The sequence below is a fragment of the Lolium perenne genome, chromosome 7 (genome assembly GCF_019359855.2).
Source record: "Lolium perenne isolate Kyuss_39 chromosome 7, Kyuss_2.0, whole genome shotgun sequence".
Classification (NCBI taxonomy): Eukaryota; Viridiplantae; Streptophyta; class Magnoliopsida; order Poales; family Poaceae; genus Lolium; species Lolium perenne.
In genome coordinates, this window is record NC_067250.2 from 96,720,280 (window position 1) to 96,864,458 (window position 144,179).

At 43.8% G+C, this 144,179-nt stretch overlaps 3 protein-coding genes across 17 annotated transcripts; all 3 read left to right on the forward strand.

The window, feature by feature from the left end:
* The first annotated feature begins 736 nt into the window (after positions 1-736).
* Positions 737-2,648, forward strand: LOC127316573 (uncharacterized). Of its 12 annotated transcripts, none has more exons than XM_051347011.2 (4): positions 810-1,128; positions 1,660-1,776; positions 2,004-2,058; positions 2,275-2,648. In XM_051347011.2, the coding sequence occupies exons 1-4, from the start codon at positions 880-882 to the stop codon at positions 2,472-2,474; spliced, it is 621 nt and encodes a 206-aa protein (XP_051202971.1). In that variant the 5' UTR covers positions 810-879; the 3' UTR covers positions 2,475-2,648. The 12 variants fall into 12 exon arrangements, 4 of the variants coding, with proteins under 4 accessions (XP_051202971.1, XP_051202973.1, XP_051202969.1 ...); XM_051347009.2 differs by having other exon boundaries at positions 811-1,128; positions 2,257-2,648; XR_011748265.1 differs by having other exon boundaries at positions 807-1,135; positions 2,004-2,648.
* Positions 2,649-19,095: 16,447 nt separating this feature from the next.
* Positions 19,096-99,689, forward strand: LOC127316572 (pyruvate dehydrogenase E1 component subunit beta-1, mitochondrial). Of its 2 annotated transcripts, none has more exons than XM_051347008.2 (14): positions 19,096-19,140; positions 94,081-94,152; positions 94,699-94,779; positions 94,857-94,883; positions 95,267-95,329; positions 95,432-95,518; positions 96,316-96,441; positions 96,739-96,872; positions 96,955-97,027; positions 97,131-97,196; positions 98,430-98,468; positions 98,551-98,675; positions 98,756-98,870; positions 99,322-99,689. In XM_051347008.2, exons 1-14 carry the CDS (start codon positions 19,111-19,113, stop codon positions 99,388-99,390), a joined length of 1,107 nt encoding a protein of 368 aa, XP_051202968.1. In that variant the 5' UTR covers positions 19,096-19,110; the 3' UTR covers positions 99,391-99,689. The 2 variants fall into 2 exon arrangements, with proteins under 2 accessions (XP_051202968.1, XP_051202967.1); XM_051347007.2 differs by lacking the exon at positions 19,096-19,140 and adding an exon at positions 93,802-93,973.
* Positions 99,690-101,620: 1,931 nt separating this feature from the next.
* On the forward strand, positions 101,621-106,612 carry LOC127316570 (uncharacterized). Of its 3 annotated transcripts, XM_051347003.2 has the most exons (7): positions 101,621-102,073; positions 102,694-104,193; positions 104,282-104,536; positions 104,903-104,983; positions 105,535-105,691; positions 105,775-106,208; positions 106,404-106,612. In XM_051347003.2, exons 2-7 carry the CDS (start codon positions 103,042-103,044, stop codon positions 106,458-106,460), a joined length of 2,136 nt encoding a protein of 711 aa, XP_051202963.1. In that variant the 5' UTR covers positions 101,621-102,073; positions 102,694-103,041; the 3' UTR covers positions 106,461-106,612. The 3 variants fall into 3 exon arrangements, with proteins under 3 accessions (XP_051202963.1, XP_051202964.1, XP_051202965.1); XM_051347004.2 differs by lacking the exon at positions 101,621-102,073 and having other exon boundaries at positions 103,427-103,600; XM_051347005.2 differs by lacking the exons at positions 101,621-102,073; positions 104,282-104,536 and having other exon boundaries at positions 103,427-103,600.
* Positions 106,613-144,179: the final 37,567 nt, after the last annotated feature.

The window sequence follows — 144,179 nt, forward strand, 5'->3', positions numbered from 1 at the left end:
GCGGATATTTCTTCAATGGCGAGCGAATCCTATATGTTGGCCCGGTTGGTGTGTATTGCGCCGTGAACTCCCGCGCGTGGTACATGCCAGCCTAGTTAGGTGTCGTGTTTTTTTTTCAATCTTGTTTTTTTTATTTTCTTATTTTTCTTATAATATTAGAATATATTTAAGTTAAAAATATGCATACTTTTAAAATCTTCATTTTTTAAATATTCAAGTTTGGAAAATGTTTAACTATAAATATTGAAATTTGAAAATGTTTAGTTTTGATGAAATATTTAAATTTGAAAAATGCTGAAATTTTAAATATATAGATTTATGAAATTTAAATCTAAAATGTTTAGATTTCAAAATCTTCAAATTTTAAAATTGTTTTGATTTTAAAAATTTGCAATTTTGAAAAATCTCAATTTTTCAAAAGGAAAATATAAACAAAAACATTAAAAAGAATATAATTTACCTGATGGAAGTCGGCCCAGTAAATTGCCACCGGTCGGGGGAGGGGGCACGCCGTACGCACCGACCCGGTCAACATATAGGAGCTCCTAGTGGCTTCTGCCATAGCAGCGAGAAGCAGAGTTTGACTTCGATGATGACACGATCGAGTTCCATATGTAGGTTGTGTTTGATTTGTAATATTCTGAGAACACGTAAATATAAAAATTGCTTGATTAGAATGGAGAGCCCTTTTACGGTGATTGGCAAGTACTTCCTGGTACTACCCAGTACTACCGCTTGGAATTATTTCAGCCGTCGATCTTACGCAATAAATTATCAATTCTTAATTTACATAACCAGGGGTATTACTGTAACTTCTCAACCCGCATAACCTGTCCGCTCGAGAGCACGATCCAGTCAGGCAGAGGCGGGCGTTGCACGATGGGGATCTCGGCGATGCAGCGATCGCGCCGGGCCTCGCCGGTGCTCTCCGGGGATTGGCCTCGCCGCTGTCTTTGGGGACTTCCCTGCACCTCTGCCCCCGTGCCCGCTGCCGCCCGCCTACCCTGGCCGCTGGAGAGCACGATCCGGTCCGCGGCCTCTGCCCCCTGCGGCCCTGCCCCGCCGCCTCCTTCTTATGAATCGCCGCTGACGCCTCCTTCCGGCGAGAGGCCGATCTGCCGCTCCCAGGTGAGAGGTGAGCAGCTCGAACTGTTTTCTTTTTGCTGGGTTGCAATTCGCAGACTCGTACAGACAAGTTGGTTGTGTATTGTGCACAGTTCTAAAATACTTTTCTCTTTGGTCCAAGCCAAATCATGCAGTAGTAACTAACGGTACTATGATCTTATAAAATTCCAGCCAACAAAATGTGCAGTTATGCAAATATCACTTGTTAGTCCCAGTTCATAATCAAATCACAGTACTGCATGCTAATGCACTATTACTATAAACCGCAGCATTATCACTTAAAACTTTTGGTGAAAGAACTGTTTTATCAGCCTATGGTTGAATATTTATATTTTACATCTTGCCATCACTGGGAGCTCTTCATATTCAAGCATTTATTTTCTAACATGTTCCATCTCTTTCTGCACTAGTGTTGCATATCCTTGCATCATACAGTTAGCTAGTATGAATTTTTCTGAGTGTATTTTTTTATTGTATTGAGTTCCACTTCTCAAGGACTTGGCTGAATTATACAATTTTCCTGTACTTGTGGAGTTTTGGTTGTACAGTTGTCGCGAGAGCAAGAGATTGCTCGTGAAGTCCTGTAATCAGATAATGCTGATGGCGAAGACGGTGGTGAGATGGATGATGCCTTATCTGCACCTGCGCCTGGTGAGTACAAGGACTAGAATTTATAACAGTCCTATCATGCTACCTTGTTACTGCTTACCACTAGTCCACCAGTAAAAGGGTTCATAGTTTGTAACTGTACTAATCCTGGTGTTTGTATATTTGCATGATTGTCTTACTTCTCTGGACCAATTGTTTTGTGTATTTTCTGATTATTATAGCTGAGGCTATATTGTGCTGACGGTGAACTTCTTTTTGGGTTTGTACAGCTTATCTCCATTTCCATTAGTTGGATATGTTTCTTGTGGCTTGAGCATAGCCGAGGTACATTTTTCCTTGGTTGAGAGATGAACCAGGCTTGAATTTTACAGCATGTATGCAATAAACTGATGTATTGTCTGCCCTACTTAATATTTCATAGGAGCTCCAGCAAACCTAGACTCCAGTGCACTAGCACTACTATTTCTTTTCCCAAACTTAACTCATTGTTATCTTATGTGCTCTTGTTTATGTGCCTGCAAGGATCTTGTATCTGTGAAGGAATGCATAAAGCAGTTCTTGGTCAGGCTGCCGATCTGCCAATTCATCGTGCCGAGGAACCTGAATCTCCTAGCCATACCTCCGTCAGTCTCACAGGAAAAGAGAAGAGCAGCCGTAAACACGACCGTGTAGATTGGACAAGAGAAGAACAGCCACAAAAATGCTCCAAGTTGGTCTCAGTCGAGCCAAGGAGAGTGTAGTCTGAACCGAAGCGTGCAATCGTCTGGGTGTAGTCATCAATAAAATGTAAAACACTGATATGGTATCATATGTAATGCTGACGGTGGTGGGTTTTGTTAACCAGCTCGCTAGGTTCACAGGAACCTGTTCTGTGTATTTTTGCAAAGAGATAATAAAAGATGATATGATGTTAATCTTGTTGTATTTTATTCTCCTGGTGCATCAACTACACTCGTATGTCGAATAGAACCATTGCTGAATCTTCTGTTTGGCTTTACTGCTGATACTCTATTATGAACTGAATCATTTGTAATTTCAGTCGTGTGTTCAAAATGAGTTCAAATTATTTGCTACTCCAACTGACTTGTGATTGACTCCTAATGGAGCAACTGAACAGAACACATTTCACATAAGATAAGCTATGAGCAAACTATATACAGTTTACTGCCGTACAATTCTCCATATTAAGTCAGCTTTTCAATCTATCTATCTTCAGAATGCTCCTAGACAAAATTCATCAAAAATACAATGACAAAAATCAAAGAATCTCCATAATCAACAGCTCTCTGAACTTCCTCAGCTTTGTTCAACAATCGATACAGGGGTCAGGAGTGACGCCTACTTTATCTAAAAAATTGAAACACCACCATGATTTACAATTGTTTAGCATAATTCAAATAGGACTGAGCCAGCATATGTCAGCTGATGACCATCTTGGAATGGCAACCCCACCGAGTCGACAAACCTCATGTTCCGAAACTTCATTCCTTTCTAAGCTTGCCTCACGACTTGAATATACTGCCCAAGGCCTGACAGCATCCCAACCTGAAACATGTAAGGGCGAATTGTAAGAAACGAGCGACGTTAGTGTCTGTAACTAGAACTTTCGGCATAGGCTACAGTTAACTGCTGGAGTAGAGATAAACACAATACACGTTAACTTTGCTGCTACTTATAATAGGCTATGAATATATTTACATGGATGGCAGCAATAGAAGGTGAACAGATCTTGAACTAGCACATTATTTCCATAGGCACCCGAGGTACTTGCAATCCGAGATTCCAAGGTAATTCTTTTGACAAAAATGTCCATTACCCATGGCATAATGCCCCCCCCCAGATGAATCCTCAATCCTAAGCCAGAAGCTACTTCCAACTCGATATGTATGAATCGTCCACTAGAAAGAAGGAAAAGACTACTACTCCAACCGTGCCCAGGTGAAAAGCGAAGCTACTACTAGCCCGATCCCTCCACTAACAATGGCAATTATTCTACATCCAAAATCATGCAGATCCAGCGGAGATGGAGAGGTGACGCCATGGTCGTTGGAGAGGCCGGCGGAGACGGGGAGGTGACGCCATGGTCCACGGCGATGATCGGCCGGAGGCGGGGAAGATGAAGATAATGGCGACAATGGCGAGCGGCTTAGGACGATTACTCTCGCTGGGAGGACCGGTGCGTAGAGGCGGCGCAGATGCGCCGAGTGGCCAACCTTGGTGGCGACAGCATGATGAAGCGCGGCGGCGACGGATTTGGCCGCGTCGGTGCCGGTACGGGGAGAGAGTTTCTACAATGTACATAACCGACTAGAGAGAGAAAGACTGGTGGGGACATTTGACTTAGAATGACATGTCTACCCTTTTGATAAATAAAATAAATCAGTACTTTTCAGTACTTTTGAGTACTTTCTTTTAAGTACTTTCGAGTACTTCCTATTTTTCTACCGTCCGATTTCCTTGGATCAACGGTTCATAAATTCGCCAATCATAGTAAAACTTGTATAGAATGGAACGTCAAGTTGAGTTCACCTCCAGGAAACTCTGTAAGTAGCGTTTAACTCATGTGGAAAATAAAGGAATTGTAGCAAAATGTTTTTGGTCCAAAACATAGTGCAATGCAGTTCTATCGGATAAATTCCTATGCATTTGTAAGGATTCCAATCGTACGAGTCAAACTGTACACATACAAAGGAAAAAAATCCTACAAAATTACCATGGCGTTGCTTTAAATAAAAAAAGAGGCCCTATTGTTTGCATTCTTTTCTTCCGTGAGCGAATATTGTGCCCGCCACAAAGCCACAGCACGGCGAAAGGGCAGCCTAAACGACTTCCGACTCTACCGTCATCATCACGTGCTCCGTGTTGCAATTGCATCAATAACAAGTGGATGGAGAAAGCGGATTCGCATTCCCATGGACCGATGAAGAAGACAATTCTTCCTTCCTCCATAGCTAAAATACTCAATCGGGTGGAGGCGGAACATAGTTCGAGAGCAACGTGAACCCGCAGAAGCCAACGTGCCAGGGACGGGCGGAAAGCTCAAGCTGGAATTTAAGTAAGCTCACACGGCAACGCCATCTGGTCTCAGGTACGCGTCTGTCTCACAACCGTTGGCCGCTGAGAAGTGTACACATCTGCGTACGTGCCCAGGCACAAGTGTCTTTGTCATGAACCGTGGCCTGTGTGTAGCTCCATCTGTCGACGGGAAAGGAGAGGCACCAGTTATTTTCGTCCTGAAAACGAGTGGGCTTTATTGATAGGGGCAGCAGTTGGGGGAGCCGCGAAGAAGAAAGGCACGCGTCAGCAATCGAGACGGCGGTAGAGGCGTACGTCAGCTGGGTGGTTCGGAGTCTTGGAACCGAGGGTGGACAATACGTACGGCCCTTGCGCGCCCCAACGGACGGGGCCGGCCGATGGCGCCGGTGGCTCTGGGCCTCGCCGCTCGGCCAGATGCCCGCACCACCCATCAGCAGCAACAGATCACCGTTCAACTCGATTGATGTAGCTGCTGCATGCCTCTTTTTTTAAAAAGAAAAGGTAAAAGTGTGTTGCTGCGCATCTCACGTCAAATCATCAGATCACACGGATGGGTTCGCCAGGTGACAGATGGATAATGCATGTACGTATGTGCAAAAATGGTTTAGCTAGCGAGCCGAATCGGTCTCTTCAGCTGCACCGCTTCGGACAAAAAAAAGTGGGATGCGGACGGCGCTCATTGCTACTGTTTTTCGGGACCTCCGTTTCCAGGGGCGCTCGACGACCCCGTCCCGTCATCACCTTCCTCCCTCTTTTGCTCCTGGATCAGGATGGCAATGGAGCGGGTTTGGACGGATATGCCAAAATCAGATCCATGCCCAAATCCACCAACTTCGCTTTGCCCCGCCCACGAAACTATCCATGGGCATGGTTGTCGCTCCAAATCCAAATCCACCGGATATCCAGATATCCATGGATATCCATGTGTTTACGCACTATGTACATGAACATAACATATTAGAGCGTAACAACACCACTTTATTAGCATTTCGACAATATTTATGTAACATTTCAGCAATAATTATGTGGGCAATGAATAGGAAGAAGAGGAAGGGAGATGGAATGAGAGCAAGCCCACTGCCCGCCAGTCCGTCTCCTAGGCGAAGCAGAGCAGGACTGCTGGAGGGGTGGAAGGGAGGTCCGCCAACCAAGCCCTCCCTCAGAGGGGGAGGCCATGAATGTAGTGGTAACCATGGGTTACGTGACTTAGCGGGCCTTTGGTGATTTTTTTTTTTTGACTTGGCCTTTGGTGATTTTGGCATCAAGAGAATAGCAGCTAGGCCTAGGTAAAATCCTATGTCTCAGTGACATGTGGGATTGATACGCGTACAGCACGCGTCCGTTGGGAACCCCAAGAGGAAGGTGTGATACGTACAGCGGCAAGTTTTTCCCCAGTAAGAAACCAAGGTTTATCGAACCAGTAGGAGCCAAGAAGCACGTTGAAGGTTGATGGTGGCGGAGTGTAGTGCGGCGCAACACCAGGGATTCCGGCGCCAACGTGGAACCTGCACAACACAACCAAATTACTTTGCCCCAACGTGACAGTGAGGTTGTCAATCTCACCGGCTTGCTGTAACAAAGGATTAGATATAGGAAACAACTGAGAAAACAAAGGAAAATTACAGAACAAATCGAGAAAAAAAATAGTCAATTACAAGCTTGCATCTAGCGGTAATGGCATATAGGAAATTACATCTGCTACCGCTTATGCTAATCTAGTACAGTCTAGCGCGCTGCTAAATAGCAAAATTGCTAATTTGGTAATGGATTGACTGCTAAGTGCTAATCTTCTTTCTTCTATACATATGAGATGCGGCATGTGCTAGATGCGGCCATGCAGACACAAGGGATCAGGCCATTGATAACCCACAAGTATAGGGGATCGCAACAGTCTTCGAGGGAAGTAAAACCCAAATTTATTGATTCGACACAAGGGGAGGTAAAGAATACTTATAAGCCTTAACAACTGAGTTGTCAATTCACCGCACTGAAAAGCACTAGTAACAGGGGGTGATGTGAAAGCAGCAGTAATATGAGAGCAAAGAGTAACAAAGAATACACAGCAGAGCAGTAATATGAGAGCAATGGCACCAGAAAATAGTTGATACTACTTCCAATGTCATGTAGAACGAGTATATGATGATGAGAGATGGACCGGGGTTCCCAGCTATCTACACTAGTGGTAGCTCTCCAATAACAAGTGTTGGGTGAACAAATTACAGTTGGGCAATTGATAGGATTGAAATAGCATTAAGACAGAACATCAAGATTATTAATCATGTAGGCATGTTTCCCATATATAGTCATACGTGCTCGCAATGAGAAACTTGTACAACATCTTTTGTCCTACCAGCCGGTGGCAGCCGGGCCTCTAGGGAATCTACTGGAAATTAAGGTACTCCTTTTAATAGAGCACCGGAGCAAAGCATTAACACTCCGTGAAAACATGTGATCCTCATATCTAAGCCTTCCCCTCCAGTTGTCCCAATTTCTGTCACTTTGGGGCTTTTGGTTCCGGACATAGACATGTGCATACAACTTGTAGATACAATCTAAGCAATAAGTATAGAGCTTAAATCTAAGATCATGCCACTCGGGCCCTAGTGATAAGCATTAAACATAACAAGATTGCAGCAACAATAACTTCACAAACTTTATAGATAGACAATCATAACGTAACAATCCATCGGATCCCAACAAACACAACACCGATTACATAAGATGAATCTCAATCATGTAAGGCAGCTCATGAGATCATTGCATTGAAGTACATGGGAGAGATGATACCAACTAGCTACAGCTAGAACCCGTAGTCCATGGGGGAACTACTCACGGAGCATGATGGAGGCGGTGGCGTCGATGGAGATGGCTTCCGGGGGCACTTCCCCGTCCCGGCAGGGTGCCGGAACAGAGACTTCTGTCCCCCGAATTGGAGTTTCGCGATGGTGGCGGCGCCCCTGGAGTCTTTCTGGAGTTTCGTCAGTTGGTGTCGCGTTTTTAGGTCGAAAGGGCTTATATAGGCGAAGAGGCGGCGCAGGAGGGGCAACAAGGTGCCCTCCCCATAGGCCGGCGCGGCCAGGGGCTGGCCCGCGCGACCCTATGGTGTGGGGGCCCCAGGCCTCCCCTCTGACTCCCCTTCGGTGTCCTGGTCCGTCTCGGTGAATTATGATGTTTGGTCTTCGTTTCGTCGAATTCCGAGAATATTGCCCGAACAGCCTTTCTGGAACCAAAAACAGCAGAAAACAGGAACTGGCACTGTGGCATCTTGTTAATAAGTTAGTTCCGGAAAATGCATAAAAACATTATAAAGTGCAAGCAAAATATGTAAGTATTATCATAAAACAAGCATGGAACATCAGAAATTATAGGTACGTTGGAGACGTATCACATCCCCAAGCTTAGTTCCTGCTCGCCCTCGAGTAGGTAAACGATAAAAAAGAGTAATTTCTGTAGTGACATGCTACTTACATAACCTTGATTATCCTATTATAAAGCATATGAGATGAATGCAGTGACTCAAGGCAATGATCTATAGTTGCTAACAAATAGATAACATATAGCAAAACTTTTCATGAATAGTACTTTCAAGACAAGCATCAAAAGTCTTGCATAAGAGTTAACTCATAAAGCAATAAATTCAAAGTAAAGGCATTGAAGCAACACAGAGAAAGATTTAAGTTTCAGCAGTTGCTTTCAACTTTCAACATGCATATCTCATGGATAATTGTCAACACAAAGTAATATGATGAATGCAAATATGCAATTATGTAAGAATCAGTGCACAGTTAACACAAGTGTTTGCTTCTAAGATGGAAGGAAGTAGGTAAACTGACTCAACATAAAGTAAAAGAAAGGCCCTTCGCAGAGGGAAGCAGGGATTAAATCATGTGCTAGAGCTTTTTAAGTTTTCAAATCATATAGAGAGCATAAAAGTAAAGTTTTGAGAGGTGTTTGTTGTTGTCAACGAATGGTAGTGGGCACTCTAACTACCTCATCAACCAGACTTTCAAGAGCGGCTCCCATGAAGGACGTTATCTCTACCAGCAAGGTAGATCATCCCTCTTCTCTTTTGTTTACACATGTATTTTAGTTTTATTTATGGTTGACACTCCTCCCAACCTTTTGCTTTCACAAGCCATGGCTAACTGAATCCTCGGGTGCCTTCCAACATTCACATACCATGAAGGAGTGTCTATTTGCAAAATTAAGTTGCTTACTGATGAATCAGAGCAAAACATGTGAAGAGAATTATTAATGAAAGTTGATTAATTTGGGGGCTGGGAACCCCGCGCCAGCTCTTTTTGCAAAATTATTGGATAAGCGGATGAAGCCACTAGTCCATTGGTGAAAGTCTGTCCGAAGTAAATGACAAGATCGAAAGATAAAACACCACATATTTCCTCATGAGCTATAAAACATTGACACAAATAAGAGATAATAGCTTTTGAATTGTTTAAAGGTAGCACATGAAGTATTTACTTGGAATGGCAGAAAATGCCACATAGCAGGTAGATATGATGGACACACATGGCATAGGTTTTGGCTCAAGGTTTTGGATGCACGAGAAGCATTTCCTCTCAGTACAAGGCTTTGGCTAGCAAGGTTGTTTGAAGCAAACACAAGTATGAACCGGTACAACAAAACTTGCATAAGAACATATTGCAAGCATTATAAAACTCTATACTGTCTTCCTTGTTGCTCAAACACTTTTACCAGAAAATATCTAGACCTTAGAGAGACCAATCATGCAAACCAATTTCAACAAGCTCTACGGTATTTCTCTACTAATAGGTTTAAACTACATGAAAAAAAACTTAATCATGATCTACTTGAGAGCTCAAAACAATTGCCAAGTGTCAAATTATTCAAGACAATATGAGGCATTTTCTGTTTCCAACCAAATAGCGATAAATGCAATAGCTTCCAACTTTTATCATTGAACATTAAGAAATAAGAGCGAAGAACACGAGTGTTCATATGAAAAAGCGGAGCGTGTCTCTCTTCCAAACAAGGATTGCTAGGATCCGAATTTATTCAAACATAAACGAAAATAAAAGCACACAGACGCTCCAAGTAAAGCACATATGATGTGACCGAATAAAAATATTGTTTCAATAGAAGAAACCTGATAAGTTGATGAAGAAGGGGATGCCTTGGGCATCCCCAAGCTTAGACGCTTGAGTCTTCTTGAAATATGCAGGGATGAACCACGGGGGCATCCCCAAGCTTAGACATTTCACTCTTCTTGATCATATATCATCCTCCTCTCTTGACCCTTGAAAACTTCCTTCACACCAAACTTCTCATAAACTTCATTAGAGGGTTTAGTACTCAAAAAACTTTAATCCACTTTGGTCCTGTAGTGAGACATTGAAAGAACTCAATAAAACATTAGCTACAGCTCTCCACGTCTAGACAGCCTTGCTTAAAGTTCACAAGAGACAATGCAAAAAAACAGAGACAGAATCTGCCAAAACAGAACAGCCAGTAAAGACGAATTTTAAACAGGTACTTCCGTTGCTCAAATCAGAAAACTCAAAACTAATGAAAGTTGCTTACATATCTGAGGAACATGCACGTAAATTGGCATAATTTTCTGAGTTACCTACAGAGAAAACAGCCCAGGTTCGTGACAGATAGAAATCTGTTTCTGCGCAGAAATCCAAATCTAGCATCAACCTTCTATTAGAGACTTTACTTGGCACAACAATGCAATAAAATAAAGATAAGGAGAGGTTGCTACAGTAGTAACAACTTCCAAGACTCAACAAAACAGTAGCAAAATAAACACATGGGTTATCTCCCAAGAAGTGCTTTCTTTATAGCCATTAAGATGGGCTCAGCAATTTTGATGATGCACTCGCAAGAAATAAGAGTTGAAGCAAAAGAGAGCATCAAAAAGAAAATTCAAAACACATTTAAGTCTAACCCACTTCCTATGCATAGGAATCTTGTTCACAAATAAATTCATGAAGAACAAAGTGACAAGCATAAGAAGATAAAACAAGAGTAAATTCAAAATTTTCAGCATATAGAGAGGTGTTTTGTTACCATGCAAATTTCTACAACCATATTTTCCTCTCTCATAATAATTTTCAGTAGCTTCATGGATAAACTCAACAATATAACTATCACATACAGCATGCTTTTCATGATTCACAAACACATAATTTTTATCAAGCTCAGAAATAATAGGATTAAAACTTTCAAACCCACTTTTATCAATAATATAACAAGATGATTGATCAATCTCAAAGGATATGGGACTCATAGATAAAGTCAAGAACTCTCCAATCCCATTTTCAATAGTAGTACAATTAATATTATCAAGTAACATAGGACCATCATCAAGAGCTTTATCATAAACATTTGCTACGCAAAATTCTTTAGTACCATGCATTTCGACATCAGGCACAAACAAAGCATTATTATAAGATTTATCAAAGTAGCATGGATTATCATAAATAACAGTAGCATAATTATTCTCACAAGTTTTACTCATAGGGAATATTTCAAGAGAATCCACAGGAACATAACATTCAACCTCTTTCGGTAAGCATGGAGGACAATCAAATAGTGTAAGAGATAAAGAGTTACTCTCATTAGAAGGTTGGCATGGGTAGCTAGTCCATTCTTCCTCCTTTTGTTCATCACTCTCCTCTTCTTTTTCATCCAATGAGCTTTCAGGTTCATCAATTTCCTCCTCTTTTTCATCCAATGAGCTTTCAGGTTCATCAATTTCTTCTTCCACAGGTCCTTGCAAATTGTGAGTGCATTCTTGTGCATTAATGAGTCTCTCTTTATAATCAATGATATAAGGATTATCAGTGTAACTTTCATTGCAAAAATTAAGGATCGAAGAGACATAATCTTTAAGGTCCTTACAAACAACACAAGTTTCATAATTTTTAACCATGAAGGATTCTATCTCAGAGGCTCCCATAAATATGACAAATTGTTCTACCTCTTCAAACCCAAAATGAATATAGCTATTCCGATTATAGTTCTTAATTAAAAACTCCTCACTAAAGCCACATTGAAATTTAAGATGTTTAGTGTCCTGTTGAGAGCAACAGTTTATATCATGGCGTTTAAGCAAGATTTTAGCAATTGTATTCAATTTTTCTATCACAGCACTCATCACTTTTCCCGCTCTTGATTCTCTATAATTATTATAATATTCTATAAGCTCCAAGTAGGTTGTAGGTTCTCCCATAGCAACAGTTTTTAATTTTTCGGTTTTTCAAATTTTTATGGATTTTCGGGTATATAAGGAAAATAAAACAAAACAAAAACAAACTAGACAAAACTAAACTAAGCAAAGTAATACTAGACAGAAATAAACTAAGCACAAATAAACTAGACAAAAGTAAACTAAGCAAAACAAAATAAAATAAAACAGAGAGAGAGGTAGAGTGTACTCCCCAGGTGAACTTATGAGTAGAGCTATGCCTCCCCGGCAACGGCGCCAGAAAATAGTCTTGATAACCCACAAGTATAGGGGATCGCAACAGTCTTCGAGGGAAGTAAAACCCAAATTTATTGATTCGACACAAGGGGAGGTAAAGAATACTTATAAGCCTTAACAACTGAGTTGTCAATTCAGCTGCACCTGGAAAACACTAGTAACAGGGGTGATGTGAAAACAAAGCAGAATATGAGAGCAAAGAGTAACAAAGAATACGGCAGCAGTAGCAGTAATATGAGAGCAATGGCACCAGAAAATAGTTGATACTACTTCCAATGTCATGTAGAACGAGTATATGATGATGAGAGATGGACCGGGGTTCCCAGCTATCTACACTAGTGGTAACTCTCCAATAACAAGTGTTGGGTGAACAAATTACAGTTGGGCAATTGATAGGATTGAAATAGCATTAAGATAGAACATCAAGATTATTAATCATGTAGGCATGTTTCCCATATATAGTCATACGTGCTCGCAATGAGAAACTTGTACAACATCTTTTGTCCTACCAGCCGGTGGCAGCCGGGCCTCTAGGGAATCTACTGGAAATTAAGGTACTCCTTTTAATAGAGCACCGGAGCAAAGCATTAACACTCCGTGAAAACATGTGATCCTCATATCTAAGCCTTCCCCTCCAGTTGTCCCAATTTCTGTCACTTTGGGGCCTTTGGTTCCGGACATAGACATGTGCATACAACTTGTAGATACAATCTAAGCAATAAGTATAGAGCTTAAATCTAAGATCATGCCACTCGGGCCCTAGTGACAAGCATTAAACATAACAAGATTGCAGCAACAATAACTTCACAAACTTTATAGATAGATAATCATAACGTAACAATCCATCGGATCCCAACAAACACAACACCGATTACATAAGATGAATCTCAATCATGTAAGGCAGCTCATGAGATCATTGCATTGAAGTACATGGGAGAGATGATACCAACTAGCTACAGCTAGAACCCGTAGTCCATGGGGGAACTACTCACGGAGCATGATGGAGGCGGTGGCGTCGATGGAGATGGCTTCCGGGGGCACTTCCCCGTCCCGGCAGGGTGCCGGAACAAAGACTTCTGTCCCCCGAATTGGAGTTTCGCGATGGTGGCGGCGCCCCTGGAGTCTTTCTGGAGTTTCGTCAGTTGGTGTCGCGTTTTTAGGTCGAAAGGGCTTATATAGGCGAAGAGGCGGCGCAGGAGGGGCAACAGGGTGCCCTCCCCATAGGCCGGCGCGGCCAGGGGCTGGCCCGCGCGGCCCTATGGTGTGGGGGCCCCAGTCTGACTCCCCTTCGGTGTCCTGGTCCGTCTCGGTGAATTATGATGTTTGGTCTTTGTTTCGTCGAATTCCGAGAATATTGCCCGAACAGCCTTTCTGGAACCAAAAACAGCAGAAAACAGGAACTGGCACTGTGGCATCTTGTTAATAGGTTAGTTCCGGAAAATGCATAAAAACATTATAAAGTGCAAGCAAAACATGTAAGTATTGTCATAAAACAAGCATGGAACATCAGAAATTATAGGTACGTTGGAGACGTATCAGCCATCAGGGGGAATCACGTCGTGGTCTTTCTACCGGTCGACGCCGCCACTCGCCTGCTCCGCTTCGCTAGGGTTGCTGCGCCGCTACTGCGTATGCGTGTGGTGCCGCTCCGGCAGTTCATCAGTTCGTGAATGGTGAGTGAAAGAGGAACAAGCGAGTTGGCATAGTAGGCTGTGGACCCCTTGTATGGGGCCATATGATTAGTATTAGAAAATAAATTACACAAATTCTTTGGTATATACCCCTAGAGCTAGCATGATCAAAGATTACCCTAAAGGCATTAGCATTCCTATTGTTAAACCGCAACACAACGAATGTATAATGTTTGAGGTAGCATATCTAAAGAGCTACACCTATATGAAATCCATCCTGCTAATTTCACGGGTGGTGGGGCTCTTTCCGCGCGAAGCGCTCATGTCGCGCGCGATGCGATTCCCTTTTCACCATGTTCAGTCTCTTTCCTTACGTAGAAGGTACTAGCGCCCCCACGGAATTGAAATAAATTTAATTTATACTAATCTTTTGTACTTATGTAGAACTTACTTTAGCTTAACAAGTTGCTAAATATTAGTTGTCGCTTATATATTGCTGATAAATACAATTCATTGCGTTAAACTTAAATGGATAACCTAGTCGGAGCTCTGTCTATTTCATATTAGATGAGGAAAAAAAATCAATAATAAGCTAGGAGGGGTTATGTTATGGAATATACATATGATTGGTACATCAAAATCGCATGCGAGCTACTCGCTATAGATATCTAGCTCGCGGGACGTACAAGGAAACTGCTTGACGCTCTAGAAGGTGGTGAATATCAAGCGGTTCTTCTCCTCATTTAGGAATATTGGTTTGTTTACAATTTATATCTCTAAACATATGATATATGGATATCTTAGTATGTGTTTAAGTATATGATTATATAAGAATATTTATAGAAACTTCTCGAGTTAAGTTGAATTGGTGTCATGAGCTTATACCTTTTTTGTTGTCAAATGTGTATCTTGAGAGTTTTATTTCATGATTAGATAATATATTTATAGAAACTTTCGGATTTAAATTTACAGACTGTCATGAGTTATACCTTTTTGTTGTCAAATGTGCTGGGAGTTAAAGGTGGGCTCAGTAATAAGTTGACAATGTGTGCATGGCAAGTACTTAGCACTGAAATAGCATCATTAATAGTAATTACTCAGAAAAAAGTTGTTATTCATATGAAATATCACATTGCTTAGGATTTTCAACATAATCATTCTTTTGTACCAAATGACACCATGCGATCTATTTCGATATCAACCACGTATGTACTTGTACTCTTTCCCTCTTCGGAGTTTTGAACATAGCGCAAGCCTTGTTAAACAAGGGAATGCATGATGATGACTAACTCCCCTCAAAGTAGACTGCCCAAAAGAACATATAGAAACCGTTAACCGCATGCAATTTAAAAAAAAGACCATGATAACAACATGATACGGGTGTATCATATCAAGAAGGTTCAAACCCACAACTTGGTAAATCCAAAAGAGTCAGACTACAAATGGAGCATCTCTGGGTGTTGACGTTTCAATGTTATTCCTTTTGAAATTGGCGTCTCTTTGGTCAAACAATTCGATGCCCCAACGTGAGCGATATTGCAGTAGCACATTGGTAGTTTGTCGTTTCGTTTCGTTGTTGGAAACCGAATCCGGATAATACCATTTTGAGATGCCATAGATACATGTTGTATATATGCCGGTATGTTGGATATTTTTTGTTTTTTTCGCTTTACAAGAATAGTTGATGACGAACTAGGGACAATAAAGCTACTCCGTCCGATCCTAATTAGTTGCAACAAACTAGTATAGATGTTTTTTTTAACATTAGTATAGATGTATTTTGATATACTCCGTATTTTATTTCTAGGTAGGGAGTATCTGCATGTTTTCAGTATCACCCCTATTCTTCTTCTTCTTATAAGCATCATACTACCATTCAGGTCCAGGTGCAAAACCTACTTCCTCGACGTCCTTTTCTACAAAAATACAAGGCGATCTGCAAGTCGGCGCGGCATTTGCGGCGGCGTCCTCTCCATCCATCTCCCTCCCCGCCGTGTCAACAACACGAGTAGGGGCCATCCTCATCACGAACCCCACCAAACAAACAAAAGCCGAACCCGGCTCCCCCTCCTCCACCTTCCCAGGAGCCCCAATCTCCTCTCATCCCAATCCCCCATCTCCCGTTGTTAGTCGATCGCATCGATGATGCTGGGCGCCGCGAGGAGATCCGGATGCGTACACGCGCTTCCCCGACCCGATTTTCCTACCATCCATCCATCCATCGGGATTCCCCGTCTGCGTCTTGCTGTTTCGGAATCTGACCCGCGCGCGCGTACGCGTTTCGATCCTTGCAGGTGCTTGGGCGGCTGGCGCATGCCCTACGCCCGGCGGCGGCGACGACCGGAGCGGCGAGGAGCTACTCATCGGCCGCGAAGGAGGTGACATGGCATGACAATAAAAGAAAAAAGAGAGTGAGGTGGTAACTAGCTATGTTACCATAACATCACACATCCCAAAGCAATATGAGTCTAAAACATAATTAATGATACATTGCATAAAACCACATCTAAGTTACTAACCATGTAGATAGTAACTTAGACTTGTAACATGACATATGTTACTAGACTAAGTTACTCTCCACTGTGAGTAGCCTCATGTTAACTGTGCAGAAATTTGCTCACTTTACCTTAAATCAATACGCCCGATCTAGGCTCTAGGAGATATCGAGGTCCTTTAAGTTAAAGAGCAGAATTTGATGTACCGTGCCGCAAAAATTAACATATGGTTTTTGGAGAATAAGAATAAAGAAATATAATGGGGCCTAACTATGACTCTAAAAATTGCAGTGCTTGTAAATTTGTAATTTTAGCTAAAAAATCATTGTTGTCTTACATTAGCTTAACACGTGAAAATGAGGATGGCTAAGTATGATTCTTTTTAGAAAAATGGAGTGATTTTTTTTGTTTAGTTTTTAAAGTAAATAAAATGCATTATTCTTTTCCCTCCTCCACCACTGCGATGCCAACAACACTAACCATTACAGATGTGAATCCATTCTTAGTGGTGGACCTTCTGCATTTCTGACTCGGAAGAACGGCCTATCCATAGTTTCGCTACTAGCACCCGGTTCGAATTGAAATAAATTTAATTTATACTTAACTTTTGCACTTATGTAGAACTTATTTTAGCATGTTGTGATCTTAACAAGTTGCTAATATTGATTGTAGTTTTACTTGTTGTTACATGTAATTCATATTAATATATATTGCCAAAATTACAATTGCATTAATTGTCTTAAATTTAAATGGATAACCCGGCAGGAGCTCTGCTTGTTTCATATTAGATGAGGAAAAAAAACCAATAATAAGGCTAGGAGGGTTATATTATGGGACATACGTAGGATCGGTACATAAAAGTAGCATGCGAGCTACTCGCTGTGGATATCTAACTTGTGAGAGGCACTATCAAACTACTTGATACTCCGGAAGGTGGTTAAGGCCACATCCTTTCTATGCTGAATATCAAGCGATTCTCCTCCTTATTTAGTAACATTGGTTTCTTTATAAATTACATCTCTAAACATATGGTATATGGATATCTTAGTATGTGTTTTAATTTATTATTAGATAAGAATATTTATAGAAACTTCTCGAGTTAAATTGAATCGATGTCACGATTTTACACCTTTTTTGTTGCCACATGTGTATCTTGGGAGTTTTATTTTATGATTAGATAAGAATATCTATATAAACTTCTAGAATTAAATTGAATCAATGTCATGGGTTTATACCTTTTTTGTTGGCAAATGTGTATCTTGGGAGTTAAAGGTGGGTTTAGTAATAGTTTGACAATGTGTGCATGCCAAGTACTTGGCATTGGAATAACATCATTATTAACAGTAATTACTGAGAAAAATGCAATTGATTCTTGTACTTATGCATACATAATACAAATTAATTATTCGTACGAATTAACACATTTCATAGGATTTTCAACATAATCGTTCTTTTGTTCCAAATGACACCATGCGGTCTATTTCGATATCAAGCGTGTATGTAGTTCTAGTCTTTCCCTATGTGAAGTCTGGAACAGAGCATAAGACTTGTTAAACGGGTGAATGCAAGATGATGACTAGCTCCCCTCAAAATAGATCGCCCCAAAAACATATAGAAACCGTAATCGCATGTGATTTTTTTTAAAGACCATGATAACAATATTCTACAGTGGGTGGTGTTTTGGAACATGGGTGCATATGCTCCCTATATTTTGAAATGCATGTTATGTACATTTTAAATTTCAAAAAATTTGAAACAATAAATTTGTACGTACATCTTCACATGCTACGCGCTCACAAAGTCGTTTCATAAAAAAAGGACTTATCATGTGACGTGTGTAAAAAAGACAAAATTCAGTGCTAAAAATAATGCTTTCCACAAGATAAAGTTTCTCCTTTTTACATAGACCACAAAAAATATTAGTTTTTCGTGAAACTTAGCGAATTCACATACATTATGGAGATGTACATGTAGAATTTTTTATCCAAATTTTTTGACATTTCGAAATATGTTTTTTTGGTAGAGGGACCATACGCACCCGGGAGCTGAATTGAATTTCCGGCTATCATATCAGGAAGGTTCAAACCCATGACTTGGTAAATATAAAAGAGTCAAACTACGAATGGATCATCTCTGGGCGTTGACCTTTTAGTGCAATTCCTTTTGAAACTAGCATTTCTTTGGTCAAATAGTGCGATGCAGTAGCACACTGGTACTCACGGTTAAGTTTATCTTATTTTGTTTCATTTTGAGACTGAATTCTGATAATACCGTTTTGAAATATCATAGATACTTGTCCAACTTACCCACCTTTAACTCCCAAGACACACATTTGACAACATAAAGTATCCAACATACCAGCAATGGATTTACTAGCATGTTGGATATTTTATTTTTTGCTCTATATAAAAAATGATGAAGAATTAGGGACAATAAAACTATCTGCACATTTCCAATACCACCCCTATTCTTCTTCTTATAAGCACCATACTACCATTCCAGGTCCAGGTGCAATACCTACTTCCTCGACGTCCTTTTCAACAAAAATACAAGGCGATCTGCAAGTCGGCGCGGCATTTGCGGCGGCGTCCTCACCCTCCCCCGCCGTCTCCAGGGGCCATCCTCATCACGAACCGCACCAAACAAACAAAAGCCGAACCCGGCTCCCTCCTCCTCCACCTTCCCGGGAAGCCCCAATCTCCCCTCCCAATCCCCCAGCCCCCGCCGGTAGCCGATCGCGTCGACGATGCTGGGCGCCGCGAGGGGATCCGGATGCGTACGCGCGCTTCTCCGACCCGATTTTCCTACCATCCGTCCATCGGGATTCTCCCGTCTGTTTCGGAATCTGACCCGCGCGCGCGTTTTTTTCCATCGGTGCAGGTGCTCGGGCGGCTGGCGCAGGCCCTGCGCCCGACAAGGTTGTAAACGGTACAAAGACCTTAGCATGAGAAACGATGAACGGAAAGAACATTGTAATCAAGGGTCTTGACAAGGTTGGGTGTTACCACCATCTTGTCAAGGCCCAATACCTTTAAGCTTGCTTGTGTTGTCGCCATATGCGAAGATAGAATGAGATAGCTTGAGGACGACAACATCTTCTTTGCTTCCGGTCAAGAGACTTGTGGCTTCAACAACAACCACCAATATAGCACCACCGGAAGCAAAGCCCATCATAGATCAAGCCTTGAAGATAGGAACCCATTTTTCAATGGGTCCTACCACGATGTTCCTCTTGATCTTGATCCTTCTTCTTCTCTTCTTCTTTGGCTTAATAGCCACTTCTCCTTCATTGCATGAGACTTCATTAGCTTCATCTCTAGCTTCAATGACTCCCTCCAAACATTGGGTTTGGATTTGGAGGTTTTCAATTTTGGACTTCAAACGGTTGACTTCATCTTCATGATCCGGATGAGGGTGAGTGATATCAAATATTTGAACCTCTTTCTCCTTATTCACCCGGAATTGTTCTAGCAAAGCTTCTTCTAGAAGTGAATTCCTTCTTACGAGCACACGCTTGTGTCTTTCTAAGGTGGCAATGTCGTCTTCATGGTTGCGACAAATGCAGTCCTTGCTTGTGCGGCGGTACTCTTCCAAATCTTCCTCTTGGCGTGAATTGGTTTCCACGAGTCTTGTGTTACGTCTTCTCAAGAAGCAGACTTCATCAAGAAGCTTGTCACAACACGAATTGGGGCCTTCATCTTCTTCCTTCTTGTGTGCTTCTTCGTGAGGATGCCTCTTCATCTCGGATAGAAGTGTGAACCTACTTTCCAAGGATTTGAAGTTCTTGGTGAGAGTTGCAACTTCTTCAAGCAACCATTCATGAATTTCCTCAAGATAGCGCTTCTTCATCTTGAGTTCTTCCACCCAACCAAGTGCATGGTCTCGATCCTTGATGAGTTGGGAGATGAAGGAATTGTTGGAGTCTTCGAGAACGATAGAACTAGCTTCAAGTGACATCGCATGCACAATTCTTCCTCATGAGCTTGAGTGAGAGAGACAATCTCCATTTCCGCCTTCTTCTCGAGCCTCCCTATTTCCTCAATGCGGACTTGAGCCGCATCAAGTTGAGTCAAGATTTCCTCAACATGAGTCTTGATATCTCCTAGCATGTTAGTGGTAGGAGCATCCAAACTCGCAATAGAGATAGTATTAGAGGAAGAAGTAGACTCGGAAAGGGATACAACCTCCGATGATACCTTTGCCACAAGACAATGGAAGTTGTTGGCGACGAGGTTCTCATTTGGAGAGTCGAAGAGGGAGATGGAGGGAGTGGAGATGGTGATGGCGGCCACCTCCCCTTCCTCCTTGTTCGAGCCCTTGTCTTTGCGTTCTTCACCTTCATCGGAGGAGTATTCCTGACGGATAATGAAAGCTCTGGGCTTCTTGGTGAAGGAGACCTTGGTGTCACCGGAGTTGGAGGAGAACTTGGAGAATCCTCTTGAGAGAGATTTGAACTTGTCCTTTCGGACAAGCCTTCCAGCGTTGTCTTCCCTTCTCTCATAGATACAATCCGCAACAAAAATGACTTGTGTCGCCGCAATTGTAGCAAGATCTCCCCCTTTGCTCTTCCCTTGGACTCTTGGATGTGTATATTGACGAGTCATGAGGTGAATATCTTCTTAACCTTGAGCTTCGTGTCTTGTTCCCACTCCAAAAACTCTTGGCGGCAAGTGCCATGTGTTCATGATAGTTGGCCTTGAGATCATCCGGACCCCACTCAATGGGATCCTCATCGCTCTCACTAGCTCCATGCTCTTTCATCTTCAACGCAAGGTTGGGCTTGCGAGTGTTGTTGGCGCGTGCAACAAGATCTCCCGCGTTCTTCTTGGAGATGTCCAAAGCGATGACCTCGCTAAGGACTTCATCGGATGTCATAGCACGGAAGGAGGCATTTTGGCGGATGGCTGTCAACTTCACTTCCTCATAGGGGAGGAGAGCGTTGTAGAACTTTCGCTTGATCCAATGATCATCCACAAACATTGCTCCAAGATCTTGCATTTGTACGGCAAGAGCGATGAGACGCCTATACATTTCTTCAGGGAACTCTTCTTCATTCATGACGAAGTCGTCCATGTTGTTCACTTCATCGAAACGAGAGCTTTGGATGCTCTCATTTCCGAGGAAGAGCTTGTCCCATGCTTCTTTGGCGGTCTTGAGTGAGCGGATATGAGCACGGTCCTTGGGTGTGACGACTATGTGGATCATGTTGATGGCGGTGGCGTTGAGTTGGTGATCCACCACCTCTCTCCTTGTCAAGTTCTTTGGATCTCTTGGTGAATACCCTTCCTCAATGATGCGCCAAAGCTCGGTACAAGCGCTGCGCACATGAGATTTCATCAAGAATTGCCAATTCTCAAAGCTATTTGATTCAAGTAAAGGTGGTGAGCCATGAGACAAAATATGAGGCATGGGTATTGGGACATTTATGGCGTAATCACTTGGTGGAGGCACCGTATGATAACCCCCTAATTGTCCCGCAACCGGTGGTTCATCCTTCCCTTTTGATGAAGTGCTAATGTCCTCAAGATCCCCTTCTCGAGGTGGCTTTGTCGACTGCGCGACAAAATCAACAAGAGGAAGGGTGTTGACTTCTTGTGGAGGAACATCAACACTTGCCTTAGGATCTATAATGGGGTTGGTTTGGGAGCAATCAACTCCATCATCATAGCCTTCATTTGAGATACAATGGATGACTCCAATTTCTTGAGGTCATCCAAAGTAGCCGGAGTGCTATCGACAATTGATGGTGGAGGTGATTGCTCATCGGGAAGGGACCCATTCGCAACCATCTCTTGTTCGGCCATTTCTTAGGCGGTAAAGCCCGAGCAAGAAAACCTTGCTCTGATACCAATTGAATGGATCGTAGCGAACAAGAGAGGGGGGTGAATGGGCGCTACACAATTTTTATGTCTTCTTCGGTTTTTAGCAAAACGGAAGGTAAAGGTGATTGCTTTAGTGATGGAGACAATCCTAGTATGATCCTAGGCAAGTGCAACAAGTAAAGGAACAAGCTTGATAGTAAGAGTAAGGAGCGGGACAACCGGATGGCGCGGAGACGAGGCGCGGTTTGTTTCCCGCAGTTCCCCTCACAAAAGAGAGTACGTCTACGTTGAGGAGGTGCTAGCCTCACACAAGAGGCTAGGCGGCCACACCACAAAGGAAGGCCTCACCTTCTTCCTCGAGAGAGCTCCACGAAGGGGCTCCCCCTTCTCCACTATGGCACCGGTCGAGGCGGTGCTTCCTTCACAAGGTTGGGGCGAACCCCACAACACTAGGAGGCTCCCAACAACCTATGGGGCTAGCACAACACCAAGCTAGCCTCCATAGGTACGTGCACTTCATCCAAGATCCCACCATAGGAACCCTACCTCCAAGATCCACTAAGGACTACCACGAATTGGTGAAATTTCTCTCGGTAGAACGATAGATCGGGGTCTCCTCCACCACTCCTCAAAATATGAGCAAGATTGATTGGGTAGGTAGGGAGATCCACTCAGTTTGAGCTCAGCAACAATGGAGGAGAGAGAGAGAGAAGAGCTGAAATCGTGTTGGGGAAGAAGGGGCCTTTATATAGGTCCCCTCAAATCCAACCGTTATGTGCAGTTTCTGCCTAAGCGGTACTACCGCTTTGGCAAGCGGTACTACCTCTCTGGTTTCGAAATCCCCACATAACTTGTCCACGTGGACACATAGCGGTACTACCGCTCGCGGTACCGCTCGAGGTACCGCAATGGCTCCAAACCTTACTGGATCCCAAGCGGTACCGCAGCGGTACCGAAGCGGTACTGCCATAACTTAAGTTACGGTACTTAAGCGGTACCATAGGTGGTACTACCGCTCTGAAGCGGTACTACCGCCCAAGGTACCGTAAAGGTACCGTAACTTGTTCTGTGAGACATTTGCGTGAGAAACCTCCAGAGCGGTACTGCTGAGCGGTACCAGTAGGGTAGCGGTACTACCGCTCCTAGTACCGGTAGTACCGCTTTGGCTGAAACTGCTTTTTCCTCTTTTCCTCTCCTACCATGTCACCTCGCGACACACACGCAAAACCAGAAAACCTAAGAGCTACGCTTCAGTCTTCCGATCATAATGTGTTCAGCGAGGGCACCGTACACTTGCAAATCTATCAAAGACAATCTTTGTCCACGGTTAAATTCATTCAAGTGTTGTCATCAAACACACAAAACATGGGATATGGATCTTGCTCTTTCAAATGGAGTTTGATGTAATCAAAGCACCCTTCCGGTATAAGTGATTTACATGATCTCATGGTCGAAGGACTAGGTAACTATGTATCGAAAGCTTATAGCAAGTTGAACTTAATGACTTGATCTCATGCTACGCTTATTTGGGTGTATGTCCATGATACGTCCAATTTGCATCACTATTTTATATCATAATTTGCTGTTATTCATTGATATATTTCATATTGGGACACATTACTTATGTTATTTCATCTATTTTGCATGTTTCATCGTTATTGGAGGATCGAACACCGGAGCCAGGATTCTGCTGGAAAAAGCACCGTCAGAACGCAATATTTCGGAAGATCAACTCTGGAAGGAAATTATACCAAAAATCCTATTTTTCAAGATGACGAAGGAAGCCAGAAGGAGGAGCCAGGAGCAGCCAGGGTGGGCCCACACCCTAGGGCGGCGCGGCCCAGGCCCTGGCCGCGCCGGCCTGTGGTGTGGAGGGCCCACGACCCCTTTCGCCTCCTTTTCTTCGCCAAACCCTTCGTCCCGAAGACCGAAGCCACAGGGGGTACCTCGCGAAGAGTTACAGCCGCCTCTGCGGGGCGGAGAACACCAGAGAGAAAAGAGCTCTCCGGCGGGCAGGAATCCGCCGGGGAAATTCCCTCCGGGAGGGGGAAATCGACGCCATCGTCACCGTCATCGAGCTGGACATCATCGCCATCACCATCATCATCATCTCCACCATCATCACCGCCGTCATCACCGCTGGACACCGTCACCGCCATAGCAATTTGGGTTTGATCTTGATTGTTTGATAGGGGAAACTCTCCCGGTATCGATTTCTACTTGTTGTTGATGCTATTGAGTGAAACCATTGAACCAAGTTTATGTTCAGATTGTTATTCATCATCATATCACCTCTGATCATGTTCCGTATGATGTCTCGTGAGTAGTTCGTTTAGTTCTTGAGGACATGGGTGAAGTCTAAATGTTAGTAGTGAACTATGGTTGAGTAATATTCAATGGTGTGATATTTAAGTTGTGGTGTTATTCTTCTAGTGGTGTCATGTGAACGTCGACTACATGACACTTCACCATTTATGGGCCTAGGGGAATGCATCTTGTATTCGTTTGCCAATTGCGGGGTTGCCGGAGTGACAGAAACCTAAACCCCCGTTGGTATATCGATGCAGGAGGGATCGCAGGATCTCAGAGTTTAAGGCTGTGGTTAGATTTATTTCTTAATTACTTTCTTGTAGTTGCGGATGCTTGCAAGGGGTATAATCACAAGTATGTATTAGTCCTAGGAAGGGCGGTACATTAGCATAGGTTCACCCACACAACACTTATCATAACAATGAAGATTATTTAGCCGTATGTAGCGAAAGCACTAGACTAAAATCCCATGTGTCCTCGAGAACGTTTGGTCATTATAAGTAAACAAACCGGCTTGTCCTTTGTGCTAAAAAGGATTGGGCCACTCGCTGCAATTGTTACTCTCGCACTTTACATACTCGTACTTTATTCAACTGTTACATCAAACCCCCCTGAATACCTGTCTGTGAGCATTTACAGTGAATCCTTCATCGAAACTGCTTGTCAACACCTTCTGCTCCTCGTTGGGATCGACATTCTTACTTATCGAAGATACTACGATACACCCCCTATACTTGTGGGTCATCAAGACTATTTTCTGGCGCCGTTGTCGGGGAGTGAAGCGCTATTGGTAAGTGGAATTGGTAAGGAAAACCTTTACTGTTGTGCTGATTTTATTTCTCGCTCTTGCTATAAGTCATTATGGAGAGATCTTCTCTTCAATTTCTATTTGGGAAATCTACTACTACTGCAACGGTAGTGGATGAAGCGCCAGGTGAGGAAGTAATACCATATAAAATACCTATGAAAATTATTGAACGTGTTATGGATAACCGCTATGAAGGGGATGGAACTGTCCACCCCGGTGATCATTTACTGTTTTTGCATGAATTATGCGGGTTATTCAAATGTGCAGGTATTACTATGGATGAAGTGAGGAAGAAACTATTCTCTTTGTCGCTGTCCGGTAAAGCGGCGCATTGGTATAAATTATTGGATAATGGGGATTCTCTTGAATGGAATGATATTGTGCCCCGGTTTTATTCTAAGTTCTATCCTCCAAGTGAAATTCATAAGGATCGGAATCGCATATATAATTTTTGGCCTCATGATGGAGAGAGCATCGCCCAAGCTTGGGGGAGATTGAAGTCTTTAATGCTCAAATGCCCCATTCATGAGCTTCCTGGTAATGTTATTATTGATAATTTCTATGCAAGACTTTCTTTTCAAGACAAGACCTTGCTGGATACTTCTTGTTCTGGATCATTTACACGCAACAAAGAAGAGTTTAAAAGGGACCTTCTTGATCGAATCCAAGAAAATACTGAAGGATGGGAGAACGACAAAGATCGAGAATCGTATAATTTATGATTATAAATGCATTGAAGCTTTTATGGATACTGATAAATTTCGTAATATGAGTGCTACATATGGTCTTGATTCTCAAGTTGCTGTAAATCTTTTTAAAGCTTTTGCCTCTCATTATGAATTGCCAAAGAAGAACTTTGATAAGTATCATGAACCATATAAAGATAAAATTGATTCATCTATTAATAAATGTGTTGTAGTTGAAACTGCTGATCATGTTATTCCCGAGGTTTATATTGAAAAAACTCCTTTCCCTGCTAAAATGAAGGAGTACTGTTATCAATAGTGCGGTTCATAAAAGAGAAAAGAAACCTGTAGAAACTGAAGAACAAATAAAAGTTGAACCTGCTGTTGCAATAGTTAAAGATCTTGTGACTGAAAATGTGGAGGATGGTCATATTATTTTCTGTGAAGATGCTTCTAATATTGTTTCACATCCTAATAAACCCAAACAAGCTAGTGTTCCTATGCTATCTCGTTAGAATTGGTGATCATTGTTATTATGGATTATGTGATATTGGTGCAAGTGTTAGTGCTATTCCGTATGAGCTTTACACGGAGATTATGCACGAAATTGATTCTTGTGAACTTGAAGATATTGATGTGGTTATTCAGCTGGCTAATAGAGAAACTATTTCTCCAATTGGTATTGTTCGAGATGTGGAAGTTTTATGCGGTAAGATTAAATATCCCGCTGACTTTTTGGTACTTGGTTCTCACTGCTAGTGATGATTGTCCTATTATTTTTGGTAGACCTTTTCTAAATACTTGTGGAGCTATTATAGATTGCAAGAAAGAGAAAATTTTGACTAAATTCGCTGGTGAATCTTATGAGTTTAACTTCTCTAAATTTACTAAAACTCCTTATAAAGCTGATTTGCCTAGTAATGATTTTAAAATGGAGCAATGTGCATCTATTGTTCTTGTTCCTAATAATCCTTTGCAGCAACATTTGGAGGATAGCGAGAGCGAAATTTTAGGAAAGAAAGAGATGAGCTTGAGGAAATTTTTCTTCGCCAACCTATTCTCAAGCATGATTTACCGGTGGAAGATTTGGGTACAACACCGCCACCAAAGGAAGATCCTGTTTTTGATTTAAAGCCTTTACCTGATAATCTTAAATATGCTCATATTGATGATAAGAAAATATATCCTGTTATTATTAGTTCTAAGCTTTCAGAGATTGAGGAAGAAAGGTTATTGGAAATATTGAAGAAGCATCGAGGCGCTATTGGCTACACTCTTGATGATTTGAAGGGGATTTCTCCTTCTATTTGCCAACATGCTATTAATATGGAAGATGATGCAAAGCCCGTTGTTGAACCTCAGCATTGCCTAATTCCAAAGATGAAGGAAGTGGTAAGGAATGAGGTACTACGACTCCTTGAAGCTGGTATTATATATCCTATTGCCGATAGTAGATGGGTTAGTCCCGTGCACCGTGTTCCCAAGAAAGGAGGCATGACTTGTTGTGCCTAATGATAATGATGAGCTCATTCCTCAAAGAGTAGTTGTAGGGTATAGAATGTGCATTGATTTTCGAAAAGTTAATAAAGTTACTAAAAAAGATCATTACCCTTTACCCTTTATTGATCAAATGCTAGAAAGATTATCTAAAAATACTCATTTTTGCTTTCTTGATGGTTATTCGGGTTTTCACAAATTGTCGTTAAAGCTAAAGATCAAGAGAAAACCACTTTTACCTGTCCCTATGGAACTTATGCTTATAGACGCATGCCTTTTGGTTTATGTAATGCTCCTGCTACTTTTCAAAGATGCATGTCTGCTATTTTTCATGGTTTTTGTGAAAGTATTGTAGAGGTATTCATGGATGATTTTTCCGTCTATGGGAATTCTTTTGATAGCTGCTTGCGAAACCTTGATAAAGTTTTGCAGAGATGTGAAGAAACTAACCTTGTTCTTAATTGGGAGAAATGCCACTTTATGGTTAATGAAGGAATTGTATTGGGACATAAAATTTCTGAGAGGTATTGAAGTTGATAGAGCTAAAGTTGAAGCAATCGAGAAGATGCCTTATCCGAGGGATGTTAAAGGTATTCGTAGTGTTCTTGGTCATGCTGGGTTTTATAGGAGATTTATTAAAGATTTCTCTAAGATTTCAAAGCCTCTTACTAATCTTCTTCAAAAAGATGTACCATTTGTTTTTGATGATGATTGTAAGGAAGCGTTTGAAACTCTTAAGAAAGCCTTAACAACCGCTCCTATAGTTGAACCCCCTGATTGGAATTTACCCTTTGAAATTATGTGTGATGCTTAGTGATTTTGCTGTAGGCGCTGTCCTTGGACAAATGAGTAGATAAAAAACTGAATGTTATTCATTATGCTAGTAAAACTCTTGATGCTGCTCAAAGAAATTATGCTACAACTGAAAAGGAATTATTAGCTGTAGTCTTTGCTTGCGATAAATTTAGATCTTATATTGTTGATTCAAAAGTTACTATTCATACTGATCATGCTGCAATTAGATACCTTATGACAAAGAAAGATGCTAAGCCGAGGCTTATTAGATGGGTACTTCGTTGCAAGAATTTGACTTACATATTGTAGATAGGAAAGGTGCTGATAATCCTGTTGCTGATAATTTGTCTAGATTGGAAAATATTGCTTATGATCCTGTTCCTGTTAATGATAGTTTTCCAAATGAACAATTGGTTGTAATAAAGGTGAGCTCGCGAGACAGTCCTTGGTATGCTGATTATGCTAACTTTATTGTTTCCAAGTACTTGCCTCCAACCTTTTCAGCTCAAAGAAAGGAGGAAATTCTTTTATGACTTGAGGTATTATTTCTGGGATGACCCACACTTATATAAAGAAGGAGTGGATGGTATTATGCGAAGATGTGTCCCCGAATATGAACAACAGGAGATATTGAGTAAATGTCATGGTAGTGCTTATGGAGGACATCACGCCGGAGAAAGAACCGCGCAAAAGGTTCTACAATCAGGTTTTTATTGGCCAACTCTCTTCAAGGATGCGAGAAAGTTTATTTTATCTTGTGATGAATGCCAAAGGGTTGGTAATATCTCCAGGCGTAATGAAATGCCAATGAATTATACTCTTGTTATTGAACCGTTTGATTGTTGGGGATTTGACTTTATGGGACCTTTTCCGTCTTGAAGGTAACACTCATATACTCGTTGTCGTTGATTATGTTACTAAATGGGTGGAAGCTATACCTACAAAAAGTGCTGATGGTGAGACCTCTTTAAGAATGCTTTTAGATATTATTTTTCCTAGATTCGGAGTACCTAGATATATTATGACTGATGGAGGTTCTCATTTTATTCATGGAGGTTTTAGAAAAACTCTTGCTAGGTATGGTATTAATCATAGAATTGCTTCGCTTATCATCCTCAAACTAGTGGTCAAGTAGAGTTATCAAATAGAGAGATTAAATCTATTTTGGGAAAGACCGTTAATAAAACTAGAAAGAATTGGGCTAGTAAATTGAAGGATGCACTTTGGGCTTATAGAACTGCTTATAAAAATCCCATGGGAATGTCACCTTATAAAATGGTTTATGGGAAAGCTTGTCATTTACCTCTAGAACTAGAGCACAAAGCTTATTGGGCTGTTAGAGAATTAAATAAAGATCCTAAACTTGCCGGTGATAAGAGGTTGTTGCAATTGAGTTCCCTAGATGAATGGAGAAGTGAAGCTTATGAAAATGCTAAACTCTTTAAAGAGAAAGTTAAAAAATGGCATGATAGGAGGATTATCAAAAGAGAATTTAATATTGGGGATAAAGTCCTATTGTATCGGTCTCGTCTCGATTCTTTGCGGGGAAATTACTCTCGAAATGGGAAGGACCATATGTTGTCGAGGAGGTGTATCGTTCAGGAGCAATCAAAATTAGCTCTCTCCAAGGCAATGCTACGCAAGTGGTGAATGGACAAAGACTCAAGCATTATATCTCGGGTGATTCTTATAATGTTGATGTTGATATTATTCAAGTGGAAACACCGGAGGCCTACATCAAAGGGCAAATTGACAGTCCGCTTAACTCGATTTTGAATAGGTAACAAGATGCGGTAATGAAAAGTACGCAATTTACTTTCCGAACAATATTTTCATTGCTTTTGGAAAATAAGAGAAATTACGAGTTCGAAATGGAGTGGAAAAGGACGCACGAGGGGTGCCACCATAGGCGGCGCGGCACGACCTGGGCCCGCGCCGGCCTATGGTTTGGCCGCCTCGTCGCCCCTTTCCGACTACGGTTCGATCTGGTGCTTTCCTTTTGTCGAGAAAATTTTTGCTATATAATCCCCCGGACCCTCGGAGGTCCGTATATCGTTTCTCGACGTGTTTTGTTTCGAGCTGTTTACGCCAGGATCTGTTTTCGGTTTAGAAGCACCATGGTCTCCAAGAACAAGGACGTCAAGGAAGAAGATGAAGAAGAGGTGGAGGAAGACTCGCGCGCACGCCCGCGTGCTACCATCGCAAGCATCAAGGTGGTGGACAACCCTTTTAGTGCAAACAAGAGCGCAAGAATTCGCACTGGAGGAGCGGTCCCACGTCATTACCTAGCTCCGAAAACATCTCCATCGTGCACTCATCACCCCTTCCACAATCTAATTTTCAATAATCAAATTGAAGGGACTCCCAAGGCAGCATTGCCTAGCCAAAGTGGGATATAGATCGTTCTAACAACTGCAGGAGAGAAGGAGCCCGAGGCTGAAGAGTGGGAAATAACTCCAAGAGCTGGGACTCGCCATCGTACAGACTCTTTAACCGCGTCGAGCACAACTCAGAGATGATTCGCAACCTCATATACAGGATTGACGAGCTTCAGGAGCTTATTGAGAAGCTTGTCAGGAATTCATCACCATCATCGCCGCGGGAGTAATTCATCATCGGTATTGGCATCCCCTTGGTGTGTTGCACGCTTGGGGGAGTGCCGCGGTATCACATTATCACTACCTTTTACTTTTATTGTCAAGTAGTGTCATATCATGAGTAGGGAAGTTATCATATAAGATGGGTTGCGTTTGGAAGTATTTCTCCTTTGGTTGGTTGTCTATGTATCCCTTGGTGTGAGTTATCGTTATGGAATATTAATGGGAAGTCTTATCATTTACATATTGCACATCTTATTTTAGTTTGCAATCTCTACTATATGATTCACCTTGTTGTTAGTATTGGTATCACTTTGGGAGCATTGAATAAATCTATTTGGTTTTGGCAAACTTAGCATTGGTCAATAGCAACAACACTTTGAAGTTTAAATAGAAAAGAGAAATACATGTAGTTGTTTCATTGTCTTTCTTGTTAGCTCATAGCTTATTATTCTGAAGTTAAAATTGTTTGTGTTTGCAAGGAAGATGCATGATTGTTTCTATCATATGTATATTTGTTTGTTTCCTTCGACTCTTATGCTTGCTAATTAACCTTGCTAGCCAAAGACCTGTACTGAGAGGGAATACTTCTCGTGCATCCAAACCTTAACCCAAACCTATGTCATTTGTGTCCACCATACCTACCTACTACATGGTATTTTCTGCCATTCCAAGTAAATACTTCATGTGCTACCTTTAAACAATTCAAAACTTAGTATCTCTTATTTGTGTCAATGTTTCATAGCTCATGAGGAAGTATGTGGTGTTTTATCTTTCAATCTTGTTGGGCAACTTCCACCAATGGACTAGTGGCTTCATCCGCTTATCCAATAATTTTGCAAAAAGAGCTGGCAATGGGATTCCCAGTCCCAAATTGATTAAACTAAATAGACACTCCTCCATGGTATGTGATTGATGGACGGCACCCGAAGGATTCGGTTAGCCATGGCTTGTGTAAGCAAAGGTTGGGGGGAGTGTCATCATCATAATTAAGCTAAAATAAAAAGGCACTCCTTCATGGTATGAGATTGTTGGCAGGCACCCGATGATTCGGTTAGCCATGGTTTGTGAAAGAAAGGTTGGAAGGAGTGCCACACAAAATGGAAATAATATGGGAGCCGCTCTTAGGAGGTTGTCTGGCAAGGGGGTTAGAGTACCCGCTACCAGTCGTTGACAACAACAAACACCTCTCAAAATGTTACTTTTATTACCTCTATATGATTGCAAAACTGAAAAAGCTCTAGCACATGATTTAATCCCTGCTTCCCTCTGCGAAGGGCCTGTCTTTTACTTTATGTTGAGTCAATAAACCTATTTCCCTCCATCTCAAGCAAGCATTTGAGTAGTTGTGATCAAACCATTATATTGTGATTTGCTACATCATGTCTTTTATTCTTCCTTGTTTAGTACAAGTTTTATCTGAATGAATATAGCTTTGCAAGTTATCAATGATTATGAGAAGACCATTACGATTGAGTATGCAAGTTGTGCCTTATAAACTTTAACGTGAGAGCGCTGCTCAATGAGATAAATATAATCTGTTAATTGTTCTCTGACCAAGAACGAAGTTTGCCATCACCAATCATGATTTCTCATGCACCTTTACTTGTGATTACCTTATACTTGTTTCAATATGAGTTATAAGAGGTTGTTTACTATAATGTCCTGTGTGAATGAATATGATGCTTCTTGTCCGTATTTTATTTATCGACTCTTCACTCCATAAACATGTGGTCATGTCTATCGAGTTCAGTTTCGCTTGGGGACAAGCGAAGTCTAAGCTTGGGGGGAGTTGATACGTCCAATTTGCATCACTATTTTATATCATAATTTGTCGTTATTCATTGATATATTTCATATTGGGACACATTACTTATGTTATTTCATCTATTTTGCATGTTTCATCATTATTGGAGGATCGAACACCGGAGCCAGGATTCTCTGGAAAAAGCACCGTCGTAACGCAATATTTCGGAAGATCAACTCTGGAAGGAAATTATACCAAAAATCCTATTTTTCAAGATGACGAAGGAAGCCGGAAGGAGGAGCCAGAGCAGCCAGGGTGGGACCACACGCTAGGGCGGCGCGGCCCAGCCCGAGCCCCGGCCGCGCGGGCCTGGGGTGTGGAGGGCCCACGACCCCTTTCGCCTCCTTTTCTTCGCCAAACCCTTCGTCCCGAAGACCGAAGCCACAGGGGGTACCTCGCGAAGAGTTACAGCCGCCTCTGCGGGGCGGAGAACACCAGAGAGAAAAGAGCTCTCCGGCGGGCAGGAATCCGCCGGGGAAATTCCCTCCGGGAGGGGGAAATCGACGCCATCGTCACCGTCATCGAGCTGGACATCATCGCCATCACCATCATCATCATCTCCACCATCATCACCGCCGTCATCACCGCTGGACACCGTCACCGCCATAGCAATTTGGGTTTGATCTTGATTGTTTGATAGGGGAAACTCTCCCGGTATCGATTTCTACTTGTTGTTGATGCTATTGAGTGAAACCATTGAACCAAGTTTATGTTCAGATTGTTATTCATCATCATATCACCTCTGATCATGTTCCGTATGATGTCTCGTGAGTAGTTCGTTTAGTTCTTGAGGACATGGGTGAAGTCTAAATGTTAGTAGTGAACTATGGTTGAGTAATATTCAATGGTGTGATATTTAAGTTGTGGTGTCATGTGAACGTCGACTACATGACACTTCACCATTTATGGGCCTAGGGGAATGCATCTTGTATTCGTTTGCCAATTGCGGGGTTGCCGGAGTGACAGAAACCTAAACCCCCGTTGGTATATCGATGCAGGAGGGATCGCAGGATCTCAGAGTTTAAGGCTGTGGTTAGATTTATTTCTTAATTACTTTCTTGTAGTTGCGGATGCTTGCAAGGGGTATAATCACAAGTATGTATTAGTCCTAGGAAGGGCGGTACATTAGCATAGGTTCACCCACACAACACTTATCATAACAATGAAGATTATTTAGCCGTATGTAGCGAAAGCACTAGACTAAAATCCCATGTGTCCTCGAGAACGTTTGGTCATTATAAGTAAACAAACCGGCTTGTCCTTTGTGCTAAAAAGGATTGGGCCACTCGCTGCAATTGTTACTCTCGCACTTTACATACTCGTACTTTATTCAACTGTTACATCAAACCCCCCTGAATACCTGTCTGTGAGCATTTACAGTGAATCCTTCATCGAAACTGCTTGTCAACACCTTCTGCTCCTCGTTGGGATCGACATTCTTACTTATCGAAGATACTACGATACACCCCCTATACTTGTGGGTCATCAGTCCATTATATCATTCACCCAATGACATAACCTTGTTATTAACAACATCCAATGTTCATGATCACGAAACCATGATCATCTATTAATCAACAAGCTAGTTATACAAGAGGCTTACTAGGGACTCCTTGTTGTTTACATAACACACATGTATCAATGTTTCGGTTAATACAATTATAGCATGGGATGTAAACATTTATCATGAACACTAAGATATAACAATATCTAATTTATTATTGCCTCTTGGGCATATCTCCAACAAATACTTAATCCCATCTTTATAACCACCCATTTACGCAGTGGCGTTTGATGTAATCAAAGTACCCTTCCGGTATAAGTGATTTACATGATCTCATGGTCGAAGGACTAGGTAACTATGTATCGGAAGCTTATAGCAGATTGAACTTAATGACGTGATCTTATGCTACGCTTATTTGGGTGTATGTCCATTATATCATTTATTCAATGACATAACCTTGTTATTAATAACATCCAATGTTCATGATCACGAAACCATGATCATCTATTAATCAACAAGCTAGTTATTCAAGAGGCTTACTAGGGACTCCTTGTTGTTTACATAACACACATGTATCAATGTTTCGGTTAATACAATTATAGCATGGTATGTGATACGTCTCGAACGTATCTATAATTTCTTATGTTCCATGCTACTTTTATGATGATACTCACATGTTTTATACACATTATATGTCATTATTATGCATTTTCCGGCACTAACCTATTGACGAGATGCCGAAGAGCCAGTTGCTGTTTTCTGTTGTTTTTGGTTTCAGAAATCCTACAAAGGAAATATTCTCGGAATTGGACGAAATCAACGCCCAGGGTCCTATTTTTCCACGAAGCTTCCAGAAGTCCGAAGAGGAAACGAAGTGGGGCCACGAGGCGGCGACACGCCGGGGCGGCGCGGCCCAGGTGCTGGCCGCGCGGCCCTGTTGTGTGGGCCCCCCGTGACGCCCCATGACCTGCCCTTCCGCCTACATATAGTCTTCGTCGCGAAACCTCCAGTACCGAGAGCCACGATACGGAAAACCTTACAGATACGCCGCCGCCGCCAATCCCATCTCGGGGGATTCAGGAGATCGCCTCCGGCACCCTGCCGGAGAGGGGAATCATCTCCCGGAGGTCTCTTCATCGCCATGATCGCCTCCGGATCGATGTGTGAGTAGTTCACTCCTGGACTATGGGTCCATAGCAATAGCTAGATGATTGTCTTCTCCTCATTGTGCTATCATGTTAGATCTTGTGAGCTGCCTATCACGATCAAGATCATCTATTTGTAATGCTACATGTTGTGTTTGTTGGGATCCGATGAATATTGAATACTATGTCAAGTTGATTATCAATCTATCATATATGTTGTTTATGTTCTTGCATGATCTCCGTTGCTAGTAGAGGCTCTGGCCAAGTTGATACTTGTAACTCCAAGAGGGAGTATTTATGCTCGATAGTGGGTTCATGCCTCCATTCAATGCAGGACGGTGATGTGAAAGTTCTAAGGTTGTGGATGTCTTTGTTGCTACTAGGGATAAAACATCGATGCTTTGTCTAAGGATATTTGTGTTGATTACATTACGCACCATACTTAATGCAATTGTCTGTTGTTTACAACTTAATACCGGAAGGGGTTCGGATGATAACCTGAAAGTGGACTATTTAGGCATAGATGCATGCTGGATAGCGGTCTATGTACTTTGTCGTAATGCCCTGATTAAATCTCATAGTACTCATCATGATATATGTATGTGCATTGTTATGCCTTCTTTATTTGTCAATTGCTCAACTGTAATTTGTTCACCCAACATCTGTTTATCTTATGGGAGAGACACCACTAGTGAACTGTGGACCCCGGTCCATTCTTTTACATCTGAAATACAATCTACTGCAATTGTTCTTTACTGTTCTTCGCAAACAAACATCATCATCCACACTATACATCTAATCCTTTGTTTACAGCAGGCCGGTGAGATTGACAACCTCACTGTTACGTTGGGGCAAAGTACTGTGATTGTGTTGTGCAGGTTCCACGTTGGCGCCGGAATCCCTGGTGTTGCGCCGCACTACACTCCGCCACCAACAACCTTCAACGTGCTTCTTGGCTCCTACTGGTTCGATAAACCTTGGTTTCTTTCTGAGGGAAAACTTACTGCTGTGCACATCACACCTTCCTCTTGGGGTTCCCAACGGACGTGTGTCTCACGCGCATCAAGACTGTTTTCTGGCGCCGTTGCCGGGGAGAACAAGACACGCTGCAAGGGGAGTCTCCCACTTCAAATCTCTTTACTTTGTTTTTGTCTTGCTTTACTTTACTTTATTTACTGCTTTGTTTGCTCTTTATATCAAACACACACAAAAAATTAGTTGCTAGTTTTACTCTATTTACTGTCTTGTTCTCTATATTAAAAACACAAAAAAATTAGTTATTTGCATTTACTTTATTTACCTTTTGTTTATTTCATCATGTTTCCTCCTAAGTTCACTTTGAAAGACATACCGGTAGGACAAGGGTCTATCATTGGAAGAGATAATATAGAAGCATTTTTCACTCATGTTAGTAAGGTTGAAGATTTTGAAGATAGATCCTTGGTAAAAGTTTTTCCTACTTATGAAAGTGCTTCTGCCTGTTTGGTACACATGTTGGAAACTAGATTTGTTAATCTCAAACCCATAATACAACATATGTTTCTAACACTTTCTGATATGGAGATGGGAGAAAAGAGAGATTTTGTTTTAAAAGTCCTTGTTAGAGAATTTGAAGATATAGCTAAAGAAGCTAGAAAAGTTTTTATCAAGCATAAGAGGCTTGGTTTGTTCCCTGATTTTAAAAGAACACTTGAAAAGATGGACATGGATAGAATAAGGTACACTAGTAATGTTAATGATGGTAGGGAGATTAAAGTACCGATACCTTGCAAACTCTTAGGAATGTTTGAGGCACTAGAAAATAATTATGGTTGGCTTGTTCCTGAAAATTTGTTTGATGAGAATAGCAAGCCTAAGAATAATGAAAAAGGAGCCTCTGAAACTTACATAGATAAGATAACATGTATAGTTGAGAAAACTCCAAACTCCTCTGTCGAACTCGAAGATGTCAGTTGGGGGATGTGGAGGCGGTGGTGGAGGTGTCTGGCCACCATCAGCGCGGATGATCATTGCGAAAGTGGTGGTTAGGCGATGAGGCATGCTTTCATGGAGGCGGAGGGAAGGATTGCCGGTGACTGTGGTGGCAATAGCAAGCAGATGTGGTATTTTATAGCCAGTGGGTACGGAGAAAGCGTGGGTGGTACATCCAAATTCCAAAATGTATCTCCTTTTCGAAGTACTTTGCTCAATGTTTTGCACCAGAATCTCACCGGACTTGAATAAAAACTGTTGAATTTGACGTTGTTTTTAGCAAAGTTTCTTTCCGGATGTTTTCGTAGGAAATAAAATCGGGGAAAATACTACGCAACTTTTTCATCGGAACAAGGACGTTGGGATTTTGAACGACACGAGAGGGGCCACGAGGGACTAGAACCACCAGGTGGCACAACCCCTACCTAGACCCTGTCACCCAGGGCTTTGGGCAGTAGCGGACGCAGGATAAAACTGGAGGGGGGGCACACCTTCAATTTTTTTTTGCACTATCCCCAATTGTGATTTTTTTGTTGTAAAATAAGTGATATATAAGATAAACCGGTTGTCAATATTGTAGTTTAATACATATATCAAATGTGCATGATTACAATACAAATAGTTTATAATATGAAAAGAGTCTTACATGATAAAATTTAGTATGAATAGAAAATTACATCGAAAAATACACTTTTAACATTCACCGTAACCACCACTAGGAAAAATATCAATTTGAGAAGCATGTAAACTAGATAATAAACCTTTGGCATCTACATACCATCTGAGGAATATATATCGACTACATAGGAAACAAAAATATAGTGTTCGAGAAACATATCCCGAATATATAGGAAAAACCGCACTGAACATAGTTTTGAAAATAGAAAACAAATAAAAGAAAAATAATAAGATAAATCTGTGAGAAACGTGCCAAAAATTATAGAAACCAATTATATAAGCATATATATAGAAGAACAAATCTGGATCCAAACTAAGGAGCAACTAAAAGCTACCTAACCAGACCTCAATGAAGTGAAGAAGGCTGGTACACAAAAGGTATCACGATCTGAACTACAGCTCAGCGGCAGAGAACCTCTGTCCCATGGTAGATGACCCGGTATCGAATCCTTCATCTTTGATTTTTAATTTCCTTTAGCGCTAGCGCTCAGTAAATGGACCGGACCTTAACTGCGTGCCAAATTAGGCTACTCAGATGATGGGTAGTCAAAAAAATTCTCAAATTTTTGGGTGGGCCACGGCCCCCTCGGGTAGGCTTGTGAGGTGGCCACGGCCCCCTCGGCCCACCCGCTGCGTCTGCCCATGGCTTTGGGCCACTTCATCACCATCGTTATCAAAAACATCTCTATCAACCATGTGTGAGTAGTCCCATGTAGGCTTGTGAGGTGGATGGGGGTTGGATGTGATTTATCATGTAATAAGTCATATGTACCGAGATTTGAGGGGGTTCATCTTGAGGATATTTTTGTATGGTGTTGATGCACTTTGTTAGAATTAATGCTTGTTACTAGGGCCCGATAACATGACCTCAATACTGAATTCCTATTGGTCCATCTTATATTTGGGTTTGGTATTTATCTACAGAGTGTATTTCCTATTATTATGTTGAATCTACGAACCCTGAAGTTGCTAAAGTGTCAGTTAGGGAAAACAAGGAGGATATGTAGTAGTTTCAGGATATTATGTATTCATGGAGTGTTAATGCATTTCTCCGGTCTATTTGAAAAGGTAGATCTTAATTACATGTAGTTTCAAGTTGGCCTCGGTGAAATGGGCAGGTACAACAATAGATGTCGTGCTAGTTCTCTTGGTTAGTGCGTGCAATTATATTTGAGACACATACCTACACAAAACAAAGTTAGAGATGAATCCATGCTATTAGTATCTAATTATATGATCAATATTATCATCCAACACCCCGCTATCATCTCATGCCTACAGTTTTAGTCTCTCAATTCACAAGTTGCTAATTCTGGTGAAAACTAGAAATCTGTTGTAACCTTTTACTTCTTTTATTTTACTGCTTTGTATCAACTGCTGCAATCATCACTTGATTTTGAGAATATTGATATATATGTGTGGTTGAAAGTGACACCTCAACTGCTAAAGTCTTACTCGTATTCTTGTGTTTTCCCTTGAGTCGAACTATAAATTTAGGTAATACTTCCCATCGAAAATTTCCGCGATCCTCTGTACTTGTGGGCATCAACGGGAATTGGTGGAGAAGACGCGGGAAGATGCGATTAGTAAGGCGAGCGACGGCGACTCGTGGAGGAGACGCGGCCCCGATGGGACGTCTCGCCCGCAACGCCATGAAAACCGATGTCTCCATTAAGGCGAAGCTGCATCACCTCGGTTTGTGCTGCTCACGAGGATGGAGTGCCACTCGTGATGCGTCTTTTTGTTGCATTCGACACCCCTGCAGAGTCTGATAACGCGTGAAGCACACGTCCGTTGGGAACCCCAAGAGGAAGGTGTGATGCGTACAGCAGCAAGTTTTCCCTCAGTAAGAAACCAAGGTTATCGAACCAGTAGGAGATGAAGGTCACGTGAAGGTTGTTGGTGGAGGAGTGTAGTGCGGCGCAACACCAGGGATTCCGGCGCCAACGTGGAACCTGCACAACACAATCAAAATACTTTGCCCCAACTTAACAGTGAGATTGTCAATCTCACCGGCTTGCTGTAAACAAAGGATTAAACGTATGGTGTGGAGCATGATGTTTGCTTGTAGAAAACAACAGAGAACAGAGATTGCAGTAGATTGTATTTCAGATGTAAAAGAATGGACCGGGGTCCACAGTTCACTAGTGGTGTCTCTCCAATAAGAAATAGCATGTTGGGTGAACAAATTACAGTTGGGCAATTGACAAATAGAGATGCATATACATATCATGATGACTACTATGAGATTTAATCAGGGCATTACGACAAAGTACATAGACCGCTATCCAGCATGCATCTATGTCTAAAAAGTCCACCTTCGGGTTAGCATCCGCACCCCTTCCAGTATTAAGTTGCAAACAACAGACAATTGCATTAAGTATGGTGCGTAATGTAATCAACACAAATATCCTTAGACAAAGCATTGATGTTTTATCCCTAGTGGCAACAGCACATCCACAACCTTAGAACTTTCACATCCTTGTCCTGCATTCAATGGAGGCATGAACCCACTATCAAGCATAAATACTCCCTCTTGGAGTCACAAGTATCAACTTGGCCAGAGCCTCTACTAGCAACGGAGAGCATGCAAGAACATAAACAACACATATATGATAGATTGATAATCAACTTGACATAGTATTCAATATTCATCGGATCCCAACAAACACAACATGTAGCATTACAAATAGATGATCTTGATCATGATAGGCAGCTCACAAGATCTAAACATGATAGCACAAGAGGAGAAGACAACCATCTAGCTACTGCTATGGACCCATAGTCCAAGGATGAACTACTCACGCATCAATCCGGAGGCGGGCATGGTGCTGTAGAGCCCTCCGGTGATGATTCCCCTCTCCGGCAGGGTGCCGGAGGCGATCTCCTGAATCCCCCGAGATGGGATTGGCGGCGGCGGCGTCTCTGGAACTTTTTCCGTATCGTGGCTCTCGGTAATAGGGTTTTCGCGACGGAGAGTTTAAGTAGGCGTAAGGGCAGAGTCGGGGGGCGCTCGAGGGGCCCACACCATAGGGCGGCGCGGGCCCCTCCTTGGCCGCGCCTGAAAGGACACGGATGTCGCCTAGAGGGGGGGGGGTGAATAGGCGATTTAAAACTTTTACGAGATGGGCTTAACAAATGCGGAATAAAACTAGCGTTTACTTTGTCAAGCCCAAAGCCTATATACTATTGTTCACCTATGTGCACCAACAACTTATTCTAAGCAATGGTTCACCTATGTGCACCAACAACTTATGCTAAGCAATACAAACAAGTATGTGATAGCAAGATATATATAACTTCAAGCACGATGGCTATCACAAGGTAAAGTGCATAAGTAAAGAGCTCGGGTATAGAGATAACCGAGGCACGCGGGAGACGATGATTTATCCCGGAGTTCACACTCTTGCGAGTGCTAATCTCCGGTGGAGAGGTGCGGTTGCTTAGTGCTCCCGAACGCCACAAGAGGCTCACCTTGAGGTGTGGTTGCTCGATGCACACCAACGCCACAAAGGCCTCACCCCAAGATGCGGTACTCACACCACACACCGAACGCCACGAAGGCGCCTCACCTAAATCTCCGGTGACCCTCGCCACAAAGGCCTAGGTCACGGTTCCACTAAGGGATTTCCTTCGAGGCGGAAACTGGGCCTTACATAAAGATTGGGGCACACATCCACAACTTAATTGGAGGCTCCCAACAAACCGACACAAAGGCCTAGAATCCGTCTAGGGTTCCAAGAACCCAAGAGAAACAACTTTCTTGCTTTCACCTCCACGAATCACCGTGGATAACTCAAACCGATGCACCAAATGCAATGGCAAGAACACCACAAAGATGCTCAAGTCCTTCTCTCTCAAATTCCAACAAAGCTAAAAAAGCTATTGGGGGAATAAGAGAGGAAGAACAAAGGAATTCACAAAGAACACCAAGATCAAGATCTAGAGAGTTCCACTCACAAAGAGGTGGATTTGATTGGTAGAAATGTAGATCTAGATCTCCACTCTCTTTTCCCTCAAATGGGGGCAAGAATCATGGAGGGATTGAGAGATAGTGCAAGCTTCTCTAGTTCAACAATGGAGGAGAGAGAGAGTGAGAGAAGCTCCAGCCCAAGGAGGAAGAAGGGGGGTATTTATACCCCCCAAGAAAATCGAGCCGTTGGGCAAAACCAAGGCCGGATAATCCGGCCTAAGTAAGGGCCGGATAATCCCCCCCCCCCCCCCCGGATAATCCGGCCTCAGGGACAAAACCTGGTAAAAATCCGGCCAAAAGTCCGGCCTCACATCAGACTTGCTTTTCTTCAGGTCCTTAGCCATTTTTCGAGGGGCCGGATATTTCCGAAATGTCCGGCCCGGATAATCCGGCCCTGGGACAAAACCGGGACAATATCCGGGCAAATGTCCGGCCCCTATACTGAGCAGCAATTCCTCAGGTCCTTAGCCGATTTCGAGGGGGCCGGATATTTCCGAAATATCCGGCCCGGATAATCCGGCCTGGCAAACTGCAGAAACACCAAAACTAAAACGGGCATAACTTTAGCATCCGGACTCCGATTTTGATGATCTTGGGCTTGTTTTGAAGCTAGGAACAAGCTCTACAAGATCATGCAGGAAACCATCATAGTACAACAAGGGAGGATAGAAACAAATGATGAAAGGTTTGACCTATCTAAAAAAAAGACATACCGGTAAAACCTCCAATCTCGAAAATGCAACAAGTTGCCCGTGCAAAAACCATTCTTGATGAACTAGAGCTTGTCATGAGAATAAGCACAAGCTCTAAATCATCACATGGATAAGATCCAAATAACAACCAAGAAAGATGATGAACCAAACTCGAAAACGCAACAAGTGATCTATGCGAAATCCGTTTTCGATGAACTAGAGCTTGTCATGAGAATAAGCACAAGCTCTAAAACATCACATGGATAAGGTCCAAATAACAACCAAGAAAGATGATGCAAGGATGCAAACATTTGAGCTCTCTCCGAACGATACGATCGAGTTACTCACTCGAGAGCCCTCTTGATAGTACGGCAACTATACTATAAACCGGTCTCCAACTACACTATGAGACCGGTGAGAAAGAAACCCTATCAAGAGCAAACCTTATACTTGCGCATTCCACTTGAGCTCGATGACGACAATCTTGACCTCAACAAGATGGAACGCCTTTCTTGCTTGTGTTTGCTTGACGAAGTCTTGTGGATTGCTCCCCCATAATCCACCATGGGAGAGCTTCTTCTTCGGCGCATCTTCACATAACCATGACCACCATGTGGATTGCTCCCCCATAATCCACCATGGGAGAGCTTCTTCTTCGGCGCATCTTCACATATCCATGATCACCATATGGATGGCAAGACTCAAGCAAAGGACCTCTTCGAGATGGCTCATCTTGAACTTGCACTTCCTTTCTCCATGGCAAGCTTCAAGCTTATGAACTCTTCGAGTTGGCTCATCTTGAACTTGCACTTCATTTCTTCATTCTTCATCATGTTGATGTCTTGAAGTAACTTGAGGGCTCACTTCATCTTCATCTTCAAGACATACTTGACTTCATTTCTTCATTCTTCATCATGTTGATGTCTTGAAGTAACTTGAGGACTCACTTCATCTTCATTTTCAAGACATACTTGACACTTGATATCCTTCATCAATTTCTTCTTATTGCAACCTTGAAGCCAACAAATGGTTCAAGAATTGCCTATGGACAACTCCTACAAATATAACTCAATGCAAACATTAGTCCATATGGATTGTCATTAATTACCAAAACCACACATGGTGGCTCCATGCACTTTCAATCTCCCCCATTTTGGTAATTGATGACAATCTCTTTGAGAGGGTTTATATAAGGAATTTAAGTAACAAATAAGTTGAATATATAGAGCAAACTCCCCCATAATATATGCATGTGTGAATGATCTTGACTTTCATTGCATATATTGGCATTCAAAGCCTAGTGGAGTTTCCTCTAAATATTCAACTATGCAAAGCAACAAGATGCAATGCAATAAAGGCACATGCTTAAGCACAAAGCAAAGACATAACCAAATTCCCTTAAACCCTCCAAACTTCTCCCCCATTGGCACCAATTGCCGAAATGGGTGAAAAATTTAGAAGGCCAATATAGTGAGAGTTCCTCCAAACCGTGTGCATTTCTCATAATTTGAGTGGAATCAAATGCACATATCCAATTACGAATATTCGGAAGGAATCACACTATAGATAGGATCAAAGATTGCAAAAAGATAACAAAGTCAAGAAGCTTCAACAAATGAAGCAAGCAACCAAATGAACCACAAAGAGGATACCAAAAGAAAAATAGATATTATGATAAGATCAAGAAGATTGCTCTAAATAATATGAGGAAGCTCCCCAAGGTTTGTGCACAAAACTAGACAATTTGCATTGGAGTATAAAGTGCACAAACATGGAATCATCACTCCCATAATATCATTCAAAAACAAAAGATACCAAGTGAATCAAACTCTAATGATCACCACAAGATAGTGCTCTAAATCAAATGAGGAAGCTCCCCAAGGTACATGCATAAAATAAAATGTTGCATTTGAATAAAATATGCATAACATGGAATCCTCACTCCCTCATTTAAAACACAAACATTTGTAATAGATCATAGATAGAAAAGTAAGCTAAACACTTGCAACAAACAAATAGTTGAGCAACAAGTAAGAGGCACCATAATAAAAGGCTCAACCAAGAGGATATGTGAAAGGCATGATAAAGCATTCTATAAGACTATTACAAGGATGAGCAAAAAGCATCATCATAGTTTTCAATGAATTATATTGCTTAGCATGACCAATCAACACGCAATAAATAAATAAGATATCAAAAGGAGATGTATCATCTCTTATGTGTATAAGTTTCTCTAAGTGGGCAATATCACAAAGATATTTATCCACAAAGAAACATGCACACATAAAATAGATACGCAAGAAAAATAGTATGATATCCAAGACGAAGTCATGCAATATACCAATAAGAATTTTTGCTTAATAGCATGGCCAAAGGCTCAATTTTATCTTATTGCACATTCATGAACTTCAACCACAACCAACTAAAATACATCACAAATATCAACAAGGGATAGAAGATAGTTGGGATGCATTTGAGAAAGGCAACAAGTATCACAAACGGGGATACCAAAAGAAGTAACTAAATTTGCACTTTCATCTATATTGCACATGTGAGAGCCTTGAGGAATTGATATGCAACAAAATTGCTAGATAGGCATAGTTGGGATGGATGAATCATGAGCATGATTTAAAATACTTCCCAACAAATGCACTCATCTCAAATTACTCACATTCACAATAAAGAGGTTTCATTAAGACTTTTGCAAGAAGCACAACATTTGCAAATCAAGAGATTCATGCCAAGACGCAACCATAAGGTTGGATACAAGAAAAGTATGCATGAGAAGATACTTGTTACCAAGATAGCATTGGTGTGGATGTAGTAGATATGTGTTCGTTGACCATCCTAGCTTGCCTCAAGTTACCATTGAGTCACCACTTCTTTCCAAGAGTGAGGCAAGCATTCAATGCATATCCATTGTACCTAATACAAAGGTAAGTACAAAAAGGTCCCCAAACTAATTGGGTCCGAAGTAGTTAGACACACTACAACATATAGGACAAACTCCACAATTCTATGTGCATATAGATATGAAATTGAATTTCATGCATATCTTAGCCAAATTAGGATTTGATGGAGTTTACCCTATATATTGGATCAAAGAAAGTGACACATGCCATAAGATATACATATATTAAATATGCATGCATAATACTTTCAAGAACCAAAGGAAAATACAATTTGGACAAAACACCAAATAAACCAAGAGACAATGGTTGTCCAAATTATATCAAAGAATCAAATCAACACAAGATTGACTCCAAAGACTTATCTCATTATAAGAAGCTAATTAAACCTAAACACAAAGGAATGAGATAACGAACTCCCAAGAGAGCAAGGTTCCAACAAATAAACCAAACCCTCGAAACTTTTTATGATGGCACAAAGTACCAAAAAGAAAATTTTATGTCTCCCAAAACAAATTTTTTGATAAAGATCAAGAGATGTTAAGCATTCTAATAAATATAGGAGAGCTCCCCCAAGATTAGTGCATTATATAGGATTTTGCATATGAATACTAAATGCACAAAACTAGGATCATCACGCTACCTATATCTACTAAAATGCTAAGAAAGTTTGAATAGACAAATTAGATCCATAAGATGCAAGGAAGACACATGGGAGTCAAAGCACAACACATTCATGGCAATAAATAAGACAATTTAAACACAAGACCAAATGTAAATATGATCAATAAATTTCTACCCAATAATAGATTGCCAATTGTCCTAGGACAAGAGGTATTAGGAAATATTTCCCAGTGGTAGTTTGTAAGTATATGTAAGATCATTTTTACACCAAATAAAGCATATGGTAAAAGATAAGAGTTAACCATCATGCAAAGAGAGTTTCTTGATGGCTTCAATTAGTCATACCAACATGCAAAGCAATTAATAGTATTCATACCAACATGCAAAGCAATTAATAGTATTGATACCAACATGCAAAGCAATTAATAGTATTCATACCAACATGCAAAGCAATTAATAGTATGACTTGAAGCATATGGTTTTCCAAAAATGTATTGAGGGACACATTGTGAAAAACCATGCCAAGAAAAACTTTCACAAATAAGATCCACAAAGATATTAGCAATGAAGCCATTTAAGCAAATTGGAACTTGTTTGAGAAAACATGTCACATATGAGAGATAATTTACAATATCAATTCTATGTGACACAACCTCAAATGTTCACATTTCCTAGGCTTGTAATATGCACAAAGCTTATTACTCCCCCATAATGTGATAAGGAATTTATTTTCACAAGAGGCAAATAAGATCCAACTAGAGATATTAATGGACATTAGAATTTGAATTTCTTATGAAGATGACATACCACATAGAGACTAGATAATCTTGCAATATCAATTCTAAGTGATATTCCTCATGTACACACATTGTTAGGATCATGAAATTCCCAAAGAAATATCACTCCCCCAAAATGGGATAGTCCATTAATCGCTCATAAGAGCCATATAAGATACAACAAGATGCAAAGTGGCTCAAACACAAACACAAATACATGGTTTGCAACCCAACATGCATAGACTTGATTTCTCAAGAAAATCAAATAGGAAACACAACATATACAAACACATATTAGGAACAAAAACTAACACATGCAAAGGGGCGAGTAACTTTCAATATAAATGAGTTGAGCACATGTTACCGCAAGGAGGAACATTGGATATATGATAGAAGCAAGATAACCAAGACTTGGCTTGAGATAATATAAATGATGAAGATCCCTTAATTCTTCATGATGTAGCCAAGTCTCCAATGCCCTCCAACAAGCACCTATTGATCAAGTTTTGGATTGTTGGTCCCCAACTAAGTTGGGTCCTAAGAGGTTAGTCACAATAGGCTTGGCAACCCAAATGGTTCTTTTCTTGACACCACTTTGAGCACCAACATATTTGGCAAACACATTGCCACCCTCATCCTTACGAAGAGAATAAACATCATCAATGGTGATAGAGTTGGATGAGGTACCAATAGTGCACAAGGAGGAGATGCGGCCCTTCTCACGGCATATGTAGCAAGTTCTTTTCTTCTCCTTCTTTTCACTAGGTTTCTCCACAATGGGCGCATTGGCTTGTTTCTCCTTGGTAAGTGGCATTTCTTCAACTTGAGGTTGAATATGAGTTTGAGCTTGAGGCCGCTTCCCTTTTTGCTTCTTCTTCAAAGGGCAAGATCTAACATGGTGCCCTTCAATATTGCACTTGAAGCAAACAATCTTGGCCGGGTCTTTGACTTGTAATTGGCCCTTCTTAATCTTGTTGTTCTTGGACTTGATCTTGTTGTTGGAGTTGAATCCAAGTCCACTCTTGTCATTGGGGGATTGTTGCACACTTAACATCTTATCAAGTTTGCATTTCCCTTCATGACCCTTTACCAAGTCGTTCTTCAAAGAAGAGACTTGGGCCTTGAGCTCTTTGATTTCCTATACATGGTTAGTAACAACACAAGTACTAGAGGAAGTAGAACCTTCATTGTTAGAGCAACAAGGCAAGGAAGATAATTCATCACAAGATTTAGCAATATTATGAGTGGATGAATTACTAGAACTAGCACATGGCAATATAACATTTTGAGTAGTAGTGCTAGTACCCACATGAGGCTCACAAGGTGTTGCCTTAGATATTATAGCCTCATGAGCTAACTTTAGCCTATCATGAGAGGCTAGAAGATCCTCATAGGAGCTAGAAAGCTTTCCATGATTTTCTTCCAATTTCCCATAATTGCTAGTTAGCAAATCAAGTTGAGCCCTTAGCTCAACATTTTCCTTCAAGGTAGATGCTTCACAAGAAGTAGAGTTAGTAGCACAAGCATCATTATCAATAGCAATAGGAGAAGGCAAGTTGGCATGCTCTTTTAGATAAGAAGCTTTAAGTTGCTCATGCGACTCGGTGAGTTTGGTGAGCGCACTCTCAATGACCCTTGAGCCCTTTTTGAGTTGCTCAAAATCCTCAAGGAGTTTAGCATTAACAAACACAAGCTTATCATTTTTTAGCTTTAGTTCATTTGCCATCTCAAGAGCTCTATCATGGTTTTCCTTTTCTCTAGACAATTCTAGAGCAAAGGTCTCCTCAAGAGCTTCCTTGATGGTTTGTTCTTCTTCAAGTTCATTCTTTAATGATGCTACATCATCGGCATACTCTCGTTCAAGAGCACCCTTTTTATCAATGGTGTTCTCATGCATCCAAATAAGTTTTTGGCTCTCAATAGCGGTAGTCAAGATTTCAAAGAAGTGAGAGCTAGCAATTTTATCTTTGTAAAGAACCTTGAATACACTCTTACCCTTATCGCGTAGAGAGACAACCCAATCCTCTTCTTCATATTCATCCTCATCCTTATCACCACGAGAAATATTAGGTTCCATGGTAGGAGGTACCGTGGAACCCTTGGCCATAAGGCATATATAAGGACCGTGAGATAAAGATGAGGAGTTACTTGAGGCTCCTTTCAAGATCTTGTCTTGACCAATAGAATCTTTGGTTTCCTCTACATTGTTAGACACACAACAACTAGAGGAAATAGAAGCATTTTTATCATGGCCACAAGACAATGCAAGCATATCATCATTAGATTTATTCAAGCAACTTACACATGATATGCAAGGACTATCAACACAAGCATGTAAATCATTTCTGGTGCTAGATGTGTTTGAGTCCGTAGATGAAGCATTGCAATGAGATAGAGATGAAGAATCATCAATAGTAAGATCAATATCAACATTGCAATTTTCATCACCACTCACCATATCATTACCTTGTGTCTTGACACACTTTGGTGAAGTGGATGAAGATGAGAACTCATCACGGCCGGAAGTGGAAGAAATACAATCATCCTCAATAATATTGGACACATCATATTTATCTTGAAGCTTTGTCCATAATTCATGAGAGCTCCCAAAAGGCATGATTGACGAAGTAACTACATTGCTCACAACAATGGAAAACACATGAGAAGCAAGAGCATCGAGGCAAGAGTTTTTCTCCTCCTCAAGAGATAAATTTTGAGGATCCTTAGGAGAAGAAAAACCCATGCCAAGATATTGCTCCATGTCCGGGGACATACCCCGTAAGATTTTAAGCACATAAATTTTTTATAGATCAAAATTTGTGCCATCAAATATAAACAAGTTATTGTGCGCTAATCCCCTAACCGACATCTTTACTCTCAAGGCGGTGAAGCCTAAGAATGAGAGACCTTGCTCTGATACCAATTGAAAGGACACGGATGTCGCCTAGAGGGGGGGTGAATAGGCGATTTAAAACTTTTACGAGATGGGCTTAACAAATGCGGAATAAAACTAGCGTTTACTTTGTCAAGCCCAAAGCCTATATACTATTGTTCACCTATGTGCACCAACAACTTATTCTAAGCAATGGTTCACCTATGTGCACCAACAACTTATGCTAAGCAATACAAACAAGTATGTGATAGCAAGATATATATAACTTCAAGCACGATGGCTATCACAAGGTAAAGTGCATAAGTAAAGAGCTCGGGTATAGAGATAACCGAGGCACGCGGGAGACGATGATTTATCCCGGAGTTCACACTCTTGCGAGTGCTAATCTCCGGTAGAGAGGTGCGGTTGCTTAGTGCTCCCGAACGCCACAAGAGGCTCACCTTGAGGTATGGTTGCTCGATGCACACCAACGCCACAAAGGCCTCACCCCAAGATGCGGTACTCACACCACACAGCGAACGCCACGAAGGCGCCTCACCTAAATCTCCGGTGACCCTCGCCACAAAGGCCTAGGTCACGGTTCCACTAAGGGATTTCCTTCGAGGCGGAAACCGGGCCTTACACAAAGATTGGGGCACACATCCACAACTTAATTGGAGGCTCCCAACAAACCGCCACAAAGGCCTAGAATCCGTCTAGGTTTCCAAGAACCCAAGAGAAACAACTTTCTTGCTTTCACCTCCACGAATCACCGTGGAGAACTCAAACCGATGCACCAAATGCAATGGCAAGAACACCACAAAGATGCTCAAGTCCTTCTCTCTCAAATTCCAACAAAGCTAAAAAAGCTATTGGGGGAATAAGAGAGGAAGAACAAAGGAATTCACAAAGAACACCAAGATCAAGATCTAGAGAGTTCCACTCACAAAGAGGTGGATTTGATTGGTAGAAATGTAGATCTAGATCTCCTCTCTCTTTTCCCTCAAATGGGGGCAAGAATCATGGAGGGATTGAGAGATAGTGCAAGCTTCTCTAGTTCAACAATGGAGGAGAGAGAGAGTGAGAGAAGCTCCAGCCCAAGGAGGAAGAAGGGGGGTATTTATACCCCCCAAGAAAATCGAGCCGTTGGGCAAAACCAGGGCCGGATAATCCGGCCTAAGTAAGGGCCGGATAATCCCCCCCCCCCCCCCGGATAATCCGGCCTCAGGGACAAAACCTGGTCAAAATCCGGCCAAAAGTCCGGCCTCACATCAGACTTGCTTTTCTTCAGGTCCTTAGCCATTTTTCGAGGGGCCGAATATTTCCGAAATGTCCGGCCCGGATAATCCGGCCCTGGGACAAAACCGGGACAATATCCGGGCAAATGTTCGGCCCCTATACTGAGCAGCAATTCCTCAGGTCCTTAGCCGATTTCGAGGGGGGCGGATATTTCCGAAATATCCGGCCCGGATAATCCGGCCTGGCAAACTGCAGAAACACCAAAACTAAAATGGGCATAACTTTAGCATCCGGACTCCGATTTTGATGATCTTGGGCTTGTTTTGAAGCTAGGAACAAGCTCTAAAAGATCATGCAGGAAACCATCATAGTCCAACAAGGGAGGATAGAAACAAATGATGAAAGGTTTGACCTATCTAAAAAAAGATATACCGGTAAAACCTCCAATCTCGAAAATGCAACAAGTTGCCCGTGCAAAAACCATTCTTGATGAACTAGAGCTTGTCATGAGAATAAGCACAAGCTCTAAATCATCACATGGATAAGATCCAAATAACAACCAAGAAAGATGATGAACCAAACTCGAAAACGCAACAAGTGATCTATGCGAAATCCGTTTTCGATGAACTAGAGCTTGTCATGAGAATAAGCACAAGCTCTAAAACATCACATGGATAAGGTCCAAATAACAACCAAGAAAGATGATGCAAGGATGCAAAGGTTTGAGCTCTCTCCGAACGATACGATCGAGTTACTCACTCGAGAGCCCTCTTGATAGTACGACAACTATACTATAAACCGGTCTCCAACTACACTATGAGACCGGTGAGAAAGAAACCCTATCAAGAGCAAACCTTATACTTGCGCATTCCACTTGAGCTCGATGACGACGATCTTGACCTCAACAAGATGGAACGCCTTTCTTGCTTGTGTTTGCTTGACGAAGTCTTGTGGATTGCTCCCCCATAATCCACCATGGGAGAGCTTCTTCTTCGGCGCATCTTTACATAACCATGACCACCATGTGGATTGCTCCCCCATAATCCACCATGGGAGAGCTTCTTCTTCGGCGCATCTTCACATATCCATGATCACCATATGGATGGCAAGACTCAAGCAAAGGACCTCTTCGAGATGGCTCATCTTGAACTTGCACTTCCTTTCTCCATGGCAAGCTTCAAGCTTATGAACTCTTCGAGTTGGCTCATCTTGAACTTGCACTTCATTTCTTCATTCTTCATCATGTTGATGTCTTGAAGTAACTTGAGGGCTCACTTCATCTTCATCTTCAAGACATACTTGACTTCATTTCTTCATTCTTCATCATGTTGATGTCTTGAAGTAACTTGAGGACTCACTTCATCTTCATTTTCAAGACATACTTGACACTTGATATCCTTCATCAATTTCTTCTTATTGCAACCTTGAAGCCAACAAATGGTTCAAGAATTGCCTATGGACAACTCCTACAAATATAACTCAATGCAAACATTAGTCCATTGGGATTGTCATTAATTACCAAAACCACACATGGGGGCTCCATGCACTTTCAGCGCCGCCTTGTGGTGTCGCCACCTCGTGGCCCCACTTCGTATCCCCTTCGGTCTTCTGGAAGCTCCGTGGAAAAATAAGACCCTGGCGTTCGTTTCGTCCAATTCCGAGAATATTTCCTGTGTAGGATTTCTGAAATCAAAAACAGCACAAAACAGGAACTGGCGCTTCGGCATCTCGTTAATAGGCTAGTGCCGAAAAGTGCGTATAAATGATGTAAAGTGTATATAAAACATGTGAGTATTGTCATAAAACTAGCATGGAACATAAGAAATTATAGATACGTTTGAGACGTATCAAACATCCCCAAGCTTAGTTCCTACTCGCCCTCGAGTAGGTAAACGATAACAAGGATAATTTCTGAAGTGACATGCTGCTATCATAATCTTGATCAATACTATTGTAAAGCATATGAAATGAATGAAGTGATTCGAAGCAATAGTAAAGATAATGACTAAACAACTGAATCATATAGCAAAGACTTTTCATGAATAGTATTTTTTCAAGACAAGTATCAATAAGTCTTGCATAAGAGTTAACTCATAAAGCAATAAATTCTTAGTAGAAAGTTTTGAAGTAACACAAAGGAAGATATAAGTTTCAGCAGTTGCTTTTAACTTCAACATGTATATCTCATGGATAATTGTCAACACAAAGTAATATGATGAATTCAAATAAGCAAGTATGTAGGAATCAATGCACACAGTTGACACGTACAAGTGTTTGTTTCTAAGATAGAAAGAAGTAGGTAAACTGACTCAACATAAAGTACAAGAATGGCCCTTCGCAGAGGGAAGCATGGATTACTATTTTTGTGCTAGAACTTTTTATTTTGAAAACATAGAAACAATTTTGTCAACGGTAGTAATAATTCATATGTGTTATGCATAAGACATCCTATAAGTTGCAAGCCTCATGCATACAATACCAATAGTGCTCGCACCTTGTCCTAATTAGCTTGGATTTACATGGATTATCATTGCATAACATATGTTTCAACCAAGTGTCACAAAGGGGTACCTCTATGCCGCCTGTACAAAGGTCCAAGGAGATAGATCACATTTGATTTCTCGTTTTTGATAGATCTCAACTAAGGACATCCATACCGGGACAACATAGAAAACAGATAATGGACTCCTCTTTAATGCATAAGCATTCAACAACAGGTAATATTCTCATAAGAGATTGAGGATTAATGTCCAAACTGAAACTTCCATCATGATTCGTGGCTTTAGTTAGCGGCCCAATGTTCTTCTCTAACAATATGCATACTCAAACCATTTGATCATGATAAATTGCCCTTACTTCAGACAAGACAAACATGCATAGCAACTCACATGATATTCAACAAAGGTGTAATAGTTGATGGCGTCCCCAGAAACATGGTTACCGCTCAACAAGCAACTTATAAGAAATAAGATACATAAGTTACATATTCTTTACCACAATAGTTTTTAAGCTATTTTCCCATGAGCTATGTATTGCAAAGACAAAGAATGAAATTTTAAAGGTATCACTCAAGTAATTTACTTTGGATTGGCAGAGAAATACCACATAGTAGGTAGGTATGGTGGACACAAATGGCATAGGTTTTGGCTCAAGGATTTGGATGCACGAGAAGTATTCCCTCTCAGTACAAGGCTTTGGCTAGCAAGGTTGTTTGAAGCAAACACAAATATGAACCGGTACAGCAAAACTTACATAAGAACATATTGCAAGAATTATAAGACTCTACACTGTCTTCCTTGTTGTTCAAACACTTCACCAGAAAATATCTAGACTCTAGAGAGACCAATCATGCAAACCAAATTTCAACAAGCTCTATGGTAGTTCTTCATTAATTGGTGCAAAGTACATGATGCAAGAGCTTAAACATGATCTATTTGAGCACAACAATTGCCAAGTATCAAATTATTCAAGACAATATACCAATTACCACATGAAGCATTTTCTGTTTCCAACCATATAACAATGAACGAAGCAGTTTCAACCTTCGCCATGAACATTAAAAGTAACGCTAAGAACACCAGTGTTCATATGAAACAGCGGAGCGTGTCTTTCTCCCACACAAAGAATGCTAGGATCCGATTTTATTCAAACAAAAACAAAAATAAAAGCAAACAGACGCTCTAAGTAAAGCACATAAGATGTGACTGAATAAAAATATAGTTTCACTAGAGGTGACCTGATAAGTTGTCGATGAAGAAGGGGATGCCTTGGGCATCCCCAAGCTTAGATGCTTGAGACTTCTTGAAATATGCAGGGATGAACCACGGGGGCATCCCCAAGATTAGACTTTTGATAACCCACAAGTATAGGGGATCGCAACAGTCTTCGAGGGAAGTAAAACCCAAATTTATTGATTCGACACAAGGGGAGGTAAAGAATACTTATAAGCCTTAACAACTGAGTTGTCAATTCAGCTGCACCTGGAAAAGCACTAGTAACAGGGGTGATGTGAAAGCAACAGTAATATGAGAGCAGTAGTAACAGTAACACAGCAGCAGTAGCAGTAATATGAGAGCAATGGCACCAGAAAATAGTTGATACTACTTCCAATGTCATGTAGAATGAGTATATGATGATGAGACATGGACCGAGGTTCCCAGCTATCTACACTAGTGGTAACTCTCCAATAACAAGTGTTGGGTGAACAAATTACAGTTGGGCAATTGATAGGATTGAAATAGCATTAAGACAGAACATCAAGATTATTAATCATGTAGGCATGTTTCCCATATATAGTCATACGTGCTCGCAATGAGAAACTTGTACAACATCTTTTGTCCTACCACGGTGGCATGTAGGGCCTCTAGGGAATCTACTGGAAATTAAGGTACTCCTTTTAATAGAGCACCGGAGCAAAGCATTAACACTCCGTGAAAACATGTGATCCTCATATCTAAGCCTTCCCCTCCAGCTGTCCCAATTTCTGTCACTTTGGGGCCTTTGGTTCCTGTTGTGGGTATACTTTATGGGTATATCAACGGCATGGCCTAGATCCGGCAAGCCCGGGTGGCCCATAGTTGGTGGTGAGGCATGTGGCCCATCGGGCGGCCCAGTTGCTGTGGATCATGAAGGATGAAGTCCAGCCCAGGAACAGGAAGCCGGATCTCAACCGACCTACGAAGGAGGCCGGATCCGTGGAGGCCCATGGAGTATCCGGATCCAGCACGGCCTAGAAGGAAGGCGGATCCTTGACGTACACGGCAAGACATTGTACCGTAGTTAGGCAACTTGTATTCCGGCTAGGACTCTCCATGTAAACCCTAGATCCGTGCGCCTATATAAGCCGGATCCCGGGAGCCCTAGAGGCACAACCACAACTCATTGTAACAACGCGGAAGCGCCCAGATAATTCCAGACAAGCAGCAGTAGGCCCTGTCATCGTGCAGGTGTTCCGAAGCTGGGTAAATCGCGTACCACCGTCCCAAGAGCACTCCGCCCTATGGCCCCTACTTCTTCTCTCCCTCGTGAGGATCCCTCCTCCGAGGTACCGTCGATTAGGCAACGACAGTTGGCGCCCACCGTGGGGCCTGTGGCGTCTGGAGGCCGGAACCGGGAGGGTTCCGCCGTGGGAAGCTACGACGACACCATCGCTGTGGGGCGCGTCCTCTACGCCGGAAATCTGCCGATCGTCCCTCCGGATGAGTGTTGGATTCCGGCTAGGACAAACCCCGTCAAGCTCTCCATCGTCCCAGTTGGCGGCATACACATCTTCATCGGGAAACCGTCGATTCCGACGGAAACCCACCGGTAAGTAACGCAGATGCGACCGCCAGAGCTGGACGCTGTCGCGAAGATCCGATCTCGAGATGCGGGAGCTTCCCAAGGAAGATTCCGCCTCGGATCTGGAATTTTCAAAGCCCACCCAATCCGCCCCCGAGCAGAAACAATGGTGGAAGACCAATGCAGATCCGCACAGGTCTCCTGTATTAGAAAAGCAGAGGTGCCACTTCGTACACTTCTTGGCCCATACCGCCGGAACCGCCCCTCAAGAAGACGGAGCTGGCCCTGAGCAGGTAGAGGCACCGGAAAACGACGCGGATCTGGATCAGGCTGAGCCTGTCGGCGAAAGCGAAACTCCGGTTGAAGAGTCGATTTTGGGCAATCTGAGCCCAATTTCGGGAGATACCCCCTCCATGGAGTCTGATGACTTCGTTCGCAAAATAAGGGAATACGGATACGGTGATCAGCCTGAAGTTGAATCCGCCCAGCCTAAGCAGGTTCTCGCAACCGTAGCAGCGCTGGGGCAACCCGGATCAGAAGAGGCAACCGACCAATCTGACCCTCAGCCTTCCCGCCAAGGATCTCCAATGTCACGGGAGGGACCCCGCAGGGATTCTTCCTCGGAGGAACTCCTGTCAGCTAAAGAGATGGTTGCACGAGCAGTTCTTAACAAACCTATAACCCCGGGCGACGCCGCAGATCTGGAGGCTCTAGAGGCCACTAGAAAGGAAATGCTGGCAACAGCCAAGAAGCTCGCCGATGTCGAAGCCGCATTAAGGGAGGAAAGGGCAGAAGCTGCAGGTTTGGTGGACCAATTCGACAGACAGGATCGCGAAATTGCTGCCACACTCGAGCATGTCAAGAGCATGGCGCAAGAGTGGGAAGTAAAGATGACCTATGCGCAGGCGGAGGCCGATCGAATTGTTAGAGAAGCAATTCCGCCTCGCAGAATCAACTTCGCCACGCCCGCAGAGCAGCAGCCGCTGGAAACCCCAAAGGACAACATGCTAAAAGCTGCGGAGCTGTTGAAGAAGAAAGACGAGGAGGTTGACATCAACTACCTCCGCAAACTTGTCGCTTCAGCAATGCAGCAGCAAAGCAAGGCGGATACTTCGCGCAGGTTGGAATCCAATCCGGATAACTGTGTATCCACCGCGCAGAAGGACGCTCGCGCCGATCGGCATCCCGATGATGAATCACACACCGGATCCTCGGAGCGCAGAAGAAGAATCAGGGAACACCCAAATCCGATCCCCGTTCCGTCAAAGACGCCTTCGTCAGATCCAAGAAAAGGAAAGGATGCAATGTACTCTGGACGAGACAAATATCGCAACCCCTCTCCTCCGCCTAACGGTTACCCGCGACCCCCTCGCCGCCGTAGTCCAGCCGGAAACACCAGGCCCCCAGGGCATGGTGGGATTGTTATCCGCGACAACGTGCTGCCAAGAAACAGAAACAGGGAGCGCTCGCCGGAGCCACGCCGGAACCAGAACAATGTTCGTGAGCCCGAGCCCAGGAGGAGTCGGAATGAGGAGCGCGACCCAGAGCCTCGCCGGAGCCGCGACCCAGAGCCTCGCCGGAGCCGCGACCCGGAGCCTCGCCGGAGCCGGAACGACCAGGGCAGCCAGCGCCATGGCGAAGGCAGCCACAGGAGCCGGAGCCAGCACCGGGAAGGCCGAGGAGAATCGGACGGCGGAAGCAAGAAATCGGACCGACCACCTCGCAGGTCTCCCTCACCACCACCTAGCGGTGGCGGCGGAGGTGGAGGCGGAGGCGACGGCCGGAGATCTCGCTCTCGCTCACAATCTCCTCGCCATGGCCCGCGCGACGCGCGGGATCACCTTAACGAATACAGAACCGACTACATTGGTCCGAAGTGCTTTGGCAGGATGATTCGAGAGGAACCAAAGCCAAGGATGAACCTCAAGCTACCCGGAAACCTGAAGCATTATGATGGCACCGAAAGGCCGGATACCTGGATTGAGGATTACTATAATGCAGTAACCTTTGCCGGAGGAACCCCTAACATCGCCTGCCGCATGCTCCAGTTGTACCTTGTAGGTCCAGCCCGGATCTGGCTCAGTGACCTCGAGAAGAACTCCATCTTTTGCTGGTTCGACCTGAAGACCGCTTTCGAGAAACACTTCAGAGGCACCTACAAAAGACCTGCCACGGCAAGCGACCTGCAAGCCTGCATCCAGAAGAAGGGAGAAACCTCGAGAAACTACCTCACGCGATGGTTGGCATGCAGGAACGAGTGCGAAAACGTCGACCACACCACCGCCATGTACGCTTTCATTGGTGGACTGCAGAGGGGAGGATTGCTGAGGCATACGCTCACCCGTTTGGCTAACTCAACCAAGCTGACTTTGGATGAAATGATCTCCATTGCCAGTGATCATACTGCCGCCGATGATGATGCAGGCGGTGATCTCGCAGCCACAGCAATCCCCCTACACCAACAAAAGAAGAACCGTGATAACGGCAACAGCAGCAGCCATAAGCGTAAGAATCCTGATGACCAGAAGAGTGGCGGATCCGAGATGGTCGCCATGGCATTTCAACGCGGAGGTTCAGGAGGCGGAAGAGGACGCGGCCGTGGAGGCGTAGCCGGCAGGGGTCAGCAGCATGCCACTGAGGTCACAGCTAGCGGATCCCGCGCCCCGCAAACCTACGAGGAGTACAGAGACATGCCCTGCTTGGCCCACCTGGATCCGGTTACAGGGAAGTCCACTCACACCAACCGCAACTGCAAGTGGGTCAATGATCTAAAGAACGACCCGGAGGCAGGATATAAGCGAGCCCGGAAGCACCGCCCACGCGGCAAAGGAGGCAAGGGCAAGAACAAGGACAAAGAGGAAGATAGTTCCGAGGCGATGGATGAGGATGATAACTCGCCGGATCCCAAGGCAGGATCCGCAGGTAAATCCAACCCATTCGATAAAAAGAGCGTGGGGGCTTACCACACTTTCCTCGGAACCCCAACAGTCCGCGCTGCCAAGTCAGCTACCCGGATCCTGAACGCCACAGTTCCGGCTGTGCCGCAGTATGTCAGGTGGTCGGAAATCCCGTGCACATTCGATAGGAAGGATCACCCTGCCATTGTGCCCAAAGAATGCTACGCCTTGGTTGTAAGTCCCCGCATAGACGGGTATGATTTCTCCAAGTGCCTCATGGATGGTGGAGCCAGCTTGAACATCATGTACCTGGAGACTCTAGAGCGGATGAACCTCACCAAGGAACAGCTCAAACACAGCAACACTGAGTTTCATGGCGTGGTTCCGGGTAAGAAGGCGAATTCCCTCGGCAGCATCACACTTCCCGTGGCTTTTGGTGATGTTCACAATTTCCGCGAAGAAAAGATCACGTTTGAAGTTGTGCCCTTCAAGAGCTCCTACCACGTCATCTTCGGCAGGCCCACCTACCACAAGTTCCACGCAAGAGCGTGCTACATCTACAACAAGCTCAAGATTCCGGGTCCTAAGGGTATGATAACCGTATCCGGAGACTACAAAAAGGCTCATGAGTGCGAGTTAGGCGAAGCCGCCTTCGCAGAGTCTGTGATATCTGGAGAGGAGCTGCAAGGCTACAGAGCCGCGGTGGATCCGACTGAGATGCAGACCACCAAGAAGCAGATCTCCGAACAGAAGACCTCCTTTAAGGCCGCGATAGAAACCAAGAAGCACGACCTCATCAAAGGCGACCCTTCCAAGCAGGTTTCAGTCGGAGCCAACATGGACCCCAAATAGGAAGACGCGCTCATCGAGTTCCTCCGCGCTAACATGGATATCTTCGCATGGCAACCTTCTGACATGTCCGGAGTACCTAGGGAACTCGCCGAGCACTACCTCAACATAAATCCGGGGGCTAAACCGGTGAACCAAGCTATGCGACGCTTTGGAGATAAGAAGCACCGCGCCATAGGAATGGAACTAGCAAAGTTACTAGAGGCAGGTTTTGTAATAGAAGTTATCCACACCGATTGGGTCGCAAATCCCGTCCTTGTACCCAAAAAGAACACTGAAATACTAAGAATGTGCATCGATTACTCCGGCTTGAACAAGCATTGCCCGAAGGATCCGTTCCCCTTGCCGCGCATTGACCAAGTCATTGATTCGACGGCGGGGGCGGAACTTCTGTGTTTTCTTGATGCGTATTCCGGGTATCATCAGATCCGGATGAAGGAATCCGACCAAAAGGCGACTTCATTCATTACCCCGTTTGGTACTTACTGCTATGTTACTATGCCTTTTGGTTTGAAAAACGCAGGTGCCACCTACCAACGTACGATGCAGCGGTGCCTGAAGGACCAAATCGGCCGGAACGTGCATGCTTACGTCGACGACATCGCGGTCATGACCCGGAAAGGATCCGACTTGATCAGCGACCTCACAGAAACCTTTGACAACCTCCGCAGGTACAAGATGATGTTGAATCCGCTGAAGTGCGTCTTTGGCGTGCCAGCCGGAAAACTCCTTGGCTTCATAGTCTCTCACAGAGGCATTGAGGTTAACCCGGAAAAGATCAAGGCAATCCTGTGTATCAAACGGCCAACTTGTCTCAAAGATGTGCAACGACTAACTGGTTGCGTCGCAGCAATCAGTAGGTTTGTTAGCCGTCTTGGCGAGAAGGCGCTACCTCTGTACAAGCTGCTGAAGAAAACAGAGACAAATTAAATCTGGGACGATGCAGCCGACGCAGCTCTTCGGGGGTTGAAGGAAATACTCACCTCCCCACCTATCTTGGCAGCCCCAGCAGAGTCAGAGCCAATGCTCCTTTATCTGGCAGCTACCAACAAAGTCATTAGCCTCGTCATCGTGGTGGAGCGAAAGGAAGATGGTCATGAATATGACGTCCAAAGACCTGTCTATTACATTAGCGAGGTACTGACGGAGTCAAAGCAAAGATACCCTCACTTTCAGAAGCTAGCTTATGGAGTGTTCCTAGGCAGCCGGAAGCTGAGACATTACTTCCAAGAGCACCCAGTAACAGTCGTGAGCAAGGCTCCACTGTCAACAATTCTCAATAACGCTGACGCAACAGGACGTACGGCTAAATGGGGCATCGAATTATCCGCCTTCGACATCGCTTACAAGCCTAGGACTGCGGTTAAATCCCAAGTCTTGGCAGATTTCATCGCAGATTGGACAGAAGCTCCGGATGCAAGTCTGGAGCCGGAACCAGAAACATGGGTCATGCACTTCGATGGATCCAAGCAGCATCAAGGCTCAGGAGCCGGAGTCACCCTGAAGTCCCCTACCGGAGAAGAACTGCAGTATGTTCTGCAGATCCACTTCGAAGCTACAAACAATATGGCGGAATACGAGGCTCTCCTACACGGTCTGCGCATCGCTAAGGAAATCGGGATCAAGCACACTATATGCTGTGGAGATTCCGACCTGGTGGCACAACAAGTAGCCGGAACCTGGAACGCCAGAAACTCCGTCATGGCGGCCTACAGAGACGAAGTTGACGAGATCGCCAAGTGCTTCCTCGGATACGAAGTCAAGTACGTCAGGAGGGACGATAACACAGCGGCAGACATGCTATCCAAGCTCGGATCCGGCAGGAAGCTAATTCCGCCTGGCATTTTCCTGGAGCATCTCCGGATACCCTCAGTTAAGGGCGCTAACCCGGAAAACCCAGAAGTGGCAGTATCTCCGGCTAGGGAAGTGATGGCTATCATTCCGGCTTGGACACAGCCTTTCCTGGACTACCTCATCGATCAGAAGTTGCCAGAGGACGGGGTCCTCGCGCGACGGATCGTCGACGAGCAAGATCCTACACAATTGTTGATGGACAGCTCTACAAACGAAGTGCAACGGGGTATTTCTCAAATGCGTCTCCAATCAAGATGGCATTGAAATCCTCGGAGAGATCCATGCGAGGGACTGCGGGCATCATGCCGCCTCCGGGTCACTCGTTGCAAAAGCTTTTCGGCTAGGTTTTTACCGGCTCACAGCTAAAGAAGATCTCGACAAAATAGTCAAGACCTGCCGAGGTTGCCAAGTACTACGCTACTCAACCAAACGCTCCAGCCCAAGAGCTGAAGACCATACCTATCACCTGGCCATTTGCGGTGCAGGGGCTCGATATGGTTGGTAAGTTAAAAAGATCATCTCCTGGCGGTTTTGAATACCTTCTGGTCGCTGTTGACAAATTCAGCAAGTGGATCGAGGCAAAGCCAGTGAGGAAAGCCGATGGTGCTACGGCACTAAAATTTGTCTGCAGACTCGTGATGAGATTCGGCATCCCACACAGCATAATCACAGATAATGGCACAAACTTCGCTCAAGGAGAGTTGAGGGATTATTGTGAGACAGTAGGGATTCGATTGGACCTTGCATCTGTGGCTCACCCACAATCCAACGGTCAGGTTGAAAGGGCTAACGGCCTAATATTATCAGGAATTAAACCGCGCCTTGAAGAACCGCTGCGACGAGCGGCTGGAGCTTGGGCTGATGAGTTGGAAGCTGTTTTGTGGAGTTTACGAACTACCCCTAACAGATCAACAGTGTTTACCCCATTTTTCCTGGTATACGGATCCGAAGCCGTGCTTCCCTCCGACATCATCCACGATTCACCGCGAGTTTCCGCCTACAATGAAGAAACAGCTGATGAGGCCAGACAGCTATCTGTGGACCTGATCGAGGAAGCTCGGAACTTAGCTGACCAGCGCTCCGCCATCTACCAGCAGAAGCTCCGACGCTATCACAGTCGTCGAGTTCGGAATCGCTCCTTCATGGCAGGAGACCTGGTCCTCCGCCTTCGTCAGGTGAAAGACCATAAGCTGCAATCTCCATGGGAAGGACCCTTCGTCGTTAGCAAAGTGCTTCATAACGGGTCGTACTACCTTGTTGATTTCCGCGAGCTAAAGGATAGACCTGCTAATTGGCACCGGAAACGCAAGCGTGAGGATCCGGATGACATCTACGACGAGACAGATCGCCCTTGGAACATCGCACAGCTACGTCCTTTCTACACTTAGCATATTTTTTCCGAGTTACAAACTCTGTAATAGTTATACATGATCAATGAAATAAAGCTTATGGTTCACTCTTTGAGTCTTTTACCTCCTTTACTTGTTCATTTTAGATCGTGTATGTTTTCCGACTAAAACCGCAGAGCTGGATGTTTCCGCCTAGGCGTGTATGAAAGTTGTGATTTTCAAAATCGTCCCTTAGGACGTAAGCTTAAGTTTTCTGGTGGAAATTTTTTTTCGTTGCGAACTCGTGGATTCCTGGTAGCGACTTCCGGAACCTAGGCTGGGGGCTTGTTTTCGCGGTTATGGACGGACGCCATTGGGCTTCGTCGCCGCAGGCGAGCGTTTCCGGCCAAATGTTTTCCGGCTCGTGGAAGGTCAAACGAGTAAGCCGGAAAATTAACAAACCAGCACTTGCTTTTAACAAACGAAACATGCAAATAATTCAAACGGATAGCAGGATAAGTTTTCCGCCCACGCATAATTGTTTCGTCCCTAGATACTTAAGAATTTAAAGTTATATTACAAACCCTCGCTGGGGCCAAAATGATGCATTGTTTCTCCCGCAGGAATAAAAGTTTTCACTCCCCCTTAGCCGGAGAAGTCTTGCCCTCTGGATCTTTTTTCTCGGCGTCTTCTGCCGGAGATGACACGTCTTCATCGCTTTCTTCTTCTTCTTCTTCAGAAGCTGCAGCGCTGGTCTTGGGTTCCTCTTGGGGAGCGTCCTTGGAGCTGGTCCAGGTAAATTGGGTTCCGGATTCCGCGGGTCGCGCCTCCGCGTCGCGCTCCTTTTGAAGTTCGGCTTCCAAGGGCTCGTCCGCAGGAAGAACGACTTTGTCGTAGAATTCATTATGCCGGATCCTGCGCGCGATACGGGTGTCGTAGCCGCTCACTGCATCCAGGAGCGCGTTAACATCCGCATCCGGAGGAACGCCCGTGGTTACCTGCTCAAGATCAAGCTCCGGGTTATGTGCTAAGCACATAGTTAAGGTCATCGCAGCTGCGCCTCGGGCTGATGATGCTTGTAGATCCGTCACCAGCTCCGGAAGAACGTCCATTTTTCCAACAAGTTTGCGAACGTTGCAAGTGCGACTCCTCTTGATGGATAAGTTGTAGCATATCTTGCGGGAGGCGGAGATGAGATCTTTGCAATCATCGCCTGCAAGTTGAAGAAGGTCGTCTCGTGGGAACAAATTCCGACGTTTTTCCGGATACCCAAGCGGCTCTGCATAAGATAATCAGGATATCAGCATGCAATTTGAGCACAAAAGAAAAAGGTCGGAGCAAACATCTGGACAAGGTTTCAGCATAGTACCCAAGATGTTCTCGATGAGCAAGTCCCAGTGATGTTCCGCGGTCTCCATATATTTCCGGAGTCCATTGAGCTCTTTCTGCTGCCTCTTGATGGTCTCGCTGTCCGCATTTCTTTTCAATATAAATTCGCCCGTTTCCCTGATGTGCTCGGAGTTCTTCTCCGCCAGCTGTTTCTCGGCCTGCTCCCTCTTCAGTTCCGCCTCCTTTAATTTCGTTTCCAATTCTTGGTACGAGGAGCGCAGGTTCTCAAGCTCCGACGAGGCTGTAGCAAGGGAAGAGGATGCGCCTATAATAACATAAGTTAAAAACAAGTTCAAAGTCGGAATATGACTAATGACGAAAAAGACGGAAACCAACCTTGGGCATCCGCCAGTTGTTTGTTCAGTTCCGCATTCTCATCCTTCAGAGTCCGGATATTTTCCGCCTGATTCAGAGTAACGCGGCGCTGAAGGGCAATGTTCTTGTGCAGCTCATAATGCAGCGCCTGCTGTTCCTGTAAAACATAGACAGGGCAGGAGTAAAAATTCGGCCTGTAACAATGGTTTCCTCCAAAGCATTATTGCCGGAACCATTCCGCTGTCATGCTTGGGGGCTACTGATCCAATTTAAAAACTTTCCCGGAAGTAATCTTTCTCTAAGCATCTAAGCGCTAACTATTTTTTGAGTTTCCGCCTACATGCTTGGGGGCTACTGGGGAGTACCTTTTGCTTGCAGATAAGCTTGTCGAAGAACTGGCCGACATTCTTCTTGAAGTCCTGGATTTCCGATGTCGCGGAGTCAGGCTTCCCCCAGGCATTGTTCAGCATGGCGTTGAGCAAGTCTTGTTCAAGCTCCCATTTCTCCGCCTCGGTTAACTTGTTGAAAAACTTGGTAGCATATGCCTTGGGGGTGGAGGTGGTGTCAGCCGGATCTCCAAAGTTTTTCGGAAAAACGACGATGTCGCCAGCGCCGTCTCCGGCCTTCTCAGAAGAAGTGACTTCAACCTCTCCTTGGCCTTGTTCTTCTGCGTCTTCTTGGGCAGGGCCTTTGGCCTTAGGATCTTCTCCGCCCACCTTCTCGCTGCTAACCGGAATTATTTCCGGTGGAGTGTTTGCGGCAGGAGGGGGAGATGGATCAGCCTGAGGGGGAGACGGCCGAGGAGTAGGGTGGGAGGCACTTGGCGGAGCTGGAGTAGTAGGACCAACTGCCGGAGACTTTTTCATGTATTTAGTGATAGGTTCTTGGCTGATGGTCCGCGTGACAGTGGTACTCGGATTCCTGCAAACAAGTGAAAGGGATCGAATAAGAAATAATTTCGCCAAGATAGAGGTGCACCATATTCGGAAACTTACGGGGCGCCGGGGATGACGGGGCGCGAGCGCTGGCCAGCTGTTGAAAGCATCTTCAGGCGTGCACGTTCCGCTTTCCTCGAGTCTAGCGGAGGTGGCTTTACGGTCTTGGAATTCTTGGCGGAGGCCTCGCCGCTAGCTCCGGCTTCAGAGCCGGAAGCTTTGGCGCGGGGACGCTTCGAAGGTCGAGGGGCTGCCTTGCGGGGTGCCTGGTCCTCTTCCTCCTCTTCGTCTTCCGGAACCTCCTCCGCCGCGTCGCCTCTGACAGGGACACGAAGAATGGTGCGGAAGTTTTCCTCCGCCAAAGTGTTGAGCTGGGAGGAATATGAATAAACGTCAGAGTTAACATCCAAAAACTTGTGAAGTTTGAAGCAACGAAAAGAACAAAGCTTACCGGAGGACACTGGTCGTTTGTGTAGATATCCTTGATCAGTTCCGGGACCTGTTGGCCCCTAGGAATCTTCACCAACGTCTTGAACCTTCTCTTGAGGGAGTCGGCCGGAAGATCGTGGCGAGTTACTCGGAGGAGATCGTCCGTCCCAGTATAAGCGCACATCAGGCGTGCGTTGTAGCGCAGGGGCTGGATTCTCCGGGAAAACCAGCTGAGGGTAAGCTGAGCTCCGGTTAGCCCGTCGTGGACTAGCCAGGAGATTCTCCGCGCTGCCTTTTCCAAGATAGGAGTTTGGGCGAGCGAAGGAACAAAGCTCCAGCTTGCGAGCTCTTCCGGAGGCTCGTTGATGAACTTGGGCAAGCCATCGTGGACGTCCGGAACTGAGGCGTTCTTCTCATAGAACCATCCGGCGTTCCAGTACCGGACGGATTCGTGCGAATCGTGAGGAGGATACATGCGGCTAGGTCGGAGCATGAACGTCATACTCCCACAGTTCACCATTGCTTTGTCTTTGGTTTCCTTCTTCACCCGGAAGAAGAACTGCCATAACTTGACATCTGGTCGGATCCCAAGGTGCCCTTCGCAAAGAGTTACGAAGTTGGAGAGGAGGAGATATGAGTTTGGGCAGATGTTGTGGGGCTGGAGCCCGTATGTGTTGAGGATGGAGAGGAGAAACTCCGAGCAGGGGAGCGATAATCCGCGTTCCACCCAAGCCTTAGTCATGACGATTTCTCCGGCTTCGGGTTTGGGGACGATGGAGTCGCGTGTGAAGCTCCAGTGAGTGGAGATCATACCCTCATTTTGGAGCTCTCTAAGCTCCACATCAGTAGTTTCGCAGGGCCACCACTGACCCCGCTCTCCTTCGCGGATCCGGGCTTTGGACGCCCTCTTGTTTTCCGCCTCCTGTACTTTGGCTGCCATCCTAGCTTGTCCCTCGAGTTCTTCTTGAAGTTCTTTGAGGGAGGGGATCCGGCCTGGAGCGGTGCTGGAAGATGCGGAAAACGGTTGAGCTAGTCTAATGTCGGAAACATATGGTGGTAGGAAAGATATGGGATCCGGACATATTGGTTCTAATGGATTGGGATCCGGGCTACTCGGAGAGCTACCAGTACAGTGCGATGAATCAAGTGGCATGCTTCCGGTTGCGCCCATGCAAATTGTTTGAGTACCCGGATCTACACTACGTTTGTCTTCTACAAAGCCGGCGCACGTACCGTTAATGGCGCGGTGGCTTGACGAAGCTCCGGTGAAGTCGAGGTCGCCGGACTTGCAGGGAATCACCTCGCGTGACCACGAATCGGCGGCGGGGAGGATTTCCCGTTCAACTGAAGCGGTCTTGGCGTGAGGAGAAGCTTGGATTGGCGGCGCGCGGAGTTCACCGTGGCGAAGTTCGCCGGAGTCAAGATCCGTCGGGCGGCGCGGCGCGAGGAGGAAGATGAAGTGGTGAGGAGAGGTGAAAGAATGAGGAATTACCGAGTCGCGGGGTATTTATAGGCCACGCGCGGAGATTCGGGATTCGGATCCGACGGTGGAAACGGAACGGTCACACCGTTGGATGGACGACACGTGTTTTAGGTCAAGTGCGGTAAAACGACGTGGAGGTAACTTAACCATGCACTCCCGAAAATTCCGGCTAAAGATTTGCATCTGCGAAAATTTAGCGCGGGAAATAAGGAGGTTGTGCGCGGGAAAAGCGGAGTCTCCGTTGTTATACGTGATCTGAAGATGAAGGACTTCCGAGTGAATGAACCCGGAATCAAGAAAAAGTTTTGAAGCTCTTCAAGATTCTCTTCGGATCCGAGCTGAATGAAGTCGGAGGAATGATGAATCTCGGAGAACTTCGGGGGCTACTGTTGTGGGTATACTTTATGGGTATATCAACGGCATGGCCTAGATCCGGCAAGCCCGGGTGGCCCATAGTTGGTGGTGAGGCATGTGGCCCATCGGGCGGCCCAGTTGTTGTGGATCATGAAGGATGAAGTCCAGCCTAGGAACAGGAAGCCGGATCTCAACCGACCTACGAAGGAGGCCGGATCCGTGGAGGCCCATGGAGTATCCGGATCCAGCACGGCCTAGAAGGAAGGCGGATCCTTGACGTACACGGCAAGACATTGTACCGTAGTTAGGCAACTTGTATTCCGGCTAGGACACTCCATGTAAACCCTAGATCCGTGCGCCTATATAAGCCGGATCCCGGGAGCCCTAGAGGCACAACCACAACTCATTGTAACAACGCGGAAGCGCCCAGATAATTCCAGACAAGCAGCAGTAGGTCCTATCATCGTGCAGGTGTTCCGAAGCTGGGTAAATCGCGTACCACCGTCCCGAGAGCACTCCGCCCTATGGCCCCTACTTCTTCTCTCCCTCGTGAGGATCCCTCCTCCGAGGTACCGTCGATTAGGCAACGACAGTTCCGGACATAGACATGTGCATACAACTTGTAGATACAATCTAAGCAATAAATATAGAGCTTAAATCTAAGATCATGCCACTCGGGCCCTAGTGACAAGCATTAAACACAACAAGATTGCAGCAACAATAACTTCATAAACTTTGTAGATAGACAATCATAACGTAACAATCCATCGGATCCCAACAAACACAACACCGATTACATCAGATGAATCTCAATCATGTAAGGCAGCTCATGAGATCATTGTATTGAAGTACATGGGAGAGATGATACCAACTAGCTACAGCTAGAACCCGTAGTCCATGGGGGAACTACTCACGGAGCATGATGGAGGCGGTGGCGTCGATGGAGATGGCTTCCGGGGGCACTTCCCCGTCCCGGCAGGGTGCCGGAACAGAGACTTCTGTCCCCCGAATTGGAGTTTCGCGATGGTGGCGGCGCCCCTGGAGTCTTTCTGGAGTTTCGTCAATCTGTCTCGCGTTTTTAGGTCGAAAGGGCTTATATAGGCGAAGAGGCGGCGCAGGAGGGGCACCAGGGCACCCTCCCCATAGGCCGGCGCGGCCAGGGGCTGGCCCGCGCGGCCCTATGGTGTGGGGGCCCCAGGCCTCCCCTCTGACTCCCCTTCGGTGTCCTGGTCCGTCTCGGTGAATTATGATGTTTGGTCTTCGTTTCGTCGAATTCCGAGAATATTGCCCGAACAGCCTTTCTGGAACCAAAAACAGCAGAAAACAGGAACTAGCACTGTGGCATCTTGTTAATAGGTTAGTTCCGGAAAACGCATAAAATCATCATAAAGTGAAAGCAAAACATGTAAGTATTGTCATAAAACAAGCATGGAACATCAGAAATTATGGATACGTTGGAGACGTATCAGCATCCCCAAGCTTAATTCCTACTCGTCCTCGAGTAGGTAAATGATAAAAAGAATAATTTCTGTAGTGACATGCTACTTACATAACCTTGATCATACTATTACAAAGCATATGAGATGAATGAAGTGACTCAAGGCAATGATCTATAGTTGCTAACAAATAGATAACATATAGCAAAACTTTTCATGAAGAGTACTTTCAAGACAAGCATCAAAAGTCTTGCATAAGAGTTAACTCATAAAGCAATAAATTCAAAGTAAAGGCATTGAAGCAACACAGAGGAAGATTTAAGTTTCAGCAGTTGCTTTCAACTTTCAACATGCATATCTCATGGATAATTGTCAACACAAAGTAATATGATGAATGCAAATATGCAAGTATGTAAGAATCAATGCACAGTTAACACAAGTGTTTGCTTCTAAGATGGAAGGAAGTAGGTAAACTGACTCAACATAAAAGTAAAAGAATGGCCCTTCGCAGAGGGAAGCAGGGATAAAATCATGTGCTAGAGCTTTTTAAGTTTTGAAATCATATAGAGAGCATAAAAGTAAAGTTTTGAGAGGTGCTTGTTGTTGTCAACGAATGATAGTGGGCACTCTAACTACCTCATCAACCAGACTTTCAAGAGTGGCTCCCATGAAGGACGTTATCTCTACCAGCAAGGTAGATCATCCCTCTTCTCTTTTGTTTACACATGTATTTTAGTTTTATTTATGGATGACACTCCTCCCAACCTTTTGCTTACACAAGCCATGGCTAACCGAATCCTCGGGTGCCTTCCAACATTCACATACCATGAAGGAGTGTCTATTTGCAAAATTAAGTTGCTTACTGATGAATCAGAGCAAAACATGTGAAGAGAATTATTAATGAAGGTTGATTAATTGGGGGCTGGGAACCCCGCGCCAGCTCTTTTTGCAAAATTATTGGATAAGCAGATGAAGCCACTAGTCCATTATGAAAGTCTGTCAAAAGTAAATGACAAGATCGAAAGATGAACACCACATACTTCCTCATGAGCTATAAAACATTGACACAAATAAGAGATAATAGCTTTTGAATTGTTTAAAGGTAGCACATGAAGTATTTACTTGGAATGGCAGGAAATACCACATAGTAGGTAGATATGGTGGACACAAATGGCATAGGTTTTGGCTCAAGGTTTTGGATGCACGAGAAGCATTCCCTCTCAGTACAAGGCTTTGGGCTAGCAAGGTTGTTTGAAGCAAACACAAGTATGAACCGGTACAGCAAAACTTACATAAGAACATATTGCAAGCATTATAAAACTCTACACTGTCTTCCTTGTTGCTCAAACACTTTTACCAGAAAATATCTAGACCTTAGAGAGACCAATCATGCAAACCAATTTCAACAAGCTCTACGGTATTTCTCCACTAATAGGTTTAAACTACATGATGCAAGAGCTTAATCATGATCTACTTGAGAGCTCAAAACAATTGCCAAGTATCAAATTATTCAAGACAATATGAGGCATTTTCTGTTTCCAACCAAATATCGATAAATGCAGCAGTTTTCAACTCCGCCATGAACATTAAAATAAAGCTAAGAACACCAGTGTTCATATGAAAAAGCGGAGCGTGTCTCTCTCCCAAACAAGGATTGCTAGGATCCGATCTTATTCAAACAAAAACAAAAATAAAAGCACATAGACGCTCCAAGTAAAGCACATATGATGTGACCGAATAAAAATATAGTTTCAATAGAAGAAACCTGATAAGTTGATGAAGAAGGGGATGCCTTGGGCATCCCCAAGCTTAGACGCTTGAGTCTTCTTGAAATATGCAGGGATGAACCACGGGGGCATCCCCAAGCTTAGACTTTTCACTCTTCTTGATCATACATCATCCTCCTCTCTTGACCCTTGAAAACTTCCTTCACACCAAACTTCTCATAAACTTCATTAGAGGGGTTAGTACTCAAAAAACTTGAATCCACCTTGGTCCTGTAGTGACACATTGCAAGAACTCAATAAAACATTAGCTACAGCTCTCCACGTCTAGAAAGCCTCACTTAAAGTCCACAAGAGACAATGCAAAAAACAGAGACAGAATCTGTCAAAACAGAACAGCCAGTAAACACGAATTTTTAAACGGTACTTCCGTTGCTCAAATCAGAAAACTCAAAACTAATGAAAGTTGCGTACATATCTGAGGAACACGCGCGTAAATTGGCAGATTTTTCTGAGTTACCTACAGAGAATCATACCCAGATTCGTGACAGATAGAAATCTGTTTCTGCGCAGAAATCCAAATCTAGTATCAACTTTATATTAGAGACTTTACTTGGCACAACAATGCAATAAAATAATGATAAGGAGTGGTTGCTACAGTAATAACAACTTCCAAGACACAACAAAACAGTAGCAAAATAAAGACATGGGTTATCTCCTAAGAAGTGCTTTCTTTATAGCCATTAAGATGGGCTCAACAGTTTTTAATGATGCACTCGCAAAAATAAGAGTTGAAGCAAAAGAGAGCATAAAGAAGCAAATTCAAAACACATTTAAGTCTAACCCACTTCCTATGCATAGGAATCTTGTACACAAATAAATTCATGAAGAACAAAGTGACAATCATAGCAAGATAAAACAAGAGCAACTTCAAAATTTTCAGCATATAGAGAGGTGTTTTAGTACAATGCAAATTTCTACAACCATATTTTCCTCTCTCATAATAATTTTCAGTAGCTTCATGGATAAACTCAACAATATAACTATCACATAAAGCATGCTTTTCATGATCCATAAGCACATAATTTTTATCAAGCTCGAAAATAGTGGGATTAAAACTTTCAAACCCACTTTTATCAATAATATAACAAGATGATTGATCAATCTCAAAAGATATGGGACTCATAGATAAAGTCAAGACTTCTCCAATCCCATTTTCATTAGTAGTACAATTAAATTTATCAAGTAACATAGGACCATCATCTAGAGATTTATCATAAACATTTGCTAAGCAAAACTCTTTAGTACCATGTATTTCGACATCAGGCACAAACAAAGCATTATCATAAGATTTATCAAAGTAGCATGGATTATCATAGATAATAGTAGCATAATCATTTTCACAAATTTTACTAATAGGAAATATTTCAAGAGAATCCACAGGAACATAACATTCAACCTCCTTTGGTAAGCATGGAGGACAATCAAATAGTGTAAGAGATAAAGAGTTACTCTCATTAGAAGGTTGGCATGGGTAGCTAATCCATTCTTCCTCCTTTTGTTCATCACTCTCATCTTCTTTTTCATCCAATGAGCTTTCAGGTTCATCAATTTCCTCCTCTTTTTCATCCAATGAGCTTTCAGGTTCATCAATTTCTTCTTCCACAGGTTCCTGCAAATTGTGAGTGCATTCTTGTGCATTAATGAGTCTCTCATTATAATCAATGATATAAGGATTATCACTGTAGCTTTCTATGCAAAAATTAAGGATAGAAGAGACATAATCTTTAAGGTCCTTACAAACAACACAAGTTTCATAATTTTTAACCATGAATTATTCTATCTCAGAGGCTCCCATAAATATGACAAATTGTTCTACCTCTTCAAACCCAAAATGAATATAGCTATTCCGATTATAGCTCTTAATTAAAAATTCCTCACTAAAGCCACATTGAAATTTAAGATGTTTAGTGTCCTGTTGAGAGCAACAGTTTATATCATGGCGTTTAAGCAAGATTTTAGCAATTGTATTCAATTTTTCTATCACAGCACTCATCACTTTTCCCGTTCTTGATTCTCTATAATTATTATAATATTCTATAAGCTCCAAGTAGGTTGTAGGTTCTCCCATAGCAACAGTTTTTTAATTTTTAGGTTTTTCAAATTTTTATGGATTTTTGGGTATATGAGAAAAGTAAAACAAAACAAAAACAAACTAGACAAAAGTAAACTAAGCAAAGTAATACTAGACAGAAATAAACTAAGCACAAATAAACTAGACAAAAGTAAACTAAGCAAAACAAAATAAAATAAAACAGAGAGAGAGGTAGAGTGTACTCCCCAGGTGAACTTATGAGTAGAGCTATGCCTCCCCAAGAATCGCGCTTGAGAAAAAGTCTTGATAACCCACAAGTATAGGGGATCGCAACAGTCTTCGAGGGAAGTAAAACCCAAATTTATTGATTCGACACAAGGGGAGGTAAAGAATACTTATAAGCCTTAACAACTGAGTTGTCAATTCAGCTGCACCTGGAAAAGCACTAGTAACAGGGGTGATGTGAAAGCAAGATAATATGAGAGCAGATGTAACAAGAATACACAGCAGTAGCAGTAATATGAGAGCAATGGCACCGTAAAAATAGTTGATACTACTTCCAATGTCATGTAGAACGAGTATATGATGATGAGAGATGGACCGGGGTTCCCAGCTATCTACACTAGTGGTAACTCTCCAATAACAAGTGTTGGGTGAACAAATTACAGTTGGGCAATTGATAGGATTGAAATAGCATTAAGACAAAACATCAAGATTATTAATCATGTAGGCATGTTTCCCATATATAGTCATACGTGCTCGCAATGAGAAACTTGTACAACATCTTTTGTCCTACCAACCGGTGGCAGCCGGGCCTCTAGGGAATCTACTGGAAATTAAGGTACTCCTTTTAATAGAGCACCGGAGCAAAGCATTAACACTCCGTGAAAACATGTGATCCTCATATCTAAGCCTTCCCCTCCAGTTGTCCCAATTTCTGTCACTTTGGGGCCTTTGGTTCCGGACATAGACATGTGCATACAACTTGTAGATACAATCTAAGCAATAAATATAGAGCTTAAATCTAAGATCATGCCACTCGGGCCCTAGTGACAAGCATTAAACACAACAAGATTGCAGCAACAATAACTTCATAAACTTTGTAGATAGACAATCATAACGTAACAATCCATCGGATCCCAACAAACACAACACCGATTACATCAGATGAATCTCAATCATGTAAGGCAGCTCATGAGATCATTGTATTAAAGTACATGGGAGAGATGATACCAACTAGCTACAGCTAGAACCCGTAGTCCATGGGGGAACTACTCACGGAGCATGATGGAGGCGGTGGCGTCGATGGAGATGGCTTCCGGGGGCACTTCCCCGTCCCGGCAGGGTGCCGGAACAGAGACTTATGTCCCCCGAATTGGAGTTTCGCGATGGTGGCGGCGCCCCTGGAGTCTTTCTGGAGTTTCGTCAATCCGTCTCGCGTTTTTAGGTCGAAAGGGCTTATATAGGCGAAGAGGCGGCGCAGGAGGGGCACCAGGGCGCCCTTCCCATAGGCCGGCGCGGCCAGGGGCTGGCCCATGCGGCCAGGGGCTGGCCCGCGCGGCCCTATGGTGTGGGGGGCCCAGGCCTCCCCTCTGACTCCCCTTCGGTGTCCTGGTCCGTCTCGGTGAATTATGATGTTTGGTCTTCGTTTCGTCGAATTCCGAGAATATTGCCCGAACAGCCTTTGTGGAACCAAAAACAGCAGAAAACAGGAACTGGCACTGTGGCATCTTGTTAATAGGTTAGTTCCGGAAAACGCATAAAATCATCATAAAGTGAAAGCAAAACATGTAAGTATTGTCATAAAACAAGCATGGAACATCAGAAATTATGGATACGTTGGAGACGTATCAACTTTTCACTCTTCTTGATCATATTGTATCATCCTCCTCTCTTGATCCTTGAAAACTTCCTCCACACCAAACTCAAAACAAACTCATTAGAGGGTTAGTGCATAATCAAAAATTCACATATTCAGAGAGGACATAATCATTCTTAACACTTCTGGACATTGCCCAAAGCTACTGAAACTTAATGGAACAAAGAAATCCATTCAACATAGCAAAAGAGGCAATGTGAAATAAAAGGCAGAATCTGTCAAAACAGAACAGTCCGTAAAGACGAATTTTTTAGAGGCACTTAACAAACTCAGATGAAAAAGCTCAAAACTAATGAAAGTTGCGTACATATCTGAGGATCACGCATGTAAATTGGCAGATTTTTTTGATTCTTCTAAAAAGAGATCTACTCAAATTCGTGACAGGTAGAAATCTGTTTCTGCGCATCAATCCAAATCTAGTATCAACTTTACTATTAGAGACTTTACTTGGCACAACAATGCAATAAAGTAAAGATAAGGAGAGGTTTCTACAGTAGTAACAACTTCCAAGACTCAACAAAACAGTAATAAAAACATACATGGGTTATCTCCCAAGAAGTGCTTTTTTTAACGCCTTTCAGCTAGGCGCAGAAAGTGTGAATCAAGTATTATCGAGAGATGAAGCATCAACATCATAATTTGTTCTAATAATAGAATCAAAAGGTAACTTCATTCTCTTTCTAGGAGTGTGTTCCATACCTTTCTTGAGAGGAAATTGATACTTAATATTCCCTTCCTTCATATCAATAATAGCACCAACAGTTCGAAGAAAAGGTCTTCCCAAAATAATGGGACAAGATGCATTGTATTCAATATCCAAGACAACAAAATCAACGGGGACAAGGTTATTGTTAACCGTAATGCGAACATTATCAATCCTCCCCAAAGGTTTCTTTGTAGAATTATCAGCAAGATTAACATCCAAATAACAATTTTTCAATGGTGGCAAGTTAAGCATATTATAGAGTTTCTTAGGCATAACAGAAATACTTGCACCAAGATCACATAAAGCATTACAATCAAAATCATTGACCTTCATCTTAATGATGGGCTCCCAACCATCTTCCAACTTCCTAGGAATAGAAGTTTCAAGTTTTAATTTCTATTCTCTAGCTTTTATAAGAGCATTTGTAATATGTTTTGTAAAGGCCAAATTTATAGCACTAGCATTAGGACTTCTAGCAAGTTTTTGTAAGAACTTAATAACTTCAGAGATATGACAATCATCCAAATCTAAACCATTATGATCTACAGCAATGGGATCATTGTCCCCAATATTTTGAAAAATTTCAGCAGTTTTATCACAAACAGTTTCAGCAATTTTAGCAATTCCAGGCAGTTTTGCACGCTTTGCATTAGGAGTAGAAACATTGCCAACACCAATTATTTTACCATTGATGAGGTTTAGCAACATGTGAAGCATCAACATTACTAGTGGTGGTAATAGTCCAAACTTTAGCTACATTATTCTCTTTAGCAAGTTTTTCTTTTTTTTCTTCTCTTTCCCACCTAGCATGCAATTCAGCCATCAATCTAATATTTTCATTAATTCGAACTTGGATAGCGTTTGCTGTAGCAAATGACTTAATATCTTTATCTTCATTAGGCATAACTTTCAATTTTAAAAGATCAACATCAGCAGCTGATACGTCTCCGACGTATCGATAATTTCTTATGTTCCATGCCACATTATTGATGATATCTACATGTTTTATGCATACTTTATGTCATATTTATGCATTTTCCGGCACTAACCTATTAACGAGATGCCGAAGAGCCAGTTGCTATTTTCTGCTGTTTTTGTTTCAGAAATCCTACAAAGGAAATATTCTCGGAATTGGACGAAATCAACGCCCAGGGTCCTATTTTTGCACGAAGCTTCCAGAAGACCGAGGGGGAAAGGAAGTGGGGCCACGAGGCGCCACCACAACAGGGCAGCGCGGCCCAGGTCTTGGCCGCGCGGCCCTGGTGTGTGGGGCCCTCGTGTGGCCCCCCGCGTTGCCCTTCCGCCTACTTAAAGCCTCCGTCGCGAAACCCCCAGTACCGAGAGCCACGATACGGAAAACCTTCCAGAGACGCCGCCGCCAATCCCATCTCGGGGGATTCAGGAGATCGCCTCCGGCACTCTGCCGGAGAGGGGAATCATCTCCCGGAGGACTCTTCATCGCCATGATCGCCTCCGGAGTGATGAGTGAGTAGTTCACCCCTGGACTATGGGTCCATAGCAGTAGCTAGATGGTCGTCTTCTCCTTATGTGCTTCATTGTTGGATCTTGTGAGCTGCCTAACATGATCAAGATCATCTATCTGTAATTCTATATGTTGTGTTTGTCGGGATCCGATGGATAGAGAATACTATGTTATGGTGATTATCAATCTATTACCAATGTGTTGTTTATGATCTTGCATGCTCTCCGTTATTAGTAGAGGCTCTGGCCAAGTTTTTGCTCTTAACTCCAAGAGGGAGTATTTATGCTCGATAGTGGGTTCATGCCTCCATTAAATCCGGGACAGTGACAGAAAGTTCTAAGGTTGTGGATGTGCTGTTGCCACTAGGGATAAAACATTGATGCTATGTCCGAGGATGTAGTTATTGATTACATTACGCACCATACTTACTGCAATTGTCTGTTGTTTGCAACTTAATACTGGAAGGGGTTCGGATGATAACCTGAAGGTGGACTTTTTAGGCATAGATGCATGCTGGATAGCGGTCTATGTACTTTGTCGTAATGCCCAATTAAATCTCACTATATTTATCATATCATGTATGTGCATTGTCATGCCCTCTCTATTTGTCAATTGCCCGACTGTAATTTGTTCACCCAACATGCTATTTATCTTATGGGAGAGACACCTCTAGTGAACTGTGGACCCGGTCCTATTCTTTACATTGAATACAATCTGCTGCAATACTTGTTTCTTGTTCTTCGCAAACAATCATCATCCACACTATACATCTAATCCTTTGTTACAGCAAGCCGGTGAGATTGACAACCTCACTGTTTCGTTGGGGCAAAGTACTTTGGTTGTGTTGTGCAGGTTCCACGTTGGCGCCGGAATCCCTGGTGTTGCGCCGCACTACATCCCGCCGCCATCAACCTTCAACGTGCTTCTTGACTCCTACTGGTTCGATTAAACCTTGGTTTCTTACTGAGGGAAACTTGCTACTGTGCTCATCACACCTTCCTCTTGGGGTTCCCAACGGACGTGTCAACTACACGCATCAAGCAAATTTCTGGCGCCGTTGCCGGGGACCTGAAGAAAAGTTACACCACAAAGATTTCTATCTCCCACATCAACTGCACGCCAGAAGCAAATTTCTGGCGCCGTTGCCGGGGAGATCAAGACACGCTGCAAGGGGAGTCTCCACAATCCAATCTCTTTACTTTGTTTTTGTCTTGCTTTATTTTATTTACTACTTTGTTTGCTGCATTATATCAAAACACAAAAAAATTAGTTGCTAGCTTTACTTTATTTACTGTCTTGTTCTCTATATCAAAAACACAAAAAAATTAGTTACTTGCATTTACTTTATCTAGTTTGCTTTATTTACTACTGCTAAAATGAATGCCCCTGAAAATACTAAGTTGTGTGACTTCACAACCACAAATAATAATGATTTCCTATGCACACCTATTGCTCCACCTGCTACTATAGCAGAATTCTTTGAAATTAAACCTGCTTTACTGAATCTTGTTATGAGAGAGCAATTTTCTGGTGTTAGTTCTGATGATGCTGCTGCTCATCTTAATAATTTTGTCGAACTTTGTGAAATGCAAAAGTATAAGGATGTAGATGGTGATATTATAAAATTGAAATTGTTTCCTTTCTCATTAACAGGAAGAGCTAAAGATTGGTTGCTATCTTTGCCTAAGAATAGTATTGATTCATGGACTAAATGTAAGGATGCTTTTATTGGTAGATATTATCCTCCCGCTAAAATTATATCTTTGAGAAGTAGCATAATGAATTTTAAGCAATTAGATAATGAACATGTTGCTCAAGCATGGGAGAGAATGAAATCTTTGGTAAAGAATTGCCCAACCCATGGACTGACTACTTGGATGATCATCCAAACCTTCTATGCAGGACTAAATTTTTCTTCGCGAAACCTATTGGATTCAGCTGCTGGAGGTACCTTTATGTCCATCACTTTGGGGGCGGCTACAAAGCTTCTTGATGATATGATGATAAATTACTCTGAATGGCACACGGAAAGAGCTCCACAAGGTAAGAAGGTAAATTCTGTTGAAGAAACCTCCTCCTTGAGTGATAAGATTGATGTGATTATGTCTATGCTTGTGAATGATAGGACTAATGTTGATCCTAATAATGTTCCATTAGCTTCATTGGTTGCTCAAGAAGAAAATGTTGATGTAAACTTCATTAAAAATAATAATTTCAACAACAATGCTTATCGGAACAATTCTAGTAATAACTATAAGCCATATCCTTATAATAATGGTAATGGTTATGGTAATTCTTATGGGAATTCTTACAACAATAATAGGAGTGTACCCCCTGGTCTTGAAGCCATGCTTAAAGAAATTATTAGTACACAAACTGCTTTTAACAAATCTGTTGAGGAAAAGCTTGATAAAATTGATATTCTTGCTTCTAGAGTTGATAGACTTGCCTCTGATATTGATCTTTTAAAATTGAAAGTTATGCCTAACAAGGATATTGAAAATAAAATTGTTACTACAGCAAATGTCATCCAAGTTAGAATTAATGAGAATATAAGATTAATGGCTGAATTGCATGCTAGGTGGGAAAGAGAAGAAAATGAAAAACTTGCTAAAAAGAATAATGTAGCTAAAGTTTGGACTATTACCACCACTAGTAATGTTAATGCTCCACATGTTGCTGCACCTCCTACTAATAATGGTGGAAGAATTGGTGTTGGCAATGTTTCCACTTCTAATGTAAAGCCCGCAAAACTGCCTGAAATTGTTAAAACTGCTGAAACTGCTTGTGATAAAACTGCTGAAATTTTTTCCAACATTGGGGATGATGATCCCATTGCTGTAGATCATAATGGTTTGGATTTTGATGATTGCCACATCTCTGAAGTTATAAAGTTCTTACAAAATCTTGCTAAAAGTCCCAATGCTAGTGCTATAAATTTGGCCTTTACAAAACATATTACAAATGCTCTCATAAAAGCTAGAGAAGAGAAACTACAACTTGAAACCTCTATTCCTAGAAAGTTAGAAGATGGTTGGGAGCCCATCATTAAGATGAAGGTCAATGATTTTGATTGTAATGCTTTATGTGATCTTGGTGCAAGTATTTCTGTTATGCCTAAGAAAATCTATGATATGCTTGACTTGCCACCATTGAAAAATTGTTATTTGGATGTTAATCTTGCTGATAATGCTAAAAAGAAACCTTTGGGGAGAGTTGATAATGTTCGTATTATGGTTAACAATAACCTTGTCCCCGTTGATTTTGTTGTCTTGGATATTGAATGCAATGCATCTTGTCCCATTATATTGGGAAGACCTTTTCTTTGAACTGTTGGAGCTATCATTGATATGAAGGAAGGTAATATTAAATATCAATTTCCTCTCAAGAAAGGTATGGAACACTTCCCTAGAAAGAGAATGAAGTTACCTTTTGATTCTATTATTAGAACAAATTATGATGTCGATGCTTCATCTCTTGATAATACTTGATTCACACTTTCTGCGCCTAGCTGAAAGGTGTTAAAGAAAAGCGCTTATGGGAGACAACCCATGTTTTTACTACAGTACTTTGTTTTATATTTGAGTCTTGGAAGTTGTTTACTACTGTAGCAACCTCTCCTTATCATGTTTTTGTGCCAAGTAAAGTCTCTATGGTAAAGTTGATGCTAGATTTGGATTGCTGCACAGAAACAGCATTGCTGTCTGTCACGAGTTCTCGCAGAAGTCTCTGTAAAAAAATCAAAAAAATCTGCAAATTTACGTGCGTGATCCTCAGATATGTACGCAACTTTCGTTAGTTTTGAGTTTTTCCGTTTGAGCAAGTTAAGTGCCCCTTCCAGGTTCGTCTTTACGGACTGTTCTATTTTTGACAGATTCTGCCTTTTATTTCGTATTGCCTCTTTTGCTATGTTGGATGAATTTCTTTGATCCATTAATGTCCAGTAGCTTTGTGCAATGTCCAGAAGTGTTAAGAATGATTGTGTCACCTCTGAACATGTGAATTTTTGATTGTGCACTAACCCTCTAATGAGTTTGCTTGAAGTTTGGTGTGAAGGAAGTTTTCAAGGGTCAAGAGAGGAGTATGATATACTATGATCAAGAGGAGTGAAAGCTCTAAGCTTGGGGATGCCCCGGTGGTTCACCCTGCATATTTTAAGAAGACTCAAGCGTCTAAGCTTGGGGATGCCCAAGGCATCCCCTTCTTCATCGACAACATCATCAGGTTCCTCCCCTGAAACTATATTTTTATTCAGTCACATCTTATGTGCTTTGCTTGGAGCGTCTGCTTGTTTTTGTTTTTGTTTGAATAAAATGGATCCTAGCATTCATTGTGTGGGAGAGAGATACGCTCCGCTGTTGCATATGGACAAATATGTCCTTAGGCTTTACTCATAGTATTCATGGCGAAGGTTGAATCTTCTTCGTTAAATTGTTATATGGTTGGAATCGGGAAATGCTACATGTAGTAATTCTAAAATGTCTTGAATAATTTGATACTTGGCAATTGTTGTGCTCATGTCTAAGCTCTTGCATCATATACTTTGCACCCATTAATGAAGAAATACATAGAGCTTGCTAAAATTTGGTTTGCATATTTGGTCTCTCTAAAGTCTAGATAATTTCTAGTATTGAGTTTTGAACAACAAGGAAGACGGTGTAGAGTCTTATAATGTTTACAATATGTCTTTTATGTGAGTTTTGCTGCACCGGTTCATCCTTGTGTTTGTTTCAAATAAACCTTGCTAGCCTAAACCTTGTATCGAGAGGGAATACTTCTCATGCATCCAAAATCCTTGAGCCAACCACTATGCCATTTGTGTCCACCATACCTACCTACTACATGGTATTTCTCCGCCATTCCAAAGTAAATTGCTTGAGTGCTACCTTTAAATTTCCATCATTCGCCTTCGCAATATATAGCTCATGGGACAAAATAGCCTTAAAAACTATTGTGGTATTGAATATGTACTTATCCACTTTATCTCTTATTAAGTTGCTTGTTGTGCGATAACCATGTTCCTGGGGACGCCATCAACTCTTTGTTGAATATAATGTGAGTTGCTATGCATGTTCGTCTTGTCTGAAGTAAGGGCGGTTTTCACAATCAAATGGTTTGAGTATGCATACTGTTAGAGAAGAACATTGAGCCGCTAACTAAAGCCATGAATCATGGTGGAAGTTTCAGTTTGGACATAAAACCTCAATCTCTTATGAGAATATTAACTGTTGTTGAATGCTTAAGCATTAAAAGAGGAGTCCATTATCTGTTATCTATGTTGTCCCGGTATGTGTGTCTAAGTTGAAGAATGATCAAAAGCGAGAAATCCAATGCGAACTTTCTCCTTAGACCCTTGTACAGGCGGCATAGAGGTACCCCTTTGTGACACTTGGTTGAAACATATGTTATGCAATGATAATCAGTGTTAACCCAAGCTAATTAGGACAAGGTGCGGGCACTATCAGTACACTATGCATGAGGCTTGCAACTTGTAAGATATAATTTACATAATACATATGCTTTATTACTACCGTTGACAAAATTGCTTCATGTTTTCAAAACCAAAGCTCTAGCACAAATATAGCAATCAATGCTTCCCTCTGTGAAGGACCTTTCTTTTACTTTTATGTTGAGTCAGTTCACCTATCTCTCTCCACCTTAAGAAGCAAACACTTGTGTGAACTGTGCATTGATTCCTACATACTTGCATATTGCACTTGTTATATTACTCTATGTTGACACTATCCATGAGATATACATGTTATAAGTTGAAAGCAACCGCTGAAACTTAATCTTCCTTTGTGTTGCTTCAATACCTTTACTTTGATTTATTGCTTTATGAGTTAACTCTTATGCAAGACTTATTGATGCTTGTCTTGAAGTACTATTCATGAAAAGTCTTTGCTTTATGATTCATTTGTTTACTCATGTCATTACCATTGTTTTGATCGCTACATTCATTACATATGCTTACAATAGTATGATCAAGATTATGATGGCATGTCACTCCAGAAATTATCTTTGTTATTGTTTACCTGCTCGGGACGAGCAGGAACTAAGCTTGGGGATGCTGATACGTCTCCGACGTATCGATAATTTCTTATGTTCCATGCCACATTATTGATGATATCTACATGTTTTATGCATACTTTATGTCATATTTATGCATTTTCCGGCACTAACCTATTAACGAGATGCCGAAGAGCCAGTTGCTGTTTTCTGCTGTTTTTGGTTTCAGAAATCCTACAAAGGAAATATTCTCGAAATTGGACGAAATCAACGCCCAGGGTCCTATTTTTGCACGAAGCTTCCAGAAGACCGAGGGGGAAAGGAAGTGGGGCCACGAGGCGCCGCCACAACAGGGCGGCGCGGCCCAGGTCTTGGCCGCGCGGCCCTGGTGTGTGGGGCCCTCGTGTGGCCCCCCGCGTTGCCCTTCCGCCTACTTAAAGCCTCCGTCGCGAAACCCCCAGTACCGAGAGCCACGATACGGAAAACCTTCCAGAGACGCCGCCGCCGCCAATCCCATCTCGGGGGATTCAGGAGATCGCCTCCGGCACCCTGCCGAAGAGGGGAATCATCTCCTGGAGGACTCTTCATCGCCATGATCACCTCCGGAGTGATGAGTGAGTAGTTCACCCCTGGACTATGGGTCCATAGCAGTAGCTAGATGGTCGTCTTCTCCTTATGTGCTTCATTGTTGGATCTTGTGAGCTGCCTAACATGATCAAGATCATCTATCTGTAATTCTATATGTTGTGTTTGTCGGGATCCGATGGATAGAGAATACTATGTTATGGTGATTATCAATCTATTACCAATGTGTTGTTTATGATCTTGCATGCTCTCCGTTATTAGTAGAGGCTCTGGCCAAGTTTTTGCTCTTAACTCCAAGAGGGAGTATTTATGCTCGATAGTGGGTTCATGCCTCCATTAAATGCAGGACGGTGTGAGAAAGTTCTAAGGTTGTGGATGTCTTGTTGCCACTAGGGATAAAACATTGATGCTATGTCCGAGGATGTAGTTATTGATTACATTACGCACCATACTTAATGCAATTGTCTGTTGTTTGCAACTTAATACCGGAAGGGGTTCGGATGATAACCCGAAGGTGGACTTTTAGGCATAGATGCATCTTTGGATAGCGGTCTATGTACTTTGTCGTAATGCCCAATTAAATCTCACTATATTTATCATATCATGTATGTGCATTGTCATGCCCTCTCTATTTGTCAATTGCCCGACTGTAATTTGTTCACCCAACATGCTATTTATCTTATGGGAGAGACACCTCTAGTGAACTGTGGACCCCGGTCCTATTCTTTACATTGAATACAATCTGCTGCAATACTTGTTTTACTGTTCTTCGCAAACAATCATCATCCACACTATACATCTAATCCTTTGTTACAGCAAGCCGGTGAGATTGACAACCTCACTGTTTCGTTGGGGCAAAGTACTTTGGTTGTGTTGTGCAGGTTCCACGTTGGCGCCGGAATCCCTGGTGTTGCGCCGCACTACATCCTGCCGCCATCAACCTTCAACGTGCTTCTTGACTCCTACTGGTTCGATTAAACCTTGGTTTCTTACTAAGGGAAACTTGCTACTGTGCTCATCACACCTTCCTCTTGGGGTTCCCAACGGACGTGTCAACTACACGCATCAAGCAAATTTCTGGCGCCGTTGCCGGGGACCTGAAGAAAAGTTACACCACAAAGATTTCTATCTCCCACGTCAACTGCACGCCAGAAGCAGCAACAAGACTATCAACCTTAGAAGCAAGAATATCAATTTTACCAAGCTTTTCTTCAACAGATTTAGTAAAAGCAGTTTGTGTACTAATAAATTCTTTAAGCATCACTTCAAGACCAGAGGGTACACTTCTACTATTTTTGTAAGAATTACCATAACCATTACCATTATTATAAGGATATGGCCTATAGTTGTTGCCAGAATTATTCCTATAAGCATTGTTGTTGAAATTATTACTTTTAATGAAGTTCACATCAACATTCTCTTCTTGAGCAACCAATGAAGCTAAAGGAACATTATTAGGATCAACATTAGATCTACCATTCACAAGCATAGACATAATAACATCAATCTTATCACTCAAGGAGGAGGTTTCTTCAACATTACCTTCTTACCTTGTGGAGTCCTTTCCGTGTGCCATTCGGAGTAATTTATCATCATATCATCAAGAAGCTTTGTTGCGGCGCCTAAGGTGATGGACATAAAAGTACCTCCAGCAGCTGAATCCAATAGGTTCCGCGAAGAAAAATTCAGTCCTGCATAAAAGGTTTGGATGATCATCCAAGTAGTTAGTCCATGGGTAGGGCAATTCTTTACCAAAGATTTCATTCTTTCCCATGCTTGAGCAACATGTTCATTATCCAATTGCTTAAAATTCATAATGCTACTTCTCAAAGATATAATTTTAGCAGGAGGATAATATCTACCAATGAAACATCTTTACATTTAGTCCATGAATCAATACTATTCTTAGGCAAAGATAGCAACCAATCTTTAGCTCTTCCACTTAAGGAGAAAGGAAACAATTTCAGTTTTTTAATGTCTCCATCTACATCCATATACTTTTGCATTTCACAAAGTTCAACAAAATTATTAAGATGGGCAGCAGCATCATCAGAACTAACACCAGAAAATTGCTCTCTCATAACAAGATTTAGTAAAGCAGGTTTAATTTCATAGAATTCTGCTGTAGTTGCAGGTGGAGCAATAGGAGTGCATATAAAATCATTATTATTGGTGCTAGTGAAATCACACAACTTAGTGTTTTCAGGAGTATTCATTTTAACAGTAATAAAAATAAGTAAAGCAAACTAAATTAAGTAAAGTAAAACAAGCAACTATTTTTTTGTGTTTTTGATATAAAGAAGGCAAACAAAATAGAAAATGAAATAAAGTAAAGCAAGATAATAAACAAAGTAAAGAGATTGGATGTGAGAGACTCCCCTTGCAGCGTGTCTTGATCTCCTCGGCAACGGCGCCAGAAAAAGAGCTTGATAACGCGTGAAGCACACGTCCGTTGGGAACCCCAAGAGGAAGGTGTGATGCGTACAACATTAAGTTTTACCTCAGTAAGAAACCAAGGTTATCGAACCAGTAGGAGATGAAGGCCACGTGAAGGTTGTTGGTGGAGGAGTGTAGTGTGGCGCAACACTAGGGATTCCGGCGCCAACGTGGAACCTGCACAACACAATCAAAATACTTTGCCCCAACTTAACAGTGAGGTTGTCAATCTCACCGGCTTGCTGTAAACAAAGGATTAAACGTATGGTGTGGAGAATGATGTTTGCTTGTAGAAAACAACAGAGAACAGAGATTGCAGTAGATTGTATTTCAGATGTAAAAGAATGGACCGGGGTCCACAGTTCACTAGTGGTGTCTCTCCAATAAGAAATAGCATGTTGGGTGAACAAATTACAGTTGGGCAATTGACAAATAGAGATGCATATACATATCATGATGACTACTATGAGATTTAATCAGTGCATTACGACAAAGTACATAGACCGCTATCCAGCATGCATCTATGCCTAAAAAGTCCACCTTCGGGTTAGCATCCTGTTATCCCCAGATTTTAGCCAAATCAGGAGATGGGCCGTAATTGAGATGGGCTTGAAGGATATCCATGTGGAGCGTCTCTGAAGCGGCCTTGCACGAAGATTTTGGGCTAGATTGCCCGTGTATCTGTATAATGTTAGTAGATTGCATCTTAGTTTAGAATTAAAAGGTAGAGTCTAGCCCGTACACGGGTTAGTTTATTCCCGCATTAGAAAGTCTACGGACTATAAATATGTACCTAGGGTTATTGAGAAAGGAGGACAATGACGTTCACAACAAACACAAACCAGGCGCATCGCCACCCCTTATTTCGAGGGTTTCTTCCGGGTAAGCATCATGCTGCCTAGATCGCATCTTGCGATCTAGGCAGTATACGTTTATTCGTTACCTTGTGTTACTCGTGCTGAAGCGTTGTTGATGGCGAGTAGTACTATTTATCGTAGATGTTTTGGGGCTTGCATTGATGCTTTTCTTATGCATATTTGCTTAGCAATGCCGTCCCTCGATATCTAGCTGCCCTTACACCTAAAGGGCAGCACCTTGCTTGTTCGTTACTTAGTAGATCCGATCTGTTATAGTTGCTCCTTGTTTCAAGGATTAGTTTAATATCTGCATGATTAGGTCTTATGCTGGGGTTGGATGATCCGGTAGTGCGTGAGGTGTTGTTTTACCGTTCCTATGAGAGATGTTCCGGGAATTGACTTTACGTTGGTTTTTAGGCCTCTTTTAGGAATAGTTTCCATCATCTTCCGTATCTGCTAGGCCCAACTACGCGTAGGATGTTCCGATTATGCGGTGAAAACCCTAAACTGTCGTAGATTGGTTTAGCTTTGTTTTGATCAAGCAGGATCCCCATGTCATCGTAAATCCAACGTGAACCATGGGGCGATCGGCTCTTTGAGCCGATCCACAGGGCAACCTGAGAGCCGATCGGGCTCGTATTTAATGTTTACGTGTCTACCATGCAGGAGACTAGCTGAAGCAATCCAACACCTTCCTGATCAGGTATAGGTCAGGTGGCACGCCCTTGCAACCGCCAGGACGTGTGCTGGGACTTTGCGGGACGACGCGAGGCACCAAGGCCCACTTAGCAGTCTTGGGAGTCTCCCGGCTCTTCGTGTTGCTTAACCACTGCTCGCCGGTGGGTTTTGGCAGGCAACACATCCGCACCCCTTCCAGTATTAAGTTGTAAACAACAGACAATTGCATTAAGTATGGTGCGTAATGTAATCAACACAAATATCCTTAGACAAAGCATTGATGTTTTATCCCTAGTGGCAACAGCACATCCACAACCTTAGAACTTTCTGTCACTGTCCCAGATTCAATGGAGGCATGAACCCACTATCGAGCATAAATACTCCCTCTTGGAGTCACAAGTATCAACTTGGCCAGAGCCTCTACTAGCAACGGAGAGCATGCAAGAACATAAACAACACATATATGATAGATTGATAATCAACTTAACATAGTATTCCATATTCATCTGATCCCAACAAACACAACATGTAGCATTACAAATAGATGATCTTGATCATGATAGGCAGCTCACAAGATCTAAACATGATAGCACAAGAGGAGAAGACAACCATCTAGCTACTGCTATGGACCCATAGTCCAAGGATGAACTACTCACACATCAATCCGGAGGTGGGCATGGTGATGTAGAGCCCTCCGGTGATGATTCCCCTCTCCGGCAGGGTGCCGGAGGCGATCTCCTGAATCCCCCGAGATGGGATTGGCGGCGGCGGCGTCTCTGGAACTTTTTCCGTATCGTGGCTCTCGGTAATAGGGTTTTTGCGACGGAGAGTTTAAGTAGGCGGAAGGGCAGAGTCGGGGGGCGCTCGAGGGGCCCACACCATAGGGCGGCGCGGGCCCCTCCTTGGCCGCGCCGCCTTGTGGTGTCGCCACCTCGTGGCCCCACTTCGTATCCCCTTCGGTCTTCTGCAAGCTCCGTGGAAAAATAAGACCCTGGGCGTTCGTTTCGTCCAATTCCGAGAATATTTCCTGTGTAGGATTTCTGAAACCAAAAACAGCACAAAACAGGAACTGGCGCTTCGGCATCTCGTTAATAGGTTAGTGCCGGAAAATGCGTATAAATGATGTAAAGTGTATATAAAACATGTTAGTATTGTCATAAAACTAGCATTGAACATAAGAAATTATAGATACGTTTGAGACGTATCAGAGTCTCATGTGTAACATCCGACACACCCCAAATCCATTTGAAGGACGATTTGGTGGACGCTACTGGTGATGCTCTTAGGACATATCGCCCGGCTCATTCAGCCACCGAATATATCTATTTTGATTTGTTTATGTCAGAATGTGGATATCGTCCGCCGAGCTTTGTTCATATGGATTGGGGGTAATTTCAGCGGCCATGCGCATTTGGCTGCCTGGCCCAGCGCATTTGTCTGCCCTGACCATGTTGATTTTTTTTATTTTAACTAATTAGGAAATGAATGAAAGACAATAACATAGCAATCAAATTAATTTAAATAGTTTACATCAAAAAACACCATAGTTCACAAGCAATGTATTCCACCAAATAAACAACATAGTTCACAATAAACAAAATAAATGGAGATGGGATGACTACTCCTGTCTTGCCAAATATCCACATATGCTCAATTAAATTTGCTTGAAGTCAATCATGAAAATAGGGATCATAATGCATATGGACGAACTCCTCAAACGATGATGCCCCCGGCTTTGGCTAAACCAACTCACACTGAAATTTGCAGCCTTGGTCATGGAGGACTTCATCACGCTCATCCTCGCCGATCATGTTGTGCATGATCACACAAGTAGTCGTCACCTCCCACGTGGTGTCAACACTCCATGTTCTAGCAGGGTGATGAACAATAGATCCCCTAGATTGGAGCACACTAAATACCCGCTCCATATATTTCCTACAAGCATCTTGTTCTTTGGAAAACTTACTTTTTTTCTTCTTCGGGTGGACGGATTGTCTTCAAGTGTGGATCAGTCAGGATACATGCCATCAACTAGATATTGGGTTTGTCTTATGCATTCCCATTGATCTTGTAGTGAAAGATTAAAGCATTATCGTCTACAAGCATGGAGAATATTGGAGAATGTTGAAGCATATTGATGTTATTGTGGGAACCTGGCATGCCTCTCCACGTGACTTTTCATGAAACTTTAAAAGTTTTGTGCATTGTTGCTTTATAAGAATCCAAAGTACTTCCCCACTTCATAATTTTTTGTGTCGTGGTTTCAGTTTAAAATTATGTAACTAAGCTATAGTGCATAAAACCTCATGATGTTTTCATCTTTATATGTGTGTTTAGCTTTTAGATGCGGCTTAACTTCTCCATCTCGTTTTCTTAAAAGAACAAAATACAACATATGATATTGTTAGTTTTTTTGCATAAAGGAGTAAGCGCATCTCTAGCGGTCCAACGCAAATGGACCGCAACTGTTCAGTTTGGTCCGAGTGAACAGGAGGACAGAGAAAACCCGGAACATCGATCCGACGCAAATAGACTGACATCCGTGATGACCCATTTGAAGCCCAAATTTGGGCAGCAACTACGTTGGCGTGGACTGAAGCCATGTGCGCTCGTGTCCCCTTGTACTCTCGAGGCCCGTTCGCCAGTGACACACAAGCCACACACACCATCCAAGTCGCGCCCCTCCCATGCACCACAATCCTACCGCACTGTGACCGCCTTCCCCATCCCTTCACACGACACGCGTGCGCTGACGTTTTAAATGCTGAGGCATTCCCGCAATCGCCTCGCTAGCCCGGCAAAAAGAATCCGCACGGGAAAACTACATCGGGAGACTACAAACCCGATTTTTTTGGAAATAAAATAAAGAAAAATAATGAGGGCTACCTATGATACAAACATTTCTAGGGTTTCTTACATAGGGGTATATCCCTCCCCTACGATGGTCAATGATTACAACCATTCATTTGTTGCAAATTTTATTCATAGAGAAAATGAGAATCCTAAAAACAAATGTAGGTGTCCACAGTGGCGGCGCCAGGTTTTAAAGACCAGGTATTCATTAAAAAAAACTCAAACAATATGAGAACAAAAACAACTGAGAAAACAAAGGAAAAGTACAGAAGAAATCGAGAAAAATAGTCAATTACAAGCTTGCATCTAGCGGTAATGGCATCTAGGAAATTATATTCGCTACCGCTTATGCTAATCTAGTACAGTCTAGCACTCTGCTAAATAGCTAAATTGCTAATTTGGTAATGGATTGACTGCTAAGTGCTAATCTTCTTTCTATACATATGAGATGCGGCATGCGCTAGATGCGGCCATGCATACAGAGGGGATCAGGCCATCAAGGGAATCACGTCGTGGTCTTTCTGCCGATCGACGCTACCGCTCGCCTGCTCCGCTTCGCCTAGGGTTGCTGCGCCGCTACTGCGTATGTGTGCGTGGTGCCGCTCCGTCAGTTCATCGGTTCGTGAATGGTGAGCGAAATAGGAACGAGCGAGTTGGCATAGTAGGTTGTTGACCCCTTGTATGGGCTATGGGCCATATGATTAGTATTAGAAAATAAATTACACAAATTATTCGGTATGCACATATCCCTGGAGCTAGCAGGACCAAAGATTACTCTAAATGCATTAGCATTTCTATTATTAAACCACAACACAACGAATGTATAATGCTTGAGGTAGCATCTGTAAAGAGCTACACCTAGACCAAATTCCTCCCCCTAACTTCATAGGTGGTCACTCTCTTTCCGCGCGAAGCGTTCGTGTCGCGCGCGATATGATTCCCTTTTCACCACGTTCAGTCTCTTTCCTTATGTAAAAGGTACTGGCACTCCCACGAAAATGAAATAAATTTAATTTATACTAATCTTTTGTACTTATGTAGAACTTACTTTAGCTTAACAAGTTGCTAAATATTAGTTGTCGCTTATATATTGCTGATAAATACAATTCATTGCGGTAAACTTAAATGGATAACCTAGTAGGAGCTCTGCCTGTTTCATATTAGATGAGGAAAAAAATCAATAATAAGCTAGGAGGGTTATGTTATGGAATATACATATGATTGGTACATCAAAATCGCATGCGAGCTACTCGCTATAGATATCTAACTCGCGGGATGTACAAGGAAACTGCTTGACGTTCTAGAAGGTGGTGAATATCAAGCGGTTCTTCTCCTCATTTAGGAATATTGGTTTGTTTACAATTTATATCTCTAAACATATGATATATGGATATCTTAGTATGTGTTTTAGTATATGATTATATAAGAATATTTATAGAAACTTCTCGAGTTAAGTTGAATTGGTGTCATGAGCTTATACCTTTTTTGTTGTCAAATGTGCGGAAATTCAATTCGGCTCCCGGGTGCGTATGCTCCCTCTACCAAAAAAACATATTTCGAAATGTCAAAAATTTTGGATAAAAAATTCTACATGTACATATCTATAATGTATGTGCATTCGCTAAGTTTCACGAAAAACCAATATTTTTGATGGTCTTTGTAAAAAGGAGAAACTTTATCTTGTGAAAAGCATTATTTTTAGCACTGAATTTTATCTTTTTTACACACGTCACATGGTAAGTCGATTTTTTATGAAACGACTTTCTGAGCGCGTAGCACGTGAAGATGTACGTACAAATTTTTTGTTTCAATTTTTTTGAAATTTAAAATGTACAAAAGATGTATTTTAAAATATAGGGAGCATACGCACCCATGTTCCAAAACACCACTCCCCCGATCTTGAGAGTTTTATTTCATGATTAGATAATATATTTATAGAAACTTTTGGAGTTAAATTTACAGACTGTCATGAGTTATACCTTTTTGTTGTCAAATGTGTTGGGAGTTAAAGGTGGGCTCAATAATAAGTTGACAATGTGTGCATGGCAATTACTTGGCACTGAAATAGCATCATTAATAGTAATTACTGAGAAAAAAATGTTATTCATCTGAAATAGCACATTGCTTGGGATTTTCAACATAATCATTCTTTTGTACCAAATGACACCACGCGATCTATTTCGATATCAACCACGTATGTACTTCTACTCTTTCCCTCTCCGGAGTCTGTAACATAGCGCAAGACTTGTTAAACAAGGGAATGCATGATGATGACTAACTCTCCTCAGAATAGATTGCCGAAAAGAACATATATAAACCGTTAACCGCATGCAATTTCACAAAAGAAAGACCATAATAACAACATGATACGGGTGTATCATATCAAGAAGGTTCAAGCCCACAACTTGGTAAATCCAAAAGAGTGAGCATCTCTGGGCGTTGACCTTTCAATGCTATTCCTTTTGAAATTGGCGTCTCTTTGGTCAAACAGTTTGATGCCCCGACGTGAGCGATATTGCAGTAGCACATTGGTAGTTTGTCGTTTTGTTTCGTTGTTGGAAACCGAACCCGGATAAAACCATTTTGAGATGTCATAGATACATGTTCTATATATGCTGGTATGTTGGCTATTTTTGTTTTTCTCTTTACAAAAAAAAAGTTGATGATGAACTAGGGACAATAAAGCTAGTATCTGCATATTTTCAATATCACCCATATTCTTCTTCATATAAGCACCATACTGCCATTTCAGGTCCAGGTGTAAATACCTGACTTGCTCGACGTCCTTTCTACAAGATACAAGGCGATAAAGGCATCTGCGAGTCGGCGCGGCAATTGCGGCGGCGTCCTCTCCATCCATCTCCCTCACCCTCCCCGCCGTATCAACACGAGTAGGGGCCATCCTCATCACAAAAAGTCGGACCCGACTCCCCCTCCTCCACCTTACCAGGAAGCCCAATCTCCCCTCCCAACCCCCCTTCCCGATCCCCGATCCCCGTCGGTAGCCGATCGCGTCGACGATGCTGGGCGCCGCCAGGAGATCCGGATGCGTACGCGCGCTTCCCCGACCCGATTCTCCTACCATCCATCCATCCGTCGGGATTCTCCCGTCTGTTTCGGAATCTGACCCGCGCGCGCGTTTTGTCCATCGATGCAGGTGCTCGGGCGGCTGGCGCAGGCCCTGCGCCCGGCGGCGGCGGCGAGGACCTACTCGTCGGCCCCGAAGGAGGTGAGCGTCTCGACCGAACCCTATCTCGCCCGTATGAATCGTACCGTCGCGCTGGCGTGGCGATCGGCGTGTCACGCGGAATAATAGTCTGGTTTAATCTGCGTTTTTGGTTGTTTGTTTTGGGGTTGGGAATGGTACCGCTGCGTGCGCTTTTGTTTTCGTAGACGGGTGATCTGTGATCATGCGGCGAAGCTGTTGCAGATCGACCAGTTGTTGCTATAGAAGGCGTTGATTGCATCTGTATGGCACCTTGTTTGGTTTGTTGTCCAGCTCAGCTACGGAAATACGGTTGGCCAGCCAGGAGATTCGCTTGTTTTTGGTGCTCGTGTGTCTCGGGTGGTAGGGACTTCCCTTTGGTGCTAGGTTGTTTAGTTCCAGGTTGAACGGTAGGTGTGGAGAGAAATCGGTAGTGGTGTCTAAGCTGGCGAATGGACATCTGTTGTAGAAGTATTCAGCGCTGTCTCTGATTTCACATGGCCCAGTTCACCCAACATTGAGTTAAGGTTTGGCAGGCAAATTTATGCAGTTCTTCATTTTCTTCTGTAGATGAATGTGCGTGAAGCATTGAACTCTGCCCTTGACGAGGAGATGGCTGCAGACCCTTCCGTCTTCTTGATGGGAGAAGAGGTACCATCCGGAAGAGATGCTGTATATTTTTCATTGTTTGACCCCCTTTGCTCCTCTGATACATGGTATTTGTGCAGGTTGGAGAGTACCAAGGTGCATACAAGGTGAGTACTTTGTTTTAAAGATTAATGCTGTCGCTATCACGTTGTTGTAAACTGATTTTTTGTGTGTGAATAGCCAACTGCTCGTGCCCTGTTAATGATGAAGTTCTGTTCGTTGCTTGAGTTGTTTAAACTGTTGTCAGCATAGTGGTTAACTTTATGCAAAATAAAAGTATCTTGAAATATGCATTAATCTAGATAATCAATCAAACTTTAACGATACATGTCTCTACTACATAAAATATGGTACGGAGTAATTGAGTTAATTAATTACTTGAAACTTAAGAGGTAATCTCATAAGGGTGAACGGCTGCCACCAGCTAAGATCTTTGTAAGAGTAAATATAAAGATACTATTACCACTCACATCCGTTGTGTTATTTGCAGATAACAAAGGGTTTGTTAGACAAGTATGGCCCTGACAGGGTTCTTGATACACCAATCACAGAGGTTTTACTCTGAAACCCTTGGAAGTAATTGCTGTCGTCTGTTTGTAAGTTGTCAGATCTGTGTTGATCATTTTTAAGTACTTATATGGTTTGTCTTGTTCAGGCTGGTTTTACTGGCATTGGTGTTGGTGCTGCTTACCAAGGTCTTCGACCTGTAGTAGAGTTCATGACATTCAACTTCTCGATGCAGGTCAGTCATATTTCATTTGTCAAAATTCCGAAAATGCCTGTTTGTTGAAGAACCTTATTGTATGGCTGTATTGTTTCTCACTGCTAATTTTCTAAGCTGCTTAGAGTACAGTAGCTGTTGTAGTGTTGACACTGACAGTGTATATTTTGGTAGTAGGACCTAATGCCATATGTGTACTATTATAGTTCGTACTTGGTAGTCACCGTGTTGAATTGTTGGTTTTACTAAAAAAATGCAATAACCAGTTTGTTGAACTGTTGATTCTGAAATGTGCTAAATTTTATGTCTACCGTAGTCTGGCCTTGGTTGTCTTGTATCATGCTATTCTTAGGGGGAATGCTCTTGGAGTTGTTATGTTTTTACATATATAGTATAGGATTACTGGAATCTGACATTGGAAATTACTCATATCTGAAGTAAATATTACCCCCTACAAAAATTTGATGACCACATCACTGCATTTTCTCCTTCCTGGACAGTTCTTACAGAATTCAGAATTTGATTTCCACAATATGTTTGCTTAACTGTAAGTTGCAAGATTGGCAAGATCTCTTACTCATGCTTTCTTTCAAGGCTTCCTGTTAGACATTGCTGGTCTGCATAATCACAGATTATTCTTATTTCTGAGAATTGAAATAATTTCCATTAATTACAAATTTTCTAACTGTACATCAGTAACTGCTTGTTTATCAATTTTCGGTCCCCATAATCACATATTAATTGTTTGCGCCCATAACCTTTTCTGCTGCAGCCAGTTCCGAAAATGTTCTCCTAATAGCTCTGTTTTGCACATTCAGGCAATTGATCACATTATCAATTCAGCTGCCAAGTCGAACTACATGTCAGCTGGTCAGATAAATGTTCCTATTGTGTTTAGAGGACCAAATGGTGCTGCTGCTGGAGTTGGTGCTCAGCACTCACAGGTTTGTGACTGGAACATATCCTTATCTATCTGTGTGCTCATCAACATCCTTTATCCCGTTTCTTCTGTTGAGAGTAAATTGAAGGACTCGTTTTCCAAAAAATCTGACTCATTTATCTTGTTCTGTATAAAAATGTAATGAATTATAAGAGATTTGCGAGTTAGTGTGCTTCACATATGTAACATGCATCGCTTATTTTGGTCATTGTTGTTTAACATTTTATTTGTGTATTCAAGGAATGGAACTGTAATGGTCTAACTCTCGTTTGATGGAATAACTAACTGGCTTGGTATGCAGTGCTATGCAGCTTGGTATGCACATGTTCCAGGACTGAAGGTCCTAACTCCTTATTCGGCAGAAGACGCTCGAGGCTTGCTGAAAGCAGCAATCAGAGATCCAGACCCTGTTGTTTTCCTGGAAAATGAACTGCTGTATGCAATATCTTGTCCTACTCAGTTATTTCACTACATTTTGGGTTGCCATTTCTGTGTATCACATGTTCCATTTCCGCAGGTATGGTGAATCGTTTCCTATTTCTGCTGAAGTACTTGATTCTAGCTTCACTGTCCCAATCGGCAAGGCTAAGGTATGCTCTAAATTTAGTGGCAGAGAACCGTTAAATTTTGTCTGGTATTTTTTTATGGATTTTCAGGAAAGCTTACTTTCATTTGGATCTTATTGGTCTGCAGATAGAACGAGAAGGAAAAGATATTACAATTACTGCATTCTCCAAGATGGTTGGGTACGCGCTTCAGGTAATGTGGATTAAAAGGAATTAAGTTGTCAATTGGTCTTGTTCTATATTGTTCCCATCAGGTGTTTGTTATTCAAATTTGACCAAAATAGAGCAACAACTATTAGGAAGGACAGACTTTATTGAATAGGACTCCTGCCAAAAATGGTTGCTGATGAAATAGTGTTGCTCAAATGTGGAAAAACCCGGAACCTCTGAATTTTGTCCATTTGATTCTTTTTTCTTTATTTATGGGTACTTACCTATCATCTGGAAACAATTTTCGTAGATGTACCTATATTTAAATCTAGGATGCGTCGGACTGAGGTAGATAACACCTCTGCACAAACATACTTACCATAGGTTCATGCTGGCCCTGGCTTAATTAGACGGTGAATACTAGTTCCACATGAAAGAATGTGGCCCTGAGCTGCAATTTAAATGTCACTAACATCCAATACCAACCACCATACGAAAATTCAAGGCATTCAGTTTCTTTTTGTCAATAATGGGTTTTCTTGTAACTTCGTGAAAGGTCAAGGTGAGCTGGGTAAACTAGCCAACTAGGTGCTAAAAATCTTTTGACCTATGGTGGGTTCGCAAAGCTTATTTAAGTGGGTGCTAAGCGTGTTTATGAAAATCATGACCTACACAAGTCACTTACTTCTACGTGAAGTTAATTTGGATTAAAGTCAGTTGTTCCTCCATATGCTGTCAGAACACTCCACTGTTTAATTTTTGGGATCTTCAGTTCTAAGAATTCTTCAGCGGGTCATTGTTCAGTGGCAACACATGCATGGACAGAATTGCAGAAAGGAAATTAAACCAACCTTCGCATGAAGATGACTTAGCACTCACTAGTCAGTAAAACAATTGTCACATGAATCAGTGCCTTAATCAAGGAAACATGCATATGCTAGCGCCAACAGCAATCTGAAACCTCTTCCTGACTTGGCTTCACTGTGCACGTTAGAGCACAGGCTGTGGTGAGGAAATGCTATAGCTTAATGTCAGGTGTTGTGTCAATGATAAATGGTTCGTTTCTGAAAACGGTCTCCAAATCTAGACGAGTCTTTTGCTCTACGTTATGACATTTTGAGAAGTTGATTCTCTTATATACTCACGTGAATGATTTGTCTAATTAGCATCTCTGGAGTATATCAATTTGTTTCCGCTATATATGTACAACACCGATCAATAGTTCTGGCTACATTACTTTGAAAATCTTTTGATCTCATGCTCAGTCAAATTTCAGGCTGCAGAGATACTGTCCAAGGAGGGAATCAGTGCTGAGGTAGTTGCCTTTTGCAAAGTATATTGTTATGTATTACAGTTATGCAACTATTTACTTATTATCTACTAATTTCTGTTAACAGGTAATCAATCTTCGGTCAATTAGACCATTGGATAGAGCTGCTATTAATGCATCTGTTAGGAAAACCAATAGATTGGTAACAGTAGAAGAAGGCTTCCCACAACATGGGGTTGGTGCTGAAATATGGTCCGTCTCTCTGGCTCCTTGCCCCTCGCTACCTTCAGATATGCCTGGACATTGAATAATGAGATGTATTTCCATTGCAGCATGTCTGTTGTGGAGGACAGTTTTGAGTATCTTGATGCACCGGTTGAGAGGATTGCGGGAGCTGATGTGCCCACACCCTATGCTGCGAACCTGGAAAGGTTGGCGTTTCCTCAGGTATGCGCTTCCTGCTTCTCTTGCTTCGATTCAAAACTTATGGATCCCATCTTTTATAAATCTGGTTAAGCAAGCTTGCTAATCGATAATGACCCAGCGTTATCATCAGTAGCACTGGAAATATCCCAAATCTACTCTTGAGTTACTTTTCTGGCTTTCACCCATTTATTATAGGCTGTTACCTGTATCATCGATCGGCTATTGCGCAAATCTTTGCCGAGGATGGGGACATGAGAAGTATATTTATGTATTTGTAAAACTAACTGTTGGTTTCATTGCAAGCTTGGTTCACCATTACTAGGAATTTAGTGAATTATATACACTATTAAACTTGCCCTTTGCCTAGTGGGACAGCAAAAGGGAACAATGTATCCTGGTTTCTCCTTGCTTTACTAATGTGATTAACCATTTGTTTCTCCTCACTTTATTAATGCACTCTGTTTACTTGCAGGTTGAGGACATTGTCCGTGCAGCAAAGCGGGCTTGCTACAGATCATCGTCAATGGCAGCAACTGCCTAAATTCAAATGAAACTTCTGTTTCTCGGCCTTCTCTTTTCTTCCATGTCCAGAAAATATGTACCGCATCGCATAATGGGTTATCTTCCCAACTCTCGTGAGCTAATTTTGTAGATCCGTTGTGAACTGTCGATTCCGATGTTCCCATTTCAGCTGGAGGGATGCATACAGTCATGGTTCACACCCAGGAAAACTAGAATTATGCAACCTGTGGAGATTTTACATGACTGACGAATATGCCAATAACATGTACTACATCTGTTCATGTTTAATTGACGTGAGGTACATACGTTCGTAAGCTACTTTCTCTGCGCACTTGGTGTCGTGTTGGTACATGATTTTTGCGCCTGATTCTTTGTGTCTATTTTCTTAAGATGAATGACGAGGTTAGTTATGGATCATGGGCTCATGGGTCCCTAGTTGGAATACAGGGTAAAACATTGAATTGTCTCTGGGAAGGATGCCGGTGTCTGATAGCGACACAGGTGGTCATTTCTGGTGTCTGATAGGGATACGCGTGGGCATTTCTTGTGTCTGAAAGGGACACGTAGCTGAGGCCCAGAGAGTGCTGTGAAGATGACGCTATTGGTAGAGAGAGCCTCCAATATTCTGGCAGTAGTATATCCACGGAAAGTAACTGACCGAAGCAGGGAAAGTAACACATGGGGTGCAACTTGCGGTGCCGTGGGTTGTGGGGGTCTTTGTGGTCTCTGATGATTCTTCCACTGGAAACTACCAAAAATTGTCACAAGCATGAGAAAGCGATCCGTCTTGTCTCTAATTTCTAGAGCTTATCATTCCTGATAGACCATCATTGGTGGGCGGTGGGACTTGCTTTGGATCGGTCTCTCTCCCTACATCTCTTTCTCTTTCTCTCTGAAATCCACGGGCGCATAGCTGCATTTCCTTTTGGCCGCTGTTTGCAGTGGTGGACTTCCCTGTGCCACGATTCAAACCTCAAATGTCGACACCTTCAATCAGAGTCAATATGAAATGCTTAATGTACAAAAAAGATTCCTACATCATCAAATAAGTTTGCAGACCTGAAGAAGATAAGAAGACGGAGGACAGAATAAGATGGTGCTCATGGGCAGGAGAACAGATGGCGTTGGCACCGAACGGACCAGGTTCAGTCTGTCCTGGTATAGATATGATGCGAAATTGCGAATTGCCAAAGTAGAACGTACTACGGATCCGGGCCGCACAGTCACTGGGTCCACGCTCCTCAGATTTCATTTCTCCTTGTACTCGGTCACGCTTTACAAATAGGTGCTTCGAAATGCAATATATTGCGTGTTTCTATTTTTATTCTCCAATACAATTTGATGTTGTTGTTTCTCTTTCTTTTAAGGGTGATTTTGCAATAAGACGAGTACAGTCAAGCATGTGAATAATCACACACACACCTACGTCTCTTATGCAACATTTTTCGAAAAGGAAAGTATAATACCTATAACCTCTGCTACCACGTCTGCCATTTTTAAAAAAATTAAGGGCAATACAACAAGAGCAAAACACCTTATAAACCAAGTTCATGAAATAGCTAACAAAAGTTAACTTGTCACAAAGATGTAAGCTGCCATATTTCGCAACAAACGCCTTTGGGAAGGGAGTAGATACTTGCACCGATGTTGTCGAGTCTAGCCTGAAATTCCAGGACAAGGACTTCCACTCTGCCAGCTGGCTCCAACGCCTTCAATAAGGAGACTACTGCAAGTTTGTTGTTTCTGGATCCAACCAGTTTAGGCCACAACACATATTTTTTATCCTGAGTATGGATTGTTGTTCCTATTCATGTCTTGATGGTTGGTTTCCAATAGCTTCTCTATCCACTACTCTTGAAGAACGACAATCACTATAACACACTTTTGTAGCCCGCCTAAAGCTATCAAATCCAGAAGTGTATCAATCAACTGACATTGCACATTTTAACAAAATTATACCGATAAAATGGTTCACACGATAAAAAGTACATGACACAGCTGTAAGACAAACCGGCATTTCAATGTACGTTTTGAATCGGTAATTTTGTACATTAGAGAATAAAGACAGTATGTCTATGGATGGTTATTCTACATTTATAGATCAGTTGTGAGTCATCTTTTTGACGTGTGTTGATTACCACAACTTGTCAATTGCCTCATCACCCTAAGAAAATGAAATCTTAAGACTTCAGGGAGCTATGTGCTTAAAAGGGGAAGCTACATAAACAACACGCGAGAACCTCTTTTATCCATTTGGGTAGAGAGAAAAGAAAACAAGCGAACAAGAACAAAAGCGAAACCAAAACAGCCGAGCTGATTGGAAACATCCAGATGCTGCTGATGCCGCTGCCGCTGCCGCTGCTACTAACCCAGCATTTTCCCTCTTAAACATATCCTGATCAAGGGTCCGTAGTTGGTTGCTCCAAGAATCACTTAGCCACCATTGGAGAAGGAAGGCAGGAAGGGGGAGAGAAGAGCAGCCAAGGAAGCAAGCGAGAAGGTTCGGGGCAGGGAAGGGGAAGCCCGGCAGAAGAAACCAGCCCTGCGCTTTTTCCCCGGCGATTGACCGGATCAGGCGCGGATTTTTCCTGGGGCGGGTTTCTGGTAGTCGGATCGAGGCGGCGGTCAATCGCGGCAGACCCCGATTCGATTCGGCGGCCATGGGGTTGCTGATTAATCGGTCCGGTTCCGTCGATAGGCAGGTAACCTTTGCCATTTCCGCGATTACCGTTGCTTTGGTCGGGTTTCTTGGTTACGAGTGGGGAATTTCTGTTATTCATTCCGATCGGTGACGGCCTTCTACCTGTCCCAAATTTGTTTTCTCGTTTCCTTAATTTGGCTGACACCATGCTTCTTATATCAATAGCTTTGAGGTTTAGTCCATGCATATCTTTTTTTGCTCAGTGATTATCTGATTATTTCTGCCTTGTTTGGGTATAGTATGGACTGGAGTATTGTAGCATTCTAGTGGATGTGCAATCATTAGTTGGGATCTCACTTGCCATTTCTGATGCATCACACAGAAGCTCCAGAAGTTTCCCGAGCTAAATATAGTAATCAATAGCATATGGTATTAATTGAGCTTCTGTTCATCAGTGTAGTGGAATTAATTGAGCTTCAATTCATGGGTGAAGTGAAGTAATATGATCAGTTGGAATTAATTGAACTTCAGTTCATGGGTGTAGTGAAGTAATGGGATCAACTGAGCCTCTGTTCTTCAGTGTAGTGTAATTACTTGAACTTCAGTTCATGCGATTAGGGAAGTAAGGGGATCAATTGAGCCTCTGTTCAAGTTCACTGAACCAATGATTCGTTTGTGCAGGGCTGTAACGTAATCTCCTGGTATGATTCATCGTAGGTTTCTGGTTGCTTGCTCAGGCGCCAAGTTGCGCATCATCTCCGGTTGCTGCGGTAGCCAGCGGGAAATGGCTAGTCTTGGCATATGGTAACCTTGCTTCAGATGGGTTCGAGTCGGAAATGATGTTGTGGTTCTGCCTTTCTGGTGGTGATCGGTTTCAGTTGATAATTTTCCGAAGCACCGATTTGGCGTACTGGATATTGGAATTGTAAGCTACTGAAGAGGGCTGTTGAAAGGAATTGATAGTTGTACTGTAGGAGCAATTCCAAATTGGAGGCCTTCCTTTTCACTGAGCATCAGAGATTGGTTGCCATGGGCTTACCTCAAGTTTCTTCAGCCAGGGAAGATATTTCTACAGGATCAAGGTCACGTGTGCCAAGCCCTCCACGTAATGAGGGTGTTGGTGCCTGCGATTTGGATGGGCTTCCTCGAGAAAGCTCAAGTGGCAAGGTTCCATACCGGTCCGTTGGTAATGTCAATAAACAGATTGTGTTAGATACCCCGTATGAATCGAACGGGTATTTTAGAGACAGCCATGCCTTGGATGGACCCGTAGACCTCCAAGGATTAAGAGTTGATTCGAAAGATACAAACTCTAGATCTTCTCTTAAATTGCAACCTGCTGTCCATATGCCAACAACGAGGGTTGTGGGCTTTGAATCAGACTTTGTTGGAGGTTCTGATACAACAGAACTAAATATGATATGTCCGTCTGTAGCCACTGCTAATTGTGATTCACCATTTTATCAGCATGAACTTCAGGCAAGGAAAAGACTGCTCTCGCCGATTAAAAATGCGCTCCCTAGAAAGTTCCATGGCAGTTTGCTGAATATTCCTTCTGGTGATGCAAGATTTCAGCTTTCTGAGCAAGGTAGGGAATTTTACATTTCTGGATTATTACAAGATAATAAGGCAAACCCTGGAAGCCTCAGTTCTTTTGATTCACAGGCCTGTCCAACCCCTAGATACTCCAATTGGAGTTCAGAATGTGATGCCAATAGGATTAATTATAATTATTTCACTGATGGCCCTTTGCTTGGGAGCAAGGAGTCATTATCCTATTATGATCATCTAGCTGCTAGTGCAAAATTAGCACACTCTCCGCTCTCTCTGTCTCCTCTGAGTCCTAGACACATTCATAAAGTTAATACTAAAGGATCTCCAAGGCATGTAATGAAAGATATTGAAAATGATTTTCTGGATTTAAAGGAAAAAGGAGGATTTGATGGAATCAGGATGCTAGATGTGTTAGAAGAAACTAACAGGTTACATGATGAATATGGTGCTATGACCCCTAATAGAATTTCATTTAGAAGATACCAAAACTGGGGTTCTGAATCTTCCCCTATATCTCCCCGAGTCAGCTATGGACGGAGTCTGAGTCTCCCTGCAAGGAGGTCACTAGTTGTCTCCTTTGAGGAATCCCTTTTGTCCGGACGACTTTCTTATGGAAAAGACAATCAGGTCTAATTTCTTGCTGTTCACCATCTAGGTACTACAGTTCCAGAGAGTATTGACTGTTGAATTTGATTCCTTTTCTCTGTCGATGCAGATACTTGATGGTTTCCTAGCTGTCCTGAACATTGTCGGTGGTAGCTTCTCTCCCCCAACTCAGAAACTTCCATTTGCAGTAACAAGCATCGATGAAGATAGCTCCTTATTGTACTATTCTTCTATTGATCTTGCTGGTAGATCATCGACAAGTACAACCAACATTAACAGCCCCAAACTCCGAAACCTTAGTAACAATGATTCCCGATCAGCAAAGAGTCGCTTACGCATCCCTGTCAAGGGACGCATACAACTGGTACTAGTTTTCTTCAACCTGAGCTTGTGGCTATGTTTGTTCTCGTGCAGTTCATTGCCAATACTTCTTCGATGTCAAGCACTGCATCTTCGCTATCTAGTTTTGCTTTATAGTAATGAAAATACTTATATGAGGAATCTCATTTGACAAGCCATGTTGAGATTTTTTTTTATGGATGTCACTGTCTTCCTTAAACTTAATGGTTTTGACCTATTTCGATGGGCCATACAAAATGTCACCTGTCATGGCTAGGTTGCCTTTTTTTAGACACCTGGTGTATTTCTCAGCATAGTTAAGCTATTATTTGAAATTGTATTGAGTTGTTACATGTGTTCCCATGCCTGAGTTAAACAATACACTCATCAGGTTGTGAGCAACCCCGAGAAGACTCCACTTCACACTTTCTTCTGCAATTATGACTTGACGGACATGCCATCTGGAACCAAGGTACACAATACCATGACTAGTTGACTACTTATCCATTATGTATTGAAGAAAACCAAAGGCTATTCTGATGTTTATTATTCTTCGAGGCAAAACAGATGTGTGCTCTACTCTTTTTTTTTGTTGGCTGAGCTAGGGTAAACAAAATTCAAACCTTATTTGATTGCGACTTGCAAGCTATAATCAGGCCTAAGGAATCATGTACATAGTGTATCCTTATGTATTAAGTCATCACTCAGTTAATCTTTTGCTGTAACTTTAGCCTTAGGCTTAAGGAATCATGTACATAGTGTATCCTTATGTATTAACTCATCACTCAGCTATAACTTCAACTAAGTGGGCTGCCCTCTAGTATTGGCAATACAAAACCTAGGTTGGATTGGGACACAGAACAGTTAATTCATCATTTAGTGTATATCTTGTAACTTAGAAGGTACCATGGCATGCACGGAACTGTTTCCTTTTTCTTTCGAAGGATTTAGTGTCTATATAAGCATTTTTTATTTTTCTTATGCCCTTTTCTCATCTTATTTGCCTTGTGTACAATGAGACAGACGTTCATGCGGCAAAAGGTCACTCTGTCTCCCACTGTTTCTCCCTGTAATATAGTGAAAGAAGAAAGCAAGGGCAGTGACACAAACATTGGTCCCAAAGCGCAGTCTGTCTCATGTGGAAGTGAATTTGCACAACGTGGAACTCTGTGCTCGGAATGTAATGGAGCTGATAGCCTGATAATAAGCGCTTAATCCAAATTACATATGTTGAGTCACTGATTATTTCTTTTGCCTTTGCAGGCTGCAGGCAGGGACAGACGTGCAACTCAACTGATGAATCACAAAAAAGATGCACAAACACAAAATGTTCTTCATTGGGCACTGACATGAAGGAATCAGATAAATCCAGTTTTCCTGGAAGCAAGAAAAACAATACTGATTCTGATGATTGTTGCTGTCAGATGGAGAGCATCCGCTCAGTTTCAAACAAATCTTGCTGTGCATCTTCCAGGATCAATGACAGTTCAGGTGGAGGTGTGCTTCGCTATGCTCTGCACCTGCGGTTTCTCTGCCCCGCCTCCAAGAAGTCCTCAAAATCGATGTTACGTTGCAAATCCGATCCGTCATCAGTACCGCAGGGCGGCAAAACATTGACCGAGGATCGGAGATTCTATCTCTACAACGATCTTAGAGTTGTATTTCCTCAGAGGCACTCCGATGCAGATGAAGGAGAGGTATGCACATATTTTAACATTTTGAAAGTATTCTATTGATAGAGCTTCTTCCAGTTTCTTTCTTCAAGCATCAAATTGTAAACTAGCTGATCTACACTGAAGTTCCTTGTTCAGTTTACACAGAAATAATTGCTCTCTTGTTTGTTTATGGGTTAAATTCGTAGATTTAATCTGATGGTTTCATTTCTTTTGCAGCTTAAGGTGGAACATGACTTCCCTGCTGATCCCAAGTACTTCGACATAAGCAACTGAAAAGTTACTTTGGCTGTAGTCATGTACATAGCCTGTGCCGTGGCGCATAAAAAACGAAAATTTCTGTACATATTCTATCCTGACTAATTTGCTATCAGTCCCCCAAATGTACAGGTTTAATCTTCCAATAATAAAGGGCATCACTTAGTTTACTTTCTTTCTTTTTTTTTTCCGATAAGGGGATAACCTAGCCTCTGCAACAATTGATGCATATGGCTTTTTATTAACTTTATTATAGTTCAAACGTTACAAAACCAATACAATTCACGGATCACTCAAAGTTTCCACATGAACCAACCATCTAAACACATGAACCAACCATCTAAAAATAATAAGGAAGACAAGCCACCACAAGATCTTCAAGATCTTCATGTGAGCCACCTATCAGAACATCAACCGTATTGGCTGTAGATATTTCGTGGCTGTAGATATTGCCAAGCGGCTGCACCTAAAATCTATGTTCTGGCGCATATCCTCGTGGCTGTAGATATTCCGTGCTACCGTTGCCAAGCGGTTGCACCTAAAATCTATGCGGTTGCACCTAAAATCTATGTTCTGGTGCACATTCTTTGGCTGGATATATGACCACATATGGATCTAATGGGTAACCAAAGGAATTACTTGAATTACTTTCTTACTGTATGCAATCTATGGTTTGTTATCCTTATGCTTTGTTCAAACTTTGATGCGTGTAGAAGTACATCCGTCTATGCCGCCAGTTCATTCTCCACACATCTCTTGCGGTCCTGCCTGAACTTCCAAGAACAGCGACGATATACACTCACAATGGGTCATAGTTGCAAGTGCATGGAACTCCTATGTGTGGTTTTGGTAATTAATGATATCCCTATGTACTAATGTTTGCATTGAGTTATATTTGTAGAAGTTGTTCATTGACAATGTTTGAACCATATGTTGGTTTCAAGGTTGCAATAATAAAAAAATGATGAAAATATGAAGTGTCAAGTATGTCTTGAAGATAAAGATGAAGTGAGGCCTCAAGTTTAACTTCAAGACATCAACATGATGAAGAATGAACAAATGAAATGCAAGTTTAAGATAAGCCAACTCGAAGAGATCATTTTCTTAAAGCTTGACATCCATATGGCGATCATGGATATGTGAAGATGAGCCGAAGAAGAATCTCTCTCATGGTGGATTATGGGGGAGCAATCCACAAGACTTCGTCAAGCAAGCACAATCAAGAAAGGTGTTCCATCTTGTTACGGTCAAGATCGTCATCATCGAGCTCAAGTGGAACGCACAAGGTTAAGGTTTGCTCTTGATAGGGTTTTGATAGGGTTTCTTTCTTACCGGTCTCATGGTGTAGTTGGAGACCGGTTTGTAGTTTAGTTGCCGTACTATCAAAAGGGTCTCGAGTGAGTAACTCGATCGTATCTGTCGTTGCCTATTCGACGGTACCTCGGAGGAAGGATCGTCGTGGAGGGGGGAAGAAGTAGGGGTCATAGGGCGAAGAGCTTTCGGGACGGTGGTACGCGATTTACCCAGCTTCAGAACACCTGCTCGAGGACAGGGCCTACTGCTGCTTGTCTGTAATTATCAGGACGCTTTCACGTTGTTACAATGAGTTGTGGTTCTGCCTCTAGGGCTCCCAGGATTCGGCTTATAAAGGCGTCCAGATCTAGGGTTTATATGGAGAGCCCTAGCTGGAATACAAGATGCCTAACTATGGAATATACATTGCCATGCACGTCAAGAATCCACCTAGATCTAACTTTCCGTCATGGACCCGTATACTTCATGGGCCTTCATGGATCCCACTCCTGCATAGGTCGGTATGGATCCGGCTCCTGTTCCTTGGCTGGAGTTCCTCCATCTTCTATCAATAGCAACTGGGTCGCCCGGTGGGCCGTAAGCTAGCACCACCATCTGTGGGCCACCCGGGCTTGCCGGATCTAGACCATGTCGTTGGCATACCCATGAAGTATACCCACAACAGTATCCCCCGAAGTTCTTCAAGATTCACCATTCCTCCGCCTAGATTTGTTCGGATCCGGAGAGAATCTCGAAGAGCTTCCAAAACTTCATCGTTTATGACTTCATTCAACCGGAAATCATTCGTTCTTCAGTAACGTTAACTTAGCGGAATCTTCGCCCCATGCCGCGCATAACTTTCTCTTTTCGCGCGCGAAATTTTTGGAGCAACGAATCTTCGTCGAGTAAATCAGATCCATGCAGTTAGGTCACCGCCGCTTTAGTTTCACCGCTTTTTGACCAAGAACACATGGCGGAAATCCAACGGCATGACCGCTCAGTTCCCACCGTAGATCCGGCACACACATCTTCGCGCGAGGTCTATAAATACCCTGCCCGGGTTGTCGCTTCCATTTTTTCACCTTCCTCACCACTTCGTCTTCTTCCTTGCGCCAACGCCGCCCGACAGATCTCACGCCGACGAAATCCACCCCTTCGTGCGCCGCCCCTGCAAGGTCAACCTCCATCTGAGCTTCGCACATTTGTTTGGGATTTTCTCTCCAGCGTCGTTTCGTGGTCACGCCGGACGCCAACGCCTCAAGACCAAGCCCTCGACCTTCGCTGGCAACACGGGGAACCGCCACGCCATTGCCGGTAAGTTCGTCGGACTTGAGAGAGAAAGAGCGCAGTAGGATCCGGTTACTTAAGTCTTTACTGTTACACTTGTAGCCGGAAGTATGTCGGATAGCTCCCCAAAATGTACCGATAGCTCTCCGAGTAGTCATCCACCCAATCTATCGGAGCCCATATTCATCGAGCCCTTAGCATTTCTGCCACCAAATATTTCCAACACGTGATTAGCTCAACCTTACTCCGCATCTTCCAACAATCTTCTCGGAAGAATTCCGACTGAAGCAGAGCTGCGCGAGGAGTTAGAAGGGCAAGCTCGAATGGCAGCCAAAGTTCAGGAGGCGGAGATGAAGAAGGCTTCAAAGGCCCAGAATCGAGAAGGAGAGAAGGGTCAGTGGTGGCCCTGTGACGTCACTGAATTCGAGCTGGACAAGATGGCCTGGAGGATATCCAAGTTGGTCCACGACGGTCTGACCGGAATGGACCTCACTTTGAGCTGGTTTACCAATCGGATCCAGCATTTGAAGTACAATGAACGGATCATCTGAGAGTACTCCGGAACAGACGATCTGCTGCGGGTGACGAAGGACAACCTTCCCACGGATTCTCTGAATAAGAGGATCCGGATGCTAGTGAAGATCACCCGCGGCTAGGTTGTTCCGGATATCGTCAAGGACACCCACATCAACAACACCTGCCCTCCGGTATGTTTTACACATAGTGATTTTCCTATTTGGCGTTGCATTTCTTAACTTCATGTATCTAACCTTTCGATACTTCTCTTCCAGCTCAATACTTTGGCGGAGGAAGATTTTAGAGTAATATTTCGCACTCCCGTTGACTCTGGGAAGACGGAAGAGGCTTTTGAGGAAGAGGAGGCAGAAGAAGAAGAACAAACTGAGAGATATGCTCCTCGTCCCTCCAAGCGTGCCCGCGGAAAATCCTCCGAACCCAACGTCGAAACCAGCGGCGAGGGCTCTGCCAAGAAGGCCAAGACCGCTCCATCCTCCGGTGTGCGGCGCTTCGATTCCAAGCGGGCAGAACGCGACCGCATCAAAATGCTCGCAACTGCCAGAAGAGGAACCCGGTCGATGCTTCCCGGAGCTACGTAAGTTTCCGGAATGTGATTCTCTTTATATTTTAAAGCTGAACTTGTTATTTAATTCTTCGTTACTTGGATCAGAAGCTAGAAGGTCGTCACTTCATGGGTACAACCCAGAAGATGATCACCATTTTTATGAAGACTTCTCCGGCCGTCAGCCCCAACACCCATGTAATTCTGCCCAACACCTCTACCGCAGCTCCTCATAAATCTCCGACCAAACCTCATCCATCCGCCAGCCCTGCCGCCGGAGAGCAAGCTCAAAAGGATATAATTCCTATCAGTAGTGAGCACAAGTACGGGAGCTGCTCGAGCTCCCACTTCTTCCAGAACCAAACGGGTTGCTGCTGAGGAGGCCAAGGATAAAGAAGAGGCGGAGGTGACCTCTGCAGATAGGGCTGAAGCTCCGGAAGATGATACCATCGTATTTCCGACGAATTTTGGAGATCCCTCTGACATCCATGCCACGCCCAAGGCGTACGCCACCAAGTTTTTCCACAAGCTTACGGAGGCGGAGAAGTGGGAGCTCGAGCAGGATCTGCTGAATTCCATGCTGCAGAATGCATGGGGGCAAATCCGATGCTCAATCTTACGAGATTGAGCAATACAAGACAAAGACCTGTGAGCGACAATCTTCTCTGCAAGCGCAAGGTAAACCATTCTCCCAGTAGCCCCCAAGTATCTAGGTGGAAACCAAATTTTATTTGCACCTTGATACTTTGAGTGAATTAACCTGAGGAATTTTAAGTAAAGTGTCGCAGTAGCCCCCAAGTGTCATGTCGGAAACATTTTCGACAATGATACTTCGAAAAGATCTACGCTTTTCTTTATTGTCATCGAAACTTATCCTTTTTTATTTATATTGATGTTGCAGGAGCAACAAGACTTGCACTATGAGCTGCACAAGAACATCGCCCTACAACGTCGTGTGTCCATCAGGCAGTCGGATCGCTTGGAGGAAGCAAATGAAAAAATTGAAGAGCTAGAGAAAAAACTTGAGGGAGCCCAAGGTTTATTTCCAATCGCTCCTTTCCTTTGTCAACCTTCCGACTTGTGATGCTTACAGAATATTCTTTGGACAAGTGCCACTAGCTCCCTACCTCCTCAGAGCTGGAAAGCTTACGCTCCGCCCATAAGGACCTTGAAGCAAAACTAAAGGAGGCGAAGGAAAAGCAGAAGCTTGCTGAGGACCAACTAGCCCAAAAGAACTCCGATTTCATCAGGGAAAAGGTTGATCTGGTGGAGAAGCACAAGAAGGACAGTGAAACGCTAAAAAGCCTTCAAGCTGATGTCCAAACGCTCCGGACCTACATGCGCCAAGTGGAGCTAGGCTGGACCTGCTCAACACTGACGTGTTTGGTAAGAATCCGGCTCCTTGATCTAAATTTACCCGGAAAACGGTTAGTGCATTTTATCCTTAACTTTTAATTTTGTCCGCAGACCCACTTGGATATCTGGAAGCACGTCATGAACAATTTCCGCGGGACGATCTCATCAAGCTGGCCGGAGATGATTGTAAAGATCTTATCTCCATGTCGCGCAAGATCTGCTATAACTTAGCGATCAAGGACTGTGACAAGGCATTAACTTGTCAATGCCTACGGGTTGTAGACTAGGGTTTAGTTGGAAGTAGAGGGCAAGTAGATCTCGAAGGTTTCAGCCGAAAAGTACTCGACGATTATGAAAACTAGGGTTTGAGAGACAATGATTCGATGCTTTCTTTGTCCCTCGACTCCCCCTTATATAGGAGGCGGAGCCGAGGGATTCGTGTTGTACAAGTTATAGAGTCCGGGAAGGTTTCTAACTCATCCCGCAAGATTACAAATAATGCTTCCTATTACAACTCTAACTTTCCTTAACAATATCTTGGGCTTCCGAATCTTCTTATTCTTCGGGTAGTGGGCCTTCAGTAAACCCCGGGTACTATCTTCGGCAGGCCTATTGGGGATGCCTATATCAGTAGCCCCCGAGATTTTGCTTGAATCGTAGAGTCAGGGAAAATCTCCACTGTTTATTTTTACTCGACAATTTAAAACTTTTCTATATTTTTTCACATAAATTTCTATATTGTACAGGGATAATGGTAGTTGGGGCTAGTTCATCTGACGGATCAGGTACTAGTTAACTGCTCTAGTGGCAATCCGCAAAAACCTACTTCAAGATCACGTCCCTGGACATGATCTCGGGATACTGGTGTAAACATCGACAGGTGCCGCTTAAGGTCTTACCATTCTGTCGAGTCCCAGTCATATTTATCGGGTACCTAACGCGTCCGTTAGGATTTTTTTTCGTATCTGTTGAGATAAAATTAGCAAACCAACGTCAGAGACGGCGCCACGCCACACAGAACGGATCTGGGGTCTTACCTTCGCAAAGTTTTGCGGCATTCAGAAATTGATCGCAACTTTGGCGTTCTGAGAATATATTGTCGAGTGCTTATTCGGCTGTTGGAATGGCACATTTTATTGAGTCAACGGATGACTTATATTGCTCTCCCGATGGGAGTATATATAGAGTTATTTATAACTCAAAATATACTCTTTTGCTCTTCTATCTTTCTTTTTCTCTTTCTTTCTTTCTTTCTTTCTTTTTTTATGATTTCATCGGGCACGCGAGCAGCGTTCCCGATGGGAGTAGCCCCCGAGGCTACAGCCAAGGACTTGTGCTTGGTTGTAGGCTCCACGCCTTATGCCGCTATATTTTCTTTCTCTCCCGAAGTTTTACAATTTCTCGGGTGCGCGAACAGCGCTCCCGATGGGAGTAGCCCCCGAGGCTATGAGCAAATATTTGTATTTGATTATAGGCTCTCGCCATTTCTATTTTGTCTTTCTTGATCTTTTCATTTTTCAAAATTAGCCCCCGAGCATTTGATCAAAAACTTGTATTTGATCAAAGGCTCGCCAATATTTCTCCATGTCGTCTTTTTTATGAAACTGTTGAGGCGAATTTTTCCCTGCAAAGGTGACGTTATTGCCGACGATAGCCACGATTTCGAGTCCGAAAATCGCGAGAAGTTTTCTCCCGCTGCCTTGCGGGCCCAAAGTAACCATTATCTTGACACGTCGTGCAGATGGGGGACACACGTCCTCCGCTTTTCCTGGCGCACGTACCGTAACTTCTCCAATGTTAAAATACTTTTTTACCCCTGTTTCCACGTGGTTATCATCTGCCGCACACATTTTTCATCCAACGGTCCACCGCTTCACCGCACCTCTATATAAGATCCCCTTCTTCTTCCTCGAGCACTTCCGCTCGCGCCGTTCCCCTGCTTTCCTCTGCAAAACTTCCTCTTGCGCCCCACAACTCCCTAAGCTCATCTTCTCCAAGCTGCATTCCTGCACCATTGTTGATGCCACCGCGTCGGTTGATCAAGCACAGCACACCCGAGTCATCAATGGCTGCCGTGGATCTGGGAAGCGCGGAGTGGGAAAGGTCCAAAATTTCCACCCAGGACATCAATCTCTTGAAGAAGCTGGGGATCAGCAAGAAGCCGAAGGCGCTGTGCTTCCCTAGTGAAGAAAGCTACCCAACCCCTCCAATGGGGTATCGGGTAAGTTTCATCGACCATCTCATCCGCGGTCTTTCCGCCCCCATTCATCCTTTCCTCCGCGGACTGCTTTTTGTTTATGGTCTGCAACTTCACCACCTCACGCCCAATTCTATCCTCCATATCTCCATTTTCATCACCCTCTGCGAGGCCTTCCTTGGCGTCCAGCCTAACTGGGCGCTATGGAAGCGCATTTTCTTTTGTCGCCGTAATGGCTCTCCCAATGTCGCCTATAATATAGGCGGCGTTGTTATTTCTGTTCGCCCCACGGTCGACTACTTCGACGTCAAACTCCCTGACTCAGTTCAAGGGTGGCGCAAGAAGTGGTTGTACATTCAGGAAGAGAACCATGGATGTGCTGAAGACAACATCCCTCCCTTCGACGGTGCCGAGAAAATCCTTCGCCGCCGCTCCTGGGATGCAGAGGCTACCGAAGAAGAAAAAATGTAGACAGAGGCACTGATGACTCGTATCCATGAGTTGCAAAATACTCGCGGCAAGGAGCTGTCAGGTATTCAGATCACAGCGTATTTTCTTAGAACCAGGGTGCAGCCTCTTCAAGCTCGCAAATACCCTCTCTGGAAGTACGTTGGCGACAAGGACGTAGATCGGTTGTCGGCGGATTTAGAGGTCAAGGACTTAGAAAAGCTTGTCCGAAAAATCTCCTTCCTCAGCAAAAAAGATCCTGTCCCTTCTTCTTGTCGTGTAAAACCGTACAACGCCACCAACGCGCTTCCCAAGGTAAACTTTGTCGATTGATTTGTTATTGCCTTTCTATCTTTTTTGTAACTCCTTTTTTGACATCTTCCCCTGTTTTTTATATAGAACCATCCAAATCTTGTCTCGCTTCCTCCCCTTCCTGAAGGTGGAGAAGTCGATGAAAGGGCCGTTATCACCGACGACAACCAAGATGCCCCCTCTTTTGTGAATGAACCCGTAGATTCTAAAAAATCTGCGGGATCTTCTGAAGGCACTGCATCGGCACAATCTCCTCCTCCTGCTGTTTCTCCAAGGAACAAAAGGAAAAGGGACGATGTCGAAGATTCCGGCACCTCCAAAGCCGAAGAAGTTGCTCCTTCACGCCAGAAGGCAGCTTACGATCCATACCTTGAGTCCCTCATCAGCTCGTAAGTCACCTTTTATTTCCCTTTATTTTTGTACTCAAAGATTTTTGTCTATCTTGCTTTTTATACTGCCGACATTTAAGCGCAGTGATGATGAGGAAGAAGTACCAGCTGTTGATGTGGCTGCTCGAACGAGTACGTCACATACTCTGGTTGTTTCGGAGACGCCAGTCGAAGGAGAGGAATCCTCGCCTCCTCAACAAAACATCGGCGCTCCTACTCCTCCTTCAAGCCCTCTTGTCCCTTCACCAAAAAGGACAAGGGTTGAAACAATCTCGGAGCCTACCCTCCAATTGGGTAGCTCCTCTAGTCCTCTCTTGGATGATGTAAGTTCTTAACTTTTTTTTGTCACTGTCTATATTTCCTCTGTTTGCTTCTTTATGCCATCATACTTTTCCCATACCGACATTTTCTTTCTTTGTCCTTCTTTAACTGCCTATGATCAAAGAGCTTGTTCGCATCGGTGCCCAATTCATTGGGTACCGTGAATATGCCAGCAAGACTGAAGGTAATAATTCTTTGATGGCCCTTTGTTTATAACTTCTTGCTCCTGTTTTGTCACACTTTTGACGATTCTTAACTATTTTGGCAGAAAAACTTGCGGAGGCCAACAAGCTTGTCGACACGCTTGCTCAGAAATTAGAGCAAAGTGAAGCGGCTCGCAAGAAGGTTGAACTTGATGCTAGCAAAGCTAAAGCGGAGGCTGATAAGGCCAAGGCAAAAGCTGCTGGTGTCGAAGATCTGCAAAAAAGACTTGATAATGCCGAAACTGCTTTGAACGAGCACAAAGCCGCACAAGCTACTCGTGAAAAGGCGATCATCAAGTGCTTGAACACGCAGAATCAGCGTTTTGTCGGTAATTTTGTCGATTCATTTTATTTTTCTTAGACTTGCTTTTCTTTACTTGCTGTCGACCAACATATACTTTCTGCGACAGGTAAAACAAACCAAGAATTTGAGCTTGAAGATCCCGACAACGATCCTCTTCTTGACGCACTCTCTATCCTTGAGTTTCATGGAACCAAAGCTCGCGAAGGCATTGGACATGCTGACTCAGGATTGTTGCGGCTGTTCCCCTACTTCTTCCCGAAGAAAGCGGAACCCAACACTTTCCTTGCTCTTGCCAAGGACTTCAATCCACCAGAGGATTTTGGACTGAAGATGCGCCAAGAGAACATGAAGATTGCTGTTGAAAACACTATTGCCTTGGTCGCTGATAGCCAACAAACTATCGACTGGGCGAAAGTAGGCAACACAGAACAGATAGAGCAAACAAAATGGCGATCGCTGATCAAGGCGGCAAAGCCCAACATGAAGAAAATTCTGGCCTATCTCGGAATCAAGCCATCTTCAACTCCTAGCTCATCAAAGCCGGAGGTCTAGTTGAATGCCCCTCCTTTTTATTTTTTCTGTTTCTTTAGCTATTGTTGCCATATTAGCTTTGGCGACAATTATCTTGGTAGTCCTTTTGAAGAACTCCTTCTGTAATATCCATGTAAATTTCTTGAAGATCAATGGAATTCTGTCTTGTGCAATCCTTTGATATTTGAATTTTCTTTTCCAGTTTATATTTGATAACTACTCTGCCAATCCTCATTCTGCCGATACTTCTCCTGCTTCCTCCTTCTCGAAGAAAACACTAGTCAATGATAACCTCATCGAAGGTTCTTCAAGACAACACTTGTCGCAAGATTTGCAAGAACTGCGCCAACAACTCCAATCCATGAAGAAACAAACTCTTGCGATGATGGAACAATCTCGACAAGCATCCGAGAGAGAGAAAATTGCTCTTCAACAGGCAAAAGAAGCCATTGCTGCAAAGGATGCTGCTGTTGCTGAGGCTACCGAAGCTTCTTCTCGAGAAAATTATATGCTTCAGCTAATGACTGATGCCAGCCTGGACATGACAGGTATGTTTCCTGTTCATAACCATCCTGGTCGTTGTTTTACTATTTTTCCTTCCTTGACAATTTATTTGCTGTACCAGGCTCATTTTTGGATACTGCTGCCGAAGATCAACGTGTTGAAGCTCGAGCCAACGTTCTGCTCAGACTGGCTGCACAACATGGTTCTAATTTTTGGGTTACCCCTGAGCGTACCCGCCAAATTGTCAGATTTCAAGATCGCGCGGCTCAGGTCCGTGACTTCCTTGACTTCTATACGAAGACTTTGTTTTTGGTTTATGGAACCATGTTCCCTCGCAACAAGATGCCAGAAACTCTTCCTGCTTTAATGGAAAAATTTCGAGATGCTCCTCGAATCCATGGCTTTGTGCGGGCTCAACTCTCTGCTGGCGCAAGATTTGCTATGATGATGATAAAGATTTGCTATCCAAAATTGCCCATGAATCAAATTGTTCCCACGTGCCTGGCCAAGATGTCGAAGAAAAAGAGAAACATGGGCAAGATTGATGATCTGGTGACTCCTGTAGCCGAAGATATGATGGATGAACTTCTTCGGATGGATGCTGAGTTCTTTGTGAAGGGTAGCTATGCCGAGCATAGTACTCGTCCTTCCAATGAGCGAATAACCATAGACCATGTGCTAGGTATCCATTGAGGGTTTTCTCCTTTTTATTGCTGTAGTTTCTCCATTGATATGTCTTTGTGTATTTGTAAACATGATCTATATTGTAAAGCTGTCAACTCTGAAAATATGTATTGTTTCTATTTTTGATCGTCAAGCCCCCGAGCCTTTGACTGAAGTTTGTACTGTTTTGTTATCCCGAAGATTTTTCTTTTGTTGCAAGGAAATATTTATATTTTGCTGTCGATGGGTGAAAGCCCCCGAGTGTCTTGGTAGTGACGTTCTATATTTTTGTTGCGAGGTTTTCAGACCAAAGCAGTAAAATTTTGACGAGTACACTATATTTATAGTTGTTAGCTCCCGATGTTCTATTTGGCAAGGTATTCTTGTACCAAGGCGAAATATTTCGGTAAGTCTAATTTATCTATATTGTGTGTATTTTGTAACATGAAGGCGTTGAGCCCCCGAGCGTGTCGAAGAATAAGAAGTATATCTCCACTATCTTTATTATATTGCAGCACCGCGAGCCCGCCTCATTAAAAACCTTTCCGGCCCCACTCGGTGCCCCGAAAAGGAAAAGAGTGCGTCTGAAAACTCGCGGGCGTTTCAGTACATTGTATTTTTACAGAGGAGGACTATATTTCGACTCTAGGCGTAGAACCGCCTGAGCTGCGCCACGTTCCAGGGGTTTTTCTTGGGAACCCCTGTCTTCTTGTCCTTATTCCTATATGCACCTCCTTCGATTACTTCTGTGACGATGTAAGGGCCTAGCCATGGCGACTCGAGCTTTTCAGTACTTTTTTGATTTAACCGTAAGACCAAATCTTCGACCTGGAAAAATCTTGGCCTTAACCGTCGACTGTGGTAGTTTTTGAGATCCTGCTGGTATTTGGTGACTCGTGAAAGTACTTCATCTCGAGCTTCATCGAGTGCATCTACGTCGTCCTCCAAAGACTTTCTTGAAGTTTCCTCGTCATACTCTGTCACTCTTGGAGAATCATGCTCTATCTCAATTGGTAGTACTGCTTCGGCTCCGTGGACGAGGAAAAACGGAGTTGCTTGTGTCGCCGTATTTGGTGTTGTTCGGATGCTCCATAAAACACTCGGCAGTTCTTCTGGCCAGGTATGTCGAGCTTTTTCAAGCGGTCCTAGCAAGCGCTTTTTGATACCGTTGCAGATGATGCCATTGGCTTTCTCGACTTGGCCATTGGTTTGCGGGTGCCCAACTGATGCAAAGTGCAATTTAATGCCTACTTATGCGCAGTATTCCTTGAATTCCTTGGACGTAAAGTTACTGCCATTGTCTGTGACGATGCTGTGAGGTACCCCAAACCAGAAAACGATGCCTTTTACGAATTTGACTGCTGATTCTTCATCTGGTGAATTTATCGGCTTTGCTTCTATCCACTTGGTGAACTTATCGACAGCAACCAACATGTACTCGTATCCTCCTGGCGAAGCTTTATGTAATTTTCCCACCATATCGAGTCCCCATTGGGCAAACGGCCATGACAATGGTATTGGCATCAGCTCTGCCGCTGGAGAGTGAGGTTTTGCGGCGAATCTTTGGCACGCGTCGCAGGTTCGCACTATCTCTTTGGCATCCTCTATTGCTGTCAACCAGTAAAATCCTGCCCGAAAAACCTTGGCCACAATAGCTCGGCTGCTCGCGTGGTGACCACATATTCCTTCATGCACATCTTTTAGGATTATCCTTCCTTCTTCGGGTGTGACGCACCTTTGCAGGACGCCTGAAATACTTCGCTTGTATAACTCCCCTTTGACCACTGTGAAAGCTTTGGACCGTCGAATAATTCGCCTTGCCACAACTGGATCGTCGGGTATTTCTTTTCGAAGGATATAGGATATGTAGGCTTGCATCCAAGGAACTTCTACCATCATCACAAGCCCTTGGTCTTCTTCGTCCTCCACGGCTTCTTTGAGGGGCGCCGAAGTTTTTTCTTCCTTTGCTTTTTTCTGCGCCTTCTTCGGCTTTGTGGATCTCTCCGCTATTTCTTCCCAAAATACACCTGGCGGGATTGGGAGGCACTGCGACCTGATATTTGCGAGAACGTCGGCTTCATCATTGCTCAACCTACTGATGTGATTTACCTCGCATCCATCAAACAGCTTCTCAAGCTCATTGTACACCTCCTTGTATGCTATCATGCTATCATTGACTGCATCACATTGGTTCATAACTTGCTGAGCCACCAATTGTGAGTCGCCAAAGATTTTTAGTCGAGTTGCGCCGCAAGCTTTCGCCATCTTCATCCCGTGTATGAGGGCCTCATATTCTGCTTCATTGTTGGATGCGTTTGGGAACGTCATCCGTAGGACATATTTTAACTTGTCGCCTTCAGGTGATATAAGTATCACTCCTGCGCCAGCTCCTTCTACTCTCTTGGATCCATCAAAGTTCATCATCCAAGTTCTCGACAAATCTGGGGGTCCCGTGTTTTGCAGCTCCATCCACTCTGCAATGAAATCTGGCAAAACTTGCGACTTGATTGCCTTTCTTTTTTCATACGTGATGTCCCGAGGGGAAAGTTCTATTCCCCAAAGGGAGACACGCCCTGTAGCTTCTGGATTGTTCAGTATATTTGAAAGAGGTGCTTCATTGACTACTATTATCGGGTGTGCCAAAAAATAGTGGCGCAACTTTCTTGCCGTTGTAATCACTCCATATGCTAGCTTCTGGTACTGCGGGTACCGCTGTTTAGAAGGCGATAAAACTTCACTGATGAAATATACCGGCCTTTGCACTCCATGGAGTTTTCCTTCTTCCTCTCTTTCAACGACTAACACCGTGCTAACCACCTGGGGTGTGGCTGCAATGTACAGCAGGAGAGGTTCCTTTTCCTTCGGCGCCACCAAGATTGGTGGTGTCGAGATTGTGCGTTTCAAATACTTGAAAGCTCTATCGGCTTCTTCGTTCCACTGGAATTTCTCCCCTTGCTTTATTAAAGCGTAGAACGGTAATGCTTTTTCTCCCAGCCTGGCGACGAATCTGCTTAAAGCTGCGACTCGCCCAGTTAATTGCTGTATTTCTTTCAACTTTGTTGGTTTCCTCATTGTTACAATAGCTTGTATTTTGTCGGGATTAGCTTCAATCCCTCTTGCTGAAACTAGAAACCCAAGAAGTTCTCCTGCTGGGACGCCGAAGGAGCACTTTGTCGGGTTCAGCTTGAGGCAGAATTTTTCGAGGTTGTCAAAGGTTTCCTTGAGATTCTCGATCAGCGTCATCCCCTTTTTTGATGTTATGACGACATCGTCGATGTACACTTGCACATTTTTTCCAATCTGTGTCGCCAAACACTTCTGCATCATCCTCTGATATGTTGCTCCCGCGTTTTTCAGACCAAAGGGCATTGTTCTGTAGCAAAACACGCCGTAAGGTGTGATGAACGCTGTTTTTTACTTCATCTTCTTCTTTTAACCTGATCTGGTTATAACCAGAATATGCGTCCAGGAAGGAAAGACGTTCACATCCTGCCGTGGAGTCGATAATTTGGTCGATCCTCGAGAGGGGAAAGTGATCCTTTGGACAATGTTTATTGAGACACGTAAAGTCGACGCACATGCGAAGGACCTTTGTGTTTTTCTTCGGCACCAACACTGGATTTGCTACCCATGTGGCCTCTGTATGCAGCTCCTTGATAAAACCAGCTTCTCTTAGTCGATCAATTTCTGACAGCATAGCCTTGCGGTTTGGTTCCGAAAAACGCCGCAAAGGTTGTTTGATTGGTCTCGCTAATGGATCCAAGTTTAGGTGGTGCTCGGCAAGTTCCCTGGGTACTCCTGGCATGTCAGCTGGACACCATGCGAAGATTTTCCAGTTCTCACGGAGGAACTCGACGAGCGCGCTTTCCTATGCGATGTCCATGTCGTTTGCGATGGATGTCATCTTTTTTGGATCCGTCGGGTGAATCTGTACCTCCTTAGAATTTTTCTCAGTGTTGAAAGTTGATTCTTTATTTGGCCTTCCAACGTCTGGCAGCACGTCATAGTCAGTCATAAGCCTTGATGCCAAATACTCAGCTTGCATCCCGAAAGTTTCTGATATTCGATGAAAATCCTTATCACATTTATCGGCTAGGGCGAAGCTTCCTTTGACTGTGATTGGTCCCTTAGGTCCAGGCATCCTCCACAACAGGTACGTGTAGTGTGGTACCGCCATAAATCTAGCATATGCTGGTCGTCCCAACAGAGCGTGGTATTGTGACGGGAAATCTACGACTTCAAACTCCAACTTCTCGATTCTGTAATTTTCTCGGGTCCCAAACTGAACGTCGAGATTAATCTTCCCCAGCGGATAGCTTGGCTTCTCTGGTGTGATACCGTGGAATCTCGTGTCTGTTGGCTTCAGGTTTGCTAGGGATATGTTCATCTTCCTTAATGTATCTGCGTACATAAGGTTTAAGCTGCTGCCGCCATCTATAAACACGCGAGATACGTCGAATCCTGCGATGACGGCTGGTAGTATGAGTGCTGACTGCCCTGGTCGAGGAACTTGTTGTGGATGATCTGCTATGGTGAAGCCAATATCTTGCCCTGACCAATTAAGATACTCGACTGTTGGTGGAGGCATTTTTTCTGCCATGAACACCTGTCGCGAGATTACTTTCTGAGCTCTATTGGATGGCCTTCCCTTCTGAATCATCGAGACCGCTCCGTTAGAGTTAGGATCAACGTAAGCCGGTGGTGGAGGTGCTGCCGCTATTCTAAGCTGATGTCGATTGTCGTCCGTAATCGCGGGAGGAGGTGGCAAGTGAATCTCACTCCTTGGTTCTCGAGGATTTCTCTGTGCTGCCTGAGCGTTAGCATGCCCTGCATACCTTAGCATTGCCTGGAAATTGCGACAATCCTTCTGCAGATGTCCTGACTGTCTTTTTCCGTTGCTGTCGAGGAAAAAATGCATCTGACACGGCCCGTTCATCATCTCTTCGGGAGACACGAAAGGCCTCTGGAACCTTGGCCCGCTATTTTGCCTATTGTTTCGAGAGTCATTTCTATTGTCGCCTCGTTGCTCGTTGCTTCTCTGGTACTCATCTCTATTGTTTCCTCCCGCGCTCGCTCGGAAACCAGCCGAAATTTGTCCTGGAGCATCATAGCTCGAGTACTTCCGAGGAAATCGTCGCCTTGGTTGATAATTTCGACCGCGGTCTTCCTCTGGCGACCTATGTCGTTTGTTGTGAACAGCATCTTCTCCATCTGCCCATCTGTTTGCTATTTCCATTAACGCGGATACTGTCTTTGGATTGGTTCTCCCCAAATCCTCGACAAAATCTCCACGCCTGATCCCTGCGACAAACGCATCTATTGCTCTCTCGTCAGATATATTTTCTGCCGAGTTTTTGATGATATTCCACCTTTGGATATATTTTCTCATTGGCTCGTCTGGCTTTTGTCGGCACGCTCTCAGCTCCTCTAATGACGCAGGTTTTTTACATGTGGACCGGAAGTTCTTGACGAACACGTCCTCGAAGTTATCCCAGCTGTCGATAGATCCTGGAGGAAGTTTCTTTATCCAAGATCGTGCGGCTCCACTCAGATGCACCTGGATGCTTTGCATAGCTGTTGCTCTGGTTCCTCCTGTGAGTTTCACCGTCTCGGGATAATCAACTAGCCAATCCTCTGGATCCTGAAGGCCGTCGAATTTCTTGAAGTTATCAGGTAACTTGAATCCCGAAGGGACTCGAGTTTTTTGAACTCTCCTTGTGAAGCATGTCAACCCACACATATCCTCGTCGTTTAGCTCTGGGGACTGCCGATGTTCCCTTCTGCTTTGTCGCGCTCTGTCGACCCTTGCTTGTGCTGCCGTGTCCCTTGCTCCACTTGGTCCTTCGGGAGCTGCTGCTGTTGCTGCCGCAGGTCGTGGACTATTTTGCCTTGCCGTTCCTTCGGGAGGTGTTGATACAAACGCCGTTCCCATGGCTCCAACTCCTGCCATCGCCATGTTGTACAGTGCTTCCCTTGGATCTCCTGGGGGTGGCCTGGATGCAAGGATGAAAGCTTGTGTCGCCATATACCCAGCTTCTGGTGTCTTGGGGATGATGTTCCCTCTCGTGTCTATCGACATAAAAGACATGTCGAGGTTTTGAACCAAGTGCTCTCTTTCTCCTTCAGGTACGTTTTGTAACCTTGATCTTGCTCTGTTCCGAGCCTCCCTGTGGCTATCACCCGAAGTTCCAAATTGTCGACTCAGCTCTCCCATTCGCCTACTTGATGCAGAGGCTGCCTCCTTTCTTCTATTTAGCTCAGCTGTCTGTTTTTCCAATTCCCTTGCAGCTCGTGCGAGCCTATATTGATATGCTTGTAGTTCTTCTGGCGTGGCTGTGGTGGCCATTGGTTCTGAGCCATCCATAGCCCTTGCGGCTCTATCCCATGCTGTTTGTGGGAGTTGGACTCTGTCTCGCGGCTGTGGCCCGATATATTTATTGCCTAGGCCTCGTCGCAAATCAGAGGGATCGACGTATGGATTTCCCAAATCGTCGAAAGCCTCAGATGTTTCCTCCTGATCACGACTTGGTTCTCCGATGACATAAATCTGATGGTACTTTGTATTCAGATCTATGTTGGGTTTGGTGATACCATCATGAAGATTGGCGAAGACCTTGCCCACTGTAGTAGATTTGTCGATGAAGTTGTAGCTGTCGACACTGCTTGAGCCATTGCTTATATAGGAGTCCGCAGATGACTCAAACGACATGTCGCTGAAGATCTTGGCAAGTTTTTCTCTTGCCCTGGTGCTGATGAAGCGTGACGACGAAGTTTCTTCCTCTCCTGATTCGGTTGACGATGTATAGCTTGAAAAATCGGAATCGACCGCCGACGATCCTGACGAAATCGGAATTTCGACACGATACGATCCCTCTTTCTCGACGCGAAAGTGAAATCTTCCGAACGTCATCTCCATAGGCTCCTCCAGATACGCATATGCATCCAAACGGGAGGGCGGGTGAGGAACAAAATCGACAAGACCAGTTGCGATCTGTTTACCTCGATCCATCGTGTTGCTTGCGGTTGATGAAGTCGACGATCTTGAACGTGCCATCGAAATCGTATCCTTGACGCCTCTAGTCCCCACAGACGGTGCCAATTGACAAGGTATTAACTTGTCAATGCCTACGGGTTGTAGACTAGGGTTTAGTTGGAAGTAGAGGGCAAGTAGATCTCGAAGGTTTCAGCCGAAAAGTACTCGACGATTATGAAAACTAGGGTTTGAGAGACAATGATTCGATGCTTTCTTTGTCCCTCGACTCCCCCTTATATAGGAGGCGGAGCCGAGGGATTCGTGTTGTACAAGTTACAGAGTCCGGGAAGGTTTCTAACTCATCCCGCAAGATTACAAATAATGCTTCCTATTACAACTCTAACTTTCCTTAACAATATCTTGGGCTTCCGAATCTTCTTATTCTTCGGGTAGTGGGCCTTCAGTAAACCCCGGGTACTGTCTTCGGCAGGCCCATTGGGGATGCCTATGTCAGACTGCCGAACCTGCGATGTTCGCGAGCTTATCCGGAAGATGGACGTGCTGCCAGAACTTGTCGCTGATCTCCAATCCTCCTCGGCCCGTGGCGCTGATCAAATGGATCTTGCCATGTGCCTGGCCCATGCTCCGGACTTAAATATTGATGAAGCTACAACGGACATTCCGAAGGACGCGAGTCGGATAAACTTCTGGATGCGTGCAGTGGTTACGACACCCGAACCACCAGGCGCATACGCCATGACGAGTTCTGCGACAAGGTCATTCTTCCCAGTGATGAAGCCCTTGAAGCGGCACTTCAGAAGATGCTTGAAGCGGAAGAAAGACCTGCCGGATCCGGGGATGGAAGCCACTACACATGGACCAGCTCCAAGGAGGCGGAGAAGAACAAGACCAAGAGCGGCGGCGATGCTCCTTCATCTCCGGAAATGGATCCAGAGGAATGAAAAACTGTTCCTGTGGGAAAAACAAAAAACAATGCATCACTCGGACCCTTCGTGGGTTTGTAATATAAATCTCCAGAAGCATTTGAAGTATCTAGGGCAAAAAATATGCAAGCAAAGATGTGGGTGGAAACACTTATCTTGCTACCGTTTTTTATATATATGTGTGGTCTTTTGTTTTAAAAGCAAGTGCTAGTTTCTGTATTTTCCGGCTTACTTACTTGACCTTCCACGGGCCGGAAGACCTTCAATCAGAAAAGCTCACCGACAACGACGAAGCCTAATGGCAGTCCGTCAATAACCGCGAAAACAAGCCCCCAGCCTAAGGTGCCGAAAGTCGCTACTAGGAATCCATAAGTTCACAACAGAAAACTCATTCACCAGAAAACTTAAGCTTACGCCCTACTGGTCGATTTTGAAAATCACAACATCATGCACGCCTAGGCGGAAACATCTAGGTATGCGGTTTTGTCGGAAAACATACACGATCAAAAAATGAACAATAAAAGGAGGTAAAAGACTCAAAGAGTGAACCATATGCTTTATTTCATTGATCATGTATGATAACTATATTATAATGTATGTAATGCGAAATTTGCTAGGTGTGGAAAGAATGTAGCTGTGCTATATTCCAAGGACGGTCTATTTCATCGTATACGTCACCTGGATCCTCCCTCTTGCGTTTCCGATGCCAATTGGCAGATCTATCCTTTAACTCGCGGATATCAACGAGATAGTAGGATCCGTTTTACTGTACTTTGCTCACGACGAAAGGTCCTTCCCATGGAGATTGTGACTTATGCTCTTTCACCTGCCGAAGGCGGAGAACCAGGTCACCTTCCTTAAACGAGCGGTTCCGAACCCGACGGCTATGATAGCGTTGGAGCTTCTGCTGGTAGATGGTGGAGCGCCGGTCAGCTAAATTTCGAGATTCTTCGAGCAGGTCCATAGATAGCTGTCGAGCCTCATTTGCATTTTACTCATTATTGGAAGAAAACCGCGGAGAATCATGGATGATGTCGGAGGGTAACACTGCTTCAGATCCGTATACTAGGAAGAAAGGCGTAAAACCAGTTAATCTGTTAGGGGTTGTTCGTAAACTCCATAGAACAAAATCCAACTCCTCGGCCCAAGCTCCGGCTGCACGCTGCAGCGGTTCTTCAAGGCGAGGTTTAAGTCCAACCAATATAAGGCCATTATCTCGCTCGACATGCCCATTAGATTGTGGATGTGACACAGAGGCAAGGTCTAACCGGATCCCCATACCGTTCCAGTACTCCTTTAGTTCTCCTTGTACAAAGTTTGTGCCATTATCTGTGATGATGCTATGTGGGATGCCGTATCTCACCACGAGGCTGCAAACAAATTAAACTGCCGTAGCACCATCGACTTTTCTCACAGGTTTGGACTCGATCCACTTACTGAACTTATCAATAGCGACCAAGAGGAATTCAAAACCACCAGGAGATGATTTTCTCAATTTTCCGACCATATCAAGCCCCGGACCGCAAACGGCCAAGTGATAGGGATGATTTTCAGATCTTGAGCCGGAGCATTTGGTTGTGTAGCATAGTACTTGCATCTGTGACAAGTTTTGACTATCTTCTCAGCATCTTCTTTAGCTGTTAGCCAGTAAAATCCCTGCTGAAAAGCTTTTGCAACGAGAGATCTGGGAGCAACGTGATGCCCGCAATCGCCAAGGTGGATCTCTATGAGAATTGCAATGCCATCTTCATTTGAGACACACTTCAGAAAAATTCTATTTGTGCTTCTCTTGTAGAGTTCTCCATTAATAATTGTGTAGGATCTTGCTCGTTTGACGATCTATCGCGTGAGGACTTCATCCTCTGGCAGCTTCTGATCGATAAGGTAGTCCAGATAAGGCTTGGTCCAGGCCGGAGTGATAACCATCACTTCCTTAGCCGGAGATGTTGCCACGTCTTGGTTTTCCGGGTTAGCGCCCTTCACAGAGGGTGTCCTCAAGTGCTCAAGGAAAATTCCAGACGGAATGGGTTTCCTGCCGGATCGGAGCTTGGACAGCATATCCGCCGCTGTATTATCATCTCTCCTGACGTACTTGACTTCGTATCCGAGGAAGCACTTGGCGATCTCATCAACTTTGTCTCTGTAAGCCGCCATGACGGAGTTTATGGTGTTCCAGGTTCCGGCTACTTGTTGTGCCACCAGGTCGGAATCTCCACAACATATGATGTGCTTGATCCCAATTTCCTTGACGATGCGCAGTCCGTGTAGTAGAGCCTCATATTTCGCCATGTTATTGGTAGTTTCGAAGTGAATATGCAGAATGTACTGCAGTTCTTCTCCGGTAGGTGACTTCAGGGTGACTCTAGCCCCCGAGCCTTGATGTTGCTTGGATCCGTCAAAATGCATGACCCAATCTTTTGGTTCCGGCACATGCGTGCCCTCCGGTGCTTCAGTCCAGTCGACGAAAAAATCCGCCAAAACATGTGACTTGATTGCAGTCCTGGCTTTGTAGTTGATGTCGAAGGTGGAAAGTTCTACTCCCCACTTCGCTACGCACCCTGTTGCGTTGGAATTGTTGATGATAGTTGACAATGGAGATGCGCTCACAACTGTCATAGGATGCTCCTGAAAGTAGTGTCTCAGCTTCCGACTACCTAGGAAAACTTCGTAGGCCAGCTTCTGAAAGTGACGGTATCTCTGTTTGGATTCCGTCAGGACCTCGCTAATGTAATAGACATGCCTTTGGACTCCGTACTCATGTACTTCTTCCTTTCGCTCCACCACGATGACGATGCATGATGACCTTGTTGGAAGCTGCCAGGTAGAGGAGCATGGGCTCTGACTCTTCCGGAGCTACCAAAATAGGCGGGGAGGAGAGTATGTTCTTCAGCCCCTGAAGTGCTTCATCTGCTGCCTCGTCCTAGACAAATTTGCATGTTTTCTTCAAACTTATACAAAGGTAATGCCTTCTTGCCAAGACGACTAACAAATCTACTGATTGCTGCGACACAACCAGTTAATCGTTGTACATCTTTGAGGCAAGTTGGCCTTTTGATGTTGAGGATGGTCTGGATCTTTTCTGGGTTTACCTCAATGCCTCTGTGAGAAAAAATGAAGCCAAGGAGTTTTCCAGCTAGCACGCCAAAGACGCACTTTAGCGGATTTAACATCATCTTGTACCTCTGGAGATTCTCAAAGGTTTGCTTAAGATCACTGATCAAGTCAGATCCTTTCCGGGTCATGACCACGTTGTCGTCGACGTAAGCGTGTATGTTCCGGCCAATCTGGTCCTTCAAGCACCGCTGCATCGTGCGCTGATAGGTGGCACCTGCATTTTTCAAACCAAAGGGTATGGTGACATAGCAGTAAGTGCCAAAGGGGGTGATGAACAAGGTCGCCTTTTGGTCGGACTTCTTCATCCGGATCTGATGATACCCGGAATATGCGTCAAGTTCTGCCCCTTCCATCGAATCAATGACTTGGTCAATGCGTGGCAAAGGTAACGGATCCTTCGGACAGTGCTTATTCAAGCCGGAGTAACCGATGCACATTCTTAGTATTTCAGAATTCTTTTTTGGTACAAGGACGGGGTTTGCGATCCAATCAGTATGGATAACTTCTAGGGATTTCTATTTTCGTGCCCTCGGTTCCTTAGTTGTGCTCAGTTTTCCCCAGCTCCTTAGTTTTTCCTCAGTTTTACCCAAGTCCTTGTTTGAATCCTGCAGAAGCAGCTCCGACGGCAGGAATCCATTAAGTTGACCCTTCCGTGCTGACGAGTGGGGTCGTGTTGTTTGTGGGGTCGCGTCGTGTGGGGCTAGTAGGAAGGAACCGAGTGGGACAGGACGAGACCATGTTTGTGTGGTCGTAGCGTGTGCGGCCGTAGCGTGTGGAGCCGTGTGGGTCCGGGACGTGGGCACGAGTGGTTTCTGTCTCTTTCGCCCAGATTAGCAGTTTTCAATGTACCTTTTTCCTCTCTCTCGCTCGATCTCATTCCTATTTGATAGCCCAAATTGGTAGCAAATCTAGAGCAGCTTCTCCTTATGTTTTTTAACGCCATTCATTTCTTTATGCCTTCGTTTTTACCCAATCACGTAGGAAATCTAGGGCACAAATCCAGAGAAAATATAGGATAAGCTTGCATAGAGCAGCCAACATAGCATAGATATATTCACGACAGATCCAACAGTAGTACCGATAGAACCCTACAACATAAGCTACATTTTACATGAATTTAAGCTGCTCTACAGATAGAGCAGTCACATACAGAGAGTGCAGTAGGCATGTTCAACGCCTCCAGGTTGCGCCTGTGACTCGCCTGGAGGTTGCGCAGGTGAATCCCAAGTGCTTTGTGTTTGGCCATGAACGCATGCACGTACACCGTCGTTCCAACTCTAGCGCCGCATCTGCCAATGGATTCAACATGGTTCACCAGGCAGTTGAAGTTGGTGGCGCGGAGCTTCCTGTTGCAGAAGGGGCACTTGTAAATGCCTCGAGCAAAGGGGCCATCGTAATGGCCGGACTGCAACCTCCTGAGGACGTGACGAGTCTTGGTGTGGAAGGACTCGTCATCGCTGTCGACGTCGCTGCTCTGCACCTGTCACGTAGCACCAAAGATCGTGCAAAAAACATGGAGTCAGTTGCAACGATGATGGAACAGAGTGAACAAAGATCATGCATGATAATATGGGCTCGAAAAAAAGAGGTAGCCTCAGTTACATTGGACACACTTATATCCAGGATTTGAGTCAGTAAACCAAAGATCATGCACAACAAATTTGAACACACCAATTGTTTACTGACCAAACCCTGAATCAATTTGTGCCCAAATATTCATCATCATCGGCACAAATCTTAAACAAAAGCAATTCACAAGCACTAATAACGCAAGATCTAACACAAAAGGATTGAACTAGGAACAGACGCACCCTAATAACGCTAGATCTGACACAAATGGATTGAACTAGGAACAGCATTTAACCCTAATAACGCTAGATCTAACACAAAAGGATTGAAATGGGATAAGAACAAGGGAGCAAAGGGTTACCTCCGGCTCGTCGTCGACGATGCTGGTGTCGTAGGGGTTCTTCGACGCGACGTACGGCACTGGTTCGTACGAGTCCCAAGCGACGGGGGCCTGGACGGGGGCCTGGACGGTGGCGGCGGCCGATGCGCCGGCGGCTGATGCGCCGACTGCTACGTTGGAAGCAGTGACAGGGGCCTGGACGGGGGCAGCGGCCGATGCGCCGACGGCTGATGCGCCGACAATGGGCATCTCATTCTTCTCCATCGCCGGCGGTTTTCTTCGGGGTTTTTTCTTCGGTTGTGGAGAAGATGATGGGACAGGAGAGGCGGTTGCAGTGAGAACGTGCGTCGAGGGAGAGGAAAAGGGCTCTATAAAGACGAAGGTGGCGTGTACCGCAACACGCGTCCGCTATGCACGGCTGCAGCGTGCACCGCGACACGAGTCTAACCCTGGGACGTTTGGTGTACTCAGTTATAACCTCGGGCCTTATACAGAAATTTTATCTGTACTCAGTTTTCCCCTCGAGTACTTAGACTGGCAAGTGCAATATACTCAGTTTTACCCTCAAGTAGCTAGTCAACAGATAGTCAACAAATGAGATTAACATATCTAACTGAGGCATTTCATGCGCAAAAAAATTCAAAAAAAATAAAAACATAGTGGCACCTACTCATGGAGTCTTCCTACGCAACCTGCCACCAAGAAAACCTTAACAAACATATATAAATCATGTTTTACCACAAATTGCCACTTCTCAGAATCACTAGTGTAGCTATGAAGATGCATGGTTTTCCACTCAAACCCCTTTGCAAAACATCTTCCCCAAAAACATAGTTTGTCTAAATGATGCCATAATTGTCGCACTCATGTATATTTCAATTGCAAATAATTTGATGTAGCCCAATATGAATTATATTGTACAAAACATGCATTTTTCATTTTGTAATTCTTTTTGTTTGAATCCCTTAGTCTATTTACTATTTATGTGCCCTTGGATTGTTAGTACTACTCAGTTTTGCCCTCAAGTTCTGTCACAAATGCTCTCAGAAGCCCAAACTTATCCTGATTGGTTGAGCCGTTGTCACACAGATCGACTCCACGAACCGTTGATCAACTGATCTAACGGGCAGTATACCCCTCCCCGTCTCTTCGTGGCCACCCCTCTCTCTCTCTCTTCGTGGCCACCCCTCTCTCTCTCTGTCGGTGGATATAGTTTTGGCTTTCGCTTTCCTTTTTCTTTTAGGGGATATAGTTTTGGCATATAGTTTTAGTAATTTGAAACGGCCCAAAAGTGGTATAATTTTGGTATAAACATGAGGCATACATATTTGCGGATTTCGGTGAATGCATTATTGTCACCCCCCTAACAATTATCAACTATCTTTCGCTTTCCTTTTTCTTTTAGGGGATATAGTTTTGGCATATATTTTCGGTAATTTGAAACGGCCCAAAAGTGGTATAATTTCGGTACAAACATGAGGCATACATATTTGCGGATTTCGGTGAATGCATTATTTTCACCCCTCTAACAATTATCAACTATCTTTCGCTTTCCTTTTTCTTTTAGGGGATATAGTTTTGGCATATAGTTTCGGTAATTTGAAACGGCCCAAAAGTGGTATAATTTCGGTATAAACATGAGGCATACATATTTGCGGATTTCGGTGAATGCATTATTGTCACCCCTCTAACAATTATCAACTATCCTTCGCTTTCCTTTTTCTTTTAGGGGATATAGTTTGGCATATAGTTTCGGTAATTTGAAACGGCACACACTAATATAGTTCGGTGAGCAATGATAAGAATCCCTTGTATAAACATGAGGCATACATAAAGCATTCCAATATAGTTGGTAATTTCGGTGAATGCACACACTAACCATGAAAACAACTACAAGTACATGTAACTGAATAATGAATTTGTAACAAGGTATCCCTTGTAACAACTTCTAGCGCCTGGTGAGCAATGATAAGAATCCGATCGCAATTATACAACAGAAAAAACAACCAGCTATCAGATTAGCTTGCTTCTTCAACTCGATCAGCTGCCTTAGCGCTTGTTCATTTTCTTCAGTTCTCCCTTCACTTCCACCAGTCCTACATTGGGAGCATTAGGCATAATCGGAACGGCTCCTCTCTCGCCGCATTCTCTCTGACAAGTCCCTCCCCTCCCAAATTGCGCTCCCCAATAGCGCCAATTGATTCCTGCAATTGAAGCCTCTGAACGTACACATCGATCCACTCGAAATGCCTGCATTTCTTCAGGATCTGAAAACAACAACGGGAACCCTAAATCCCAAATTCGATGGAATAGCAAGAAAATCGAGAGAAAACAGAGAAATTGGAGCGAGATCTAACCTTATCCCCCTCTCTATATGGCAAGCTCTCGCATGCAAGGAACTCACGTCCACGGTTGCCGTTCTCGTCCGTCTTACAGATCGACCGCTTCAGAGGCTCCTGGCGTGGGCAGTCAGGGCATCTTGTCAAAGGCACGGGTCCATACTGCGGCCATGAAGAACGGGAGGTCGAAGAGAAACTAGACATCACCCGCCTGCCGGAGAAGGGCTGCCGCTGGCGGAGAAGAAGAACAATGGGGCGCGGGGAAAGAAAGGGGAAGCAATGGCACGGGCACGGGCGCAGGGCTGGCTCGGGCTCCCATTTTGCAACGGTCACCTGGGTAAGCTGTGGGTCCGGCGCACTTAACGTGGACAAGTTGTGGGTCCCACGATGATCTGGATAAGTGAAGACGTGTCCACTGCGGGGCACCAACAGCGGCCCCAGTTGCCAGCACCAACCAATGTCAACTAACGGGATTCCTTCCGTCCGAGCTCCTTCTGCGGGTTTCAGACAAGGTTTTGGGGAAAACTGAGGAAAAACTAAGGGGCTGGGGAAAACTGAGCACAACTAAGGAGCCAGGGGCACGAAAATAGAAATCCCTAACTTCTACTACAAAACCTGCCTATAGTAACTTTGCTAATTCCATTCATATGGTGTGGCGCTTCTTATTTACAACGAATCGCATAGCTTACTTCAACGGTTTTGCACCCGGATTTATGTTGAGGTAGTGCTCGGCGAGTTCCCTTGGTAGTCCGGACATGTCAGAAGGTTGCCATGCGAAGATATCCATGTTATTTCACAGGAACTCGACGAGCGCGTCCTCCTATTTGGGGTTCAGGCCAGCTCCGACAGACACCTGCTTGGTAGCATCGCATTCCTTGAGGTCAGCCTTCTTAGTATCTATCGCGGCCTTGAATGTGGTCTTCTGGTCAGAGATCTCCTTCTTGGTGGTGTGCATCTCAGCTGGATCCACCGTGGCTCTATAGCCCTGTAGTTCCACCCCAGAGATAACGGACTCCGCGAAGGCTGCTTCGCCCTCCTCGCAGTCCTGAGCTTTCTTGTAGTCTCTGGATATGGTGATCGTACCGTTAGGACCCGGAATCTTCAGCTTGTTGTAGATGTAGCACGCCCTGGCATGGAACTTGTGATAGATGGGCCTGCTAAAAATTACATGATATGAGCTTTTGAAGGGCACAACCTCGAACGTGATCATCTCTTCACGGTAATTATTAACATCATCCCCGAAGGCCATGGGAAATTTGATGCTGCCCAAGGAGTTTGCCTTTTTACCTGGAACCACACTGTGGAACTCCGTGGTGTTGTGTTTAAGCTGTTCCTTGGTAAGGTTCATCTTCTCTAGAGTCTCCACGTACATGATGTTCAGGCTAGCTCCGCCGTCCATCAAGCACTTGGAGAAGTCATACCGGTCAAGGCGGGGACTAACAACGAAAGCGTAGCACTCCTTAGGGATGACAACCGGATGACCGGCTCTGTCAAAGGTGCATGGTTTTTCTGACCATTTGACGTACTGCGGCACCGCCGAAAGCGTGGCGTTTAGGGTCCGGAGGGCCGATTTCTTCGCCCGAACTGTTGGAGTTCCGAGGAAGGTGTGGTATGCACCGACACTTTTCTTCACAAATGGGTTGGATGTGTTAGCTGCGGATCCCTCTTTTGGTTCCGGCGAAGCCCTGTCCTCATCCATAGCTTCGGATCTTTCCCCATACTTATCCTTGTTCTTGCCTTTGCCTCCTTTGCCGTGTGGGCGGTGCTTCCTAGCACGCTTGTATCCTACTTCTGGATCCATCTTGAGATCATTGACCCACTTGCAGTTGCGATTGGTATGAGAGGATTTGCCTGTAGCTGGATCAATGTGGGCTAGACATGGCATATCCCTATACTCTTCATATGTTTGGGGAGCATAGGATCCGGCAGCGGTGACTTCGTCAGCGCGCTGCTTTCCCCTGCCGGCTCCGCCACCATGACTGCGGCCTCTTCCGCCTCCTTGGCCACCGCGCTGGAAAGTCATGTCAACCATGTCATATCCGCTGCTCTTGGGGTCGTCGGAGGGGATCTTTTGCTTGTTATTGCCGCCGCGGTTCTTCTTCTGCTGATGCTGGGGTAGGGTTGTGGCCACAAGTTCTCCACCTGCATCATCATCAACGGCAGTGTGAGTGTGCTGGAAATCATCTTATCCAGGCTCAACTTTTGGTCATTGTACATGAACTTTAGTTTGTGTCGGAGCAATCCTCCCCCTGCAAGCCACCCATGAAGGCTAGCATAGTTGTGCGATCATCTACGTTTTCGCACTCGTTTCTTGTTTCTAACCACCGAGTGAGGTATTCTTGAGTGGTTCCATCTTTCTTCTGGACACAGGCTTGTAGGTCACTAGCCGTGGAAGGTCTCTTGTAGGTGCCCTTGAAGTGTCCCTCAAAGGCTATCTTCAGGTCGAACCAACAAACGATGGAGTTTTCTAGGAGATCGCTGAGCCAAGTCCGGGCTGGACCAACAAGGTACAACTGGAGCATGCGGCAGGCCATGTTTGGGGTCCCTCCGGTAATGGTGACTACATTGAAGAAGTCAGCGATCCAGGTATCGGGCCTCTCTCTGTCATCCTAATGCTTCAAGTTTCCGGGTAGCTTGAGGTTCAAGCCTTTTGGCTCCTCCCGGGTCCTCTTACCAAAACACTTCGGGCCAATGTACTCAATCCTATATTCGTTGAGACATTTCCGGGCATCACGTGAGTTCCACCAATGATCAGGGGATTCTGAGCGGGAGTGTGACCTCCGGTCTCCACCTCCACCTCCTGCACTAGGTGGTGGTGATGGAGATCTGCGCGGGGGCCTGCGAGGCCTCTTGCTTACGCCGTCAGACTCACCGCGTCTCTCCTAGCGATGCTGACTCCGGCTGCGGTGGCTGCCTTCGCCATCACGGCGGCTGCCTCCATCATTTTGGGATTGCCTTGGCTCAGGTGCGCATTCCTCATTCCGGCTTTTCCGGGGCTCAGGAGCGCGTTCCTCGTTTCAGCCTCTCCGGGGCTCAATGTTGTCGCGGATATTGATTCCGCTAGGCCCATCGGGTTTGGCGTTTCTGGCAGGACTTCGTCGGCGAGGAGGCAGAGGCGCGCACTGGTTCCGGGGCGGTGATGGGTTCCGGTAATTTTCCTTGCTAGTGTACATCGCATCGTTTCCCTTGTTCTTCCTTGTAGGAGGGGTATCCGAGGATATGGGGATTGTATTTGGATGCTCGCTGGTCTTCCTTCTATGCTCCGTCGATCCGGTGTGTGATTGGTCATCGCGGCGCTCCCTTTCCGAGGCGTTCTTATGTGATGTGGATATGCATGCATCCGGGTTGGATTCCAATCTGCGCGAAGTATCCACCTTGCTCTGTTGCTGCATCGTTTTAGCAACGAGTGTGCGGAGGTGTTCGATATCGATCTCTGATACGTCCAAAACGTATCTACTTTCCCGAACACTTTTGCTATTGTTTTGCCTCTAATTTGTGTATTTTGGATACGACTAACACGGACTAACATTGTTTTCAGCAGAATTGCCCTGATGTCTCGTTTTTGTGCAGAAATTCAACTTTCAGGAAAATCCCCAGAATTTATGTCGAAGGACTTATTTTTCCAGAAGATTCACCGAGCCAGAAGGGCAGGCCTGGGGGAGGCCCAGGGCCCCCACACACTAGGCCGGCGCGGCTTGGAGGGGGGCGCGCCGCCCTATGGTGAGGCCGCCTCGGCCAGCCTCTGACGCCCCCCTCTGGTCTATTTAAGGGTTTCGATCTAAAAACTCGAGACGGGAAGTTCGCCAGAAACCATCCAGAACGCCGCCACCATCGCGAAACTCCATCTCGGGACCAGAAACTCCGTTCTGGCACTCCGCCATGACGGGGAATTGGAGGAGATCATCGCCATCATCACCACCGACGCCTCTCCATCGACCAGCCATGTTTCCCCCATCCATGTGTGAGTAATTCCTCCGCTGTAGGCTGAAGGGGATGGTAGGGATTGGATGAGATTGGTCATGTAATAGCATAAGATTGTTAGGGCATAGTGCCTAGTGTCCGTAATTGGTACTTTGATGATATTGTTGCAACTTGTTATGCTTAATGCTTGTCACTAGGGCCCGAGTGCCATGATCTCAGATCTGAACATGTTATTGTTTCATGATGATATTCATTGTTTTATGATCTTACCTGCAAGTTGTATACACATGTCGCTGTCCGGAACCCGAGGCCCCAAAGTGACAGAAATTGGGACAACCGAAGGGGAAGGCGGTGATGTGAGGATCACATGTGTTCACGGAGTGTTAATGCTTTGCTCCGGTACTCTATTAAAAGGAGTACCTTAATTTCCAGTAGATTCCCTAGAGGCCCGGCTGCCACCGGCTGGTAGGACAAAAGATGTTGTGCAAGTTTCTCATTGCGAGCACGTACGACTAAATATGGAACACATGCCTATGGATTGCTTAGTACTTGGATACCGTTTTATTATTATCTGCAAATGCCCTGCTTTGTTTGTTACATGAGTTTCTCTCATCCATGCAACGCCCGTCATCCATCCTTGTGCCTACAGTATTTTAATCCTGTTGTTTACTATAATCACTACTGCTGTCTTTGTTACACTGCTGCTGTTATTTCACTACTGCTACTGCTATAAACTGTTACTACTGATAAACTCTTGCGAGCAAGTCTGTTTCCAGGTGCAGCTGAATTGACAACTCCGCTGTTAAGGCTTTCAAGTGTTCTGTGTCTCCCCTTGTGTCGAATCAATAAATTGGGTTTTACTTCCCTCGAAGACTGTTGCGATCCCCTATACTTGTGGGTCATCAATCTCCTCATCGCTTTTGGCCAGGAGCTCTGCGGCCATCTTCATGTTATCCTTTGGAGTTGCCACAGGTTTGGGCCGGGCTGCGCTGTCAAAGTTGATGTTGCGAGGGCGGATAGCTTCTCGTCACATCCTTTGCGCCCCTTCCATCGTTTCATTGACTTTAGCCTACCACTCCTCGGCGCGCTTCCTGGCATCCAACATCGCTTCCTTTGATAGGCGGTTATTTTCCCTGGCCCTTTTGACTAGTCTTTGGGTGTCCACCTTGTCCTGAAGAACTGAGGCTGAAATCTTGATTATGTCTTCGGCGTCTTCAATGAGTTTTAACCGCGCTGCTTCCAGAGCTTCCGGATCCGCCGCCATATCTGGTGTGATGGGGGTCGTCAGAATCTCTGGCTGCTGAAGATGCTCCCCTTTTTCTCCGGCTATCTGCATGAGCTCGTCGACAGGCATCCCTTCGTAGAACCTTAAGCTTCGACCCTGCGATGGCTCCGACGTCTCACGGGTACGAGCCCACGGCGGTGCCTCCGGTTGAGATGTGGTTGGGATGGCAGCACCGGTGGGGGTCTTCTGAGTTTCATCATCCTTGTCGTCTTCCCCTCCGGTTATGGTCGCAAAGACCTGCTTTGGCGGAGACGACTCGCCACCAGCATCTGCTGCATCCTCCAATTCTTTGCAAAATGCCTCGCACGAAGTTCTAGTTGAAACATCATCAGAGAGCGGGCTGAGGCTGCCGAGAATTGACTCATCATTGTCTCCGGCACCCTCCTGGTGCTCGGAGTTGTTATTATTGTTGTCACCGGCATCCTCTGCTTGCACGGGTCTAACGCCTTCCTCTGGAGGGAAGGATCCGGAATTATGCGCGAGGAAGTGCACAAAGTGACACCTTTGCTTCTCTAACACCTGGGAGACCCATGCGGTTCTGCATTGCTCTTCCACCGTACTTTCCTGCTTAGGGGTGGATTGTGTGGGCTTTGAATTTTCCGGATCTAAGGCGGAATCTTCCTTAGGAAGTTCTTGCATCTCAGATCGGATCTTCGCGACTGTGTCCTGCTGAACGGCGATCGCGTCTGTGTTATTTACCAGTGTGTTCCTATCGGAATCGACGGTCTCGCCGATGAAGATGTGTATCCCGCCGATTGGGACGATGGAGAGCTTGACGGGGTCGGTCCTAGACAGAATCCAGCATTCGTCCCGAGGGACAATCAGAAAGTTACCGGCATACAAGACACCCCACATTGATGGTGTCGTCGAAGCTTTCCACAGCGGAACCCTCTTGGTTTCGGCCTCTAGACGCCGCTAGCCCCATGGTGGGCACCAACTGTTGTTGCCTATTCGACGGTACTGACATAGGCATCCCCAATGGGCCTGCCGAAGATGGTACCCGGGGTTACTGAAGGCCCACGACTCGAAGAATACGGAGAATCGGAAGCCCAAATTACTATTAAGGAAAGCTAGAGTTGTATTAGGAAGTAATACTTGTAATCTTGCGGGATGAGTTGGAAACCCTCCCGGACTTTGTAACGTGTGTATTATGAATCCCTCGGCTCTGCCTCCTATATAAGGGGGAGTCGAGGGACAAAGAAAGCATCGATTCATTGTCTCACAAACCCTAGTTTTCATATCGTCGAGCACTTTTCGGCCGAAACCTTCGAGATCTACTTGCCCTCTACTTCCGACTAAAACCCTAGTCTACAACCCGTAGGCATTGACAAGTTAATCCCTTGTCAGGTACCCTGGAGGAGGGATCCTCGCGTTGGGGGGAAGAAGCAGGGGCCATAGGGTGGAGAGCTTTCGGGACGGTGGTACACAATTTATCCAGCTTTGGAACACCTACTCGAGGATAGGGCTTGCTGCTGCTTGTCTGGAATTATCTGGGTTCTTTTGCGTTGTTACAATGAGTTGTCGTTTTGCCTCTAGGGCTCCCAGATCTGGCTTATAAAGGCACCAGGATCTAGGGTCTCTACGGAGAGCCCTAGCCGAAATACAGGATGCCTAACTACGGTATATACATTGCCGTGAACGTCAAGAATCCACCTAGATCTAACTTGACATCATGGCCGGAAACTTCATGGGCCTCCATGGATCCGACTCCTAGCATAGGTTGGTATGGATCCGGCTCATGTTCCTGGGCTGGACTTCTTCCATCTTCTATCAATAGCAACTGGGCTGCCCGGTGGGTCGTAAGCCACCACCACCATCTGTGAGCCACCCGGGTTTGCCGGATCTAGACCATGTCATTGGCATACACATGAAGTATACCCACAACAATATCCTTCGGAGAGGTCAACCTTTGCATCATTGCATTATCTTTTTTGGTTGTTATTTGGATCTTATACATGTGGTGTTTTATAGCTTGTGTTTTATTTCCATGTCAAGCTCTAGATCATCAAAAATGGATTCCACATGAATCACTTGTTGCATTTTCGATATTGGAGTTTTTCTCGGTTTCTCATATTGAGAGGATTCACTCTAAAATCCATAGAAAAATCTGACCCACTTGTTCTTAAGTTTTTCACTCTTTGTGGGGTAACTCGTGTCATCCTTTTTACAACAAAATTGGTTTCACCTAAATCCAGTTTCCTAACTCAAGTTGTTGCATTTTTCATATTGGAGGTTTTATCGGTTTGTATTTTATAGATAGGTAAAACCTTTGTTAATTTGTTTCTATCCTCCATTGCTGGACTATGATGTTTCTATGCATATTTTGTAGAGCTTGTTGTTGTGATTTCAACAAGACCAAGATCATAGAAATCGGAGTCCGGACGCAAAAGTTCTTAAGGTTTTCGTATCAGGTGTCTGGGTTTTCTCAGGGACGCCGACATTGCCGCTGGGTGCACCCTGGCACTACCGTCAGGAGCACCCCGACACTGCCGCCGGGAGCACCCCGGCACTGCCGGTCAGGCACGTTTTTGACCATAATGGTCGGATCTTTTGGGACCTATTTAAGAGGTCTTCTTCCCCAAAGGTTTCCAACTTCTGAGCTTGTTTGTGCCTCCATTGTTGACCTTCTTTGAGCTTGCTATCTCCCTCTCCCTCCAATAAATCTTGCATCCACTTGAGAGAAAAGATAGAGGAGATATAGATCTACATCTTTACCAATCAAATCCCTCTCTCCGTGAGAGGAACCACCTAGATCTAAATCTTGGAGAAACTTGGAGTTCTTGGTAGATTTCCGTTGTTCTTCCTCTCTTATTCCCCCACAAGCTTTTATAGCTTTGGTGGAATTTGGGAGTGAAGGATTTTTCATTGTATTTGGTGCACCGGTTTGAGCTTTCCACGGTGATTTTTGGAAGTGAAAGTGAGGAGCTTGTTACTCTTTGGTTCTTGGAACCCTAGACGGCTTTTAGGTCTTTGTGGTGATTTCTTGGGAGCCTTCAATTAAGTTGTGGATGCGTGCCCCAAGCTTTGTGTAAGCCCCGGTTTCCGCATTGAAGGAAATCCCTTAGTGGAACCATGACCTAGGCCTATGTGGTGAGGGTCGCCGGAGAATAAGGTGAGGCCTTCGTGGCGCTCGGTGTGTGGTGTGACTACCGCATCTTGGGGTGAGGCCTTTGTGGCGTTGGTGTACATCGAGCAACCACACCTCAAGGTGAGGCATCTTGTGGCGTTTGGGAGCACTAAGCCACCGCACCTCTCCAACGGAGATTAGCACTCGCAAGAGTGTGAACTTCGGGATAAATCATCGTCTCCCGCGTGCCTCTGTTATTTCTATACCCGAGCTCTTTACTTATCCACTTTACTTTGTGATAGCCTTCGTGCTTGAAGTTATATATATCTTGCTATCACATAGTTGCTGTTTTGCTTAGCATATGTTATTGGTGCACATAGGTGAACCATAGTATATAAGTTTTGGGCTTGACAAAGTAAACGCTAGTTTTATTCCATATTTGTTAAGCTCATCTCGTAAAAGTTTTAAACCGCTTATTCCACCCCTCTAGGCGACATCCGTGTCCTTTCAATAGTCATAGATAACCGACCTGTTATAGCCTCTCTCTATTCTCGGTTTGAATGTCTAAGATCAGGAATTCAAGCACGAGGAGAGTCAAGAGCCAAGGTGTGATAGGGATATACAGATACAAAGGGAAGAGGAGCGCTGGTTTTAGGTATTAGTTCATCGATTCCGTCCCAGATTGGTCAGCCCTACTAATATGGACTCATCGGGTCCATTCCTTTCCCGTGTATCTTGGATTCTTCTTCATTGTCCGTCGTGGTTGGCCCATCCTTTGGCCCAGGTCCAGTTAAGCCCATGGCATTTCTCCTCCCTCCAAGAGTGGCTTGCCCCCAAGCTGGTGTTCGTGGTAAGCGACGCTTCAGCTTTGGGATGAAGTCGCTAAGGATGCTGGTAACCCCAACCAACGAATGAGAGCTTGCTACAGGATCTTGTGGCGACGCTGAACTTGGTGATCTTGAAGCACTTGTTGCGGTACATGAAGATGAGGTGCTCCATCATCCACTTGAGGAAGTTCCTGATGTAAGCCATGGCGGAGCTCCATTTTGCAGCTACGAAACAGGAAAGATAGGGTGCAGCTTAGACTCTGTCGGTAGCTTTAGCTTGTATGAGCAGAGCGATCGCCCACAATATGCTCCACTAGGAATAGACCAAAGTAGCGGAAGGCATGCGAGACATCCGACATGGAAGGCAGGGTGCAGCTTGGACTCCGCCGACAGCTTTGGCTTGTAAGAGCAATCGCCCACAATATGCTCCACTTGAAACAGACCGAAGTAGCGGAAAGCCAACTTGACGTTGGATCGCATAGCCAACCAGAGATAGAGATAGAAACATAAATATACCTAGTAGCCCACCTGAAAATAACGGCCAGTTCGCTAACCATCAGCGAAATGCTTCATATGATTTCTGGCTCAATAAAGGTGTTGACACACCACATTAGTCAAGCATTCATTCAAATCAGTCACTGGTACTGATTTTGATGTTCAATCCATGTACTTGGTGTTCTCTCATACGTGTGATAATCTATGCTATACCAAATTTCCGCCAGTGGTAGCCACTTGCTCCATTTTGAGCGACACCAACTGATAAAGGTGCGGAGATAGGTTTTAAGACATTGATTCACTCTCTCCCTCTGCCTATTTGTTTTGGGTGCTAAGCCATGGTCACACACATGTTAGTTTTTTATTTACCCTTGCATGTGTATCTTGGATTCTCCTTTGTTGTCTATCATGGTCGTTGGGCGAGCCCATCCTTCGACCAAGGTTAAGTTAAGCCCACGACATGTCTGTCACAAGCGATATTTTGTTTTGAGATGACACGAGCGAAAAATTATTGTGCATGGAAACGCTCCGCGTCGCAGTTAGCCCATGTGACACATGTAACTAGATAGGAGTAGGACCAAGGGGGTGCTTTACACCGACATGGTCGATGGCATGCGAGGTGCCGCACTCCCCCTGTAGATATTTGGGCCTGGCCCACGATCGTGGTTACCGTCCGTACTATTTCGGTTTGGTATGATCCACCGCAACTTCCTTTTTAGTTTTTTCTCAACATTTTTTCTTTGTTATTTTTAAAATTCGAATAATGACGAATTGAAAAAATTTCGAATTAGAATATTTTCAACTTTGAACAATTTTTGAATTTGCACAATTTTTGAATGAACATTTTTCGGATTTCAACAAATTTTAAATTTGAACATTTTTCAAAATTGAACATTTTTTTAATTTGAATTTTTTGGGCTTTTAACATTTTTCAAGATTTGTTTTTCAATTTTTTTTAAACTTAAACATTTTTAAATCTGCATATTTTCCAAAAAAACTGACTTTTTATATATTTTTGAATATTTTTAAAAATCTTCATATTTTCCAAAATTTAAAATTTATTTTTTAAAATCTTTAAAGAAAAAAAAACCGACCTGATCGGTATATAGGATCTGCCAACATGGGCAACCCACCCCGAGCAAAAAGAGCGCCTCAATGCTCTTCTAAGATAAACATGCACAACCTATTTATTGGCCCGCTGTGGGGCTGATTAATGTCGTAAGAGCGGGCCGCGGCCCAACTATATTTGATATTTCAGTTTTTGGAACTCTCTAGCACTTTCTGGTTGATTTTTCTCCTTGGGTTCTTTTCTGGTTCGGTCGGGTTACTCTAGGTTTCCTTTTTTTTTTTCTTTATTTTTTCTTTAATTTTTATTTTTTTAGGTTTTTCATCTTTTGTTATTTCGGTTTTTCTATTTTTTCTTTTTCTTCCTTTTCCTTTTTCTGTTTTAAACATATTTCCAAATTTGAGAAAATTTCAAACTAGAGCAAATTTCAAATTTGAGTAAATTTGAAATTCGACTTAATTTCACATTGCAAATTACAAATTCGAACATTTTTGTAATTCCATTTTTTTAAATACAATATTTTTTGTTCTAAGTCTGAAAAGTTTCAAATCTAAAACATATTAAAAAAATTAAAATTAATAGAAAAAACTGCAGCTAACCTTTTTGGGCGGATGAGCCTACCCAATAGAAGCGACCCAGGAGGAGCCGCTGCGTGCGTGCATTACTCATGCACGTACGCGGGCGGGGTATATGAGCTTCCGATAGACATAGGCATGTGTTGTTTAAAGTGGAAACCCCAAGTCAGGATCATACTTCGTGCGGAAGACACCAAAACTTATTCCACTCTATTCTGTAGGTAGCACTAGAGACTCTCATGCATCTTTGGTGGATAGCAATAATAGGTTTTCGTGATTTAAAAGCTAGGGCTTGAAACAATACCACCAAACATGGCGGGCAAGGAGGTGGCGCGCT

Coding starts and splice junctions, on each gene's coding strand:
- LOC127316573 (XM_051347009.2), top strand. CDS start 880: ATGGGGATCTCGGCGATGCAGCGATCGCGCCGGGCCTCGCCGGTGCTC. Junction 1,129..1,659: donor GGCCGATCTGCCGCTCCCAG/GTGAGAGGTGAG, acceptor GTACTTGTGGAG/TTTTGGTTGTACAGTTGTCG. Junction 2,059..2,256: donor GTGGCTTGAGCATAGCCGAG/GTACATTTTTCC, acceptor TGTGCCTGCAAG/GATCTTGTATCTGTGAAGGA.
- LOC127316572 (XM_051347008.2), top strand. CDS start 19,111: ATGCTGGGCGCCGCGAGGGGATCCGGATGC. Junction 96,442..96,738: donor TTGGTGCTCAGCACTCACAG/GTTTGTGACTGG, acceptor CTTGGTATGCAG/TGCTATGCAGCTTGGTATGC. Junction 98,871..99,321: donor AAAGGTTGGCGTTTCCTCAG/GTATGCGCTTCC, acceptor GTTTACTTGCAG/GTTGAGGACATTGTCCGTGC.
- LOC127316570 (XM_051347003.2), top strand. CDS start 103,042: ATGGGCTTACCTCAAGTTTCTTCAGCCAGGGAAGATATTTCTACAGGA. Junction 104,537..104,902: donor TCAAGGGACGCATACAACTG/GTACTAGTTTTC, acceptor TACACTCATCAG/GTTGTGAGCAACCCCGAGAA. Junction 104,984..105,534: donor ACATGCCATCTGGAACCAAG/GTACACAATACC, acceptor ACAATGAGACAG/ACGTTCATGCGGCAAAAGGT.